Below are 144,179 nucleotides of genomic sequence, written 5' to 3'. Positions count from 1 at the left end.
TGCTGGTCTCCAGAAGAAATGCTATTTGAAACTTACTTTGCACAGGCTTTTTAAGATGTCACTGTTTTTTACCGTACTTTAACTATTCCAGTTATGCATTTGGCATCTGAAAAAATGGAATAACCTTTTAAGGGCACCTGTCTCAAGGTCATTTCTTATAGAAATAATTCCTTTGGAACTCAGTCTATGAACCACAGCGCTGCTGGGGTGGCAGAAGTGCATAACTGCCTTGCTGATACTCTCTACCATTTTTCCAAATACATTTATTGCCACTGAAACTCTGCTTTAAAGAGGGAAGAGCAAAGAAGTTTGTTAGGCAGGCCTTAGACTTTTGAGGAGATAATAGTTTAATTTAATGCTTAAAGCATTCTTGTCAAGCAAGGTGGCATGGGTTGACTTTAATATTCAGGAATGACCTTAAGTTGTTGATACTTTACAGGTAATTAAGTTTATCACTGATAATCTTTATAGAGGTTTTTCATAACTGTAATTAGTGATGCAAGGTCCACCACTTTTCTAGACAGGACATAGATTCATATTACACTTTTTCGTATTACACTTTTACTTACCTTTGTAACCTCCTTAATCAGTTTTGCAGTGTAGTGCTGTTTTCATGTATGGCACTGATATTTTATTATCAGCACTATCACAGAGGTAATTTAGGCACCAAATTCTTAAGCCCAAGTGTGTGTGGGGGGAGGACAGCCCACAAGTTCCTCACTTGATATTGGAAGATTTATTTTTATCTGTGATAATTTAGGAGGAGGATAAATCCTGTGTGTTTGCTGAATTAGAGAGAGAAAGGTATCTGGGGATGTAATCTTCACTTTTTTTTTTCCTTCCATTTTATTACCTTTAGTAGTCTTTCAGTTTCCTGAAACTTTTAAACTATACATTGGCTGTATGTGGATTGGGGAAGGTTTTGAAACTAAAACTCAGTTAGATGTTGTTTAATTTGCCTCTAGTTCTTGTATACCTGAGAGTGAGTGAAGGTCACCTCTGTAGTTACCACAACATGAAACTATTCTTATCGTAGCCCAGCACAGGAGCCAAGTCACAGATTAAAGTGCCTGAACATTAATTTGTGCAGCCTACAACTTCCATTGGGGAGCTTTTCATTTTTCTAAATATCCAACCTCAAATGCTCAGTGCTACCAATTTTTATATGTGATGTAAGTTTTTCCAGGGAGAGTTAACTATGTTTTGTTAAAAGTACATTTTTAGCTTGATAATCTAGCTGCTGAAATCAAGGGAAATAATGAAAATTTATGTTATACTAATTGCTCACAATTGGTGCAGCAACAAGGGAGTTTGGGGAAAGCTTGTATGCTAATCCAGTGTACTGAAGGTTTGGAGGAAAAAAAAACAAACCAAAACAAAACACCACCACACCACCAAAACAAAAAAAAAAAAACAAACACCAGCAAAAAAAAAAAAAAAAGTAGGCAGTACTCCTCACTTTACTTTAGCTTATGTTTTTTCCTCCGTGCTCCAGCCCAAAATGGGGGAAGAACAGGAAGGATGGTAGTAAACAAACGTAATTTTTTTAAGAAGGTGGAACTGAGTCGTGACTGAAGGACTTTTATTTTTGTAACAACATTAAATGTTAAGTCTGTCTCAGTAAAAAAAAAAGAAAAAAGAAAATAGTCCTACTTCTTTGCTTTTTATCTTCCATTCCTTCCCTTTCCTGTTGTTATGCCAAATACTCACCATAATGCTAGCACATAGATTGTCATTTTGTATTTTTAAATCTGATTAGCTTACAAAATGCACACACTGAAAAAATTCTTGTTGACTTTGCCCTTTTGTGACTCTACTTCAGACTGGCTCACAGGTTGCAACGGAGAAAGAGCCTGACTTCTTAAAATCTTCATTCCATTCACTAGAAATTCAGAAATGACTTCACAAATGATTTCACATACCATATAATTCAAAGGAAGTGTGTTCTGTTCTGTGTGAGTTCCAGAGTAGCATGCTTAGCACAGATTTACTTTTTACATGCTGCTGATATGGGATTCTACCAGGTTAAGGCTTTGCAGCACAACAACTTTACAGTACTTATTTTCCAAGCTAATATGATTAGCTGCCTTAAAAGAGCATTCATTGTTCCAGTTATGTAAATAAAATGTAGACTCTCCTTAAAAATGTGCTGAAAAGCTGGCTTTAAAATCCCATATATATCTTAGTCTGTGCTGTCGACCATCTTTCAAACATTGTGGTACATTTGTAGGCTATAATGTTGCTACCAAAGAATAGTGTACCAAAACTACTTTTGAGATTTAAAACTGTGAGAATCAATTGTCTGCTCTCCTTCCCCCTCCTTGCTGAGTTCTGACAAGGTGTGAGAGGATGAGACTCTCAACAGGACAGGTACAAAAGAACATAACGCAGTTCAACACCATAACTGGTAGCCATTTAACCAAAAATTTAAATAATCATTCCCATTACAAAGGTAAAATCATGTTGAGGTCTAAATCTGTGAATTCAGTAGTTTAACTTTATCACTTATGCTCATGTTATGTAGCATGTGTTAAAATGGGATAAGTGGCCTCATTTTTATAGTTATCTAATGCTAGTTTGATGAAGCTGTGCTTGGCTGGCCACTTCCGTGTAAAGAATACACTCAAATCCCCAAATGGTTTTCCTATAAATGTCAGTGACAGGAGTGTTAGTTGGGAAATATCTCTAGAGGTCATCCAGTCTGATCTCTTTCTTGCTCTAAGTGAAGGTTGCCCAGTCCAGCCTAAAAGCAAGGGGTTTGACACTGCTAATCATGTCATACATGTATTTTTTTTAATCTGGGTCTTGAAAACCACTGAAGATGAAGGTTACACAGAATCTTGGGATATCCTGTTCCAGTGCAGCAGTACCATCCTAATCAAGAATTTTTCTCTTAATTTGTAGCTGTTGCCCTCTGTTCTGCCATCTGCTGCTACTGAGAGGTGTTTGGCAGCATTATTTTTCTAACATTTCTTGAAGTTGTAGTAGGCTGCTGTTAGATCACCCCTTATCTCTACCTTTCTAGGCTATGCCCAGCTCCCTCAGCCTTGTTTTACAGGATGTGAACTCAGAGTCCCAAAACTGGACTTGGTATTCCAGCTGCAACCTCACCAGCACTAAGTGAATTGCCTGCCTTTGCTCTGCAAACTACGCTTTTCATACTGTATGCAGTATGCATACTGCAGTATGGATTCATACCACTATGCAATTAAATCACTTCAGACATAACTGAATGTGGAGGATATTTTGTCCGTAGCTCAGATGATCATCTTCTAATTATTTGAAAAAGTGTGTATGACATTCCAGCAGACTGGTTCCTGTCCTAGCATGATCTGCCCCAGCTCAGTTGCCTCTAGGGAAGAAGTGAGATACAAAAACTAGCCTTACAAAATATTGGTTTGTGAACAGCCTTTGGTATGTTGTCCCTTTCTATAGAACCCTAGAATGGTTTGAGTTGGAAGGGACCTTCAAAACTCATCTAGTCCAACCCCCCTGCCATGAGCAGGGGCATCTTCACCCAGGTCAAGTTGCTCAAGCTCCATCCAGCCTGGCCTTGAATGTTTCCAGGGATGGGGCATCTACCACATCTCTGGGCAACCTGGGCCGGTGTTCCACCACCCTCATTGGAAAAAAATTCTTCCTTATATTGAGTCTGACTATCCTATTTTAGTTCAAAACCATCACCCTTTGTCCTATTGCAGCAGGCCCTGCTGAAAAGTCTGTCCCGATCTTTCTTACAGGCCCCTTTTGAGAACAGAAAGGCCACAATAAGGTCTCCCTGGAGCCTTCTCCAGGCTGAACAACCTCAACACTCTCTGCCTTATATTATCAATATTAAATAACATCTGGAGTTCTCCAAGTACTGGTTTTGCTTAACAAAATGGATTTTTGCTATAGGGTATCCCTTTTTTTCCCCCCTTATTTGCAGTATAGTAACATGGTGGCGGTCTTCGCCCAGTCTTTTGGAGTTTTGGGTCAGTTTGACAACGGGCAGTTCTATTATGGACATTAGTGTCCGTATTTGTTCATAATTTAGCTTTTGTCTTGTAGATTTGTTAAATTGCTGCATAACCGTTTAGTGAGCCAGTACTTTTAAGTCCACTAAATTCCTTGGTTTCTGGCATTCAGTAAGTTCTTGGTTGCAAGTAAGCATTCAAAATTCTTAATGGAAACAGCCCTCAAAATGGAAAGAATCTGAGAACTGATGAAAGTGTGGCAGCTCCTAAAACTTGTGTAATAACTTCGAAGTATGAATGGGTAATTTAATGAATGGGTGCATGTTGAAACACATTACACTAAACAGGCAGTGCTGTTAAGAGGAATACAAAATTTTTCAGATTGTCATTCCTGGCATTTTGGAAGCTTTTCCTGGAGCAATTATTAGAGATATTTTTGCAAGTGTGGTCTGTTTCTCTAAATCATTAGAGAAATTGCTGGTACTTTTAGCAGAAATATGATCCCAGGAGCAGGCCCTGATCTACATTTAAGGGCATCCAGGTTAAATAATTATAGCCTTATTTCTGTAGTAGATGTTAATTATTACCATTCTCAGATGGTGTGAGCCTACAGTGTGTAGCTGTGGGTAAGTCTCTGTGACTTTCTTGCAGGGTGAACCTGTCAGAGTCCTGGTGACTGGAGCTGCTGGGCAGATTGCTTACTCACTGCTCTACAGCATCGCCAAGGGAGATGTCTTTGGCAAAGACCAGGTAACTCTTATACCGAATTATCACTTGTTTCTGCTGCACAGTCAGGGATTAGCTAATGTCAGAACTGCTGTCCCTGAGACTTGTTTTCTTGTATACACTCTGAATGGTTTGCCAATATGCAAGTAATTCCTTCTTTAAGTGGGGAAGATGGAGTCCTACTATGTTTCACAAGTTTTCAGTTGTTGGTTATGCTGAAGTTTTTCTGTAAATGGATTTTAAGTCTTGCACAAGATAGCAGTTTCTAGCAGATAAAAAGACCGATTCGTTTTCAAAACAGATTACACCCAACTTACACTAAATCATTTATTTCTTTACAGCCTCTCATTCTTGTACTGCTGGATATCACCCCCATGATGACTGTATTGGAAGGTGTAGTCATGGAGCTGCAGGACTGTGCTCTACCACTGCTGAGAGGTGATTAAAATAATTTTTTCTTATACCAACAAGATGCTCTAGTACAACTATTGCATCTATGAGTTCCTGTAGCTGACAGGAAGTAAAACAGAATAAAATATTACATGACTCTTTATTGGTTTTAAATATTGTGGAAGATAATTTGATTTAACTTAGGCTGTAAGCTAGGAAGAATGTCATCAAATGAGTTTTGTGTGAAGAATTGACTACGCAGATACCTTGGTATTGGTGTGTATCATCTAATCTGGGTTGTCAGCATGTGCAACAGATTGTCAGATACTTGTGCATCCATGCATTGTATTTTGGCCTAGTAGTAAAACAACACTGAATCTTTAGATACATCAAGATGCCTTTACTAAGTAAAAAAAAAAAAAAAAAAGTAGTGTTTAGAAATATCATCTGCATAAAGACATATGCTCAAATATCACTCATCAAGTTGTGCAAACAAGTTAAGTTCTGATAGTCTAAACAAGCAGAAGGAAGCAAGTAGATGCTGCTGTCATTATTACAGCATTTAAAAAAAAGGCATGTAGCTACCTGGTTTTCTACAAATCAAACGTTATTTGGTTTGAATTGCTAAAGGGAGAGGAAAACTTTTGTAAAAGTGAAGAATAGCATATACACATATGTATATATATGTTTAGATAGAGACACATGAAATTCATCTTTTTCCATAGATTTCATCTGTGTTCTCAGAATTTATATCCAAAGCTTTAGATAAATATTTGTATATATCAACTGTTTACTAGCAAGTATTTAATCTGTGGAGTTAGAGCCAAATGACTGTACTTATATTTTTTTTTAATGGAAAAGTGGTAGTGTTGTCAGATTAGATTATATACTATTTATGAACCAGAGAATATTCCTGCTGACACTTTGCCATGAGTATTTATCTGAGATTTTTTTCCTTCCCCCCTTTCCTTTCTTTTAGAGGTCATTCCAACAGACAAAGAGGAAGTTGCCTTCAAAGACCTTGACATAGCAATTCTGGTTGGCTCCATGCCAAGGAGGGAGGGCATGGAGAGGAAGGACTTACTCAAAGCAAATGTCAAAATATTCAAGTCTCAGGGTGCAGCTTTGGACAAGTATGCCAAAAAGACTGTCAAGGTGAATATAGAATCTGAATCTTAAAAGTTAACTTTCCAGGTTATGTAGAGATCTAAATACATTGTATTTGCGTAAGCAGGAGCCTGTTCAGTGCAGACATTCCTTTCCTTAAGCCCTGGAAAATATACCATGGTCAAGATTAAATGAGATACAGTATGTTACATAGGTAGATGATTTAGTCTTTAATTTGTTCAGTGAAAAAGGTTTTATATTGTATTGCTGTAGTCCACACACACTTTGAACTGATTATCAGCAATTCTAAAAAAAAACGCTAAAAAACAAACCAAAACAACCCACCAAAACCCTGCATTAAAAATAAAGCAGTGTTCTGCTCGTTATTTCTCTTTTCTGGGAGAACTAAATTATCTATGTGCAGCTGCCTACTTTATATCCATCTGTGGCTTTAACATAATGGCCCTTAACTTCAGTATCAATATGGAATTACAGTTGCACAAAAAATCAGCTTTATCTGGGTTGTTTGCATCTTGGTCTTTGGAGCATGGAAGCTTTTAATTGTTCTCTCTCAGATTCCTTCAGCACAGTTAATGGGATCATGTGGCTGCTCTCCTACTGCTCTCAATCTCAAACCCAGACTCCAACTGTGCTTTGTAACTGACTTTTTAATGTCTACTTCCTCTGCTCATGAACTTCCTACTGCTTCTAAAGACTTGTTTGCTTCTTTGTACAGTTGGAATAAAAGCTATCAATGTAACTATTGCAGAGTAATGGAAAATTTACTGAACTCACTTTTAAAAGGGGAAATACAAAGCAGATTAGCTTGTGTGATTGAAAGTATATGGAGCTTGATGTTAATCATTTGAGGGACATGAATAGATGAAGAATGAATAAAAATCCGTTTTCCATAGTAATAAATTGATGTAAGTTCAGGCAATATTTTATTTCTAATTGCCTATCAACAATGAGGTAAGTAACTATTCTGGCTTTCTTAACTATCAAGCAGTGGCAGCTAGTCTAGGAACTGTTTAAAAGGTGATAGTGAAGTGACTGGAGTGACTACTGTGTTTTGCTTGCTCTATATCTAGTTAGCATGGCATTTGAAGCCAGGCTGTGAGTCAATGTGCAGATCTTCCTAGAAGTCTTGTTCTCTTTCACATTTGAATGTCAAATTATAAGGAAAATACCTAGCTAGAACATATCTTTCTATACAGTTATAAAGTTAAGTTCTGCTGCTGTAACTCAGTGAATATGAACAATGCACATATAAAAAAATCTTGTTGAAGACAACCAAGAGATTTAGAAAACGTAACTTTTCAATAGTTTCTTTGAAGGCAAAGCCATGTATTTCACTTGAGGAAGCTGTTTTGCAGAAGTAGCAGCTTTGTCTTTTTACATTTCACTTCCCCTTTTTTGCATTTAGGTTGTGGTAGTTGGGAATCCAGCAAATACTAACTGCCTGATTGCATCAAAGTCAGCCCCATCAATACCAAAGGAAAACTTCAGCTGTTTAACTCGTTTGGATCACAATAGAGCTAAATCTCAGGTAAAAAGGACCCACTGAAAGTAGAAAGATTTCTGCTGTCTGTGCTAAATACAAACAGAGCAATGCTTTCCAAGAAGCCTGTGAACTGAGAAGCTGAAATTGATACAATGGACATATTTGTTTTCTGATTAGATTGCTCTGAAACTTGGTGTGACTGCTAATGATGTGAAGAATGTCATCATCTGGGGCAACCACTCCTCCACTCAATATCCAGATGTTAACCATGCAAAGGTAAACATTAAAGGAAAGGAAGTTGGAATTTATGAAGCTATAAAAGATGACAGCTGGCTGAAGGGAGACTTTATCCTGGTAAGATCTTGTTTGTTTTAAATCGTCATTTGTGCGTCTGCTTTCTCCTAACCTCATATGACATTGTAAGCTATGTAAGTGACTTAGTGAAGCAGCTTGTCATATCTCACTAGAATGAGTAATCTTGAGATAGCTTGTCTCTAGCAGTTACTTGCTCTTGAAAAATTCAATGCGCTATGAAACTTATGTAAATACCACTAGAAAATCCATTGGAATGCTAAAATGATTCAACAAAAATAATTTTGATCGTAGCTGAGGTGCAACTCATCTGACACACCAGCATTGTTGACTCTTCACTATTCACTTTGCAGATGAAGCGGGATAATCTTCTGTTTGCTGCTCCCCACACACCGAAAAAGCCCAGCAGGCCTCTACCTGCACATGCATGCACGCATACACGTGCTTTCAAAATCTAAATCTTATGTCCTCATCAGCAGCATTCTAAAAATGATTTTGAAAAAATTAGAAAACACCTGCAAATGTTTTAATATAGGGTGGTAATAAATAATAATGTAGGCTAGTAAACCAGAATAATAGTATTAATTGATCAAGAGCACAGGCTACTTAAGGGCAATGTCAGGTGAAACAGGATTACTGAAGCCTTTGATGAACATGACTCCAAGTAGCTGTACTTTGCTTGGTATTGCAATGTTACTGTTGTGCAGACAGCCAGGTACTCTATCTTAGCCAAGGCACCTTTAGTTGGGGACTGAGGATGTGTTTTGTCAAATGACCATGCTCTGTCCTGTCATGTTTTTGGATATAGCTTATTCCAGTTCATTCTTGTTCCTACAGAATAAATATTTGTATGCTGGCAACCAAAACCAAAGTTCATGAGCCAGAGTGTAAGCAGAAACCTGTCCTTGGCCTTGATTGTGCTGTATCTTATGTGGCCAAGGCATGGTACCAGTTTGGCCTTCTTAGGTACATTGTAATGCTGGTCTATGCTACAATACTTTGCCAAAGATAAGGAAATTTCATAATTCCTGCTTTCTAGACTGGGATCAGGTTGGCATAAAGCCTTACCAAAACATATTAAAAAAAAAATAATGTGTGTATATATATATATATAAGTTTAAGAAGCTATTCTAATTCTAAGAAACACAATTTTTCAGTACAAAATTTCTAAATACAAATTTGAGTATAGGGAGGTAGAATCAACTGTCTTCAAGAATTAAATTAATTTTATTCATTAAATATTGTAGGGCTGAGACCAGCAAGTAGTTCATGTTGGTATTCAGCACAAAAAAATTCCCAGTGCTACTCTGAGACATCTGTTACTGTTGACATACACGAAGTCTCTTGGTGGTAAAAGCTTGAAACGTCTGGTTGGGATAAGAGAAATCAGTGGGTTGCTAGCTGTAAAACACATATTAAGAACTGAGACAGCCTCTGAAATATTCCATTATGTACTTGTCTTGGCAAAACTCTTCTAGATTGAGTTTCTGGGTTGTGTGTTATGTTCATTTAGTGATAGAACTATATATTGACTGATGAAAGGTGGTCTTTCCTCATGGCATTTACTAACAGCATTTAAACTAAGCCATGATTTTGCTACTTTACAATTTAGCAGGCTTTTTTTCTTAATTGCAGACTGTTCAGCAACGTGGAGCAGCCGTTATTAAGGCTAGGAAGCTATCCAGTGCGATGTCAGCTGCCAAAGCTATCTGTGATCATGTGAGGGACATCTGGTTTGGCACTCCAGCGGTAAGATGTTACTCTTGAGTAAGTGCTTGTTTGTCCAATGCTTTGATTACATGCCAATGTCTTTGACCTCAAGCACGTATGTGTGTTGAAAAAGGGAAGAATCTGTCTTTTTCTGAAATAGTGTGTCACAGGAGATGCTTGCTTCTAGCAGTGAGAAATGTATTTATCCCTTCCTCTTCTGTTTTCAGGGGGAATTTGTTTCCATGGGAGTCATTTCTGATGGCAATTCTTATGGTGTTCCCGAAGACTTGCTATATTCATTCCCTGTTGTGATCAAGGTAACTAGATTGTATTTAAGTCACAGTATCACAGTATCACAGTATGTTTGGGATTGGAAGGGACCTCAAAAGATCATCTAGTCCAATCCCCCTGCTGGAGCAGGAACGCCTAGGTGAGGTCGCACAGGAATGTGTCCAGGCGGGCTTTGAATGTCTCCAGGGAAGGAGACTCCACAACCTCCCTGGGTAGCCTGTTCCAGTGCTCTGTTACCCTCACTGAGAAGAAGTTCTTTCTCAAATTTAAGTGGAACCTCTTGTGTTCCAGCTTGATCCCATTGCCCCTTGTCCTATCATTGTTTGCCACTGAGAAGAGCCTGACTCCATCCTCGTGGCACTCACCCTTTATATATTTATAAACATTAATAAGGTCACCCCTCAGTCTCCTCTTCTCCAAACTAAAGAGACCCAGCTCCCTCAGCCTTTCTTCATAAGGGAGATGCTCCCCTCCCTTAACCATCTTTGTTGCCCTACGCTGGACCCTCTCCAGCAGTTCACTGTCCTTCTTGAACTGAGGGGCCCAGAACTGGACACAATATTCCAGATGGGGTCTCACCAGGGCGGAGTAGAGGGGAAGGAGGACCTCTCTCGATCTACTAACCACCCCCCTTGTAATACACCCAAGGATGCCATTAGCCTTCCTGGCCACAAGGGCACAGTGCTGGCTCATGGTCATCCTGTTGTCCACCAGGACCCCCAGGTCCCTTTTCCCTACACTGCTCTCTAATAGGTCATGCCCCAACATCCTGCAAGGACCTAGTTGAACTGTCAGATAAGCTTATTAGCAGTAGTGCTTTAATATGCAGCTTCTGGGACATGGGGGTTTTAGCAGTCTTTCACATATGGGACCATTATTCACCATTTTGTGGTAGTTGTACTGGTACTAGAATAGAATCTGACATGACTAGCTGGTGGTGGTTGTATTCTTTATCTGAAAACAAAATTAACTTCCACCTGATGTGTTTTTTAAGGCTGTAAACTAGCTTTCTTATGTTGCAGAGTTTCCAACAAGCTGAATGAAGCTTATTCTCATATGAAGGGGCTTTTTGTCTGTTTTCAAACAGGACAAGATGTGGAAGTTTGTTGAGGGTCTTCCTATTAATGATTTTTCTCGTGAGAAGATGGAGCTGACTGCAAAAGAGTTAACTGAAGAGAAGGAGACTGCTGTGGAATTCCTCTCCAGTGCATGACTAGACAATGGAGAAATACAAAATAATTTAAGAGTGGAAGAATCTAAAAGTCGTCTCTAAGTCTGTTATCAAACACCGTTGCTATGTTCAAGTCAACCGTTTGTGGCAATTGTGCATTTTAAAGTACATATGCTTACTGGTACTGTTGTGCCTATTTAGTTAATAGCAAAAAAGATTGTTAAAGAAGTAAAACTAGTTTGTTGACCAAATTTGTTCTGTTCAATACTAGCTGCTTTCTGTTTATGATACAGGATAATTATTTGTCTCAGCCTTGGCTACTAACGCACAATCTCATTTTTTATTAGAATTTGGCACTATTGGCGCACGTCCTAGTCCGTGACCACTTCATCATCCTATGGCCTAACTCCAAATGAAATTAGAATGCCAGTAGTTCTTGCACCCACTGTTCAGTGACTCAAGTCAATCACTGGACAGGCTCCAAGTATATACTGTTCACTCTGGTTATGCCTACAATGTTTGTCAATAGAAATATTAAAATATGTTTAATCACATAATGGCTAAGAGTAGTCTGTTGCAGTTTTATTTACATGTTTTAGTTATGTAACTAGTAAAACATGAAAAAAAACAACACTCTGAAAGCCCTTTTTAAGAAACTGAGGGAAACTAGTTTTAAGAAGTTTTATTGATGACTAGCACTTCCATTTGTCTTTTGCAGGCAAAATTGCTTTATGTCAACATCACACACAAAAGCCTAAAGGCAGGTTTGTACTCCAGCACTACAACTCAAAAGCAGTGTTGGTACTGTAGCTCAGCACTAATTTGATTGTAGCTTCAAAGCCTTTTGTCCCAGGGGACAAGTATTCACTTGGTTGAGACCAAGTGAGGTTAATATACTTTCTCAAGAGTGTTCCTAGTGCAGCCTGCAAATTTCAGAAAGGTTCAAATAGATTGTAGTTTAGTTACTCCTTTGCAAACACACAGGTGAATGTTGCTATAAACTCTTCTCCTAAACTCCTGCTTTTTTGTTTTTACTGTAGTAATCTCTTCTCCTAAACTCCTGCTTTTTTGTTTTTACTGTAGTAATCTACCTTTTGTAGACTTGAAGGATTTAGAACAGATTTGTTGTTCTGGGAATTTCTTAGATATGCTACCTGTTCTGGTTTTTTTCTAAGCATTTTAAAGACCTCCCGCCCTGGCGCAGAGTTCAAACTCTCACAATATTGGGATTTTCTCATACACAGTGTCATTGCTAAGCTTTGGTCTGTCCTGTTCTAATTGTTTCTGCCTTGTACTAAAGTAAATCTTGGGTCTGTCATATCTAGTGTCATCTCACTGCCCTTTTCTGGTTTGTTGTCATTAAATGAGGATTCAAGAAGTACAACTGTTTTGACAACAAGAAAGCTTAAGCTGAATTCTAACTAAATTGAATAGTTTCTTTGAGGTTTTATCAACTAGAATATAAAGTAAATCAGCAAACATCAATAAGCTTATCCTTAAAAATAAGTCTGCTCTCAGAACGAACATTACTATAGCTACTAAGTACAGTGACAGTAATGCAACAAAGATTTATTATACATAAATAGTTGAAAGGGAAAACAAGCATTTCAGAAAATGGGAATGTCTGCTGTAGCACAGGCCAGCTGGAGACAGGGTACAGTAAGTGAATGCCTTGAATATTTATGAAGCAGCCATTGCAAGAACTTACACATTCTTTCAGTCTTAGGAATTGACAAAAAGTAAATACATTGTATTTTTTCTCTGCTTTTCTTATTCCTCTGAACCCCATGGAGAAATAATAAGAGTTCTCCTGTGTCTGTCTTTCACTGCAGTTTGGGAACTTGTGCAGAAATTAGGGAGGTAAGGAAAGTTGCCAGTGCGATGGCTGCATTCTGATGTTCCATACAAACTTCGTAAAATCGCATTTCAGCATGAACTTGGGGACCCAAGGAATTCATTCCAGTAATTACCACGCAACAGCTTATTTTAAGACAATGTTTTTTACAGGAGATAGCTATAGTGCACACTGTTGCTCAATTTAAAGGACTACAGGCTAAGTAGAGCGAAGAGTACACATCTGTGCCTGAAAATCGTAAACAAGGTAAAATAAATCCTGCTGGTGTGCAGTATGTTTCGTGTCATACCTGCAGAAACATCACAGTGTATGGAAGAAGCTTTTAAAAGAATCTGGAAGATCTGGCAACTTAGATACAAAAGTATCAAAAGTTATTCCTCAGTTAGTGATGCGTGCATTTTCGGTATATACCAACTTTCTCTTCAGGAAGGAATTTCACATCCACTTTTTACTCACTGGTTACTTCGCCAAGAGAACAAAAGTTAGGGCTCATCAGCAACTCCCAAATGAGTACACACAAGCATAATTTGAGAAACGAATCCTGGGGGAAATTAAATTTGAATTGTAAGATCTGCTTCTGGGAGGTTTCTAGATGGAACAGCTGAGAACATGAGGGCTCCTGGCTGAGCCTGTGTGTTGGCAGAAAGGCTCCCAGAGAAGACTGGAGGCTTGAGTGTGACTGGCGTGCTTTGTCACGAAGTACCTGGAAAACACAGATCCCAAATCCTCCCCTCGCGCTAGTGAAAGCTGCACGAGGCAGGCTGATAGGCTGATCTCTTTGTGCTTTCATGACAGCTTTCCATTCCCAGCAAAATTCCATTCTTACGAGAAAATAAAAATAAAGCTTTTCTCCAAATGAGCAAGAAATGGATTCAAGTTTATCTCTCCTTGTTCTCCTACCGCAGCTATTCCTGCTGTTTTTTACAGTGACTGCAGGTAAAACTGGGAACTCTGGCTCTTACAGATGAATCCAAATCAACATCACGCTGATGCTCACCACAGAGTTTCACAGATTTGTAAGACATCGTGTCGTATCAGATAAATAGGATTTGAATCGCACTTTGCACAAGGGAAGGCAAGAGAGCTTCTCTGGCAAGTGAAAAAGATGTAGCATGCTTTCAAAGCACCAGATTTACGAAACAGGGAAGTTGTCCTGGAAGTGTTTATTAGAATTATTTTTCTTCATCCTTTTGTCCCCCATTTCCCATGCTTTGGGGACTTTTTTACATTTATAGGCATATTTTGAATTCCAAATAGCAAATCCTAGGGGATAACTATAGCTCGGTTGAAATGAAAGAACGTATGTAAATGTTAATATTTACAACTGAAAATGCTGATATTTCGTGTTCAAATACCAGGATTTTTAAAAAAAGCATTCCAGCAACTTTTTAAGTAGCAGCTTTACAGAAGCACATGACAAATGCTATTGTATCACAACAGAAGCTGATCAGTCAGCTGCTTAGATACAGTAACTGCAGGTAAGTAATTTTAGATAGACATGTAGTCTTTAGCTTAGCCAGAAATAATCCCATTGTTTCGCTTTTATGAAATCTTTTCTTGTGTATATTAATTTATTGCTAAAAATTTAATTGCACAGATGCTTTCTTTTTCCAAGTCTGCTAACCGCAATCGTCAAGTGGTTTGTAGCTAAATGACAAAGAGTTTGCGCAGAGACCTTAGCCTGCTTGCTCTCAAAAAGCAGCGTGATCGTGCACCGGGAATCAACTTGTTGCTAAACACATTAGAAGCCCAACTAAGGCCAACTCATGTTGAAGGCTCTGAGCTTTTGTTGACTCCTGGTGAAATATGCTGCATGAAAATCTGTGGCCGCTCAGGGCTTCTCAGCCCTGTTGACTTCACACCATGACGACTCAGTTTCTCTCTGTGGCAGAAAACTCTGAATTAAGGTTATCCTGCTCCTGCGGTACCCACTCCCTCTCCTTAGCCTCTGCGTCACACCTGAAGAGCAAAGCTGGGACACAGCAGCTCGGCAGAGGGAAGAGGTGGCGCTGCCTCCCTAGCAGATGGCACTATTCCATACATTGTGCGCATCCATACGCACACATGCTCACGCGTGCACTATGGAAAACCTGTCTGGAGTTCAAAGGAGCCACTTGGCTGTCCTTATAAACCAAGACCTTCATGGCTATCATTAAGCTGCACAGATCAACCATGAAAGGTTTTATTGTAGCAGGTAACTAATAATGCTTGGGATGAAGGTGAGCTTTCGTTTGTTATCAGTGGCACTGGAGGAAGGATGTACCTGAGCACCCAGCCCAGCAGCTCAGGTCAGCCTCACTGAGCTGCTAGTCAGTGGTTGAGTGGTGCATCCCCTAGAATTGGTGTGTTCAGCAGCAAAAGTGCACACATAGACGTGCGAAGGCAAAATGCCAAAGCGAAGTCAATGGCTGAGAAAATACGAATTTCAGCTGGCTAAATTTTGGTCTCTGTTTTTTAATCCAAATTAGTATTTGTAAAGCCGCAGAGCTGTCCTTTCCAGAGATCCAGCATAGGCCTCTGTTGTGAAATTTTCAGTGATTATATTCAAATATTCGGTTTGGCTTTCTCGTTCATGAGTGTTTCTCAAGAAACACGGGCAGATTGACTCATTTCAAAATGAGACCAACAGTACACCTTGGCTGATGTGATCTTAGAGAAAACAAAACACAAAACAAACATATTATGATTTCCTAAGCCAGTGGGAACAGAATCCTTTCAAAGCTTGAGACAGAACATTTAGGAAGCCACTAATAAACCATCATGGCAGTTATGTCAGGAGCAATTTGAACCCCTGCTGAAAGCCCACTCATGGAGACCTTAATAATCTGACTGAAAACTGGTTCTATAAGAAACCAAACACAGCAACAGAATTGGATGGTTTTTGGGAAAAAACCAGCAAGCTACAGGTTCTTAATGCCACAGTAAATGCTGCCTTGTGTGGCAAGCCCAGTAAGGCCTCTCCTGCAGACAGTGGTGATTATCTTGGTTGAGAAGGTGGCAATAGGAAGCTCTGACCATATCTTTGCACTTGCATACTCCTGGGAGGGGAAAAAAGACAGCATCTGGGTTTTCTGCTTGAAGGAAAGAGTCATGAGTATTTGTAGCTAAATCTCTTCTGCATGCTGAGCTGACAACAGACACACGTTTTATTTGTGAGGATGCCTGACAGAGGAGAGCATAGTGCGAGCTGTTTACACCAGCGGGCTGGAATGCAAGCCCTAATCAGAATTTTAAATGGAGTATGCTCCACTTCCTCAGCCCCATGAACATGGACATGTTGTGCTAATTCCCACTCAGGCCTCCAGTTCTGGGGAAAAAACCCACTTCGTCATAACCACGTTCTTCCTAGAGAAGCCCCCTGAAGTTAAACTCAGAGGAAGCCCAAAAAGACAAGGAGCCAAGGAAGATGGGGAAGAATGAGGTTTATTTCTCAGCAAAGATGCTATAGAAGAGACTTAACCCCTCAAAGGATCTTGATGTTTTCTAAGTTAAAAAACAAACAAACAAGCAAACAAGCACAACAAATTAAAATTACAAAACCACCTTCCTACAAGGCAATGTTAACTTTTCTTTCTGATATTAAAAGGCGAGTTGACTACAAAGTAAACAGAAGCCAGGATAGGTATGGCTGCATTGTGCACATATCCCACTGGGAAACGAGGGTGTGTATTTGCAATGCCCATCGCTCCCAGCCAGATCAAGGATGGAGAAGGGCAGCACACATTAGATGAGTGAAAATACAGGGATCTACTGGGGCTAAAAAACAGGGAAGACAGCTCAGTAAGAAGCAAAAGGTGAGAGTCTGCAAAGTTTCTACTCTACCCACTGGAAGGTGGTCATCTTGCAGGTATACACTTGCTCCAGTGACTCCTGTGGACCTGAGGTGGGGGTCCCAGGAGAGGGGACCATCTTTGGGCCGACAAGTGAGCAGCAGCTGTACAAGGAAGCGGCAGCTCCAGCATGACCCAAGCAGCAATGAGCTCTGCCATCTGCCAGAAGCCCAAATCCCAGAAGGAGGGGCAGGAGGTCAGCAGGGAACAGCTTGCAGTTAGCGTTGGTACAAGGGTCAGGTAGCCAGGGAGAGAGGTGATGTTCCTGGTTATACACTATAATTGCGACATTACAGCAAAAGATAAGGTTTGGACTATTCCAAGGTGGGATTTTGCTGCATTCAGATTTTGCCATCCAGCCTTTCATGTGCTTGATGGCTGAAAAAGGGCAGATTGTTTCCTAAAATAGTTGAAACTAATGGACGTGTCACTGCCCAGCTGTTTGCAGACTCAGAGTTCAAGAGCAGCAGCTTGATTTGACAAGCGCTTTCAGCGTGGGCTTGTTATCAGTTAGAGAAGGAAAAAGTAGATTTGGCAACATGCTGCCTTCATGCTGTACAGACATCAGGCAAGATGACATCTGACATCTGAAGCCTGTAAAGGACGTTGCTAGTGCCAAGGTAGTTTTACCCAGGATGTCTGTTGGTGGAGAAACAACTGCAGCTTTCTGGAATGGTTGTCTTGCTGGTGGAGGCAGAGAGAGCAGAGTGGCAAGCACAACTCCAAGGGTTGCAGATCTTTGATCAGGTTGTTCCTAAGCAGGAAAACCTTGGAGAAAGATCTTGGAGAGGCTTCATGTCCTGCTCACTGTGGGTCAGGCATGTCCCCTTCCCTCTGCACCTAGTTGTTGTTAGACTTGTGGAGCAAGAAGCTCCACAAGAAGTTTTCTTCACCTTGGGCTGTCAAGTGTGCATAACCAGGATTGTCCTACATAACTCCTACTTTGGAAGAGGGCAGTGCATGTATCTTTGGTGGGGCTTTTTGCTAGAAGAATAATCTGCAGTACTGGTATTTATCCCAGGATACTCTCAAGTGAAGCATTTTTTACATGGATCCTTGAGCTGAATGGTAAACAGTGCTTCTGGCTCTGCTTAGCAGGTTGGACAGAAGCAGAGACAGTTTTCTGCACGTACGGTGCTACTACTGCTGCTATGATGCTTTTTGGTGTTAGTGGTCTTCAATGCCAAGACATCCTTAAATCCAAAATAAATACATTAAGCAAAACAAATTACCATGCAAGTTTTTTTGGAGCCTCCAGATGGAGCTAGTAGAGGGGGAGTCACACTGGGAAGAGTTTTTTTTCCCTCAGCCTGTGAGCCTGGAGGATTTCAATACTTGAGCAAATGAAAACAGACAAATCTTCCAGCTCTGCAGTTACAAGCCTGGGGGCCCAGGAAACTCTTGGACAGGCAAGCAGAGGTATCGGCTACTCCTCGTCCCCGCCAATGTGGACACTTGCCTCCATCCAACAGAGCACATGTCTACGCAAAAAATAGCTTCTCCTTGGCGAGGAGAATAAACTCCAGAAACAAGTTGTTTTAGACACGTGGCGCTAGCTCTGCTGGTGACCCTCTCTCTCATTCACAAGCTGGAATAGCACTTGAGATCAAGTTATAAATTCAGGAAACAAGTTCTGCTGCTGGCTCTGCAGAAGACATCCAGGTCAACAGCAGCCAGATAGCCCACCTTTGCCCCGCAGCTTCTTTTAGCTGATATTTTCAACATGAGTGCTGTCTGGAGGACCACGTTAAGGGCATGGTCAGAGTTTCCTTCCAAGCACTTTGGAGAAGACAGGGTGGCTGTGCACCAGGTGACACTGGTGTGAGATGCAAGCAGAGCAGGAAAGCTCAGCCACCTCTTAATCAACAAGTAAACCACAAAACAAGTAGTCCTGAGCTATTAACTTATCCTCCCCTGAGAAGTTAAATACAGGTGTGGGTGGCTATGTTACTTTTGTGGGCTTTAAAGGTAAAAAACTTTAAAGACTAGCAACACTCCTCATTGTGAAATACTGTATTGCAAGAAACCTCAACACTGTTTGGTAACAACTCTTGAGTGTGGAATGGTGGTGATGCTGGTGTTGATGCCTACAGAGCAGAGCACCCTGCTCCATGATAAACATCTGCTTCCCCTAAGAAACAGTGAGAGGCTCAAAGTCCTGCCTTGCTGGGGGTGAACCAAGGGCATGAACCACACAGAGACTGGCCAGAGACCATCTCTGTGGGTTTTGGCCTTGTTGATGTCATTGAATGGAAACATTTGGAGGACTAGATGAGCTAGCCAAAGAGTTACCAGCCATTCCCATGTCTCTCTGCAAAGCCACAGGAGATGAGATTGTTTTTTATTTGGCAAGCACTGGGCGATTCATTTGCACATTGCACAGAGGAATAATTAATACAGACTTCACATAAGCCATCATTCATTCTAGCTGCATCACTGCAAAAATGGACGTGGGATAGATTTTCTCTTTAGTGCTCAGTCTGATAAGAATAAAATCTGAGGAACCATTTGGACTCAGCTGCTGCAAACCAATCTCCCCAGCTGACCTGCACTCCCCGTAACTCAAGGGCTGGTAGAACCTCCCCAGTGTGGTCCCAGCTTCCCCAGTGGGGCTGGGCTGGTGTTAATGGGATTTGCCCACCCTGGCTGGCAGTAGGGGGCAGCAGCCAAGTGCTGCTGTTCGAGGGGATGGTGGAGGATCCAAAAGTTTTGTGGTTTCTAAATCAGTCACTTACAATTTCCCTAGAAAGGCTTCTGTCACAGATGCTTTCTGAATTTATACTGATTTAAATTCTGTATCTGATGTCCATGCAGAATGCATCTGAAATTCAGGTACCTCCTACCCCAAATCCATGTGAATACCTAAATATTAGGATTTTATTCTGCCAGACTATCACAAGTTTTCTGAAGGGAAAAGAGCTCTGTAGCAATATTTCTGGGGGTTGTTTGTTTGTTTTTGCATGAGCTTTCTGTTATAAAAATACTACAAGGCTTCATCACCTTGCTTGTCAGCAGCCAATAGTTCACTCGAATGTGTCATCATAGAATGTGTGTTTCTGTTTCTGTTTCTCCATCTCTGTCCAGCACAGCGTATGTGGATACCTTCCCAGCACTCCCACAGTTGTGTGTTATGCAGTGAAGAGGATGTTTTCCTTCTGTAGAGTAGAACTGACATCCACCTCTGCCGTCTTTCCATGTACAAGAAGGAGTTTACAAAATGCCATCTCTCCCTCCCTTCTTTATATACCCCCTTTCCACAGTGGACAGAAACCCAGTTCACCATCTCCCAGGCACACACGCCCTTCACTGAAACCAAATTGCTCACGCCTGGAGCAATATTTAGGCAAGCATGTTGCCGTGACCATGGGGACACCGATGCTTAAAGGTCTCCGACGTTTTGACAACTGATCTGTGAATGAAAGGAACACATCGCACAAATTCTGGGGGCTGGCATCGTACTGAGCAGAGAAGGTGAGAGTTAAATGGAGGCAGGAGGTACAAGAAGCCAGAACACAGGATGGCAGGGCTGGATGATACTCGAGGGTCTCTCACTGCTCCTGCCCTTGCCTGCCAATCTGCCCGCTCAGAGCACAAGGAGGCAGCCGAGGGCCATGACCAGTCCCATCTGACAGAGCAGAGCACATCCTAACAAAATATAAAACAATATAAAAATATGATACGCTAAAATATAAAATAATAGAGTTGCTGTCCCGATTTTGTTTAAAACAAGTTTCTCTTTTAGTGAATTTGCCTGTCAGCTAAACTTTCATATTAGCTGCATTTTCTTGAAGAGCCAGATAAATGTTTTGGTAGACATAGCAGTGGAATGCGAGTTCATTGATAAGAAAGGATGGATGTACATCTTGCGAGAGGGTCAACAAGAAACAGGTGACCAAAACCTGACCAACTGAAGTATAACATCCCATTCACGTGAATACTTAGTGTAAAAGTGGGAGATCATGAGGATCTCGTCCCCTTTTCCTCATGGCTGACATTAAGAGAGGACCTTGCTAGTCGTCCCTGTGAACTGAGGCCTAGTGACAGACTGAATCCAGATACGGTTGGCTACAGAGTCCAGTCCAGGACTTGAGGTGCCGGCCCTCTCATCTGCCAGAGCAGTTGCCGGGACTTTCAAGATTGGTTTTGTATATTTTGTATTATTTTCTCTATTTATATTGGTAGTATTAGTAAAACATTTTTGATTTTTGCAACTCTTTTCTCTCTGTCCTTCTTTCCCTCCCAATTGCCTGTCCTTAGTGGGAAGGGGGAAGAGGGAGGGGCTGAAGGAGGAAGGGATGTAGAGGGGGTTAACAATACATCTGCCACGGTTTTATTGTCACCCTGCAATCAAAACCTCGCCAGTTGCTAATACAATATTGAAAACTTAAATGCTCTGCCTAGTCTGCTTTATGTGTTTGTTACAAACCTGAGATGGGCCAGATGTTCAAGTAGGGTGAAGCTCAATGGCTGCACCTCACTGTCACTGGGCTCTTGCAGCTGTGGCTCATGCCTAGGCCAGACTGCTGGATTAAGCTTTGCCCCTTCAGGATCTTATTCCCCCCTATTTTCTTCTGTTTTCTGCTCGTGATGGAGCTTCCCACTCCTGTTGCCCACTTGGCCAATTAAGGCAGGTTTACACTAAAACTGAGAACTGCAGTGGCCAACCAGTAAATGGAGCTGGCAGCCCTTGGAGGAGGTGTGGAGCAGATGGCGAAAGCCTTCAGGGCTGCCCAGGCCTAGCTGTTAGCGCTTGGAGATTTTGGGTTGTACAATCATTGCTGAATAGTTAATTACCTGCTTGTTTCTTCATCCCACTCCAGCTCCTGGGGCTGCCTACCAGCACGCTGATGAGACTGCGTAAGTACATGAGCAGACATGTAAGTTTGTATGTGTGTCTATCTGTGTGTTGTATGACCTTTGACAGCACCCAAGGAAGATGGCCATTGTAAGTCCTGCTTGATGGAGCTGGTTTGTGGTTGTTTGAATGAACACTAGACCTCCTTCTGTTGAGAAGAAATCCTCTTTGGTTTCAGCCCCTGAGGAAAGCAGCACATCAGAATGGCTTTTTCAAGGCTTTGTTCTGCTCCCTCCCCAGCCTACCATCCCTTTACTCTCAATCAGATTCTCAAGGTCTTGCACTCAGATCTTTGTTTTCTTTAATAGCAGGGTGCCATCTGTCTGTTTGTCTTTCAGTCATCCCACACACTCCTGGCTCTCTTTCCATATTACTTACCACATGTATGGGTCTGAAACTCAGGTCTTCTGCATGATGCACCAGTGGAGTTATTTGAGTCAGCAGAGACCAAGTTTATCCCCCACATGCTTGCTGGCATCCTAGGACTCACCTGGGTGGTGCCACTCCTTGCTCCCTGCTTTTGGGTCATCTCGTGGGCTTTGCCACTTGAATGGGGTGTCACTTTGGCTGACATGCCTGAATCTGGGCCCTTCCACATTTCTTCCACTTTCTTAGGTGCCAAAGCAAGACAAGAGCACTGGCAGGCACAAGGAGACTGCATGTGGGTAGGTGAGCTCTGCAGAATGTCCTGCAACCCTTGTTTTGTTCCTCCATCCCTCTTCAGCTTCCCTCCTTTCAGCTGGTGAGCAGTGGATCTGTCATGTCCTCTACTAATCCCATGGAGTTCTCCTAGCCTGCTGGCAACGTGGCAACTTCACAGAGTTGCAAGGGTCCCTAAAGGTCTGCAGGACATGGGAAGTGTGGGAGAACAAGCCTCGTTGTTGCCAGCTGCATTTATGTCCGCACTGATGTGGTGTGTGTGTGTCTCTCCATTTGAATGCGCATGGAGACAGTCATGCAAGCACCTTAGGATTTATTTTACTAAGCTGGAAATGCTGGAAGTTGCTTTGAGTGGAGAAGATGCTGTGAGGTTGAATGTGATGGATAAAGACTTGAAATCTATGGGCTTTAGCTGCACCTCCAGGTCCCCACACTCACCCTGCTACAAAAGCATCATGCTAATGATGTTATTTGAAAAGCCAATTTTCCTGAAGAGTTTCTAGGCACAGGAAGAGAATGGAAGGGCACCCACAGGCTGAGGTTGAGCAGCCAGTACCTTCTGTGCTGGAGCATGTGGGGAGTGAGGAACCTCATGGTCCAGCGATGGTGAGACACCTGCCCTCTCTGCAGCAGTGATACACTGACGTGGGTGTGTTGCCACCTGGTCTTTGCATGCAATGCAGTGAAGACCTGCCCCGCTCTCATGCCCATGGTGAGATAAAGTTGAAAAAAATGAGAGTAGCGTGGAAGGGTGGTGAGGCTCAAGGTGCAGATAAGCTCCCTGTGCTTTCACTTGGCATCTGCTGGAAGTTGTCTTCCTTCAGCAGAAAAGGCACAAGCTGCTTTACAGCATGGGAGGGAAGCTAGTCCTCATCACACCCCGCTTTTGCCTTTTCTGAGCCTTACTTGTTTTGAGGCCACCTGGTCACCTTGGTGAGGCAGTCATTTCTGGATGTTCCTGTAGAAGCACTCAGTTAAATTATTTATGTATTACGAACATGTATAAGAATAAAAATAAACAATGACAAAAATAGTTGCCATTTCTCTATTTGGATGTCCAGGCGACCAAGCAGTATCTAAGCCTGTAGGCAAAGCAAAATCTGCAGGAAGGGACAACATTATTTGTTCTACCCACTGATGCATTTGGGAAAATCAGACTCTGTTAGGCAAGCAGGTCTTCACAGGAAGAAAAAATCCTTGTTTTTTCCAAACAAATCACTTGGATTAATTAAAAAAAAAAAAAAAAGTAAATATTTGAGGAAGAAACAACAAGAACAGGCTGTGCAGAGAAAGGAGGGAAAGCAATCTTCACCATAAAGGCTAATTTTACATGTAGGTCACCTGACTGGGCCACCTCCTTGACTAGCATTGATGCTTTTGATGTGTACAACACATCAGTTGCAGATGTGTGGGTGGGCTACTCTGGTCCCCGTCATCAGAGGGTTAGTTTATGAGCATGACTGTTCCTTCATGTCTTGGATAATCACAGACAGCACTTCTAGTTGACTCAGGCCAAGGTTCACCAGACACCTGGGATCTGCCTTGAACCCATCTGTCCTCTGTGAAGCCAGTAAGAAGACTCACACCACACCTAACTTGATAATGCAATGTTATGCCCATGAGAAAAATGCCTGTGAAGGCTTTGTACTTACAGAGATTTTGTGCAGGGAGCAGAGAGATCTCATAAAAAACAACTTGTGATTCCAGGTGATTAGTCTCATGCTAAAGAAAGCAACAAGAAGAGTTCGGACAGATGGGCTTTCCACTAGGAAGCCGGTATGACAAATGCACTAGAAATTAATAGCGTGTCACCTCTTTCCAGTATAAAAAATAAACAGGTTTTCTTTCCTGTAGGCCATCCCAACCTTTTCTTCATACTCAGCGTGACAACAGTGAGTTTTTCACAGGTCTTCATCCTGATTGCATCATACCCCTGCCCACGTCCAGCCACCAACAAACACTTGTGCCATTGCTATTGGTTATTTTGCAGAGACAGGACGTTACTGCAGAACATGGCTCCTGTTGCTGCCACCGTCTGAGGAAAACGAGAATCTGCTGTTAGGAGCAGGACCTTTCTGTGCTAGCAGCCATCCTTTATCACAAACACATGGCAGGCACAGGTCCAGGAGGGGAAAAATGTCTACAGACATAACACACGCATTGCTGGTGCTGGAAGGACTAGTGGTTCCTGTAAACCCTTGAAGAAAGAAAATGTGTTTTGCAAGAAGAATACTGAGGGTTGTTCCTCCAGAAGGACAAAATGAGCACTGGGATAGCTTCAAACTGGGCAGCGGTTTTAAACACATGCAGCAAGTGGAAAAGAAAGCACAAAAAATATCTCCTCCTTAGTGCCTAATAGATGTTAATTAACTTCATTTTCAAGTTTCCATCAGTGAAGAGCCCATGTCCTAGCTTGGTTTTGATTCTCTCTGGCCTAATTGCCCATTTCTCAAAGATTTTTGTTTTAAAACCTCAGAAATTTGAAAATAATGGGTTTCTGGCCTTATTTATCAGTACTGGGCCAATTTGCCATGTAGCTGTAGAATTGCCCATGCTAGAAGGGATCTCAGGAGGTCCCTTGTCTAACCCACGCTCAGAGCAAGGCTGACAGCAAGATGAGACCAGGTTGCTCAGGGCTTTATCCTGTCAGGTCTTGAAACCAGGGATGGACACTGGACAGGCTTTCTGGGCAACCTGCTCTGGTACTTACTTAAACTCATTGTTATTTTTTTTCCTCTAACACCTAGTGAGAAAATCCCCTCTTTCAATTCATGTCCGTAATCTTTCATCTGCTGTGCACCAGCGTGAAGAGCCTAGCTCCGTCTTCCTAGCAATCTCCTTGTAGGTGTTGGAAGACCACATTTAGGTTCCCTTGAAGCCTCCGTTTCTCCAAGCTGCACAAGCCTCTGTCCCTCAGCCTCTTGTCATCCACTACCTTGGAGGTCTTCTCTGAGCTGTTTCCAGTTTATCAACGCTGCTGTCGTACTGGGGGCCCTAAAACTGGATGTAGTATCCAGATACAGGCTAACAAGTGCCAAGTAAAGAGAAATCATCCCTTCCTCAATCTGCTGGCTGTTGGTTTGATCTAAAAGTGATGAATACTCAGGGAGACCAAATCACCCATGCAACATTTTGGGTTTTGTCTGAAATTGGCACTAGCTGCTAAGAAAATTATTAGGAGAAGACTGAGTGTTTTATGGAAATCATAGATTAGACTTGTCCGCTTTAGTTCCCACCTCCAAATTTGACTTCATGTTTCACCTCCCACCAGGCACATTGGCAGTTAAAATATTTTGGGCAGATCATAGTGCACTGAAGAAGTGCTGTTTCCCTGGAGCCAGCCACCAACACCTAAACCAAAAGTGTCACTTGAACCACGAGGTGTCCCCACAGGGCAGCTGTATGGTCTTGGGGAGGACTTGGAGGGAAGTCGCAGTAGAACACACAAGCCTGGAGTGCTGGACATGAAGATCTGCCTCTTGATATTTCTCTGTGGTTTTTTTTTTTTTTGTAATGGTCCAATGTTTACTTTTTGGCTTATGGTAGAAATATAGATCCCTTTTTATTTGGAGAGAAAAAGACCTGATCTTGCCCAGTGTCTCTTGGATCTCTATGTGGAGTAGGCACAATCTAAGTGCAAGAGAAAACAGAAGTGCCAGTTACCTTGACCTCCCCTGTTTCCACTGCACTGTTGTCTCAGGGTGCCTGCCAGACAGAGGCAGAGAAGTGATCTAGAGAAACAATGCTTCTTAGTCAAACAGTAACATCAGAAAAAGTGATAATTTTGGTGCAGAAGGTTTCCATCCTAGTTCCTGGTCTTTTGATTCAGAGAGTAAAAGGATGGTATAAGTCTGTTTAACTCCTCATAGAGACTACAGCAAATGGGTCTTGAGGGTATCAGTTCTTGCTGCTGTATGATTGTTTCTACAAAGTGAGATTAGAAATTCCCATCATGTCCCAAAATATGCAGGAGTCTTGGCATTTTCCCAAGCAGTTCAAATTCTCTCAGGCAAAGAGGACAGTAGAAGCAATATCTCTTTGTAAAGCTCTGAGCCACTTGATAGACACAACTGAAAGCACCATCACAATGTGAAATTAGCTTTTCTTCCTTTTCACCCAAGCAAAGAAACACAATGCTTCATTTTGGTTCACAGAGAAACTTTTGATGATGGAAGAAAACCCAAGAGATTTCATTTCTTTTTGGTAAGTGGGGAAAAAAAGGTGGCTCATAGTTTCTATGTTTAACTTTCTATACTTCTACACTCCACTATCAGGCCTCCCACTCTTACTGCTGAATAAGACTGTGATTCTAAAATATAACACAGGGTTTGGCTGATGTTGATGCTCTTCAGCAGACCAGAGAAGACAACAGAAAGAAAGACCTAACTGAAAAATATCTGTTGAACAGTGTCCCCAAACCTACAAGCTAGCTGCTTTGAGACATGACTCAGAGTAACCTGCATGGAAGGTCCTTGGTCTTTCAACTGGATCTTTTAAACTGGATAAATGATCTTGGTCACATGATGAGTGGGGAGTGACCTCTTATTTTGGCTTTTAGCATGGAAATTGCCCATGATGTGCTCAGTGAATGCAAGGAGCTGGACGGTGTACGCTCGGTAACCGCCTTCACATATTGGCTGTATGGAGGACAGAGGTACTCCATGGCTGAAGGTTACTGGAACTCGTCTTCCAAATCCCAGGCTGCCTTGTTACAAGCCACCAATGACACTGTTAAAACTCTGGGAGCTGACATTCGTCCCTCTGGAGGCACTCAAGAAAGATGCTTTGTTGAAACATTCATCAGTACAAATAATCTTGAAAAAACCTGCTTGAAATCTGTGGAAAAAACAGAAGTCAGAAATGCTGCCTACAAAGTTTACCTTACTATCTATCTTAATCAAAAATACAAGTCATAAAGTCCTCGAAAACTTCATCAGTGAAAGAAGGGCTGTCATGTTCCGGACCTTTATTGCAAGTGCCGCAGCTTTTCTTCATGCCGTGTGCCATCTGGTTCCTGCTGTGTTCACAAGGGAGGTGATGAGGCCCATACCTACTCAGGCATAACATTTCTCTTGGCAATGGCAGTGATACCTGAGCAAATATTAATAAATAGGTGTCTGACTCACAAGGCTCCTGCGTGGTGCTCCTCTGCCTGTGACGTGGGCAGCACTGCTGGGCTGCCTCATACAGCTTTCAGTAGCAGGAAGGGAGGATTTGGGATCTGTGTTTTCCAGGCACTCCGTGACAAAGCACGCCAGTCACAAAACGTTGGGGAAGTGACTGCAAAAGAGCCATCCATCCACGTATGTCCTCAGGCACACAGTCAAACAAATGGAAGAATCGTAAAAGAAGTAATAAATGATTACTCAAAGTTTACCTTGGCGTTCGTATTATGCAATTATTATTCTGGAAATGTAAACATTGGGGTATCATGGCACAAAGGCACTCCTGCATATTTTTTTTAAGAAGGCTGATCTGAAAAAGGTCAAGAAACGCAGTTTGAATGACCTCAAACTGAAAATCAAAACCACAGAGATGTAGCCTGATCAAAGTCGTCTTGTGGTGTCCCAACCACTTTTGCTATTGATTTTGACTGGAGTTTGGTTATGGACTTCGCTAAAAGCAGGACCAGGCACAAAATCAATGCTGCTTCTCACTCTTATTTTCAGTTCATTATATGCTATTGATAGCATCAGGTATTTTTCATCATGACAAGTTTTTAGTTCATGAGCTTCATCTTAAGATACCTTTTGCCTATCCAAAAGGTAGACATTGCGCTGTCCAGACAACTTATCTGTAATGAGATCCCTCATTTTCAATTTTAGCACCCTTCCTTTTCTTTTTGCATTGTCTGCCATTGTCTTCTGTTTACTTCTGACAAAAGATCTATTCTATTTTTTTTCCATTTTAGAATTGGTTGAGAATAATCTTTTTTAATGTGCTTAACAAGAAAAAGAGATTTCCTTTTTTTTTTCCTTCTCTCTGAACAGCAGGTGTGTTTTTGATTCTAGCCAAGGTTAACTTATGTTTTGAAAGCAAAGTGGAGTGAAGGAAGATAGTCAGGAATGGTGATTAAGAGTATGAATTTCAAGGGACAGGAGAAAATGAGCAGATGAGTCAAAAGAACCAAGAGCCTGAAGCTCACAAAACCAGCAGCTGAGCCCCCAAGAGAGAAGACATGAAAATGAAACATGTGACTCTGGTAGAAAGACAACCTGTCTGAGAAGACAAGGATGTCACCTCTAGTTAGGAGGAGCTGATTAAGCAGAAATGTGAGTAGTGGGAAGAGAGCCAGGCCAGCCTGAGGAATAATGGCAAAAGCTACCAATTCTGGGAGAAGGGAAATACGGGCAGAAATAGGGAGAATTAAGGGCCATGGAGAAGGAAGTATCGATTAACCCTGTGATAAGGAGAAAGCAGACGAGCAGCCACAACAGAAGGTGCCAGTGGATGGTAGATGGAGAAGAGGCTGGTGTTTGGAGATGTTGGGTGGATGGTATCCATCTTACAGCCCAACACCATGTGAGACAAGTGGCAGCATCGTCACACCTGGTGTGTCTTTGAAGGAAGCTGGTGGGCTACCAAGGTCCAGTAAAGGCTGCAAGGAAACGGCTACGAGAGCACGTGCCAACAGAACTGTCTGTGCCATGCTGCACCTCTGCTGTGTTTGCTTTGGCATTGGCAAGGCAAATGAGGTTAACTGGGGTAAAAGGCAGAGTACAGATGGCAGCCAGCGTGGATGGGGATGGGGCTAGGGGGGTTGCGTTGCTCAGGCAACTCCAGTTGTCACTGTCGTGAAGAAGTCTGTGCACATGCCAGCAATTGAAGCTGTGGGAAAGGCTTGGGAGGAAATCATACGAGTCAAAAATCAAGACTGAGGCAGTGACAGCAGGAGAGCTTGTGCTTGGAAATTATCCTGGGTGCAAAGCTGGGGCAGGACTTACAAAACATTCAGAAAATGAAAGAGAATGTTACTCTCATCACCACTGAACTAACTCTTTCGGTTCAGTCAGGAGAATGGGGGGCTGTTAGGACCCTCCGTGCTGGCGAAGATTCTTGCCCCCACCCCCAGACAGACCATGCTGCAGCGGGATCTCTCTCTGGAGCTAGTAAGGGTCCAGCACAGCTCAAGGTGAGGGTCTGGAGGGGCAGAGAACAGTAATTTCTTCCATTTCTGGGCATAGTTTCAGCAGTCAGCTGGCTGTATCTAATGCCCAATTTAATCCAGGTGTGCAGCTGTGCTGAGAGCGAGCAGCAGCTGGACGGTTCCTTCTCTGGTAGTGAATGCATGGAGTATCCTGCAGCAACTCCTGGAGCTGAGGTGTGCTTGGAAATTCAGCCGAACCCTCACCTGCAGCAAAAAGACAATGCGAGAAGAGATGAGAGGCAAGAACCCAAGCTGAAGAAAACAGCATCAGGCTATCCATGCTGCTCCCACACGATTTCCTGGTAGTGCTTTTCTAACACAGCTCATGCCGTTGAAGAGCAGAGTTACTTGAAACAATCAGGACGTGCCTCACCTTTTCTCCTGACTCATATCCTGGTGTGCTATTGAGTACGCAAAAGTTGCAAAATGTTTCAGGCCACCATCATTTAACCGTTTTCATCCAAGCCCATAAGCTGACCTGGCAGATGTCTGGAAAGCAGGCAGTTCCCAAGGTACCATGTTTCCTGAAAACATGTGCTTGTTGCATCAGATGGAGGCAGCACTCTGGTACATAGACTTAAAGGCTTTTCTTCCATTTATGCTGCTTTGACAGAATCAATATAATAAAGATGAATTGTTTGGCCAAACTACAGTTTCTCTTCCAGACTCCCTGGAGTGACCACATTTGTGTTAGCTTTTGTACACGAACACAGGTTTTCAAAGATTTATTAGATTTATTTGAAGGGGAAAGAAAAGGCAAATCATTAATCCATACTGTGCCCACTTCTGTCTAGCTGTGCCACAGGAGATATGATGGGGCTGGGAGGTGAATTTGCACAATCCTGTTCTACACCCTCGCAGTGTAGCTGTAAAATTGAAACTAAATTTGGGCTCTTGAAGTGGTCATCAATTTTCAACAGAGCAGAGAAATATAAAAAGATAGAAAGGCATTAGCTATGATTACATCCAGTACCTATAAGGGCTGAGCATTGTCAGTGCAGCCCTCCTTTTTTAGGTGTTTCTTCCTCCTCTGTTTTTTATGACTTGATCTCAAATCTGCTTCACTTAAGAAGTGACTGTTTCACAGCTGATCCAAGATTTTCTTTGCTATACCTAAAACTGCAAGTGCTGCACTGGTGAAGCACATTATAAGTGCTGCAAGGGAAATCATGCCAGCTGGGGCAAAAGGAATGGTTTGGGTCTATCTCCCTGGAGAGTTTCATTCAAAGACACATAAACAACTTCTCCCAAGCAGTTGTGGAGAAGACAGAAAAAAGAACTGTAATTTAAAAAGTAGACAAATCAGTCTCAGAGAGTTAAATCAGAGCTGAAAGGATAGATTAGATGGTGTTATGTTATTTATGTAGCAATTCACCCTATCCAAAATGGGAGTAATGGCATCAACCTAACTGAAGGCTTTATTCACTGCCAGTACTGTGCACGATAACTGAGCTCCCACATCATGCGGCTTACCATAACCACTGCATTCCCCAGAGAAAGAGCTTGCACTGGATGTAGAACAAAGTGGATGCACTGCAATAAATGTTAATATTTAATCACCTGGAGTTTGCTAGCCCTCAGGCACGTGCAACAGCAGAAGCTGGAGCCTTGGGAGCAGGTCCCCCACTCACAGTGTGCACACACTGCCCTGCTGATACCAAGGACAAAACATTAAACTTTCTAAAGTCCCTTGATAAGATGAACTGAATCAACCCACAAGTTGTCGTCACTGAGAAAAACATTAAAAAAGCAGGTTTTGCTTTTTCTGCAATAGCCCCACTTGATATCAAACTGGACTCAAAGACAAACCAAGGATTTTCCTAGTTACTAAGAGCAGAAAACTTACTCATTCTAGCCACCCAATGTATCTCTAAAGCAATATTTAAGCTGCTTTGTATTTATTTCATCTGGCCTTTCACTCTGCAGGGCTGACAGGTGATGGGCAGACGTGGTCATCCATCTGGGAAAGGCGGATCAGCCAGGGCTGAGCTGGCCTCAGTTTCCAGCGCTGGCATTTGTCCAGCTCTCATCAGCTCTCACCTTCAGAGGAGAAGTGCCACCAAGTCACGGGTCTCATCTGCTGCCACCCCAGCCAAAAATACCAGGCCCGACTTTTGAGGATTTAGAGAATGAGGGGACAACAAGTGGAAGATGTATTGTTAGAAAGAAGAGCGTATTTTTATAGCTCGCTCCTTTTCCAAGGAAGCTGTTGAACCAGCTGCAATACAAGATGAGTTTAAAAAAAAGGAGGTTTGAGACATTCAAACAACTACAAGCTAATGAGGTCTGGGTCATGGCATCTATCATGTCCCTACTAAGGAGCTGCTGAAGTCAGAGTAAGATTCAGTGAAAAGGCATGTCTGGATGAAAGCGGGAATGAAGTCTGTGTTTTAAGCTTACTGTCCAGGGAGGAGCCACTGTGTGGTGCGAGACTTGAGCAGTCACAGGATGGGATGTTGCTTTTAGGGAGTTTAGGCTGTTTTGCCAGCTCTCATTGAGTGAGTAGCTGCTAGACTTCCTTATAGGACTTTTTCAAGAAGATGGTGGAAGTCACAAAAAGATTTTATTGTCTCATTCCCACCTGCAAAGTTCCTGTCTTCCCTCCTTTGCCTCTACCGGCATATTTCAGGCTCTTGGTGAATAATCTAACACACAGCCACAGCTACTTCCCTTTAGCCCCGTTGCTCCATTTGAGAGAATAATGTCAGAAAAAGGTTTATCTCCCAGTGTTAGCTCTGGAAACCCACCCTGGCAGGGCAGCTTTGCGTGTCTGTCTCTCCCGAGAGCTGGCGATTAGCAGGTGTTGCATTAGAGCTGCTTATGTGGGCTCAGTTGCATGGCTCAGCCCTATTTTTAGCCAGGGCTGAGTTCACGGCCAGGGCTGTGGGGCTGTGTGAAGTGATGGACGTGCTACAGGACATCAACCCTCAAGGTTTCTTATAAATCCTTGTGGTCCCCCAGAAGTCATTGAACTGTGTAATCACAAGCAAATGCAGCCTTAGGACCTCAAATTATTGCTCTTGGCTCTGCCACAAAACCCCAGTTCTTTGCCTTAGCTGAGTACCAGGAGATCTTCAGGTTTTCTCCCCGGTGGGTGGAAGGACTCTGCCAACCCATCTGAGACTCCTGCACACAGCCTGGGTGCCCTCACACCTGCACGATGGAGAGGTGCTCAGAGGAGATCACCAGCCCAACTAGGATGGGTGCAAACAAGAGCAGGTTCAGAGCCATCAGCATTCAACTGGATGTTATATGCGCATCCATCCAGGGCATGTCTTATTTTAGGAGAGGTGGCAAGGCTCACTGACACATCTCCTGGGAGCCAAGTAAAAGTCACACCAACAAACAAGGATCTATTTTAATCATAGCCCTGACAACTGTCCCTCCTCTGGGGGCTTGAAATGTCATCTTAAAGACAGAGGGCTTGATACGTGCTGTACAGTTTAATGAAAAATGTCACGTGCGGCCTCGTGGATAGAGGTTTGCTGAGTTATACTAGGAAAATTAAATACGAGTCACATTCCAGCTGGGTTTTGCATCACTACATTGACCATATTACATTTGTTTTTCATGTGATGGTAGTGGAAGGCCAAATTCTGTCTTTGCATATCCAAACACATGTGCTGTCGTTGAACCGGGACCCAGGACAGCACAGACGGGTTGATTCACCTCTCCTCAGTAGCAGAGCATGTTTCTTTAATACAAACTGGATGTGACCCACTGCGGAGCGGATTTTGCTTCATGTCCTCTGCAATTTTTTGTGTATACTTCTAAATCTGGACATGCTTCTCCCCCTAATTTCAGATGGAAATGGCAAATCTCTCAGTGGGTCTCATTATAGCCCAGAATTACAAGCCAGTCTTGGAAAAAATATTGTATTCAACAGGAAAAGTTCCTGGTAGCATCGTTGGTAGGAAACGTACAATTCAGAAAGGCAATGAAGTGTTGTGAAACTACAGCATTGTAAAACTTAAATTCCTCTTGGTGTTCACAGCTTTCTTCCTTGTGTTATGCCGTTTAATACTTAGATGGTGAATGCTTGCAGACAGAATGAATTATAAAGGATTCACTTTACAGCAGGACACAGGTTCAGTCCTAGCAGTTGCTCATATGAGTAAAGTTGCTTGCTTACACCCTTGTTCACAGGACTAGGAAATGAAATCTCTTTAACTGAATAGCACTGGCCTTCTTATTTTCATTTCTTGAGTAAGACTTCACAAAAAGCTGACAACAACTGCTGAATTTCAAAATAACAATATATGGAAAGAATTGATGACATACATTTAGCATCTGCTCCCAAAGAAGCTTTTGGGGAACAGATAACTGGATAAAAAATGAGGACAGGGATCACATATAAGAATAGTCCTTCTTAAGTACTGATGACAATAGACACTCTGTCTCCTGTACTAGGAAAATGTACTAGTATTTTACTGCTGTTTGTTGTTTAACCGCAGAACGACTCACAGCCACTGAAAATATTCCACTGAAGACCTAACGTGCTGCAGAGTCCAACAAGGGTGTATTTCAAAGGGGAAAAAAAGCACAGAATTGTCTTCTTCTCCCCATCTGAAAGGGGTACAAGAAGACAAAAGCCAGTGGAGCCAGTGGGACCGGGATGCGAAATGGCTCGATGACCCTTCCTGTCTCTCTCTGCAGCGGTGAGAGATGAAAAGTGCACTCAGCGTGTGGTGCCATCAATGCAGGGATTGTAGTGTGACTTTCCCTCCCTTCCTGAGGTCCATCTGTAGCCTTCCCGGCACAGAGTTGTCTTTTCAATAGCTCCTGCTATTTTTGGTGCCTTTTAACCATCTCACCACGTGACCAGCTTGGCCTCAAAATGCCACGGCCAGAGTCTGCTCCAGGAGAGCAAAATAGGAGCACTGGATCGACCTGGAAGATATGGCAAGCTGTGCATGAGGAATTACAAGCCATTACCTTATTACATACTTGAAAAAAGGTACAGAGAAGTTCAGTTAGCCTGAGCTCGCCCCAAACACATACAGGAAAGATTTAATGGGAGTGATGCACTGCCAAATTCTTTGCTAGCCAGCACCCCTCCTCCCTAGCCCTGTTTTTCTAACAACAGGGCATTAATTTCCCTTCTCACCAAGCATTATTGCCTTGTCCAGCATTTAGCTTTTAAGCATCTCATGCCCCTGCAAAGGCTGCACTCTCTTGTGTGCACCCTGAGCTAATTTATATTTGCTGTTTAAGCTGGAACATTAATTTGCCTAGCAACCATAGATATTTTTTTTCCATGCTGGTTTACTATTATTTATGCGTGTTCACAGTGACAGCTCTGCTATATACAGATTTTCTTAGGGCAGCGTTTTCTTGTTTTTCCTCCACACTAGCTCCTCCACAGCAGCTCAGCCAGGTGCTGGTGCATTTGTGGGAGCAGGTGCAAATGTACAAACCTAAGCCACCTGTAAGTTCAGCACCTCACTTCCAGTAACCAGCTATTTGGCCTTAAAGTATCCGAGGGGGGACTTTGTTGGGCTGCAGATATCTATCTGCTCCAGGCCACAGTCCCTGTAAAAGGGCTTCTTGGAGATGTCGTGCTGCAGTGCATCCCACCAGCTCCTGGTGCATATGGGATGTGTGACCCAATTCCCCTTGCAGGCCTGCTAATGAGCCAGGAAGTAAAATGCCTCTTTTCTCACTTTGCTTCTGCTCCATTTTGGCACATGCAGGTGGGTATTTTTAAAGCATGTTTCTCTCTATGTCAGTCCCGGTAAGGTCTGCCCTTTTCTTTAGGTGCCCCCGACAAAGGCAAAGAAAACCTTTTCTGCATGCAAGATGCCCACTCTGCTCAGATGCCTCTTTACCCATTGCAGAACTAAAAGGGAATCATTTGGACAGGGCTCGTTGGCTTGGCCAAAACTGCTCAGGGCTGTGCTAACGATTTACTCACAGAAAGGATCAAGGTCCTGTGCTTGAGAACATCCCTGGCCACCTATGCAGCACACATGCCACCATAACACTGAGCTGTGTGTCCAGGGTAGAGGCATTAGACCTTTTCCTCCTGGGTTTTTGGGTACAGAATGGGCTGATGGAGCTGTTCCTCCTGTAAATACATTTGTTTGGCAAGGGAGCTGACAGCCTGCTCCTCCTCTCCTTGGGAAACATGAAGCTGCTGGAATATTTCTATAGCTCTTTTTCTTAAGGCTTTTGTTAGACACAGCTTCACAATCATCCTGTCCAAGCTGGAAACAAGCATTTGAGATGGCTTTTGGCACTTGGGGCCAACTGGCAAAGAGCAGGTTGTATCCACACTCTTAAACTCTCTTCCTTCCCAACCATGTCCAAAGTGACTTGAAGGAAGGTCACCAGCCAAGTGTGAACTGGGACGATCTGAAAGGTTGGGATGAAGTCAGGGGGGATCCATGTCCTGTGCTGTTGATGTAATTATGGCAGAACTGCAGGATTTGCAGCAGTGCTAGAGACAGCCCTGACATTTTAAATTCTGTTTCCATGTTTCCTGCTTGCTAACTCACTTGTTGCTAGGTGTCTCCAGTTTTGCTTTGGTTCAGGGTCTCCAAACAATCTAAAACCTCCTGAGTTTTGGAGAAGCCCAATCAGAAACGAGCAACGGGGTCATTATTTTTAGAAGAACCCCAAATCAGCCTCTGAGCACCCTATCTATGAGAAAACAGTGGATTTGAATTTAGATGGCAACTTTGCAGCTCTGGCTTTCCTCTGACCTGGCAGCTGTTGTGCTGCAGAGGCTGGTATAGCTTCTGTCCTCTGTGGGGTGTAATCCAGCCAGCACCAGGACAACGAGGGAAGCTTTTCTGATTTTCCCAAAAACATTGTGTTTCCCAGAGGACTGTAGCTGTGGCAAACACAGAGACCACAGCCCACATGCTGATGCAACAGGGCTGGTGTTGAAAGCCCAGCATGCTGCTGCTCATAAAGCAGAGGAGCAGATCTCCCAAGCTGAGGTCGATCTTGCCAGTGACAGCCTTCATAGCAAAGCTACAGCATGTCTGGAAGTGCCCTCTGAGCTGCTCATGGTCCAAAATGCCCCTCTCACACATGGGACAAGGGATGGGCTCAGGACTCCCCTTCTTCTAGCTGGTCCAGAGGAACTGGCTGCCTAGGAGAAACAGAGAAGGAAAATGGAGGAAAAAACATCATGGCAGAAGAAAGTGGTTGGGGAAAAGCAGGTTAAGAGTGGGAAGTGTCTGCAAAGAGAAGTCCTAAAAGGAAAAGCGAGGTAAAAACGAGAGGAAGTTGGAAGTTGCATGCCACCAAAATGATTGCAGGAAGTCCATGTTCTTTTTTTTTTTTGTATCAGCTGCAATCAGGACGTAATCCAGAGTGTTTTGAGCTCCATCTGTGCCAGTCCTTTGCCCCACTCTGCCTCTCTGTATCCTAGCGCAGCATCTCTTACAGATCAGACATTCAGACAGGTGAGGGTAGCAGGAAGGTTGCAGGACATGAAGAAATATTTATATATTTTTATTTGTTTTAGTATGAGATCGCAAAGCCATGGAAACGTATTTTTCTTTAGATCAGAAAATGCTTGTATACATACATACATGTATTTATTTATGCACAAGCATTTCTTCCTCATCCAGAAACAGGTTGCTTCTCAATTCTTCACCCTACTTAACCTATAATTCCTCCTAAATGAGCCATGACAGCAGCCCACGCTCTAGTTTTGTTGACAGAGGGATCCACGCTGATCCTATCCTTTCCACTAACCCACTAGGTGTGGGGCCGCCACTGTGTTATCCCACAGCTCGTACCTGTTCCCCACTAAAACCTCCCATTACAGGAAAAAAGTCCTTCCTAAGATCTCTGATCTGCTGACAAGCAAAGGTGATGGCAGAGGTTTCTGTACTCCCACTTGCCTGGAGCATTGGTCCGGGGGAAGGGCAGGACGCCTGGGCTGAAGGAGATGGAGTCCTGGTTTCCACCAGCCAGGGTCGAGCTGTTCTCCCTGATACTGCCAGCTGGGCATACTGGTTTGGCTGGATTTTCATGTTCTTTTAGTATCACAGGTTACCTTCATATAGCAGCACTATCTCTGCATATGAAAGGGTTGATCTGCCCTGGGAAGCCAGTGGGAGGGAATCTGTAGTATTTTGGCTTCTCGGCATAACCTTCTATACATACCCAGATGCTGGTCCCCAGGACCTTGCAGTGCCCAGGGTGAGCAGAGGAATCGCTCCAAAAGTTCAAAGACACGAGCTACCTCCTGCCTGCTCCATCCCGCAGGTTCTGGGAGCTGCTGAGCTTGGAAGGAGCATGCTGACCAGCGAAACACCCTGCACTACTTTACTCAGGGAAAGCTAAACCTTTGGCTGTAGCTATTTGCTGACTCAAAGCCGTGACAGATGATGCTGAAATCCAAATGTCACTGTGGAAGTAACCTTACACTAGATAACTGGGGTCGCAGGTCTCATGACTATTGTCATATTTTTGAAACTGTGTTTAGCCTAGAGATAAGGCTTCCCTCTGTAGCTTCCTTCCTCTGCCAAGATTACTGCCTTGTGTGCGCAGCCCTGTGCCCTGGGACACACCACCGGTGGCTTCTGAGAGGACCCTGTGGGTGGGGACAGAGCAGCTCTTGGGCTGCTGGGGCTGGCAGAGTGCTCTCCATTTTGGGGAGTGTGGTTCTTCCCTGTTCGGGACAAGCCCTGGCACCTTGTCCCCAAATGGCCACCCCCAGGCCACAAGACCATCATGCATCCCTGGTGTTTCCAGTTCAAAAGTTGTTTTGTGGACAGTGGGCTGATATCTGTTGCTTTGAGTTATTTTAAAACAACACAGGAAGCTCTTTTCTCTCTATCACTCTTATGGAAAAGCTGAGCTCTTATTTTCAGGTTTGTATCGAGTTTAAAACATGTCTGAAGTTTAGGGAGAGTCCATCCATGGAAGTGCTGGAAGAAGTGACCTGTAGGGGAGTTTTACCGATTTGTTAAGGTCTTAAGATAACCCTAGAGGCACCTGCAAATGGACTTGGCAAGGTTTTGTTCAGCTTTTATTGGATCAATATCAGTCGGCATTTCAAGTAGTTGCCTAAATATGTTTTAAAAATTTTTGTTTGTTGTGAAAGACTGGTCTCTGTGTGACCAGAAAGATGCTTTCATTTCACTTGGAGGTTGATGAGGCCTTTGAGAGTCCCATCAGCCTCAGATGCTGGTGGTCTGTGATGTGTGCCAGTCCCTCCCTGCATTTGCAGATGGATTCATCCCATTTGCTCTAAGAGCACTTTACATCATCCCAGGGTATTTTAAGGCCAGGTCAGTGTAAAATGGCTTTTGTACTAAGGAGTATCAGGCCCAGAGATTTTGTAACTCCACTTATTGCAATCCTCATAATCAGCTTGAGGTCTCTAATTAGCTGCAGTAATGACTCAGCTCTGTAGACAAAGCTTGAAGGTGAAGGATGACATGCCACAGTCTCTCCCTTATCTGGGAAAGGTTGAGATTTATTGTACCTTTTTTTCTCTTTAAAGGAGAGCCAAGCAGCTAAGAAATTTACCCTCTCCCCTGTTTCATTAACAGCATTAAAAAAGCCATTTGATATGTCCAAAAGCCGTATCCACCTCCCACCTGACTAGATCAGGAGTCTCTAAATCAGCTTAAAAAGATCCAATTGCCGAGCAGTTGGGCTTTCTGGAGGCCACCTGTTATGTCACCCTTTGAGACACACCAGATGAGGTCTCATTTTGCTGAGGATCACAGTTTTCCCTGGGGAACTGTGATGCCCGGTGCCCAGCAGGCAATCCAGGCTTCCTGCCCAGCTGAATCCAGCTCTGGGCTGATCCACAGAGAAGTGGCTTGGGAAGGAAAACATGCGCATCCTGAGCAAATTTAATTAAAACCTGATGAGAGAAAGGAGGAAGTTCTTGACAAAGGGGATTATGAAATTTGAAGGAAAGGCTGCTTTGCCAGCTCTCATTGAGTGAATAACTGCTGGAGTTGCTTGAATCCCCATACATGGGTATAATTTGCTTTTCAACAGCTTCTATTAATGGTTTGGCAGAAGTATCTCATTAAACTTTATGGGGGCTCCCAATCTTCTGGGCCTCTAAAAAAGGCAAAATTACTCTGCCCCTCCAGTTGAATTCATGAGCTGATCTCCCCAAACTTCTGCCATCACGGAAAAAGTCCTGTACTTATTTCCTGACAGGCTGTCTTATTCCCAGCTGTATGGCTTTGTGTCGCTACCTCCCAGCCATTCGGGTGAAATCTGCTGTCCCACAGGGCTGCAACCAGCACATACTGGTAGGGATACTTGGGGAGATGCAAGAAGCTGAAAAAATACAGCACAATCCTCAAGGTGTTGGTCACTTCGATATTTAGCATTTTAACACGAATTGCAAGGTCCTCTGCTGCTAGGTCCAGTACTGAGCAGGTAAAAAACGGATTTGCAGTAGCAAATGTGTTGCTGTGATCAGTCTTGCTCAACCATTGCAGCTGCGGTCATGCAGCACCATGTGAAACATCCACAGGAGACTGTGCAGCTGATAGTGTCGTATATGGGCTATATGCGTAGCATGATTGAGATATCCTGAACTTTGTCATCTCTTGTGCATGCATCATCACACTGGGCTTTAAGGTAGGAGTTGCCATTTTGCCCCTTCGGAAGTTTGAGACCGAAAAAAAGGCATTTTTTTCATTTAAAGGGAAATACACTGGAAAAAAAAAATCAAGAATAAAAAAAAAATAATAATCCCATAAATCATGCACTCGCTATAATAACTGCAGTCCTTGTGGGAGACCCTTGAGACAGGGACCCTGGCCAAAGAGGAGCATGGGGTGGTGCTCCACTAGCCTTGCAGGCTGCTTTAACCAGCTTTTGATTTGCCATGCTGGCTTTTGGGACCCCTCTCCCCTGAGGATGAGCTCTCCGAAGGATCTGGCATGTGGATTTTTGCCATCTGGGGGACAACAGCAGCGATTTGCTGTGTTTCTCACGCAATCAGAGCTGGCAAAGGGAGAGCCGCCTGCGAGCAGAAAGCCGGTGGCGGTGACGAGGCAGGGTGGTGGCTCTGCAGCTGGAGGCAGGGTTTGGCCATGCCGTGTGGCTGCTGGAGCAGAACCACCTTTGCATTGCCACAGGGACAGAGGGCAATGAGGACAAGCTGGCACCTGTGCTGGGCTGGGAGGAGGTGCCACCAGCCAAGGAGCCAGCGGGATGTGGAGCAGCCCCTGGACCTCCAGGTTCGGCAGGAAAAGCACTGAGCAAAAATGTCATGTCCTCTGGAGAGGCAGTACCTACCAGTTTAACTTCTTACATGGCCGTGGGGCTTTCTGGTCTTGATTTTTTTTCAGTGTATTTCCCTTTAAATGAAAAAAATGCCTTTTTTTTCAGCCTCAAACTTCCAAACGGGCAAAATGGCAAGTCCTGCCTTAAAGCCCAGTGTGATGATGCATGGACAAGAGATGCCAAAATTCAGGGTATCTCAATCATGCTACGCATATAGCCCATATACGACACTATCAACTGCTGCCTGGCCCAGCACTGGGTCAAACCTGTGTGGCTGACAAAGGCAACAGCATTGTCCCCTCGCCGTTAACACAGGAATGTGGCCCAGCACATTTACCATTGCAGTAAATCAACTTGTTGCTTTCCTTATTTGAGGCTTCCAGCTGGAAACCACACAAACCCAGTGGTTTGCCCTTCCTAATGAATCGGTTTTACTGAAAGCTGCAGGATTTGGCTGCTCTGTGCAGTTTGAATTTTGTGAGAGCCTCTCACCCTCGCCTGCTCCTCACAGTCCTGTTGCTGTTTCTCCAGAGCCTGATCTTAGTGACATGTGAGCTTGTTTCTTGCAGCTACAGATAAAGCTGGGGGACACAGAAGGGAGAAACTGCCCATGTTGTAGAGCTAGTCCTCGACCAGTATAGCCAAAGTCCTTCGAAAGCCTCTTCACTGGAGCACAGAACATTTATTGCCCTTGATAAGCCTGTAAAACATTTCTGGTTGTTTCTGGATTTATCTGGTGAAGTTACGTAGTAGATTAAACTCACTCATGTTTCACCACATAGCTTAAGGAAACTAGGGCAAAAAAAATGAAAGTGCACTCACAGAGATCAGGTGTGGTTGAGGTGGGAAGCCTGGATTTGAAGCAACCGCTTTCAGTATCACCAGGACCCAACTGCAGAACAGCAAATGCTGCTGGCTTTTAGCAGCTTTTGGTGGGGTGAAATACAGGTCTTGGAGCACATCACATTATATGCTCCCAGTAATAAGTGCAGCACAAGGCAGCGGAGACATCCCAGGTCTCCTGTTCTTCAATAGCTCTGTCTCTTTGCTGCCTGGTGTGAGGTTGTTCATTCAGGCTGCTTGCTGGCCCCATGTTGTGCAGAAGTCACACATTCAGAGACATGGTTTCCAGTCCTGTCCTCTATTTCCAGGGTACTGAACAATGATCCTTAGCAATAATTGATTGCACTTATCTTGACAAGCAGCTTTCTGGGGCAAGCAATACAGCTGAGCTTGTTGTGTACCTTCACCAGGGGAGGTTTAAATTAGATATTAGGAAAAAATTCTTCACTGAAAGGCTTGTCAAGCATTGGAACAGGCTACCCAGGGAAGTGGTTGAGTCACCATCACTGTAAGTATTTGAAAAATGTGTAGACGTGGTGCTTAGGGACATGGCTTAGTGGTGGACTTGGCAGTGTTAGGTTAACAGTTGGACTTGATGATCTTAAAGGTCTTTTCCAATGAAAATGATTTTATGATTCTATCCTAATAACAACTTGATTGAGACTAAAAATTTCAGGACCCTCCATGAAAATGTACCAGAGACAAAAATGTCTGGCTTTATGTTTGAGAAGTTTCATTTTTCATGGCTGCAATCAAAGCACAACTTCACTGCTGGGTAAAAGCTTAGCCATGATTTAGTCATGACTACATGATTTAGCCCTCATTGCTACCTCTGAAAATACAGCCCCTGTAAGGACTTCCTCATGGACACCCACTCCCTGATTTGGGTCATGGAGGTGTGGATGGCTTTGGAGAGGATGCTTGTAATGCTTTCTACAAGCTGCCAGAGGTCTGCTGTGACCAGATGAGGAAGATCTGCCTGAGACAGGCTTTCCCCACCAAGGAGGATGCAGACTGGAACACAAACCTAATCTGTGACTGTGTGGGTTTTAGTGCCTCTTACTCAAATACTACGTTAGGCAGCAAATCACTCGGGAGTTCTGCAGAAACCCAAAACATATGTACACCATGACCATTCACTTCTGAAGAAAACGTCACTCTGCAGTAAGTGATTAATGGGAAAAATATTGCACCACTCCCCTCTAAGCTACTTCTAGCAGTGCTGATGCCCTCCCAGACCAGATGTAATGCAACTCGGCAAGCGGGATGCAGACGTGGTCCCCTCCCTTGCTGCCCAGCATGCAGGCAGCCCAGACGAGCATGGGACTGACTCACAAGCATTGGAGTCACTATTTCTGATGAAGGAATGGAAAATCTCTTCCCTGAGGAAGTGCTGTCATGTCTTCTCAAGATGTTTCAAGGTGCAACCATGGCTTGGTCTCACCCATTTTTGCTAGAGGCCTCTCGTATATCTTTGGTTTGGAGAAGACAGTCCCTCTGCTCGCTGGCCCCCCTGCAGTCCTTTTCTCTGCCGGTGCTGTGTCCTACAGCCACCACCTGGCCCGCCAGGAGGGACAACTGCCCTCAGAAAACCTCCAGGACCTCACTGAAGGCACGGGCTATACTTCAGTAAGCATCTAATTGAAAATGGCTAAATCACAGTAAATGTAATTTATAATCAACAGCCAGATTTATCATCCAACAGATTTATCATCCAACATTTAAATAATGGTACTGTGGGCAAATTTTAACCCTTTCCACCCAAGGTTGGATGGAAAGGATGGTGGCTGATGGTGCTCAGAGACAATTTGTGCTGCCACCAGCAAAGCCTGAGCAGCTGTGACATGTCATCGAAATGTATCTGAGACTCTATGTTTGCCACCAAAATGAGATTATGGTGACAATATACAGTGTGGGCACTAAAAATAGTTTGCTGACTTTTCGTCTGATTCTCCATGACTGTTTATTACCATGAAGAAAACGCTTTAGCAGGGGTTCCAGCTGAAGACTTTTGTTCCTCTGTAACTAAGGGATGCAAACATGGCCCTAATTAAAAGGATTTACTGAGTGTTCTTTCTAGGGATAGTCTGTGAACAGGATTGTTTCAGTGGAAACAGAGCAGGGAAGTCCAGTGTGCAGCAGGTGTGAACTAAAAGGATGAAACCCACTGATTTCTGTCAGAGAAAGGGGAAAAGAGCAGGGCAGACTTTGTGTGGAGTCACTGTTCTAACACAAAAATCCCCATGAGCATGTCCCAGGCGCTCCGGGGAGCCTGCCTGGCAATGGACAACTTCGCTAAAAATGCAAGACATGGAAGAGATGAGAAACATGCTCATTTGTAGCAATAAATACATGATCTTGTCCTTTCTATTCTAAACCTAAACATACCCCATACCAGCAGATCTAAAAATAAAACAAAACTAAAGCAGTAAGTCAATTATAACAATGCTGTTACTTGAAACGGGTCAGCAGCTGGAATTTCTTGCCTTCCTCATACATGTCCTTAGGTATAAGCACCTGAAGGGACACTGGGGACCCAAAGAGACCACACATTCTTTGCAGATTTCTCCCAGGGGCAGGACATTCTCGTCAAGATTTGGCTCCAGGCTTGAGGCCATCCTGACTTTTGGTCCAGCATGTGCCTGCCAAATCTCTGCTACATGCCTCATTCCTCCTCTGTGAAATCACTGCAGCGTGACCTCACGAAGCCAGTATTTACACCACGTGTTATGTCTATGAGAAGCAGCCGTGGAGAGGTGTTCGGCTGTCTGAATGGCTCATGTTGCTGATGGAGTTTTGGGATGCAGCAGCTTCGGTCATCTTTCCGTTGGATATTACTGATCCTGTCACCCTGACCTGCAGTCCACTAATACAAAGCAAATCAGGGGGTTTGGGGTTTCTTAGGTGGCTCCCCCAAAGGCAGCACTGAGGACATAGCACAGCTAAAACCCTGGAGCCCACCACTGGCCTTTTGGGCTACTCTGTCCCCTTGGTGCTTGGCAGCACCACCGCCATGGGATGTGCTTCCTCCAGTCGAATCACAAGGGCCCAGAAAATATCAGGTGGCCTTGAGAATTTGTTATATACTTGAGAATGGGTGATATTTGGTTCCTTACCCCAGCAGTAGTGTACACAACCCTGTACATGCCAAGAAAGGAGGCTGCTGACATTATGTCTGTAAGGTACTGGCTTGGCACAACCGTTGCATAAAACGCATATGAATTAATTTCATGCATTTCAGGGAAAAAAAGGGGCCACTTGGACATACTGGGGTTGGTCTTCTGGTTGGTTTTGCACCGTTGCAGGACTGGGAGTTGGCCCAGGGCACAGTCCCCAGTGCGCTGGAGGGCAGGGTTGCTATGCAGGTTTGGGCTGCTAGACAAACGTGGTATTAAATGATACGGGTAGGTCTTTCTTACGTATTTCATTTCCTTATTTATCTTGAGGATTGTTGGGTGTTACGAAACTCAGCAGCAGTTAGAAGGAAGCTAAGATTTTGTTTTGTTTGTTTTCCTCTTCAAATTTGACAGTGTATGGTTAATATGGTATCACAGAGAGAAGAAATAGATACACAAGTGATTCCTAAGTAAGTATACAGCCATATTATTTTTTTGTAGTGAGTGGGGTAGGAGATGGACATTTTTAGCACAGATAAGTTGAGTGTTCTAATTTGTGCTTAAATTCCCCTCCAACTAAGGGTTATCCTTTTATTTCACCTTAAGCCTTTGCTTCTGTCTGCCTCCACGAGAATATTGCATATTCCCCTTCTCGTTCAGGTTCTGCCACCTTAAATTAAACTTACTTAAAATAAACTTAAAATAAATACTAAAATTCTGTGAAGGTTATTGCATGAAGCATAAACTACTGTATTTAGGCACATATTTCTTAACTACTTGAAGGCATTCCCTGTTGTCATAATCCGGGGTTTTGCGTTAAAATGTGTCAGTAGTTTCAGTACCTCCCACATGAACAAGAATTTGAGCTATCCAAGAAGAGAGAGGGTTATCCAGTCCCCTCTTGCTCCACAACTATGAAGAGATGTTTGTCTGGCATATAATTAGGTCCTAAATGTTGGACCAGCAGAAAAAAAGTACATGCACTGGGGCATGGTGAACCTGGCAATGAATAAACAAACACATTGGTTAAGACCAAGACTAAAGGAGTGATTATAACTTTTGCCAACAGACTGTGGGTTTTTCCTGATGGTCATAGGTCTGCAGAAGAACAGGGGCTGGTGAGGGCCCCTGGAGCTGGGACCTCTGGAGGTCCGTCCTCCAGCCCTTGCTAGATCAGGTTGCTCAAGGCCTAGGTTTGCATCTCCCAGAACAGACATCCCACCACCTTGCTGGACTCCAGTGTCAGATCGCCCTCATGGTCAACATATTTTCTTCCTAATATCTAACTGGCATTTCTCATCTTCCACCTCGTGCTCATGGCCCCCCTGGACTGTTGGTCAGTCACCAAAATCCTCCTGAGATGTTTCACATTCCTGTTCTACAGGAGGAGTCATCAGCAGGGCTAGTTGTAGTCCTCTGGGCTAGGACTTTGATTAAAGTTTCTGTGCTGACCTGATTAAGCCAATGGGTTGAAAAGGGGCCCTGGATGGTTCATCATTAGAAAGGACAAGTGCAGGTTGTGATGGTGGGCTTCCAGGGCTGACAAAATCACTCATCGTGTAGGGATCCCATGAGGCCACTGTAACCCCACAGATGTGGTTGTGTTGGCCCATGGGGTATCATGCCCAGCCTTGGGCTGGGTCAGGCCACCCAAGGTTCCAGGACAAGCTGTGTTTGGTAGCACAACTGTGTCCTTTCCCATCCTGGACAAGCACAGAGGTTTGTGCTCCTTGCTGTACCTCCTGTGCCCCTGCAGCAGATCTGCTGGTGTGGAGGGAGAAGCTACAGCAGTCAGGTGTGGACACAGGGTGAGGAGATGGCTGTTTCCTCCACTCCTCCCCATCCTGATACTTGAAGGGATCGTGACACCTCTGTTTTGCTTCCCTGTTGCATCTCTCTCACAGGCATGGAAATACCAACAGGCTGGTCTCGGTGCCTCTTTGACAGAGTCTCCTTGTCCTCCTGGCTTGACCTACAACCCTAGAGCAGGATGTTTTGATGTCAGCATGCCCAGCCAACCTCAGCAAGGCAGCTAGGGATCATCAGAGAGACTCACCACCCAGTGGCTCAGCTCCATACCTTGCAGACACAAAGTGTTACCATCAGTTCCAGACCCATATTGGCTCCTGCAGCACCAACGTGATGTCTGCATGTCAAGGTCCACCACGTCCCTGGTTGCAGAGGACCGGTCTGATCTTAGGTGCAGACACCAGCAGGTGGGTGAGCCAGGCACAGCACTGCGAGGCTCTCCCTAACTGGGATCTCTGGGTGGGCACACGGATGTCCAACCACAGCCACTTTGTCTGAGCTAGGTCCTGGGTCCAGCCTTGAGCGCATGGGGGAAAAAGGAGAAGGCTCTCACCCAGCCGTGGCCGTAATGAGCTGTTTTCCTCTCATCTCTCCAGCACTTGGCTTCCAGCCCTGAAAGGAAAAGCATTGTGCCAAGAATTCCGATGGCTGTGTCCAACGGAGCGAGCTGACACCTGATTTGCCCTTATTAATTACAGTGGTGGGAATAAGCCCAGGGGCAAATGTGAAAGGGTGATGACCGTGTGGTGATAAGGACATGACTTGTCTGTCATTTGCCGTAAGGGTTTATCCCAAGGGCTTTACTTCCAATGAAAAATGAGCAGAAAGACTTTCAGCACGTGAAGAACCAGCTCATGGGACAGGATGTATAGAAACCCTGCCTTTCTCTCTACCACACCAACATCTCCAGGCCAGAAAGGGCTTTATTATTCCAGATGAAGCCCCCTCACAGCCTCGCATCAGGAGTGACGTGTGTGCCATTTGCATGCTGATGTGCCACGAGGCATCAACTGATGCAAAACTACTGCAAGAAGCGAGTTAAAAATAGAGACTCAATTATTCCAGAGCTTTTGCCCAAACTGCTTACAAACAAAATAACCCCCATTACCTGGTGACCCCTGAGCAGCTCCAGCCATTTCCACCACCACCAAAACCACCCCCAAACCAGGAGACCCTGCCATTGCTGCCTCTGTTGTGTTCGTGGGTTGCTACGATACAAAAACACTTATGAAGTGCGCTGCAGCTCCGAGCGGGAGCGCCCAAAACCTTCAGGCCCTCCCTGCTGAGGTTATTAATGGGAGGATTTTTAGGTATGACTGGGCTTATTTCTGATCCAGCAGCTTTCAGCTCTTGCCCCAAAGGTGTGCTGTGCTTCTTTGCTTTAAACATGTAAAAGAAAAAGAGAGAGGAAGCCATAGAATTTTTTTTTAAATTTTACTTTAATTTAATTTAATTTTAAAAAAACAGGAAAGGAAAAGGCTGTACAGCAATTGGCTGAAGCACCTCAGTAGTTCCGCTGGGATGCTCGGCCCTGCTTACAGGGTCTTCTTGACTGTGCCCTGCTCGCATGGCCTTTGCTCAACTCCACCTGGTTCAGTGCTGGAGCAGCCTTATGCTGGTAGCCATAGATTGGGGATTTTTATACCTTTTTAAATACTGGGGAAAGATTTTGGAAGAATGTAGTCTGGGGTTTCTGCAGCCTATGTTGAAGTCCTGGGGTATCATGGACAGATGCCTGAGAAGGATATTTTTTAATGATGCTATTTGAAATATTTGATCTGTTTGGGGCTATTAAATTTGTTAATGCAGTGCTTTACGTCCTCCCAAGCCTGTGCCTGAGCGCATATTGTTTTAGCCTGGCTGCTCCCCAGCCAGCAGAGGCAGTTTGAGGGGAAAACTGGAGTGGGACTGACAGTGCTCGCTGATGAGCCTCTTCTCATTATGAAATATTGCACATGGGTGTTGGTCACAGGAAATGAGTCTCTAGAACAACCCGGGAATCCATCAGCATGCTCTGGACAAACAGGAGTGCCCTGCATGCCCCGAGCCAAAAATCTAATAGAGTTTGATTTTTACTGTTTCCCATCCACTCACTGTCTCTTTCTGCCAAAACCCTGGCTGAAAAAGGAGACTTAAAAAATATTTTTATAATAATATATTCATATATATAATTATTTATCCTATGTAATTAATATATTATACTTTGTATTTATATATCTTATGTGCATATTCTTATTATAGATAAATATATATGCAAATAATATATAAATTGCATAGAACATATATCTAGCAAAATACATAAAATAATTAAAAAATATTTATATCGCAATATATATATACCCACAGGTCCTTGGGGATGTGTGTTGCATGTCTGCTTTTCTGGATGCCCAGATGCATCACCTGGTATTATATGTATATAATACATATATGCATATTTAAATTCCTGTATTTATATATGTATATCTACATTATAGATAAATATACCTTTATACAATATATTAAAATATATAGGATGCATATAATCATATATATTTTTATATTTACGCAGACATACATATCCGGGAATATTAAACAGTGCTTTTATTAAGAGCAAGACCCAGGGGACAAAAACCAGGTAGATCTTTCCAGGGGAAGGGCAGACCTACAATATTAAGAAAAATATTAAATGCTACAACCTTCATCCCTCTTTTCTCAGTCTTGGCTGCACACCAGACCCTGCCAGGGTGGCCAGGACTTCTCTCCTGGCAGAGCCAAGCCTCAGGCTGTTCCTGCTCTACCCTTGTGCCACAAATTAGGCTCAGTCCCCTGCTCTGAAATGGCCTGGGGGGGGTTCCTGGGGAAAAGGGTTTGGGCGTGATGGGGATGGGGTCTCCCCCTGCCTGGCCAGTGGGGACACGGATGCTGCTTCACCTTGCAAGGAAAAAGACAGACTTACCTGAGACATCACTTTTCAGCTTAAGAGAGAAATGTCTGCAAAGCATCTGCGTTACTATTTATATAATTTGGAGGACAGAAAGAAAAGGGCTTTTTCTATTATTCACTAGTCAGTAAATTAAAATGTTGCCACCTTTGCTTTCCAAGTCCCTCCTGGCCACATTTCCCTGGTATTTGTGCTGTGTCTTTTCCCCCATAAACACCGAAATTTCCATTATGTGCAGATCCCGCTGAGCTTGGGTGAGGCAGCTAGCTGTCAATAAAAAAGGTGGCTGAAAAATGGACACAATGGAGGGAAAATAAATGTCCTCAGCAGGAAACTTAGAGGAGAGAGCTAAGGAAGGAATATATGAGAGGGAGATGAAAGGATGATGCTGGGTACTCAGAAGGGCTTTTTCACCTCCACTTCACACTGTGCCAGAAACAAACCCATCCAAAAGGTGATTGTCCAGCCAAAACCCACCAACACTAAGCCAAAAGCAGGACGGGGAGAAGGGCTGGATAAGGGGAGGGTGAGAATAGCTCTTTTGGCAGTATCTTGCATTGGTGTCAGCTTCTTGGGTGATGAAACCAAAGGAAAACACTTTTATTTTTTAAAATTTATTTATGAGGCATTGTATTTATGAAGCATAAAACGCAGTGGCAGTTTCAGTTTAGTGCCTTTTTCCCATTGTTGTTTACTCTTACACAGTCCAGTTTGATATTCCTGGAAGATGTTGAACGACCTGGGTGAGATGGTGAGACCAAAAGCTTATTTTTTAATTCGGGCCATTTTCGACCTCCTGTGGATGGATGGGCTGCCAGCATGTTGCTCCCTATGCATCCCCAACTCATGTTTTCAGGAGCTGGGCTTGTCCCCCGAATAGCAACACCATCAGGAGGCTGTATGCATCAGCTTGCATGCATCCTGCAAGAAAAATGTCTCTCTCATTTTAATCTAGCTCCTGGGCAACTAGTTTTGTTTGTTTGTTTGTTTTTGTTTTTAAATAGGGCCAGGGACATTTCACACCTGCTGAAGGAATTGGGAGGAATTGCTGGGGGCAGACAGACAGACCCTATCAATCAGCCCCATCAGCTTAATTTTCTTAATCTACCTAAAAAGACGCTATCAGAGATCTGGGCACTCAGAGTTTTACCAAAACTCTGCCATTTATGCATGGGTTAATTCTGGTTACCTCCAGCCTAAGTGATGCAGTGACCTCACTGACACCATCAGTGCTTAGCCTTGATTTTTTACTTCCATAAAACTCGGTGAAGGAGGGAGGATTTTTTTCCTCATTCCACCACAGTAAGATGGGTCATTGAAATTAGTTTTATTGCAGGCAGATAAAAAGTTATCCCTGTTTATCACCCATAAGTTATGCCTGTAATTATCCTGTAAAAGGATGGCTATAAAAGGGTTGTTCTGGTACTGTCTGGAGATCATCTAGGTTATGTTTTTGGCTTGCAGGTGTTTGGTGCGGGATTGTAGCAGAGGTCAGTTGTTGGAACGGAGCACCAGGTTTAAATCAATGTGTTTTAGTCAGCAGTGCAAGGACAGAAGTGGGGCTGCTCTTGCACTTAAGGTAACAGCAAGCTCACGTCAATGTCTGGACAGAAGGATCAGGATTTTGCTGAAGTCCCAGAGTGAATCCAGGACTTCCCTGCTGGTGGATCCAGGGCAAAAGAGGAGCATTTTCCCTGAAGAGGAAAAGGCGGTGAGCCACTGCACTCATCTGGCAGTACAAAGCGCAAAGGGGTACCCCCACATCAGGCGGATCTGGATATAAAATTAACGGAGCGCTTCAGGTCTGTATTTTTAGTCTTCTTTAAAATCGAGAGGTAGAAACAGACCCAAACGCGAGATGAACTGAATGGCTCATCCTGGGGGTTGCCTGTTTTTTCCCTGCAGACCCGATGGGAAGCTTTGGCCAGCAGGATGAAGCCCACTCTGCGTGTCCCAGGTAAGGCTGCCTGTGTCTCCCACCCATCCACCTCTCAAAAGTGGGGTTCAGCAGTCCCCCACCAATTCCCACGCGCCTCTCCTCACGTAAATGGGGCACGGGTCCCGCTTGCAGTTCAACTCACTTCAGATAGAAGGGGCTGTCCAAGCACATTTTGTTTTCCTTATTACTGGTGTAAAGGTCTGGATTGAATGACTCAAACATGTATTGTTGAATTACATATAAGCCCAGATAGAGCTGGTGCGAGGGAAGAAGCACCCCTGCCTCCCTGAAACATGGTAAAGCCAGGTGCACTGACCCACCCCACCAGCTAAAGTGGGCTTTGGCCAACATGTTGGTCTGCAGAGGAACATTGGAGGCATCTCCCTTCTGCAAGTGCTGCCATGGGGTGCTGGTCCAGCATGGAGCAGCCAGTCCCCATGCACCCTAAACCCCCATGGGCAGAGCTGCCAGTCCCAGTGTTTGCTGGAGCCCAGTTTCTCCTCTTCAAGTCTAAAAAGAGTCAGTATCTGCTCCCAGCACTTTGGGGCTGCTGCATCCTGCCAGCACTGGACTCTGTGCCACCAGCTCCCATCCACTGATAAAAAAATGATGCTCTGGTATACCTATGGGGTGCTAGAAAGTGCTTATCATGGGCACGAGCACAGGCTTTCCTGCCATAACTGGGTATCAACACCTTATAGGAAGAAGCCCAGCCACCACTGGGAAGTCTGTTCAAGCAAAAATGGGAAAAATATTAAACAAAGTGGGAAGTCGCAGCCAAGGTCAGAAGCAATGCTCTGCCTTGGACACCTCCTCGCTGGCTGTAGATGCTTCGTCAGTGTTTGATCTCCACAGCATTAAATGTTTCAGGGTAACTGGAACCAAAAGGCCTTTCAGCCATGGGCAGAGGTGCCCAAATTCACAATAAACTTGATAAATCAGAAACGTTACAGCTCTCTTGCACCAAATTGTCTCTAATTTTGGCTTCAAGCCCCCTTTTTGAGCCAGCAATGTGTCCAAGAAGGCAAATGGTACCTGGGGTGCATTAGGAAGTGTGATCAGCAGGTCCAGGGAGGTTCTCTTCCCCCTCTGCTCTGCCCTGGTGAGGCTGCATCTGGAGTACAGTGTCCAGTTCTGGGCTCCCCAGCTTAAGAAGGGCAAGGAATTACTAGGGAGAGTCCAGGAGAGAGCTACAAAGATTATTAGGGCCCTGGAGCATCTTTCTTATGAGGAGACTAAGAGAGTTGAGTCTGTGCAGCCTGGAGAAGGCTGAGAGGAGATCTTATCAATATTTATGAATATCTCAAGGGTGGGTGTCAGAAAGATGGGCCAAGACTCTCTTCAGTGGTGCCCAAGGACAGCATGAAGGGCAACGAGCACAGACTGAAACACAGGAGGTTCCATCTGAATATGAGGAGAAACTTCTTTAGTTTGAGGTGCCAGAGCCCTGGACCAGGCTGCCCAGAGAGGCTGTGGAGTCTCCTTCTCTGGAGACATTCAAACCCACCTGGACACATTCCTGTGTGATCTGCTCTGGTGAACCTGCTTTAGCAGGTGGGTTGGACTGGATGATCTCCAGAGGTCCCTTCCAACCCCAACTGTTCTGTGATTCTTGGAAGCTCCCACCCTCAAACTATGGATGTTGTGACAGAACAGCAACTGCGATTTACTTCCACACATCTCCTGTGGGGCTGAAGGGCACTAGGAGAGCAGTGAATGGCTTTTGCAGAGGTCCCACACTGTCCCACCGCTGCCAGCTCCCGGGGAAGCACCCATGCTCCAGTGCCACATGCAGCCTCGCACCATCATAGAACATCCTGAGTTGGAAGGATCATCCAGTCCAACTCGTGTCCCTGCACAGGACAACCCCACAGTTCACACCGTGTGTCTGAGGGTGTTTTCCAGTCTCTTCTTGAACACTGTCAGGTTTGGGGCCACAGCTACCTCCATGGGGAGCCTGTCCCAGTGCTCCAGCACCCTCTGGGTTAAAGACCTTTTCCTAATGTCCAAGCTAAACCTCCCCTGGCACATCTTCCTGCCATTCCCTCAGGCTCTGTCACTGGTCGCCAAAAAGAGGAGGTCGTTGCCTGTCCCTTCTCTCCTTGTGAGAAAGCTGGAGCTGCAATGAGCTCTCCTTTCAGTCTCCTGCAGGCTGAACAGATCAACGGACTTCAGCCGCTCCTCACACGGCTTCCCCTCCAAACCCTTCACCAGCTCCCCAGCCCTGCTCTGCACACTCTCCAGTAGCCTTACATCCTTTTTATCCCATGGCGCCCAGACCTGCACACAAGACACATCCTCGGGGATGCGCTCCCGCTGCCCGCGCAGCGCTGATCGGCTGGGGGCGAAGTGCCGCGGTCCGCCCGGTTAGGTTCGGTTCGGTTCGGTTCGGTCCCGTCCCGTCCCGGGGATGGGGCCCCCAGTGGTTCCCGCCACCGCACCCCGGCACGCAAAAACCCACACCCCACCACACGCACAGCCTGCCCGGTCTTCCCGCCAACGGCGGGGCGGGACAGCGCGCGAGGCCCGCCCCCTCTCACTTCCGCCGCCGCCGCGAGGGGCCCGCCGGGAAGGCGGTCGGGACCACGCCCCCGCCGGAGGGGAGGGGGAGGGAGGAAAGAGGTGGGCGGGGGAGCGCGCGGCACGCGGGTCCCGGCGCCACCGCCCCGCCCCGCCCGTCCCCGCCCCCCGCGGTGCCGGCAGCGACGAGGTGGGTAAGGCCGGGCCGCCGCCCCCCCTCTCCTCCCCGGGGCGGCGTGAGGGGGCGGCGGGGAGGCCCCTCGCGGCCTCTCCGCCGCCTGAGGGAGAGGCGGCACCGCCGCCGCCCTCCGGCGTAAGGGCCGCGCGGGGCGCGCGGAGCGCGGGGCGGCCGTGCCGGCCCGGCCTGTCCCGTCCGGGAGCGGGGAGGAGCCGCGCGGGAGCCCCGGGGAGGCGGGCGGCCCAGCCCGGCGGGGAGGGGGGAGCGGAGGGGAGGGAAGGGCTGGGGGTGGCGAAACCTGGGGCGCGGCGGGTCCGCCTCTTTCATTGATGAAATTTAAATTCCTCGGGGTTTGCCTCCCGCCCGCCGGCCCGGCAGGGACTGCTCGGCTGAGGGGTCAGCGCGGCGGGAGGGCTGATCCCAGCGGGGCCGGGGCCGCCGTCTGTCCCGCCTCGCCGCTTCCCCGCCGCCGGCCGGGCTCCGCAGGGGCGCGGGGAGGCAGCCTGCCCTCCGGCTGGGGGTCGGAAACCCCCAAGAGACAACCCGGTCTGTATTTATAAGAGCAAAGTATTTATTTTATTAAAGAGCGAAAATGTCGTCTTTTGCGAAAGGTAAGCTGGCGTGCTCTGTAATTGTGCTTTTTGGCTCTTCAGTTGTGTTTACGTAGATCTCTCCTTTTTTTTTTTTATTTTTATTGTTTCTTTCCTTCTTCTCTCCAGCAGCCCGGTAGCGCAGGCAGCGGTAGGTGCAGCAGCCCCATCGCAGCCCCGTTGCGGGGTGCAGGGGCTTCCTTAGAGTGTTACTCGTGATTTGGCAGCGGGGCCTCGGCCGGTTGCACCCTGCTCGGTCCCCCGGCGGGTGCGCGGCTCTCCCGTGCGGTACCGGCACACGGTGAAACAGGGCGGCTGGAGCGGCAGGGCTCCCATCCACGGGCAGGACCTGGACTGCACCGGGGCATCTTGCAAGTGAAAATCTCCCCCCTCTTCACTACGAGGTCTGTTAAAGCTGAGGGAGAAAGAACACTGAGGTCGAGCGCATACACTTTTCTTTTTTTAATGTAGCCTTGAGTATATTTTGGCGTTTTCTGGTCCTTGTAAGCTCAGGCACTCTCCTTTACTCTCTGCATGTGTGAGCGTGGGTGTACGTGGTCTGAGTTTCAGATTCCTCAATTGCGAAACAGGGAACCAGCCTACAAGAGGTCATTTCAGGAGGAAAAATTACTTTGGTGCATTGCTGTGGCAGTTTTCTTTCTGATATTCCTGGTGGTGCATGTGTGCTGTTCATAGTGAAATCCATGCCTGTAGGTTTCCTTAACGTAAATCCACACAGGCCTATCCACAAATGTAACTCCGCCTGTGGAAAGAACATGAGTAGGTCTTTCCCGATGTGAACTTCGATGTTGCAGAAAACCGAGAGCCTCCTCAGGCTTTGGGAAATCGCTGTCACTCACCCGGTGGATGTCCAGGACTGTGCAATACTTGCTGTGTAAATGCACCGACCGTCTACAAATGTCCTGTGGCACCTGGGCAAAATGCGGAGCTGAAGGAGGGAAGTGTTGCACTCACGTTGCTCAAGTGGCCACTCTGAAAGTTATCGAGATGAGCCCCTTCTTGCTGTAAAATACATTACGAAAATGCCTTCTGAATTGTTCTTTTTAAATGGAATTGGCTTATCTCAGCCTACTGCTGAAGGGAGCCATCTTGCAGGCAAGGGTTATTATTTATGAAACTGAAAGCTGGAGACACCTATGTAAAGATCATAACCAGTTTTTAAAATATAACCAAGGATTTAAGAATCCTAAAAGCTTTTTAAAAAAGTAACCGCCATTTAGGTGCTCTTTTATCACGCCTATAGTACTAAAACATGTTGCCGATGTCCAGTGATATTTTTAGCATGAGGATCAGCTGCTAGACTGAGAAGTCCAACTGCGTCTGACCGTAACACCTGAACTCTTGGTGCGTGCTGCTGGAAAGAATGGTTTCCTACGTTGCAAACTTCTGAGTTAGCTCAGGCTAACATGCTCATCTGTTAAGGAGGGAGCAGGTGTACGTTTCACTTCATGTGTGCTTCAGTCCAACATATCTTGACAAATTTTGCCTCTAGTAGTAGGAAAATAAAAATGTTTGTAAAGGCTGAGTGGGTATGTTCAGTTCTAAAAATCAAACAAAATAATATTTATCATTATGCGTTGTAGTGTCAATATTTAAAGAGATTTTAATCCTTGTCAGGGGTAAAAATTGCCTTGAACTTTTGACAGAGCTGGTGGAAATTAAGGCATTCACTTGGTACCCTCAGCACAGAGTTCAAGGGTAGAGCGTTTAGAGTTCAGCTTCGTGTTTTAACTCGCTGGCTACCCTTCTTGATTTTTATGCAAGTAGTCTGGCTTCAAGTAGACCTAAATAATTTTCTGCTGTCTGTCTTTCTGTATAGTTACTTAGATTACAGAAGTAATTAAGATTTATAAGCCTCAGCACAAAAGATTGCCAGTTTCTTCACGAGAGGGGACTTCTCGTCTGACTTTCCCGTGACTCCCTCCTGTGCCGGGTCCTTGTATGCTGAGTACCAAGACACTGAAGTTCTCTCCTGAGTGAATTAATGAACAAAACTAACCAATCTTAATGCATTCTGCATTTTTAATGTAGAATAAGAGGGACGACAGAAGGGAAGTACCCCTAAATAAGGGATCGCTGCTGTTCTGTTCTTGTGTCCCTTATTTTGTTTCTGGTAGTGTAAGATAACCTTTTTATTAGCTTGATCTGACTTACCATATTTTGTTTTTTTCATATGTCAGTTATAAAGTCATGTACTGTAAATCTGCAAATACTCTGCCATGTGCTGTAGTTCATGCTGTGAGGGCAGGGGGCAGGTTAGCAGTGAGAGCAAAGCACAAAAGCGTGCTAGAAATAACAGTGGGGGCAGGAGGGTTTGAAACTTCCCACGTGTCAGACACCACCACTGTCCTTTCTGTACTACATGAGGAAGCACTTTCTGCTGAAGACATTAAACTGAGATATCATGGGTGGTCATTTCTGCAAAGTCCCATGTTTTCTGAAGCCTGAACTATTTAGTCATGCTCATCTTGTCTGTGCTAATTTCCTGTGTGGGCTGTTTCCCACAGAGTCTTCCACTACCTTACCCCACCCTTTTCTTCCTTCAGATGGGCATTCGAGAACACTGATGCCATAAAAGTGGACTTAGGCTGAAATCTGAGGTTTTGCTTGCGAAATAGCTTGGAAGAGGCATTTCTTTTATAAATAATTTGGGAATTTATGGCCGCATGTACCCTTGGAAATCTCTTCCTGCCATTGTCCAACACCTCTGCCTCCCATCTGATTTTTAGAGGCACGATAACTATTTTTCATTATAGCCTGAGGAAATTTTACTTGTCTGTAGGAAATAATTGCTTTCAGATATGCAGTTGCACTGGCCTTTCTACTTCCTCGTTGCTGCTGGGGTGAAAAGGGAAATAAACCTTCACTTTGGCTGTTAAATTTAACAGTAGCTCATTACAGGGCTGCGGTTGCCTTTCTGCTAGCAATAGGCTGGGGTGCATAAACACCAGCTTCTGCCCGAGAACTCTGAGGGACAGCAGCATGGGAACAAGTGCCGACTTCATTTAAGTTTGGAGCCGATGCACCGATGCTGTTCTTGTGGTCTTGCTCTGGAGAGCCTTCAGAGAATGCTGTAGATCCCCATCCAGTGGATATTTCTTAAGATAAATGTTTGAAAGCCTCTGCTTTGCAGTGGCATGTTAAAAGCAGAAAAGCTTTGGGTTGCTCTTTCTCTTGGCTGCTTAGTTACAGTATTCAAATTCTCATGTATGCAGAATAGATACTTTTCCTGCACCAGGCAAACCCGTGTTTTTATGGACTCCAGCCATGTCCTTCCTTTCTTTTTCCTCAAAATAATAATAGTAGTAATAGCACTAACATTGTTCTCTCGGAGCAACTGTGCCCTAGTGTGTTGAATCTGGATGAGACTGAGTGGTTGCAATAGTTGTTAAATCGTCAACATAAAACCTAAATATCCTCAGTTACCAACAAAGAGTGCAGCCATTGGTGCTGGTAGCTTTGCCAGCCTGGGTTTTTTGGGGGAATGTCCCCTCCAGCTGGCTGGTCTGTGTGCTCGGCACTTGGTGTTTGGGAAAAGCAACAGGTTTGCTTTGCTTCTCTGCAAGGACATGGGTGATCAAATGTGTTTTGCGTTTGCTGATTACGTCATGGAGGATGTATAGTATTATAAAATAAAAACCAAACCCAAACTAGGAACGTTATTACATGCTTGCTTTTACGATGCCTTTTTCTTTTGATTTCTTTGTGATGTTACTTAATCTCCAAGTGTTGTTATCTGGTAGCTTCAAGTCTTTTGGCTAATAGGAGTGAAGAACATTTTCCTACTTACATGGCAGCCTGGGAAGGTTGCTCGCTGGCTCTGTCTTAGCTTAAATGTGCTTAACAGCACGAATGACAGTCTCTGTTGAATACTTGATATTTTCAGAGTTTCTTCTGAGATGTGTTGCATCATATTGGGAGGGTCACATGTTTTACAGGCTGATGAACTGTGAGAAATGGCCACTCTTGCTGTAACAGAAGTCATGTATTACAACATTTATGAAAGTATCCCCCTAGCAGTTGTTTCTCTGGAAGTTTAGACCGTGTTTCAACCCAAAATGTGTTTATGAAAAGACAGGACTTGTAGCAGTTGGGTATGAAAGTATTCAGCTGGCATAAACCTCTTCATTTTACTGTAGGAGGAGGTGCTAAGAGCTGTCTGGTTTTACATATTTGACCTGGAAAGATATGCCTAACAGGCTTTCAACTATTACCTGTTTTTACTACTAAATGAAGCATTTGATTAAAAAAAAGAAGCTATTATGCATTGTACTGTTAATCTTGAACTGGTGTTTCCCCTGTGATGCAGCACACACAATATGTGCACTGCAGCACTTGTCTGTTGTTTTTCCTTTTTTTTTTTTTCCCCTCTCCCCTACCTGCAAAACAGTGCAGTCAGGAAAATGGCTTCTGTGGGCTTCAAAGCAAGGATTAGATACTGTTACTGACTCTGAGGCTGTGGAATACTTTGCTTAAAAAAAGAAAATAAAATAAAAATGGTATTGAAATGAACTGCCTCTGGCTTTCTTAGACCTTCTCGATAGAATAGCCTTTTAATGCATGTTCTAAATAAGTGAACTTTAAACACATGTCCATCTTCTACCAATATTTTCTGGCAGTATCACTCTGTTCACTTGCAAAGTTTCTTCCTGTCCCTTTTTGCACTAGTATTCAGGGTGTTTCTAAAATCCAGCTATATTTGGCAATACATCACTCTGTGTTACGGAGAAGCGATTACTCAAGGGATTTGGCAGAAATTAAATTACCGAGTCTTTAGCGAACATACTCAGAATATCTTTTGTGAACGCACTCACTTCAAGTGCTTTCTGTTGGAAAATAAAGTCGTGTTATTTCCCATTTCTTTCTGTGATGTGGACTTTACTATATAGACCATTTGTATATCTGCTCTTTTTCACATTTGTGGAGCTTATTGCTTTCAAAAGCAAAACAAATGCTGAAGTGATAGACAGACTAATTTTCTAGGTTGCTTAGTAACAGAAATGCGTGCCGTAGTGTGAAAATAATAGTAAGATAAAGTAAGGGAATATTTACTGGAGCAAACTGAAGATCGTCTGAAAGTGTAATGTATAAATAATAAAAGCATATGTTTTTATTTGCTTATATGAACAGAAGGATACCCTCAATCACAGTGTTCTACATAAAATAATTTTTTAAATGAAAAGCTTTTTCACACTTTTACTTGCTGAAGTATGTTGATGTGGTAGGATGGGAATTTTTTTGGCTGTCTGGCAAAAAAGTGTACTGCTGTGGATTTTTGGATGTCTCTTGATATGGATCATTGGCCTTTGCTGTTCTGTGGACCCAGTTTAAGGTCTGTCCTCCAAGTTACTAAAAACAAAAAGGTTATATTCCTGGAGGTCTAGCACAGTAATAAAATGAGACTAGATATGTGAGTTAATTAATTTTTAAAAGAAAATGGAAGGCTATTTGTAGTCTAAGTTATTTTTCTGCTTTTTACTTTAACCCATGTTTGTATTTTTATTTAAGATTTCAGCAAAGCAATGTCTCAAGCTGGCACTTCACAGTTTCAGGAAGTTATTCGGCAAGAGCTGGAGTATTCAATGAAAGTAGAACTTGATAAGATACTTGCGACCGCACCTTCAAATGAGCTAGAGGTAAGGAGTATGATGTGGACAGAACTCAAAGCATGATAAATTAGATACAGAAAATTAAGGCAAGAATTATACAGGGAGGCAAATCACAGAATATCGCAATCCTTGTTTTGAAGACCTGCTCTGATTCTGTGTGAAACAGTACCATGGTGACAATGTCAGCAGGAGACTTTCATTTCCATATAAACTGGGTGACAGAGTTATTATTAAGTGTTTAATCATCTTTAGTTATTAAAGGTTCTGTGTAATCTTTAATGGATTACAGAAAGGGAGGGTAAAGCTGCTGTCTGCCAGATTGGGCCAAATTCTAATGGTTATGGTTTTGACTAAAGATTTGTCTTTTAGGTGTCCAAGTTGGTTTTGTATCTTGAGTTTTAGTGAAAATGAGCTTTTGGTACCTTTTAGAATTTTACTTGAATTTTAGCATGTCTCTGCTTCAGTGCTGATAAAATTGCTCTTGTGAATAAATTGTACTCCAATTTTGTAGAAACGCTTCCATGATTGAATAGGTATGCATTAAATACCAGTGTTAACTAATGTATTTCTTCTTTGTAGCATGCTAAGAAGGACCTGGAAGGATTTAAGAAGCTATTTCATAGATTCCTACAAGAAAAGGGACCATCTGTGGACTGGGGGAAGATTCAGAGACCCCCAGAAGATTCTGTAAGTTGCAATGAAGTGACAGTCTGTAGGGAACATAAAACTGATTTGCTACTTGTAGCAAATGATGTCGTTGCCCATAGAATGAATGCAACTCCCATGGTTCTGTAAAATCATGTAGGACAACACCTTCGGTTCAAACTGGGAAAAAATTATTTATTGACATATGTTGTATGTGTTCCTGAACATCAGGTCCTGCATAACATATGTGTCAAGTTATTTGCTGTTATTTTGTTAGCTCTTCCTTGAGCGGGAGAACAAAATTGGGCAGATGCCGTCTTACCATTTGGTACCTTCTCTGGTGTAAATGGTAACTTGTGGTAGAGGTGAAGTAGGTAGGACCCTTGTTGTTCCCCTTTCTCTCCTGCGCATGGAAGAAGGTTGGGTGTGTCAGATGGGACTGTTTCCAGCAATCCGTTCTGCTCAATAATTTGAAAGGGACATATGGCAAGTGGGCTGGGTTATATAGCTCATTTAGCAACATCTGTAATCTACAGCAGCTCAGTAAAAGTGAGGAATCTGAAACAAGTGGGGGTTTTCAGAGTAATTTTCTAACATCAGCTATGTTTTTATAACTTATAAGCTGCCACTTGAGCTGCTGCTGAAAAAGCACTAAATATTTTTTTTTACCAGCACTGTTTGGTATTGAAATGAACACTTCTTATTAAACCTAACCCCATTTTATTGATTCAACTGTGGCCCTGAGCTGTCTTTTGACTCTTTCGTAACTAACACAGTAGTTGTGCTACAAATTTTTGCTTTTCCCAGAGTGGTGATCTTGGCGTATTGCAGGGCTTCTGTATCCTCACACATCTGTGGTTTCTCTTAGCCTCTCTGTGGTGATTCAATTGAGGCTCTGTTTGCAACTGAAAGGCAGGCTGTCTAGTTACTTCCAGAAGAGATGCAGTGCTGCTCTCTAAAGTGCTGAAGAATGATGCTGTTTTAGAGCAAGTCTAGGGTTTTTTCAAGGTTGAGTGTTTTCTTTTAACTTCAAAAATGTGTGATGTCTCTCTTCTGTACTGTAACACTGAACAAAGTGTTGCTTTGGGGGGAAAAATCCACCTTCAATAAAGAGGCCAAGGTGAGAAATTTGAGTTCTAGATAACGTGACTTGCAAGGAAGGCTGAAGAAAAGGGGTGTGCTTTTAATCTAGAGGGGGTGAAAGTCTGGGGAGTGGTAAGCCTTTTAAATATGTAGAAAGGTAGTTGCAACAATGAAAGAAATAAACTGTTCTCTGTGTCAAGATAAGGCCTGGGATTAAATGACAGGAATTTGATGCGAGTGAATGGGCTCCTTTATGGAGAGGGAGAGCTATTGTCTATTTTTAAACTTTTGCACACCTTCAGTGGAAAAACTTTCAAGTTATGTAAAGGACTGAAAATTACTGGGTAGGGCATTGGGAGCAAATGTCAAACAGGAGAGTTATGAGAAGGCACTGAAATTGCTTGATGAGAGATTCCCAGGCAAGGAAGGCAGTTAAAAAAAAACAAAACAAAACAAAAAAAAACCGAAAAAGTTAGACAAAGGCCTAGCTTAAGGTCACATAAGGTGGGAAGGAGGACAAGATAAGAAAGAATATCCCTCTTCTTCCTTATGGCCTGCACTAGCTCATTCTCATCTCTGTTGGCTGTGTAGTAACTTTTAAACAAAAAGGAAAACAAAACCAAACAAACCAAAAGCAGTAAGACTCCTGCAAATTTGGGTTGCTGATCACTTTGGCTTAGGTGAGATGCATGCATGATCTTGGAAGAAATTTTACTTCCTAACACGAACCCCAAATCAAATAATCATGCTTGGTAAATGTCACCGAAGAAAGCTAGGGAGAAATACCTGCAAACAAACATCTTTCCATGCCTTCTTCACTTCATAATGAAGACATCTTGTTTTTGGATTCCTTGGATAAGTTGATATTTGAACAAACCGTTCCTCATCTGACTTGCCCTCTAAACCCTTCATGTTGGGAAAGGTATCCATCTGTGAATATATGCAGATTTCCTCTGAGTGCTTTTGTTCAGCTCTCGTTGAGTTTTTTCGTAGTTATAAAAACTCATGGTGTAGTCTCCTTCTGGTCTCATTAGAACTGCACAGAGGATGGTGCACAGAGGATGGTACACACAAGTCTTGTTTGGAAGTTTGGTTGGTGATCTGGCAAGTGATGTATTATTGCCTGTTTGGACAACCTTGTTTCGTGAGGTGGTGGGGTGCTCAGCTGCTTTTGAGAATCTTGCACTACCTGTATCATGGCCTGGAAAACAGTGACCTACTCTCCCCAGTGTGATTGTTTTGGAGAATTGGTTTGCTGCTTGATGAGTCCAAAGCACTGAATATTCTGGCATGTGTAATCTTCAGCTGATAGACCTCAAAGTGTCTGTTTAGGTATATATGTGCATGTGTGAAGGTATGTGTGTATATATATATAAAGATATACATGCACGTATGTATGTGTGTACATATATATGTATATGTATAATAAAAGCATCCAATAATGCGCCAAAGTTGTTTGTGTGGGTGTTTGTGGTTTGGTGTTCGGTTGTGTGGTTTTGTTTTGTTTAATCTGAACAGCTTAAAGGTTCCTAAATAGTTTATTGCATTTATAGGCTTTGTCTTTTTGTTTTCTATTTTACATGAGGTACTTCTGAGTTTCAGGTTAAGTGGGAAAGGTGTTTTCAGGCTTTTGCCCCATGCCATGGGACTGTGCTGTGCAGGAGTAGGATTTCTGATCAGACTTCTATGGGTCATCTAATGTGTTGTCCACTGTACTTGTTCTTTGAATGTAGTTTTTTGTTCTTTACTGAAGTATCTACTGACAAGTAAAGGCTTCTGTCAGCGCACTGAAACAGAAATTATTGTCTAGTAGTATGCCCCCATTTTTCTCTGCAATGGGAGATTTCATCCCTGACCTCCATGTTTTCAGTGTAATAACTAATACCGATGGGCAGGCAAGTTGTAAGCTCCAGACAAGAATAACAGAAGATTTTACCCATTTCACACTGTATTGGTAAACTTCTGACTTGTTTCTTCCTCCCAGATGCTTTGCTTCCATGTGTCCAAAGGCTTAAAATGATAGCTGGCATGTTTAGGACCCATTGCTGTTATAGTCTTCAGAGAAGAAAATATACATAGTTGAAGTGGCCATTAGCAAGGATATCAGGTAAAGAATGTGGACATGTCAAGTGTAATTTACTCCTGTTGATGTAGATTGCAGTGATTTGTTTGTTTGAGTTGGGAGCAATAGCAAAGTCCTCCTGGACTCTCTGAGGGAACTGCAGTGATCAGGTTAACCTCAGAATAGCAATGGAAAACCTCATCTAGGATATAGAGAAAGCATCCGAAGCAGTGCGAATGTCAAAGGAGCTTGACTGTTAGAGGTTTCTTTCCCCAGTGGCTGGATTGTTGTCTGTAGCTCAAGTTGTCATCTCAGTGAACTATACCATGAATGAAAAGAAAGAATGTCATGCTCTTATCCAAAACCAAAATGTCTTCCTAATGTTAAACTCTGGAAACAGATTTTAAGGGTCCATGTGGTGTTATTTCCAAAACTGTCCCTTGGTGCTGATTAAGTATTTCCTTGTTGTTCTGTAAGTACATGTTGACTAATACAGATATATTCCTGTCCTGTCTACCCATTATGACAGCCCTGATACTGGTTTTGTCTGTCTCTAACAAACTCTTGCAAACCTTCTTGCAGTAATAGTATGCTTCTGAAATCTTAGTCAAACTCCCAACATTTCCTCATGCAAACTGTTCTGAAAATCACTTCTGTGACATTGTCTGCAAAACCAGAAGAAGCTAGATATGTCATCTTAGAACAATCCCAAACCGCCGTTTTGAGATACATCTCAAATGAGTGATGCTGTAGTCATGTGTCTGTAAGCCATCTCTTTCCTGCCCGTTTTTGTTCCTGAAGTATTTCCCCATCAGCACTTACTTGTCAAGTCCGGTGTTCCAAACCTCGAGAGTAAGAACTGTTTTTTGTTACCATGGAGTACTTCTTATGCTTGTGTATACGCTCACAGGTGATGCGGTGGTTCTGCATATTAGTGCCTGCACATGACTGGAGCTGCTAGATGATAGCACTGGCATCCAGCAGTCTTGATGCTGCAAGGATCCTGCTTGAATTTGAGTTCTTGACATTTGTTATTCTCTGAATTAAAGACCCATCAAGATCCAGGGCTTCATTGCCAAGTTGTCATTTGCGATGCTTATGCCAAAAGAAACTGAAATGTTTAACGAGGCTGAGTTAGAAATTTTGTATTGTAGCCGATGCAACATCTGACAAACTAAATCTTTGATGGAGGGACTGGATGGAACTGTTAACTTCATCAGGACTTTACTCTGAGCTTCCTGCATAAGCTAGTTTCAGGCATATTAGTGTGAGCATAAAAGGGTGGTTGGTGCTTTAGCAAAAGCAGATTTCAAGGCAGTCTGGCCCTGAACTGAGTGGCAGACCACCTTTTTGGAGAGCTGTGTTGTGAGTGATGCAAGAAGGACGTAGCGAGACTTGAAAGCTGAAATCATTTTTTTGGCTGTTCTGATGATGTCTGAACGTTGTGTGTGTGATTCATATCCCACTTAGTTAAAGCTTGAACCTAAATGTTTTACATCTGTTTGCAGTCTAATATGGAGTGGTATTTACCTTACTGTGGATGGGCAGTGATGGCAAGGAGAGATGATCTAGTCACATTTCTCTGCCAAACTGTGCCAAGCACTGAGTGTACATCTCTGTAGATCCTGTTGGTAGTGAATTGTTCATTAAGCTTTCTGGTATACCTACAGTACATTAAAATCACTGTTTATCATCTCATTGTTAATGAGAAGAACAATTATTTTTCAAGGTATATCTACCTGGCCTGAACACAATCTCTGTTGACAAAATGCAGCAAGATTCTTTTTGCATGCTTCTGTTCCTGAAAAGTTCTAGGAGCTTTGGAGTGAAGTTCCTGTGTATGTCCTCTGTGAAATGGCAGCACTGTGTGGCTGTGGTGGTTTTGTTTGTGGTGTGGTGGGTTGTTGTTGTTTTGTTGTGTGGGTGGGTTGGCTTGTTTGTTTGTTCTTTTGTATATATATTTTTTTTGGGGGGGGGGGCGGGGAGGGAATGGCTATTGGGTGGCTAATTTCAGTATTGACCTTTGGGAGGTAAGGGTCTGCGAGTACAGGGATCGTAAGGATATGTGAAGTTACAGGGTTAAAAATGCATAGTAGTTCGGGCAGCAGTCCCTTTAGATAAGAACTGGGAGTATGTGTGCATGTTTGCTAATTCCTCTCCGTGCGCACTTGGAATTGGATATCTGCGTCAGGTCCTAAGTTCGTGACCCCTTGTGCTGTATCAGCTGTCCCTGCCTTTCTGACAAATCCATGCTGGTAAACTTCAGGATCTTTTACCTTCTATAGTTTGTTCAGATGCATCCTGCAACACTGAAATGCTATATCCATGTCCTGCCTCTCTCATTTATTCTGCATGTTTCCTCTTGAAAATACAGCAGAATAAATGAACTGTGGATAGAATAAACTAACTATGAACAGATGGTATTCCTGAACGGATATGCATTTGGAATAAGAGAGGGATTGCACTAGATCAAAAAGCTCCAGTTCCGTTTGATTTTTGCATATTAACATTCTGTGAACCTGCTTATATCAAAGATCCTTGCATGATATCTAGAAGATTGCTGAAGGATTTTCTTTTATGTAGCCTTCTTTTTAATGGAAAGGAAGGGTAAAAGGAAGCAAAGGGATTCATGAGATGCAAAGTACTTTCAGTTCTCCTGCATGAAAATAATTTTACCTCAAGCTTACAGAATGTACCCCTGTTATTCATGTCTAGCATGGCCGTAGCTGCTGTAAGGTAGTACTTGAGGTCTAAATTCCCTTTGTGAGAGCTTGGCATGACTGGTGAAAGTAGTGCCGTGTCCAGTTGGAAGTGGAATAGTGCAATTCTTTGTATCCTTACTTTCTCCATCCTACTTCAGCTTCCGCATAGCAATAAATCTCAAATGAAAAAGTCCTGTTCTGTTAAAGGTTCCTTTAATTTGTTCTGTCGTCTGGATCTGCAATAAGTCGGTGGCCAGATCTGACATGAAACCTGTTGCTGTGGTTTTCATCCAGGCATTGCCAGCTTCTGTGACCTTCAGATTCTCTCCCTCACACCTGCTTAATTCCTAATAGCCTCTGAAAACGCTTATGGCAGTGAGTGCGAGTGGCAGTACAGTGCCAGTGCAGGAGCCATCCTGCCCTGGACTGCCTGGGGCAAAACTCTGGAGAACAGATCAAGTTGTCTTATTTGCCACACGGTCCTGTTTGGGAGTGCTGAAGTCTTCACACAGAAAGTGCGGTGGGTGCTGTTTTAACAGATGACTCTGATTGCAGCAGGCAGTGCTGCTGCCCTGGCTTTGCTACGTGTTATTTCAGTCACACTGATGTGCTCTGTTGCATGAACAGAGACATCTGGGGATGCTAAGGCATCACTGATGCAAGGCCAGTCTAGCGTGTGCCTCTTTGGTTGCAGAACTGCTTGCTGGTAACTAATTGCTTGATCTGTTGTTGCTGCTGTCTTTGTGCAGTGTTTTGCTTAGGTCAGTTGCTTCTGTTTTATGGAGGGCATGCCATGCAGGAGCTTTGGTTTATTGGTGACAAGCTCCATAAACCTGCAGTGTTTAGTGATGATATTTTCAGGCCAGCTGATTAGAAATCCCTTGAGGCACAGTTACACGAGTGACAAAATTTTTGTTGTGAGGATTCCCTTTGAGTATACTTCATAATCTGGCCTTTTTGTCCAACTAAGGAAAGGTACTGCATGTATAATCTGAAGCAGATGACTTTTCTAGTCTTTATGTACTCTCATCACTTAATATTTTCAAGGGATCTGTCCCTAGTTCAAAGAGTATGCTTGTGTGTACGAACAGCACATGCCTATATGATAAGCTGTGTGCATATGTGTTGTGTGTGGTGGGGTTTTTTTTTGTCTTCTCTGTGTGTTTCTTGTTTGGTTGGCTCTTTTTTTGTTGTTTGGTTGGTTGGTTTGGTGTTTTTTGGTTCTTTTATTTATTTATTAAACCTCTCCCTAAATATTAGCCTCCTAGTTCTCTGCATTTGACTTCCTGGAAGAAACGAGCTTCTCAGCTAAGTTATAAATAAAACAACTCTACAGACTTGAAAGCTTTCTCTGTCTTTAATTTAGCTGAATAACCCTATTGCCAGTTGTAAGATCAGTGATGAAGGGCTGTAGTGTTCCTGTGTAACACAAAGTGCTTGTGTGGGCAATCTGAAATGGTCCTTTTTGGGAGCGGTGGATGTGAGTATTAAGGAAGTGGCTTTGACACAATGTTTATCTAGGTTGCTACGGCTGCCGCAGCTTGGTAACCTTCTCATCCTGATGTTCTTCCAACAGTTGTGGCATGCGGCAGAATTATGTTGGAAATGAGGATAGATGCAAGTGACACATATTAATAGCTTAGTAACTTTTGGCTGATGCGAACACAGCTCAGGGCCATGGAGAGCAAGCTCTGCTCACGGAGGAGGAAGAACAGTATTTCAGAATGCATGGAGAAATGGAGGTTCCTGCTGTCACTACACGGAAAAGAGCCAAGAGGACTGTTTCCTTTAGATCTCACAAATGGCTAGATCTTCCTTATTAAGGTGCTGTTGTTGATTTGGCTTTTCCTGTCCTCCATCTCCCACCACTTCTGGTGGGGAGGAAGGAGTACAAGCCCTGTAGAAGTAGTGTAAGCATTACGAGGTTGGTTCTGGTTCTATTCCCTCTTCACCCCTGTAAGGAGCAGGGACCGTCAAGGCTGCTGTGTTGCACATCTTTGGGGAGAACATGCAAGTTCAAAACCAGCCAAATCAACAGCTACCGGTTTGTTTCGTGATGGTTTACATCTTCCCCGTGTAACATCACAACTTCATATGAGTACAGATGTTGCTGTATATTTAACTGAAGTCTGAGTACAGTTAAACTTAAAAAAAAATATATTTTGTGGGCTGTTTAGACTTTATGAATTCATCTTCTGCATTAAAACGAGGCACAACAACAGACTGCTGCCTTAACACCCAAACAAAACTGATTTTGTAGATTTCCAAGGATACTGAGCTCCTAACTTTACAGGCACCCCTCCCCGAAACAAAAACAAAACAAACAAATCTTTTAAGTGCTTTACCTCAGAGAGGCGTTGCTGGGGGAGCTCATGGTCAGGAGCTGGTGGTTGCTCCCCAGGGTGCAGAACCACCGTGCAGGACAGACCTGCGTGTAGGGCCAGATCCTGCTGCTGCCAGGCTGGGCATCCGGCTGCACCATGGTGGGGATTTTATCCCAGGGTGCAGTCACACCTGAACAGCTCTGGTGCCACGTTTGGATACTCCTGATTTTGCTTATCCTGGGTGCCGCATCTTTTGAGCCTTTGCTGAAGCAGGACTGTGGAGATGCTTCCAGAATGCTGCTGTTAAATTTAAAATGTGCAGAGGAATGTTTTGATAAAATTCAATAGTTTTACATTTGTGTTACTGGGCATCACTGTTATTTTCTGTGAAGTCTCATGCCCAAGACCTGTAGCAGAGTTTTGTACTGGAAAACTGAGAGTTTGCTTTGTGTTTTCTCATTATGCCAGGTCTGGTTTAGGGTCTTTTGCCTTTCTGCCCTGGGACTCCATCCCTTTATAGCCATCACCTTATTTTCTACCTTCCTCCCTCTTATCAAATTCAGCTGTCTCTATAACTTAATATTTCAACCTTCTGTCGCCTTCAGATGATGCAATTGAACAGAATGTATAACCTGGAGGCAGGAGGCTCTGCCAGGGTTTGGGGTAGAAAAGGGAGAATGGGGGAAGGCTGCAGCTGGCCAGAGATCATAGCCAGTAAATCTGGGAGTGGGCATGGAGAGAAAAAAGCAAGGCAAAAATGGACTAATGTTTCCCTTCTGCTCATGGTATTTCGTACCCGGCCTGTGTTTCTTGGAGTAATACACGGCACAATCCTGTTATCTCTAGGCACTGTGTGACTAATTGTGAAGACGTGTTTGTGATTAGAACAGTTGTTTGATTTATTGATACTGTTAGATAAAGAACCTTTTGGCCTAAAATGAGTGCTGTCACACCCTCACATGAGAAGGCTGGAATGGGGAGGCTTTACCCTGTTGCTTCCCTAGCAAAGTAGTCCAACTAAGATACCTTTCAGTAACATATTTGGCCTATAATAGGGATTTGCATAAATTATTCATAATGAGTTGTGACGTTATCAGTTAAGCCACGCACTTAAAGCTGTCCGCCTTTTTAATGAAGGGTCTTGGAGTGCTGGTTTTTAACCAGCTAGTTAACAAGGAAGGAAGCTCTTTTTAATTCTCAGTTCAAGGTAGCAGAAATCTAGAGCCATCATTTTGATGTAGCATGATTTTTGCCTGGGTCACTTGAGTAATGTGTTCTTGTTCAAGTGTTGTGTTTTATTTCATAATCTTATGATACAAAGTTGAAACTGAGACACCTACTGTGAAACTGCTGGGGCCCTCCCAAAACCTTGTTTGAAAACTTTATCTCTTAGATGTGTGAATCGAGTTGTGGTGACATAGGTAAATTTTTGGGGATCGAAGTTCTGGTTGTCCAAAGGTCGGCATTCAAGTTAAAACCTTTGCTGGCAAGTTTCCACTCCCTTGTCCTTCACCGATCTCTGCAGATTTTACTGACAAACCTGTGTGCTTATCAGTGACTATAAACCAGTTTGTTGTTCCTATGACTAGCATTCTCTGCAGATTAAATGGGAAATATAATAGCATGCCAACATCTCCTGTTTTGTTTAATCAGTTAATTTCCTTCTCGAAGGAGAAGTGTATTGTTAGCAGGTGACTGCAGCAGTGGTTGTGTTAGAGCTGCTGCCTGAGCCATGGTAACTCCATGTTTACCTTTTGGTCTGCAGAAAGAGAAATAAAAACTGTTCAACCACCATGTCTATGACTTAGCTGCAAAGTAGTAGCTTAAATACTTAGGATTTTCCTTTTAATTCTTACTCTTACAAGCTACATTATATTTATCTTGAATGCAATGAGAATTTTACAGGGAGGATAGTCTGTGCATTACTCCTAAAGCTGGCTTACATGGTCTCAGGGTTTTTTGACATAGGGAACCTCTACTGCTTTTGAAACATGGAGAAGTACGTTAAGCCTGAGCTTACTTGGTAGGTAGGAATGTGAGAACTGGGTTAAGAGCAGGTAGATGGAAACATTTCTATCTAATGTGTTGGTTAAATCTCATGTAGGGTCCTGAGTGAGTCTGGATGTTACCTGTTCTCCTGGGAACAGTTATAATTTGGGGGTACCTGTGTTCTCAGTACCTGCCAGAAACAAGCAGCAAGGTTCCTGGCATTTGCATAGAATGTAGCTTTAGAAATCACATTAAAATAAAATAATTACTGGGCTTACACTTCAAGCCTCATCGTTTTAGTTGCATCTCTTTGTTTTGATGGGTACACATCACAAAACTACCAAAATTTGTCTTGTTCCCCAGTAACGCTGCCTGCTGAGCCAAAAGTTACGTCACAACATTGACATGTATTTTTAATGTTCAACAGCTAGAGTGTTTCAACAGAGAATATGGCGCTATTCCTGTATTAATGTTTTCATATTAGTAGAAATATTTTAGTGAGAAAGTAGGGCTTTCAAGTTAAGTTAATCACTTGCTTTTTTGGAGTACGTACCTTACGCACTGGGAAATTTTTCCAAACTGAATGAGTTTAAGCAATTGCATCGAGATGTTCCTCCTTGGGCCAGTTTCCACTCTTTGAGTAATCAGAGATTAGTTAATCATTATGCCGTAGCTATTGGAGTGATCTTATCTTTAAATATGTACCGTAAGCTTTCCAGATCCTGCGTAAGCCAGAATTTCCCCAGTGGGAGGGATCTGCTCTACTCTGCTGCCTGTGGAATGTTGGAATTGCACAAACTCTCCTCCCTACCCCCACACATCCCAGTAAGAAGTATGGCTCTTGTTCCAGTGCAATGCAGATTTCCATTGGAACCCCAGCCTGACTTGCCCGAAGCAAACACAGTTCTGAGAACTACTCTGTATTTGCTTTTGGAAATCAGCTGTGGATCTTACATGCCGCTTTTCTTACAGCTAGAATACCCACGGCACTTTTAACACCAGGGCTTTTTTCAAAAGAAAATCTCTAGAAGGGAAGGCTAAAGGGTAATTGTATTGATTTTGCTCTAACAGTTTTGGCATGATATTTATCGTGGCATTGTTACTGTTGTTCCTTCGATTTAGGTGCTTTGCATTAGGAGGCAAGTAATGCCTAATACAAGCCTGGTTTTGCTCTCCATCACTAGCCCTAAATGCGGCCCATGCTCTGTCAGCCTGTAGGATACAGCCCTGGGCAGGTGGAAGACTTTCTGTAAGGTGTCATGCGAGCTGGATGAACACAGAATCACAGAATGCTAGGGATTGGAAGGAACACATCCTGAAAATAGCAGGATAAGAACTAGGAACTTTTCTACTTTGTAGCGTGCCGCTGGGAGAGTAGTAACACATTGGACTGTTTGTGTTACAACGCATCAGGTTATGGTAGGACTCATTTCGCAAATGTTCTTCAGTGTCATAAATCATACAAATAAATGTGGCGATTGTTGCCAAAGTTTAAGTGTTGCAGGGTTTTGGGAGAAAGCAGTTTCCTTTGAAATGTCTCACTGATGCTTTTTTCTTCTCTTTTTCTTCACAGATCCAGCCCTATGAGAAAATAAAGGCCAGAGGACTGCCCGATAATATTGCTTCTGTCTTGAACAAGCTGGTGGTTGTGAAACTAAATGGCGGCTTGGGCACGAGCATGGGTTGTAAAGGCCCAAAAAGTCTTATTGGGGTGCGGAATGAGAACACCTTCTTGGATCTGACAGTTCAGCAGATTGAGGTAACTTTTGAGGGGCTTTGAAGAGTTGTTGTGGACACTTGAAGGGGCCTGGGTGCTGGGACCAAATCTGAAACCCGCCTGGAGCAGAAATTCTTACCAATACAAAAATATTTTCCCTGACTAATCCGCTCTAATTCCCCTCTACTCTGCCCTGGTGAGACCCCATCTGGAATATTGTGTCCAGTTCTGGGCCCCTCAGTTCAAGAAGGACAGGGAACTGCTGGAGAGAGTCCAGTGCAGGGCAACAAAGATGATTAAGGGAGTGGAGCATCTCCTGTGTGAGGAAAGGCTGAGGGAGCTGGGTCTCTGTAGTTTGGAGAAGAGGAGACTAAGGGGGCGACCTTATTAATGTCTATAAGTATATAAAAGGTGAGTGCCATGAGGATGGAGCCAGGCTCTTCTCAGTGGCAAACAATGATAGGACAAGCGGTAATGGGATCAAGCTGGAACACAAGAGGTTCCACTTAAATTTGAGAAAAAACTTCTCAGTGAGGGTGACAGACACTGGAACAGGCTGCCCAGGGAGGTTGTGGAGGCTCCTTCCCTGGAGACATTCAAAGCCCGCCTGGACACATTCCTGTGTGACTTCATCTAGGCGTTCCTGCTCCAGCAGGGGGATTGGACTGGGTGATCTTCTGAGGTCCCTTCCCATCCCAAACATACTGTGATACTGTGATCTTAATTAAAGCAAAGCCCGCAAAGTGGTTGTACAGGTTTTGCATTTTTGGGGTAAGGGAAAGTTGGGATCCAATTCTTGTTTCACATGATATGCCACTGTCACTGAGTTTGCCAGGTTTCGGAATTGTACTTTGGGATAAAGCATCGCTTTTCTGTGCCAGAGGAAGTGAGACACTGGGCTTCTCCTGTGTGACCCCTTAAGAAACATCCCAGTGGAGACTTACCAAAAGGGAGAGGAGAGGGAAATGAGAGCTGGGTGCAGTGCTGGTGCTGGAGAATTGTGTGGAAAGAACGGGTGTTAGTGGTGTGCACACATGTGGATAAAAGAGACGGAGCAGTTGGCAATGGAGCTCTTACCCACGCATGTTTGCAGAGGAGCAATTCACCCTGTGTGCACCGACCCGGGCGGTGGTGATGGTGTCAAGAAACACAAGCAATCCAGCCTGGCGTGGCTGACTCCTGGGCTTGTGCCCGACTCCTGCAGGTGCAAGTCCAAGCTTAGCTTTTTAAAAGCTTTTTTTTTTTTTTTTAATGTGCATTAAAACAAAGCTCTTCACAGCAGCTCTGAGTTCCTTGTTGAATTGAAACTCTCATGCTGGAAGTGATTGCTGGCATTTTCCTCTAAAGAAAGAAAAGTAAGAGAAAACAACAGCTGTTGGTGTTGAGAGGATGTTTCAGCTTACGTTTTTAATGCAGAATATTCCTCTTACAGCAGATGAGGTGGTCATTAGAGTAGGAAATTTGGTGCGCCTGTTCAGTGTTTCTGGAGCTCCAAAAATGTTTGCCTTGGTGTGGTGTTGGTGCAGAGTGACCCTCCCATGTGTGTTAGACAGTTCTATACTACCCTTAAATTTATATACAACTAATGCTGTCCTAATCCTTTGGTGTTACGGGCACTTTCCCAAAAGGGTCATTGCAGAAGCCTCCGACACCACCAGAAGTTAACGATCCCAAATGCTGCCCAACAGACGAGGGCAACCTGACACGCAAACCTTTGAACTCATTGAAGTATCTTTTTTCCTGTACGCTCTTATTTTTGATGGAATCCTGTCATGTTTTCTGTTGTTTGTTGTGGGGTTTTTTTTTCCCCCTTTGCTGTGCTGTCCACATGGAAATGCTCTTGTGTATTTCAGCTCCATTTTACAGATGCACAAGTAATTAACATTGTAACATTTATTGATTCTGTTGTCCATCTCGTAGCCTGCCAGAAAGGCTCAAGTGCTTACTGTGGAGAGAAGGTTTTGAAACCTTAGCCTGACAGACTTCAGTAATCTGGGGGAAATAATCAACAGTAGCCTAAAATTTAAAATAATCATTTTGTGATGCTGTGCTTTTCAAATTTTAAATCTCGATGCAGATATAAAAAGAAAGACTAGTTATACATTAATGTGGGCCTTACGTTGACTTGACTACTCACAAGGATTTGTTTTCCTTTACCTAATTTATTATCCTTTGCGTTGGCATAAGCATCTCTCTTTTATGTCATGCATTTATTACTTCCAGTCTGTTTTATCTCATTTCTTTGTCCTAAAATCTTAGGTGTCAGAGTTAAAGCTAATAATACATGCTGAATTTACCATTTCTTTCCCATCTCAGCATTTAAACAAATCCTACAACACCGATGTTCCCCTTGTTCTCATGAATTCCTTCAACACTGATGACGACACAAAGAAAATCTTGCAGAAATACAGTCACAGCCGTGTGAAGATATACACTTTTAATCAAAGCAGGTATCAAAAAACTTCTCCACTTGGGGTGAAGGGAAAAGCTAGCTTGCATTTCTGCGTAGCCCAAACGGTGTAGGTTTTCTGTTTGAGATGCTGAGGTAGCAATAGTCTTCTGTGCCCATGTTCAGTTGCTATTTTGAGGCTCTTTGAGATGTCAGAGTCAAAAACAGTGTATTAAAATTCAGGAGAAGGGCCACAGTTCCAAGAAGTGTGTGAATAATGGTGTGCTGGATGCTGGCCTCTTGATTCTTGAATTTGCTTTGTTGGATGCCTGGTCTCTGGAGGGAGGCAGAGCACGGCTTCCTTATCAAGAACAAACTCTGATCTCAAGTGGCTGGTGGTGTCAGAGGCGGGCTTGCTGAACTCTGAACCTGCGTGCCAGGAGAAAGCTGTTTCACAGGATTGTTGCAGAACTGTGGCTTTAAATCCTTGAATGAGAGCTTGCATTCTGTAGCTTCTCAGTGACAGCCCAGTATTTGGACGGGTCTTTCAATTCAGAGCACTTAAACTAATCTAGAAAGCAGAGCTTCAAAAGCGGTGTGAAAAAGCCCACGTAGTTGCACCTTTACTGTTGTATTTTGTGTTTCTTTATGCTAGTCTGACATTGGCGAGAACTTAACAAAACCCATTGACTTCCCAGGTATCCCAGAATTAACAAGGAAACTCTGCTGCCAATAGCCAAGGATGTATCTTACTCAGGAGAGAACACGGAGTGCTGGTATCCCCCAGGCCATGGAGACATCTACGCCAGTTTTTATAACTCTGGTCTGCTGGATAACCTCATCGCAGAGGGGAAGGAATATATTTTTGTATCCAATATAGATAACTTGGGTGCCACTGTGGACCTTTACATTCTTAACCACCTCATGAACCCACCCAATGGAAAACGCTGTGAATTTGTCATGGAAGTCACCAACAAAACCAGGGCGGATGTGAAGGTAAAGGGAGGTGGTTGTGCAGGTCTGTCTGAATGCCTGGCACGATGGTGAAAATAGCCCCTCGTCTCTTCTGCGTGCATGAATTCAGACGTAGATTAAATCTTGTTACAGCTATCTTTAGGCACCATTTAACACATCAGCTGTGACCTAATTTGAGATGCACAAAATCAGCAACTTTCTCAAGTTCTGATTCATGGAACAAATTCGACATCGGTTCTGGGCAACAGCCTGGACTTGACTGATGCCTGAACACACAAGTGATGTTTGTGGGTTGTAGGTCAAAACCCCCACACCTTCTCCAAACTGTCACTTCCAGGAGAGAAGTTTGGGGATGGTTGAAGTAGAGCCCTGAGGGGTGGGATACAGCGGTTTAATCTTTATGGACTGAAAACTGCCTGTGCCACTCAGCCAGCTGTCAAGGTGCGCATTGCACAACTCGGCTTGGCACGGCTGCCAGTCTACTCCTGCCCTGACCGCTCGACTTTGTACAGAGTCCAGGTTTGACACCTTGTCAGACGTTTATAGCACACATCAAATCTTTCTAGCATGCGGTAATTTGTCAGGTAACTGGACTTTGCCTCTGTGGGGAGGAAATGTGATTTTTCCTCTGTATTCATTAAATATTAAGAAAGCTCTGACATAGTCCTATAAACCCACAGAAATGCACTGTAAGAATGCAGTTTGGGTTACTGAAGTACCACTTGTTTCTCTAGTAAGTGGCGCAATACAGAACTATTAGATTTAATTTTCCTCTGTAATCCAGCAACATATTGCTGAATGTGATTTTTGACAACAGCAGCACTTGCAAAACATTCTCAACAACTTTCACAAAAATAATTAACTGTCTTGGAGTGCTGAAAGATGATCATTTGACAGTTCTGACTGTACTTTAAACATACTCTATAATTAGTAACCTGGTAGCTGCACACAAGCAACATGTTTTCACTGAGGTTCAGCTTTAAATGCCAACAAAATGGTGTATCATCTGCTTGGGATGAGGGGCGGGTTTTTCTGGCATCTCATGAACAGGACTTAAATCTTCTTTTTTGACCCTTGCAGGGTGGCACGCTTACACAATATGAAAACAAGCTGAGGCTGGTGGAGATAGCTCAGGTCCCAAAAGCACACGTGGATGAATTCAAGTCTGTGTCAAAATTCAAAATATTCAATACCAACAATCTGTGGATTGCTCTGTCTGCGATTAAAAGGCTGCAAGAGAAAAATGCTATTGACATGGAGATCATTGTTAACCCAAAGGTAATCAGCTAGGAAGATTTTAGAGAAAACGGACTCAAAAGAACTGTGTATTTCTAGGTAATGAGACAGGGACTGCTGCCTTCAAGTAGGAGCTGGTCTGTCGGTAAATGCAGAGCTCTGACGTCTGAGTGCCATTACCTGCGGGTTGTGTTCACCTGGGTTTTCTCTTCCAGACTCTGGATGGAGGCTTGAATGTTATCCAGTTGGAGACTGCAGTTGGTGCTGCTATTAAAAGTTTTGAGAACTCTCTGGGGATAAACGTACCTCGTAGTCGTTTTCTGCCTGTTAAGACCACGTCAGATCTCTTGCTTGTGATGTCCAACTTGTACAGCCTTAATGCGGGATCTTTAACAATGAGCGAGAAGCGTGAATTTCCAACAGTGCCTCTTGTCAAACTGGGAAGTTCTTTCACAAAGGTAAACTAGCATTATACTTTGTTTTTATCTCTTTGAGTAAAAACATAGTCCATAGCAATACATGAGTTAACAGAGAAGTTTTTATCTACCTCTGGCCATCTGGGCATTCCTTTTTGCTCTTTGTGAAGAACTGTGCATAATGTCACACTGCTGCTGGGTGCTCCTTTACCCTGTCAGCTGGGGAAAAGAGTGAATTGGGCTGTGTGTGTTCTCTAGAGCTTGCCCAGCTTTAGTGGGATACTGCCCTGACTGCTCCTCAGTCCTCCCTGACAGAAATTACAATACCATGTTGCTTTCAAAGCAGCAACTTTTGTATTTGTCATATGTAGATTCCAGAATGATCCCTGAAAAGAGTTTTCAAGAAGCTCCCGTGCTTGTCTTAATCCACAAATAGATTTGTGTGTTTGTTTGTTGTTGTTTTTAAACACTCTCTATTCTTCCTTCTCTCGAAAAGGTTCAAGATTACCTGCGGAGGTTTGAAAGTATTCCAGACATGCTGGAGCTGGATCATCTCACGGTTTCAGGTGATGTTACATTTGGGAAGAATGTTTCATTAAAGGTGAGTGTGTGAGCAGTATTCTCCTGCAATAAGCACCTCTACTCCTTGGTAATTGATCCTGCCTAAGTCAGTGCCTTTAAGCACAGTCCATGGAAGTGCTCCTGGGAATTAAGTCACCAGGCCAAGCATTGCAGAGGACAAGAATGAAGAATGACCCTTATGGAGGAGTGTGAGGTGTTACTGCTAGAGCTGCTCCTCTGTGCAGTCCCAGGGAGAGCTGAGGTTTGTCTGTGAAGCTTGACAACACCACAGACCTCATGACTCATTTCAAAACAATGCTTATGTCTTTGTCCTTTGGCTCTACTGCCTCGCCTCCCGGAAGGGCTTCATAGCCACAGGCTGTTTCTCATCAGTTTGAGGTTCTTACTTTATTAGTAAATGTTGGAGCTGAGCAAATTAGTTTCTCTCTCAAATTCTTCCTTAGGATCTGGCCAATCCTAGCAGATTGTTGTCATGGTCCTGTAGCAGTCTAGGCCAGTTTAGCTGCTGACACAAACCAGTGCAAGGTGGGGCTGCAACAACCAGCACTTGAACCACCTTAGGCGACTATCAGACACTCACAGGCATCTGTCTGTTCCCAGCTCTTTCTGCATATTTGCCTTACAGCTGTAATGGTGAGCTCTGCTTACAGCAAACACATGGTGAGCTCTGCCATTGCATACTGATGTGGCTAATGCTTTTGCACCTAAAAGTAAGCAGATATGATAAAAGTGCTTATGGCAAGTGTGTATCTTCAAAGCAGGCATCAACTCTGCTTGTAAGCTGATAGTATCTAGTATGCTGGCAATTACAGTGTTTTCAATATTGCTTAAAATCTTTGTGGGGGGGGGGGGGGAAGGTCTGTGCAGAAACAATACAACTAAATGCATCCAGCTGACATCTAACTGGTCCTCCAGACAACACTACTCTAGCTCATTCTAAGTCAACAGTTGATGTAAAGTTTCTAATCACTTGTTTTTTCTCTTGTAAATCCAGGGAACAGTTATCATCATTGCAAATCATGGCGACAGAATTGACATCCCAGCTGGAGCTCTACTAGAGAACAAAATTGTATCTGGCAATCTTCGGATCCTGGACCACTGAGTCAGGGTCAGTTCTGTAGGCTGCTGTGCTGAACCAGCCTTGTAAAGGAAGAACCTTTTAAGCATTAGAGATATAAGTACACAGAGGGCCTATGCTTTGTCATCTTCACAGTACCCTGCAGTATTAATTTAAAATTAATTTCTCTTGCTTATCTTTTTAAGCAGACACATAGCGCCATGGATGTGCGTAAGTAATGCTTCAGTCCTTAAAGAGATTCTGTAACTCAGTTAATATAACCTTGAAGTGCAATACTGTTTGTCTTGAGGTAAGATGGACAGATCTTCTTTGATAAGAAGTTAAGAGGCTTGCCTCTAACATGTAGTAGTTTTGAATTGCTTGTAACTGCAGAAATAAAGCTGTGAAGCAATACATGTGGGACAATGCAGTTAGCTACTCATGTGACTTTTTATGAAGTATAAGTGGCAGGCACAGTTGAAAACCAAAAGTTTCACTACTGCTAAATGGGCTGTTAAAAACCCCTGTATTTCATGTGCTCACAAACATCCTGACCTCTGGCTCTCTCTAACCCCTACAACCTGCAAGTGGGATGTCCTATCCCAGCTGTATGTCAAGATACTGGGGTAAGACTGTCCATACCTCCATTTCTGTATTGTGAGAGTGGGAATTGTTGATGTTCGAAACTCACCCAAAGAATCTAATACTTGAGAATAATGCCTCAGTATCCACGTGTGGTGTTTGCTTTTTCACATCCCATTTAAGACTGGATTTCCTGTTGATATCTTAATCTGCCCTCTTTTTTTCAATAAATGGATCACAGTGATTACACCCATGTTCATATTGTCACAGCTGTGTATGTTAATTTATCTTCTATTGAGTCATTTCTAAATTTGTACAGGAACTGAAATCCCTATCCTGATCACTATTGATTTCTTAATGTTTCTCTTGTATTTACATGCAGACAACTTTATTTTATAAGCTTAGTATAACACTGGTATGTATCATTAAAGAAGTTGGTCTTTAAAAACAACTGTGATTTTATAGCTTTATTTTGACTGACAATTAATGACATCTGTTATGCTAACAGATAAGCATGCCTGTCTGAAGAAACCATAGGTGCGCACACACACACTGTAGTAGACCATTCCATCGTACATAATCGGCACAGGGTTAGGCACTCAGACTATGGTTAGGTAAAGAGGTGTGAGGTGAAATACACAGGCACTTTTCCTTAGTACTGGCAGCATCCAGTCTTAAAAGGTAGTAATAAAAAACCTCTTCAATAAATTAATTTTGGTTGCACCTTCCTTTGTGGTGTAACCTTTTATAAGCAGCCTAAAAACTTAATTTTCCTGCCCTGTTTATTGTGTCCTCTGTCTTTATATGCACCGCTTTTGTGTCTTTAAAACTGTGGAACTCCCTGTCCTGACCCTGCTGCCAGTGGTGATGCCCCATCCCAGGTGGGTGACTGCAGGAAACCATCCCCACACCAGCCTTGTTGTTACCTTTCAATTCCACCAGAAGCCCACAGTTAAAATGATCATTTCACAACTCTGTCCTGTAGGTAATGGCTTCACTGAGCTGACAATTTGTTAGAAAAATCATCTCTTCAGATGGCAGTTTAGAGCCCAGCTGTGAGAAATCCCCTCAAACAGGACTGCTCCCTAACAAATCTGAATCCTATATGCCAGCAATCAAAAGACATTTATTTATATAAAGTTCTGTAAAAAAATAAATTTTAGAACAGCATAGTTTCATAGAGAAAAACATTTTCTACAGAGTTCCAACTGCAAGATTTTTATGTTGTACCATCATTAAATAAGGTAGGACACCATGTGAATTTCATTGCACTAGAAGAAATGCAAAGCATCTTTTTAATATAAAGATATACAGAGCATTCTAGACAACTACAGCTGTGTTACAGCTATGTGTTCTTTTGGATTTGGTCCAAAGAAACCTGAGTCTGTTTCCAGAGAGAATGAAAAAACATTGCACAGACAGCTGATGACTTGTTTCTTGCTGAAGGACACTGAAAAGATCACTCCCTGCAGCTCACTCTGAGTCTAGTTTCCCCAACTATCAATAGTGCCCTTTCTTGGGCTCCGGTCTTAAGTATTCACCTCACAGGCATCGCGCTGCTTAGAAGAAAGTCGGTCTGTTGTCAGAGCCAAGTGACTGCTCGCAGTGGATTATCACCTCTTCTGCTCCCAAATTTCAGCCATGTTTAGGTCTAAGTTGTTAAGGCCTTTCAGAGCTTGAAGGTTTCCAGTGTAAAAAGCTACATCTGAAGTAACCAGTCTGCAGTGAAACATAAAACAAGATCAGCATCTGAACCTACTGCATCCATCTGGAGTAATCAGAAAAGCAGCCAGGGTTCGTCTATGACCTGGGCACACAATTATAACAATAAATGTTGTTATACTAAGCCTGAATTAGATATTTTAAGTATCAGCTCAAAACTCAATGCTACAACAGTGGTTTCTTTTACAGGTACATACCATGGTTACTGCTAGCTGTAAAACTAGTTATAGGGAAAGGAGATCAAACAACAAGTTCAGAAAGTCATCAGGAATTAGGCATCTAAGACTCCTGTTCTCTTGCTGTAATCCCAGGCTTCTCTAGACGTAAATTTAGAATATTAATTATTGCAACATTAACTTCTGTATTCTAGAAGGTTAACAGCAAAACAGTTATATTGTTTGTAACAGTTTATACAGTTAAAATCCCTCATACATTGTTGAAACGTATCTAAGGGTGACAGAAACACAATAATGATATTTCTAGTTAGAAAGCAGCAAGATGTAGGAGTAAAAATTGTATTTTCATAGTTAAAAAAAAATTAACCAGGATTCACAGGCCTGGATTTTTACTGTTATTACAGAAACAAGCAGTTTAAAATAGGATGAAGATCAGGAAAGCAGGTTTAAAACTAGGTCAATGAAGACTGCTGGAACATCAGCAAGCGAAATCCAGCATTTGACATTTCCCTTTTCAAAAGGCCCTGACGACACACTGTGGGAAAGCTGCGTTCTGAATTAAGTAACTGCTGCCATGAAGGAAACAAGACTTGGGCATCGCCGTCTCCAGTGGCTGCTGAGACCCTCCTGACAGCGAGGATGACTGTGCCGGGAAACACACCACCAGCACAGCGCCAGGAACACCTGCCCCAACCCTCCTGTCAAAAAGGGGTCCATTCAGGCCATGCACCCACAAGCACTGAGCAAACACAAAGGAACAGGAGGAAGACAGTGCAGCACACCATTCAGGACTAGAAACCCAAGGGTGAAATGCTCCCCAATGTGCTCTGGGTGCTGCAGTCCCACTCCAGTGAGCTTGTTGGCTTACAAGTGCATTACTAAGTACCAAAGGCAAGTGCATGTTGTCTTGTAAATACACCACAAGTGCAGAAAACCATTCCAGGTAAACACAGAGAGGACAAGGATGAATAAGCTTAAGCATAAATTGGACAGAAACAAAATCCTTCTTTGTTCCAGCAACATTTGAAACATTTATAAACTTCCTTCTCTGGCTTCTTCAACCTAAGACAATACCTTCTTGCATGTGGGTAGGCTGAGTGAATTTCACCCTTACTACACTTTAAATAAATAGCCCTAGGTCATTAAGAATGATTACAAGACTCATTGTTTCAGAGGACAACCCAACTTACAACGGGATTCAGCCTGCTAGAGGCTGCAGGCTTTCCCAGGAGGTGTGGGACATCAGGCACAGCCTCTCAGGAGAGGGACCACTGACATGGTTTGGTGATGGAGGGTTGGGCTGGGGCAGGAAAGGGGAAAAGCTCTGTCAGCATAATCTCTCTTTCAAGTCTAGTTCTGCTGTAAAAACAATTTCTGTATAGAAGCTGCCCATTGCACAGGAGAAATACCACTTTTTCCTATTTTTACTTTGCTAGCAGCATGAGTCATCATCCGTGATTCAAAACTGCTTCATGAACCACAGCAACTCTTGAGAATCAAACTGTGGCTACTGCTGTCACACAAAAAGAGAAAAAGCAATCCACAAACTGAGGGAACCTACAGCAGGTTTCCAGTGGGACAATACCCAAATCACAATCTATTACCAGGCTCACTGCAGTCCTAGTTACTATGGGTAAGGCACAAGTCATGTCCTTTTACTGTGAGAAAGCTCCAAATGGAACACAAAACACAGCATGGCTGCATCTGCAACCACAACTTCCTTGCAGAAGACAAAGTCTCCTTATTTAAATTAAGCAGTAAAAAAGAAGTGCCCAAACATACCCATTCAGAGGTCCTCCATCATTGACTACATTTAGGTGGGCCAGCTGCCTCTTCAGGTGAAGTTTATAGCTTGCGTTAATTCGTAAAAACAACATCTAGAGGAAGACACAGAACCAGAGTAAGGAACTATCCCCACACTTGCATCACTGCATACAGTGAGGAAATACATTGCAAACACCTTAAATCACCAATCTTTGGTTTTGGTTTTGCAATTCATGTGATTTTGCCTTCTGCCAGCCCTCCAGCCTCCTCATCTTTCTGGCCATATACAATTCAACACACAAGACAGTATACAGCCTCACTTGTCACATGTTGCACTTAGAGGACACATTTGGAGCAAGTATTTTAATTCCCTGTTGTCTGAAGCATCTAGCAACTTGTATTAAGGCTAGAATATAAACCCCTTCCCTGTACTATAACCAATTAAAGTATTTTGTCTAAGAGAAATAATGAAAACCAGTTTGAAAGTACCATTTAATTTAGTGCAAAAGAGGAACTACAATTTAGTGCATTCAGTGACTGTATCAGTCCTTCCTGTCCTTAGATTTACAACTCTGCAGTAGCAATAACTGCAGCAAAATACTGAAAAAGCACATCTGGTCCAGTTTGGCCGCATAATGCATTCAGGGACCTCCAGAAGGCACTAAGTTTGAGCAGCATTACAGAAGAATTCCCTAAAAGGGCAGTACTTGAGCCCCAAAATATTGCCCTTTGTGTAGAATTTCAGCACTAATTCCTGAATTGAAGATTCACCTCCCTAGACACTAAAATGCAGCTTAAAATCCTGGAATCAGCCAGTTCTTTTTATGTATCTCATCGTTCTCCCTGCACATCCAAACACTTCAGTTCAGACCGAGCTGTCTGCATGATTGGTGCCAACCCCTTTAATGTGTGGGTTTTGCAAAGACTCAATTTTTCCCCCCCAAGATAAAAGCAGAAGTCTCTCTCATTACTGAGTTCATGTGCATTTGCAAGGGAGGTGTTACATGAATCTCAAAAATAACATTCACCTGAGTTTGCTCCTCAGGAAGGAGATCATATATAGCTTCATGCATCTTTGCCATTTGCTTGCAGATATTCCTGAAGCATGCCGAAGGAACAGGAGCCTTCACTTCATACTGCAAATGAAAACACAACCAGTTAGTCCTTTCTGCCACCTTCAATCCGTTTATAGAGGAGAATTTCCAAGCCATCTGAAGCCCTTGATTGCTAATGACATCACAAATCATTCAGCAGATCACAAATCAAAATGCCCACTAGGCATGATCTGTCTCAGCCAAGCACGAGCACAAAACAATCTTTTAGCAGTTCTTGCTTCATAAGCAAACAGTAACTTTCAAACCAGTATGAAATCTAAGGATTTCCCAACTTTATCTACTCATCTTTGTTAGTTTGAATTGTTTCTCTTTGCTCATTATCTTTTGTTGGTTTCCATTACCCTACGAATTACAGATGCAAAGAGAATAACCACTGTGCCAGCTACACAGAGGCGCACACGCTATGTGACCTGCTAGCTGCCCTCTCCTTCAGATTTGTGTGAGTCAGTAACAGACAAGCAATGATGAATACACCCCTAAGTACTTAATGAGAGAAGAATACTTCTAAGACCACATATATCCAAATTTCTGAAGCAAAGAGGAAAGGAAAGCATAAAGAAACGGAAGCTTCTGAAAACTCAATATTCGCCACAGAAAACTGCGGAAAACCCCACAAAAATGGGGCAGAAATACCTTGGAAACAAAGCAGGAAACATCTTTTCTCCTGGTAATTGAGATCCAAGAAACAAGACACTGGAAACCACCAGATGGTAAGAGATTTGCTACAAAGGGAACAAAATCCTTACATCCCCATCCTGCATAGGGAAGCTCGGAATGTGATTTCAGAAGCGCTTTGAAAAACTGTCCCAGGAACACTGAAGCCAGCTCTTCAGCTCCTGGTGGACAGGCTGTGCCAGCACGGGCCTGGGTTAAACAATGGCAGGTCACCTTTGGTTGGCTGACACCTCCCCATAGGGCCTTGCACAACTCAGTGGAAGAACCAAATCATTATAACTAAATTCTTTACAAACACATTAGAGGAAACACTCTCACGCTAGTCTGACTGGTGAAAAACAAAGCTTGCCTGATTGTGAGAGAATATAGAAAACGGATGGGGCGAGTTTTGAGAAAGCATTTACAGAAAAGCCAAACTGATGGCTACTTAACAGGTGAAGTAGCAGAAAAAGAGTGCTTACTGCTTCCAGGAGCCCTGCTCCCTGCACAGCATACAGGGTTGTGCCTCAAGACATGAGAGTTGAGCAACAAATGATTTACAATTTACCAGCATGTTGTAAAGCCAAAGGGAACCGGCAAGCTGCAGTGATGGCTCTTGCATGGCTACAGGCAAATCAAACTCTTCATCGTGACGGGGGAAAAGCAAGAGCACCAGAAAGAAACATGAGCTCCAGCCCTGTGAGGCACTGGCCATTTTTATCTCCAGCTAAGGTCAACAGTGTGTAATACCATGAGGGATCAGACAAAAATTTACAGCTCTTCGGAGCAAACAGTCACAAGACTGCAAGCTCCAAGAGAAGCTAGGAACAACCCACGCTGGATTTTTTTTCTATGAACATCTATCCCTTTTTAAAAACCTACGCCTTTTTCAGTTGTTAATTATAGCCATGTTAAATACCCCCAGATCCTGTTTTATCTCCCTGCCAAAGTTCACAGACAGATGCTGGGAACTGTCCATGCTGCTGTGAAGCGCCCGCTGAGCGCAGGTCTCACAGTGGGACGGCAGCTCCTGTCCCACGCGGCTCCCTGCAGGAAATGCACGATTAACTTGCCAATATTAACCCAAGAGCCAGGTCAATGTCCCTTCCACTGGACCAAATGGTTTGTCTCCTACAAAGCATGATTCTAGACTGCGCAGTATTTGTTTTTAAAGCATTCTGGACACGTGCCACTACAAAACTTGCTTGCTTACTCATTCAGATTTATACACTTTAAAGCAAGTAACCACTTTATCCACAAGGCATTGCAATATTTGGACTCTCACAAAAACATGTAACCCAAAGAACATGCTGACACGGCTGCACTGACATGCCCGTTTGCAAATTTCCTGGGTTTGTGTTCTTCACAGCCTTCAATGCCAAGATTTCATTATTTCAGGAACAAGATGAGCCAAATTATGGGGTATGTTAGGAACGGAGACAAATTAACAAATGGTCTTGTCTCCTTTTCTCCTGCAGTCTGTGGGTTGCACTCATGTGAGCCAGACACTGTCACCCAAGCCTTTAAGAGCTCTGAGGGATGGGAATATTCTCAGTTTATAACTTGTGTCAGCTCACAAGAGGAGAATGGGCTGTAAAGATGGAAGGACAGTAAGAGATGGATACTTAGTACCTACCATCAAGAATTAGAAACTGTGCTACTGGTTTGGTGTGGGCTAATTTATTTACTATCAATCTAAATTCTTGCATTTGTCTTTTATTTTCAATACATAAGGGGTAAAGTGACCAAAAAGCCTTGTTACTTCAGAGAACGGGTATTTTTGTGTGGGGCAAAAAAACCAAAATAACAGAAATGCTGCCTGTTACAGCCGCCCCACTGCCGCCTCCATCAGCCTCTCCCCACCTTCTGCTCCACCAGGGACACTCTGTGCTTCTCAAGAGCTCCAACAAGGAGGGGTTTGCCATGGCCAGTCAATCAAATCAGTCAGTAAAGAGTTAATTATTTTCTCTCATGAAACAGCTTCTTCCCTGCCCCCCCTTTTTTTGAGCACATGAGATCCAAAGCAAAACACTAAGCTCTAAAAGCTCATGAACTTCACCCATCAGACCTGTGGGCCCAGGAGGTCCCATGTCAGGGCAGTCTCAGTGTACTCCACCTCAAGATTAGTCAAAGAGAGTGGATTCAGCCCAGGACCAACCTCTTCCCCTGACGAGTGTTAAAAAAAACCAACAACAGCAACAACAAAAAAATCAGCTAAGAGCATTTCATGGGACAGCTGTAACGTTACTATGCAGCAGGAACTGCTAAGCGCAGACCCTTAGCCCCAGCCAGGTCTGCAGGCCAACAGAAGAGCTGGTCCTTCCCCACCAAAAACTCTTCCTCCTCAGCAGTTTTTTGCTGTTTCCTCAGCTGCAGGAAATTACCACTCCCCACTTCCAAAGAGGCACCACGGGGAAGAGCAGGACGTGGGAACTGGCTCAGGCTGGCTGCAGACAAGAGCTGTCAGCGGATAAAACTGCTAAGGGTAGGAGAGTACTTCGGTTTCCAAACACAGAGCATCTGCGCCAGGCAAAACATTCCTGATACAGCTGAAGAGGTAAACAAAGAGGTTTTTTTCTGGGGATGAAGGTGAATGACACCCAGGTGGCACATGTTAACAGAAACGTTCACAAGTACAGCACACAGCTCTGTGTTTATACAGTTTAAAGAAGTTCAAACAATTCCTGATTAGGAAAGTTTAAGATTCCATTTGAAACATCTAGACTGTATACAATGAGACCTCCAATTGCTATTTAGAGTGTATAATTATTTCCATAAATCATTACCTTTGATAATAGTTTGTCGAATAAGCTATCCATTATGGCAACGAGCTTTGCCGAAATTTCAGCTATATGGTCGTGATAATCCTGTAATGGAAGAAAGCAGGCTTTATTTACTATATAATAACATTCATATTCTTCAGAGCCCAGTTGAAAAGCAGAACTTTGCGCTTAATTAGGAAATGCCAAAAGAATTACCTTCATGATGTGGTCAAAATGCCTGAGCATGCTAAACTGCTTTGGCTGCAGTCGAGCTTCAAAATGAGCCCTGATAATGGGAATGTAGTGTACAATTAGCTGTAGGCAACGTGAAGAAAGGGCTGTAAATCCAAAAGCGAGAGAGGGAGAGAAAAATAGCTTAATTATTAAACAGGAAGAGTCATTTTGTAGAGACTGTATCTCCTTTAACATAACAGATCTGACACGATATTTGTTTCTATTGGGAAACCCCATCCATTGAAGACACCAGGCTAATACCTGGCTATTCACACCCAGCTTCTGTAAGATACGGGATAGGAGACTGATTTTACGAGAGGCTTTAAGTGTCTACTTGACATTTTGAGCTCTGAGCGCACACAGGCATTAGAGAGATCTCAAAAGACCTGACTCATCAGCTACCTAACCTTGGCAGCCACATTCTCAAGGAATCACTACTTCTGCAGAAGGTGTACATATAATAAACACTTCGTCCTGCCAGTGCTGAGCTGCCCAGAGCCAGCTCCTGGCAGGATCCTGAGACCTGAGTTTCTCCCGTGTCCATCAGGTCCCGAGATGGCAGCAGGACACACGGTGGTCACCACATTGGCCACTGTGGCATGTGCTTCTGAAGGAAAGACCTGGCCCAGCTCACTTGTGTCTGCTCCTGTGGCCCCTGGTGGGGAAGCCTCTCAACCCATCTGCCTCGAGTTATTCCCTTTTAAAAAGGGAAATGCACACTGGTCATCAGGACGTGCTGACACGTGAGAACTGCAAGGTCAAACTCCTGCTCAACCTATCACCAAAGGCTCTTAATTTCAGGAGACAGTTTAAAACTAGGGGTCTCAAGGAGCACGTTAGACTTTTCTGTAGCACAGAATTGGGCATCTAGCTCTCCCCAGCTTTTCAGAGCAGCTGAAGCAGTCCGGGCAGGTAACTTGGGGGCTGGTAATTCAGCTAAACAGCTGTACACTGAAAATGAGGAACTCTAAAGCCTAAATCATAGTTTGGATTCAGCACACAGACACGGAGCCCTAAGTTACCTGACTGCGCCAGGACACTCGGCCACATAGAGACTAATCTTTGACTCAGAGCCACCCACAGGAATAATTTCGCGCATTACTGACACGCGGTTACAATCCGCAGGAGCTGTGTGTGGACACGGCGTTACCGAATACAGCACCACAGGGCAGACGGGACAGAACAGCTCAGCAAAATGCACAGGGAGACAGGGGTCTGGCTGCATTCCTCTACTTATGTACCTCCCATCTCAAGATCTGAACACTGAGCAGCTCCCAGCATCACCACTTAAAAAGTAACTGCACCTTCCCACAGTCAAAAGATTTTTGTGGAAAACTTCCTAGTCTGCATATTTGTTCTGATGTTTCCTTCAAGTGACACAGTCAAGCTTTACGTTTAAAGTGATCCAGTAGACAGCAAAGGAATGTGATGGATTTCAGTGCACCCCTTAATCAGACAATTCACTGGCTTTTATACGTTTTACCCCCTAACCAGCAAGATCTTATCACCCTGTGTGTTCCATGCATGGCACCGCTACACAAACATAGCTTATATATGTTTAGGTGTTGTTTTCGTTTCTTTTTTCTTTTTTCTTTTTTTTTATTTTGGACAACCTTTGACATTTTAAATATAGAAATGCATACCTAGGTTTTTTGTAGTGATTGTTTTCAAACCAACAACTTGTAATGCACCAGCTCCAAGCACTAGTTGGCAACTTCTAGAGTTGAAATACTGTAAGAAAAAGATAGTGGAAATTTATGCTGACTCTTTAACAACTACACATAACCACAGTTTAGAAATACCATCAACAGAATTCCACAAGATTAAGCAGATTATTACAAAATAAAAGAAGGCCAGTACCAGGGTTTCCACATACTCCTTGCTACAGAGGAGTCCAGGACTCCTAACTAATAAGACAAAAGGAACTTTTTCCCCACTTGCAGTAGTCACTGGCCCATACTATTTTTTTGACCCAGTTTATGCCAAAGCACTCAAGGCAGTGTTTCAGCAGGGTGAGGCAGAAATATTGTTGTTAAAAACACAGCTGCTTGGTGATTTCAATTCAGGGACTAATTTCTGCTTCTCTATGAGACCTTTGGGTGAGGCTTCTCTCAGTGTAAAAGTAAAGCAGCAAGACCGACTTGCTGCATTCAGCCTCACTTTGAAACTTGTACACAAGAATAGCTTTATACTAGAAATACATAAAACGTACTTCTCAAACCAGAGCCTTGGGTGGAGTGAAGGGTAAGGATCTCACTAGTGCTGCTGAGTAGACAAATGCAATATGAGGATGGAAAATATCAAAAGAATAAGTTTCTGCTCTGGCTTTAGACCTTCCCCACTGCTGATGTTAAAGAAAACTTGAAAGCACTAAAACTCTCTGCTGCTGAAGTGGCTGAATCTGTGTTTGTAACACTATAAAATACTGAGATTAAGAAATGACACACAGATAATGATAAGCCATGTTAAAAACCAATTCTGTAAGAATTCCAGGTATAGTGGATGACTCATGACAATCTTCCTAGCTTAGTTCCAGGAGAAAGTAAGTTATCACTAAATGCACACAGGCCAGCAAGGTCTCTGGACAGTAAGACAGTTCCTGTTAGCATAGTCTGTCTTATTTTGGAAATCTACTCTACCACTCAGCTTGACACACCAGAAATTCTACACTGGCTTTGATGATGCAGTAGAGACAGCAGAGCCATTGCTGCTGTCCCTGATTCCTGCTCTGAATGGAGAGAAGTGGCTGGGCTCATGTCTGAGCAGAACTGTCCTGGGGTGGAACTTGGGAGACAAAACCTACAGAGAGCTGACCCTTTCTTTCGCACCCAAAGAAAGATTCACAAAGAATTGTGATGAGGTTGCCCTTGCAGCTTGTGTCTGCAACACAGGGAATTTTCATTCACATGGAGCTCCTCATCTGTGGGGCCACAACCCCGCTTCGTGGGTCTTGCTCCATGATAATGTTAAGAACAAACCGAAAATTTTGACCCCCCCTTGAGTAAAAATAGTAAAAAATTGTTCTGTCTATTGGCTGGTCTGCCAGCGTGGTGTATCCAGCGCCAGAAAAGCAAACCAGACCTAGTGCCATAACTGAACCTGAGCTACATGTGGCCCCGACCTGCGAGACGCATCATCTGCTCTGCTCTCAGACAGCAGTCAGGATCTGAAACTGTCTGACATTCACCAAACACCAGGACCTTTTCTTGTGCCTCCTGGTGGACTTCAGAAGTAGACCCACTGAACAGACAGATACATCCTACACAGCCTAAAGCTGCTCTGAGGTATTTAGCTCAGGTTAGCACCAACTGATTGACTGCATGGCAGACCATTAAAAACATGCTCTATAAAGGATGACAGGCACTCACACTCTCCCCCTACCTTTTGTAGATATTACTGTTACCAGATGGCCTGCCACAGACATAACAGCAAGGAAGCAGCATTCCCAAAACATCAAAAGAGCAATACCCCCTCCTTGTGACTGCTTGGAGGAAAGCATTTCTGCATTCTGGCACCATGGCTGCCCACCTTCTCTTACCTGCACCAGCTAAATGACTCCACTAATTACAAACCTGTTTTTCTTTATGCACAGGTGTCACTTCATTCTGCTTGCAGCCACAGTTCAAAATGGCCTGCAATTTCATTACCAGGGAACACTTTGCAGTTTCCATTACAATAAAGACTAGCTCTTGCTACCTTCAAAATTTGCTAGCTCTGACAGCTGTCAACCTGCAAGGACACCTTGGGTGGCTCTCATTTTGTTCAAATGTAATAAATGAGCTTTTGTTTTTGCTAGCTGCTCTTGTCATCTCTCCAACTGATGGCACTTTGCTGTCAGACAGGAAATGCAATAATTTAACTGCACGTGACAAGTGAATATCAAGGAATAAAACACAAATTACATAGAGCTAGACAGAACAAGATATGGTAGTGAGAGAGAAGTAACACAGAGATGCAAATCTGGCCAAGTTTAAAGCATCTACTGCTATTCTGCCCACAAAAAGGTGCTGTTAGACCTGAGTGAAGCAGCAGTTGGAGAACAAGAGGTGAAGAGGGGCATTGCCAGTTCCAGACTGACTGCTTTGCCCTGGATAGTGCCTTCAAAGCAGGTTTGTGGATGAATCTGAATGATGACTGCAGGGAGGAGTGCTCCTGCATCCAGTTATTTAGGTAAGAATCACCCACAGGAAGATTATTTAGAAGTCCACCTTCTAGGCTGTGTTTCCCTTCTTCTGTCCCCTATCTTACGTAAAATACACTTTTGGAGAGTAGAATCTGTTCGTCTTTTACAGATTATGCCTATGTCTAGAACTCTAATACTGGACATAACCTTTGTAGGCAACAGAGGTACACGTGAAAACCTTCAAATAAATAAATAAATTAACTGCTAGTCTTTGGAGTATATATATATATATGTACACACACATACACACACACACATATATATGACAGTTTCAAGATGCATTCATGTGCTCCTTTTACTATTGCTTACTTATATTACCTTGCAGTATCTGTGCTTTACTGACTTTGCACTTCCCTAGCGAGAAATAAATGACAAAAAGGTCCTGGTCTTCCATCATCTTTACATTTACAACAGAAGCTTCATCCCATACTATTTTTCATGCTTCTGCTGACTATACCTCTACTGACTTGTAAAAAAATAAGGGATTAATTTCCTTCCTGTACATAGATATATCTCTGTGGCATCTGAACTCAAATTGCTTTTTCTTCAGAACCATTAATCCTACACCCAGCCTGAAGGACAGGCAGCTGTGACAAACACTACTAGATGGGATTTCCAATACTCCAACTAAAGAAGAAGACAGACAGCCTTCCCAAAGTTAATTCACACAAACTGCATCTTTAATGCCCTTAGCTTAAAAGGCTACCTTATGGCACAGTAACAAACACAATCATTTCTAGACAATTTATATAATTTATATGAAATGAGAAAAGCACATGAAGCTTTACAGAGAGTAAGACATTTTCTCCATCTTAAATACTCCCGATGAGCACAGATGGTACATTTGGAGACATACCTTCAGTAAATCAGACAGGCGGGTAAGCATGTCAGTGGTGATGGAAGGAATGTTATCCACACACTGGCAGTACTCGAGGATTATTCTTATTAACAGCAATACTGTCCTACAAGAGAGGAAACAGCCAAATATGTCATCTCAGTGCACAGAATATGCTGGAAAAAAAAAAAAATCAAACACAGGACAGTCATGTTGATAGAAAGCTACCTAATGCTAAAGATTATAGCATTAAATAAACCCATCACACGATCTGAAGTAGAAGTAAAACATCAAAGAAGATATATAAAATATGGTTATAAAGAATACCTATTCCACAGGATGGTGCATGGAAAAAGTACTTAATGTATGAGAGAAAAATCTCTCAGGTTGATTGGTATAACTTATTAATTTCCAAAAAAGCTACTGTGGAACTAGATGTTGGCAGGGGACAAAAAAAATCCAAAGCTCATATCTTATACTACTGTATAATTCTGGCCAACTTTGAGCAAGTATAAAAATCCACTGAATGCAGACAACAACCACCATTGGAAAGAATGAATGCTAAGGAGTTACAAAAAGAGAAGGTGGCTGTGAAGAGACAGCATCAAATATTCAAAGATGCTCAACACTCATAATTTCTGCTGAATTCTGCAGGCACTGGAGCCTCTGGGAGCTACTGGATCAAACCGGGAAGGCTCCAGCAGGTATATTCCTTTGAATTCACATACACAGAAGACAGAAAAACTAAGGCAATATCTAATGTTGAAAGTAGATATTCTAACATTTCAAAAACTTATATCTCTTTTTTCCTTTAGGCACTAGAGTGCAGAAAGATGATGAGCAATCAACTGAAAATAAACACCTGGAAAATTTTTGGGGAACATCAAAGCTTTTTTTCATGAATGCATTTTATTTGATTAAATACAATGAAACTCTATGTAGAAGTGTGTAGAACTGAAACGAGTATTTGCACCAACATGAAGCTAACATTGCTTCGTAGAGGTAAATATAACAAGTTTCAAACAAGCAGAGGTGGATTATCAAACACATCATCTATTAAGTAAATTTTATTCCTTAAAGCATGTTCAAATACTGTTCAACTTGAAATGCTCTTTTACAGTGATATCAGCTGGCTGGCTCCAAAGTTCTGAGCCATCAGCTTACATTCCAATTGAACAATAACGCACCACCATGAAGCAACTCCTAAAATGACTGCTGGTCAAAGACATTATGTAAATCAGAACTTTTAAATTTGGGCTAAATTGATGTCAGAACTCTGGGGAGCGAGATCTTCCAGGTTTTACTCCCTCCTCAAAAACACTCTCATGCATATTTAATGCTTAAGCCTCAGTCTTTGGACACATAGCTGCTTTTAAATGTCATGTGAGTATTACATATTTTAAAATGTCTTTGATATAACCAGCTTTAAGAAAGTACTTTCCAATCCAGAGCAATCAGGATACCAAGAAACAGCATGTGCAGCCTCTGAGAAAGCACATAACTCATCTCTTATTCCGAATGAGATAAGTAATCATTCAGTAGTGGACTCATGTATTTTGGGGTTGTTCAGCCTGGAGAAGAGAAGGCTCCAGGGAGACCTTATTGTGGCCTTTCAGTACTTAAAGGGGCCTGCAAGAAAGATGAGGACAAACTCTTTAGTAGGGTCTGTTGTGATAGAACAAGGGGAATGGTTTTAAACTAAAGGAGGGGAGATTCAGACTAGTCAAAAAGAAGAAATCTTTTAGAATGAGGGTGGTGAAACACTGGCCCAGGTTGGCCAGAGAGGTGGTGGATGCCCCATCCCTGGAGACATCCCAGGCCAGGCTGGACGGGGCTCTGAGCAACCTGATCTGGTGAAGATGTCCCTGCTCATGGCAGGGTGGATGGACTGGATGAGCTTTGGAGGTCCCTTCCAACCCAAACTATTCTATGATTTTTGCCAGAGATAACCTCTAATGCAAGAAATAACAAGTGTGCTGTGAAGACAAACCTGTATTTTCATGACTATGTGTTTTCATTAAATAATTGAGAAAAAAAACATATTCAAATGAAACCATAAATTTCAGCCTAGTCATTTAGACAAGAAACAGCACGTTAACAAACAGAAGAGCTTGCAATGTCTTATAACTGTTTGGGAACTAAAGAGAAAGTAGTCTGCGTAAGGAGAAGGGTTTTTTTTTAATTTAAATAAGATTGATAAAGCTTTTAGTATTCATCAGAGTTCTATTCAAAACCTCTTGCCAACTAACCCACTGCTAATAGAAAAGAGTACGTCTTACCCAACTGTTGCATATTTTTGTCCTTCAACAATAAGGAATTCAGCTGGCTTTCTTTCTTCAGTAGCTAGACAGTGTAGCAAAAAAGGAAGAGATGAGTTGCACTGAAAAGACGTACCAAAAAAGCTTATTTCTAAAAATTTAGTGTTCATTTGCTGAGGCTTGAAAAACAAAATCACAATCAATCTTTGGAGCACTGCTCTCTTTTATGATATTTTTTATACAGTTGGCCACTCATCATAATTATTACCAACTGTAAAGTTACTTTATTATCTGCTGGGATTTTAGATCAAAAATCCCCAAGGTTGCACAGTTATTATGGACCTAGAAATTTCAAACACAACAGGTTACAAATAGAGGAAGAAAAGAAGAAAAAGTCACCAGGTTTTCTAATCTACATTCTCATATTATTTGCTGTTTATATTTATGTTTCAGCTTCAAACCACTTCTTCCTTAGGCTTCATAATAGAAGCTCTTACTAATGCATTTTTTCATGCTAAATTTGATGCCACCAGTTTCCTATCTTCCTGAAGGAAGCTGAAAGAGCTTCCGTTAAGAGCAGTGGTCAATTGAAGGCATTTTGGTATCACGTTCCATAATTGGAGTGATTATTGCCTAACGCTCTGTCTCTACTATATTCCTTTTGGGGGGGTTGAAGTTTCTCCATTGTGACACTACTGTATTTTTTTCCTTCTAATCTATTGTCATTTTCTTTCCCCTCCATGTATACTTTCTTTCTCTTCTAGCTGTTCACACACATTCATTGCTGCAATACTGGATTAATATCCCCGAACATATTATGCATTCCAATTTTGTGCCTGGGGAAATGGGGCATGAGGAGGTAAAAAAATGGCTTGTCTGAGGTCAAATGAGGTTTGTGTGGCAAGGTAAATAATTGAATATGTACATGAGTTTTCAATTCCATGAACAGCCACATGTTGTGCTGCCTCTCATTTGAACTGGCAGATGAAGTAGCGGGAAGGAGCAAGGAGGGCTGAACACATGCACGTGCAACACTTCAGTCGTATGTTCTGAGGAAAGATTTAATTTGTGCAAAGACTGTAAGCCTCTACATTGGGAATATTCATAAAAAAAGTAGCTCCCTCCCCGCGATAACACTTAAATGAGTTTTCAAAAATAAATAAATAATATTTTAATGTAAGCACAAGAAGTTTCAACACTGGTAAACAAAGAAAAAGAAAGTATCAACTTCCTTTTGATGCCCCCAGAAGGCAGGGAGCAAGCACAGATCAAGAGTGACATCAGAGTATGTCCTTCAACATTCAACAGCAGCATGTGCTGATAATACATTCGGTTAACATTAGGACTGCTAGATACATACGTGCTGTTTTTTTCTCAGGGAGAGAAATTCTGCCATCTGACACCGAATCGACAAGATCCTGAAACTCGGCAGGAACTTCAGCTTGCTTCCAGCGCTCGTTGTCCAAGAGCAGGCTAGTTAGAAACACAAGAGAGAGGAGGCTGAGAAAATGAAATGCCTTGTCTTGATGCTTCTCCCTGTAATTCTGTGGAATCAAGACTAACGTTACATTATTCATCTTCGTTAGAAGGAAGTGCCCAACAACTGGCAGTAGCAAAACAGAAGAACATCGCATTGGCCTGAAGATCTCACCATTTGTTCATTCAATCTATCACAGAGGACAAAAGATAACACTAGGCAATAAAGGTCCTCACAAGATCACTGCCACAGAAGTAATGTGTAAATACAAGAATTTTAAGAGCTTTTGATGGATGAGAGCAAAAAGATTTGATGTATATTACTGGAAAGGCTGTTCCCAAAGGAGTGGAATTCTTTAAATGGTTGTTTTTGAAGGGGTTTTGGGTTGTTTGTTGTTGTTGTAGTGGGATTTTTAGTGTCTTTTTTGAGTTTTATTTGTTTGTGTGTAGCATGTTTCTGTTGGCTTTGTGTGTTGCTGTTTTGTTTAAAAAAAAACAAACAAAAACCAACAACAAAAACCACAGCGCACAGTCCTCCCCCCCCGCAAAAAAAAAAAAACCACAACAAAACCCAAACAAAAAACACCCCACAAAACACAGTTGAGAGTGAATTATCCTGAAGTTATTTAACCCCTGAGACAAAATCCTGCCCTTCAGTGTCATTCCTGGGTATATCCTGTAGCTGTTACTGTTTTTATTAACTGCAGAACAACCTAGTTTGAAGAAATTATTTTATGGAAACAGTAAAAATCTAAACCAATTTAAAACAACCGGGTTTTAATACAGTTTTTTTTACTGCCTGCTCTTAAGTACAACTGGCTTACTAGTGTTCTAGGCAACAAAACATTGTTTGCCTGGCTTATAATTGATAAAATTATTCATGTAAGAACATGAAAATCTTCTACCCAGAGATACCTTAGTTTCGTCTTCCTCTCCTCATGGAATCTGTTCACAAATCTATTGGCTTGACTCTGAAGTGCTCCTCGCAAGGACATACTTTTGCGGCCACAGATCTGCTCAGTATCTAAGATAAAACCTTCCATCAAGCGAGAAAGAGCAACAAACTCATTGGAATTCAGCTTCTCTAGGAAGCCATCCTATATGAAAGGAAAACAATTGTAAGATGACACAACACCACAAAAATTCAGAGATGTAAAGAAATAACCAGTCAGCATGTCTGAGGGCTTCTAGTATTTTAAGAGGCACATTATTTAACCCTGCATGGGACAGAGAAGGCAGATTGCAGTGCAAGCAGCTACCTTGTCATAGATACATATTCTCCGCATGGATCTCCAAAGACAGCAAGTCAGAATATTAAAAAGGGGTAAAAAAAAGAGGCAGCAGAAACCCACATTGCTTTAAAATGACATGATATGTTAATGCCTGTGTGCTGTGGGCATTAATTAACATCAAGTGCCCGTGGCAGCAGGAAGAGTTACTTAATTTCAGTTGAGAATGCCAGTTCACAAGTCTCACTCATTAAATCAGTAACTTGGAGTAAATCCTCATTAAGGATGAGACACCAACAGCAGTCTGACCCAAGCGCCTTACCTTTGCTCTTGCCATAAGGAACTTGACTGAACGGTCGTGGCAGATATCAGAGGCATTATAAAGCAATTCTTGAATATTGTTTGCCAGCCTGACCAGTTCCAGGTCAGTCAGCTTCATGTCATCGCTGATCCTACAAATGACAGAACCAGTTGGTTGAGCATAAATTTATACATATATATATATATATGCATATATAAAAGTATTTCTCCTCACAGATTGAAGGAGGAAAGAGCCTTGCAGCAACTGTCAAATGCACTCAGTTAACGACCGAAGTCACTTTGTACAGATGGCATCTCCTAAGCTGCTGTCAATGTCATGTCAGTCCTGCTAACAAGAAAACGCACAACTGCACATCCTTATATTTTGTTTCAAATTCACATTCTGATTGCCATTAATGGCTTAAGAGTAAACACGATATGGCCATTACTAATACAACAAATATTATTAACATTTACAGAGCTAAAATTTACTCAGCTCCTGTAGCACTTGAGCATCACAAGAGGTGACAGATAAAACAACCTTTTTCTTCCAGTGCAAGTGTAAGGCCTAATATAGGTGATGTGCACTCCTCATCACCTTGTTCTATAGACTGTCATTCTATTAGCTCTCTAGACTTCAGGTTCCTAAGTTGGCCCTTTTTTAAAAACTTCCTGTGATTTGTCACTGTTTAGAGGCTAATGCATAGCACAGTTCTGCCATTCCTGTAATTAGCTAAGATAACAATCTTCTGGTCCAGTGTGGCTGCTCAAAAGGAGCATACTGACAGTATTGAAAGGAGAGAGAAAACGCAGGATGCTACAGAGCAGCAACTGGACTAATATTGCTGTAACACTGTAATTTTATTAGCCTGCTCCAAACACAGAGCAGAGGTGCAAAGGAATGCAGAAGAGGGATGAAGCAAGTTCATTTTAGAACAAAATTATGCAACTAGCCTCAGAAACAACTTTATTGATCCAGAGCATTAGCTGTGTGGTGTATTTTTAGCCAACTTGGCAAAATGCTGCAGACCAGTTTGAATGCAACCCCCTTCTTCTCTGCTCCTCACTGTAACCCCCTGGACTCCTGTTCACATTGCATTTCTCTTCCAGCATACAACAGATGTTTGGACATACACAGACCTTAATTTGTTTTACGCGCAGCATATTTATTTTATATCTATCTTCTTTGGCCAGTATTGCAACTTGAAGGGGGAAGGTGCCTATCAAAACTGACAGTTGCTCAAACACACAAGCACAGAGACTTGAGTACCAATTCACTAGAGCAATCAGGCCACTTGCTATCTTCCATCTTTCAGCAGGGTAACAAGTGCTATTTCAATTTTGCTTCATAAAACTCGGTATCCAGACCTGCTGGCTTTTGAAATGGCTCGTGCCCAAGTCCCACGCACATCATACCTGGTTCTCTTTTACAAAGGTAGTTTTGACTTGCAGCCATGAATAAGGTATGCAGAAAAGGTTGCCAAAAAGGTTACAAGCGGAAGGTGGAGCATCACAGGGCAGCAGTGCCTATGTTACCAACGCACTGAGATAAATTTATTTAATCATGCAAGTCACAGAGTTGACAATGAGCAATAGATTTTTCTTTAGAATCTATCCAGGTGTGTTCCATGAAACCAGTTTAAAAAAATACAGAAAAAAAACAGCTGTAGGGAACATGGACAGGGAACAGAGATGCCTCTGCCAGCTAAAGGCATGACAAAATGACCAGTCTTTCATGTAGGCGAGACTTGCATCTCTCCTCTCTCTAAAAAAGCTGAAGAGATGGAGAAGGGGCCCTTTTCTGTAAGAAGTCACATAATCAGTACCCACAACACTACACACAGATTCAAAGAGAGGCAAATAAAACCAAAGTGAGCTGGGGACAGTACAGTCTGATGGCAGTATCTAGGGGCAGCCGTGGAGAGCCATTCCCCTTCACTTATGTAGAAAAGCACATCCTTCCAAAGTAATTTTTGTACTGTATCATCAGAAACAACCACCTGCACCTAACACCGTGTTTCTGACATGTTGCAAAGTGCAGACAGGTGGCACATTTTACTCACATCATCTCTACTCCTCCTGGAGTAACAGAAGACGACGTTTGCTCTTTGCTGGATGAGGAATCCGTAGTGCACTCTGGTTCAGAGACCGAATCACTGCTACAGGGCTCGCTGTTTGGCGAAGTGTTTCTTTGAGAGGTAGTGTCAGCTGCGACAGATGGGAGGTCCCCTTCGCCGAATGCATCGCTTATAAACATGCCTTCGTGAGTCAGGTAAGCCACTTCTGTGTCCACTGTACTGTCTTTAGTAGAGTTCTTTTGTAAGGTGTCCTCCAGGTCTCTGTTTTTTTGGTTCTTGTCTAGAACCAAGAAAACCACGCTACGGATACTATTTAACGTTGCCTGGAATCAAATATAACTTTTATTACAAAAAAGAACAAAACCCTGCACCACAAGCTTGCACTAGAAAGATTTTCTTTCACCCACGAAATAAAACTAAATCCTGGGTTGATTTTCTATTGTATAATTAGCATTCAGAGGCAGACCCACTCATCTTTAATGGTAACCAATATCAGATGTTTCTGAGAATGGTGAAAGAAACCTCATTTGGAGTAATCTAACACATACAAAAGTTCTGTCCTAATCCCTAGCAGCCTGAAATGGATGTAATCATGCAACAAGAGGTATTATCTCTTTCCCAGTGCTCTCTTTGTTAACACTAATCATTTTTGCCCTGGATGCCAATAATCACACATCCTTCTTTCAATCAAAAGTTTAAACTCTATAAGCAAAACCAACACCTTAAGACTTCAAATGGAAAGTAACTTCATTCCATTTCACCTCTGAACTATGTGAAGCTCTTGGTAAATTAATGTCTTACCTTTATTCTCTTGAGGAAGATGGTAAACTTAGAAAAAATATTCTTCAGTAAATCAAACCACTGAGGAAAATTCATCATCCTCATCTGATCTGCAAGCCTAAAAAAAGAGCAGTGTTCAGTAAACAGCAAATGTTTACTGGCTATGATGTCTACTGGCACATAAAAAATGCTTTAAATTGAACGGTAAATATAAGGAAAACTGTGTAGACTTATCTGGCAGAACAACAGACATCACTTGGACAACAGTCATGATCACCAAAATGTATGCAAGTAGAATAGGGAAAGAGGTATATAAAAATATATAATATTAAAAAAAATGAAAGCCTCACATTTACCATTTAGTTTTTTAGTTTTTTCCAGGGCATAATGTTATTTTCCTTGGGATAAGTATGTGTTACTAACAAGGGATGGGGGTTAATAACAGTTTCAGAAATCATGTGTAAAAAAAAAAAAACAGAAAAAAATTAAATGAAAATATTTTGCAAGTGTTAAAAAAGTCATGTTATTAAGCCTATTTTTTTGCATTGCAATAAGATCACTTCTGCTGTTAAAATGCAAGTTAGCTGGTTGTGGCAAAGGACAGAAAAGTCAGTCACAGAACAAAAGAAACTCTGTACTACACAGTTAGGACCCATTTGCAGAGCAGTAAACATTGGAGAATGGTGACCAAACATCCAGTGTTTAAAAATGACCCTGTGCCCAGTCTTTCCCAATCTGGGTATAAATGCCAGGTGGATTCTGCCACTCACTATGGTTTATCAGCAGGTCTGGATTTTTACATTGGGGTAACCATCTGCTGAGCCAAATGAATCACAGAGCTACAGAAACACAGAAGCTGGCGAGGGCCTTTGGAGCTTGGACCTCTGGAAGTGCCTTGTCCAACTCCTGCTCAATGCAGGTCCAAACAGATAAGATTCTGCTGGGCCCTGACCAGTCAAGGCTTGACTGTGTCCCAGGACAGAAATCACATAGCTTCTCTGGGCCCCTGTTCCAGTGTTTGGCCATCCTCACAGGGAATATATTTTTCCTAAGATTCCACTAGCATTTCACCTTGTGTCCATTTGCTCTCATCCTTTCCCTGCACACCTCTGAGAGGAGCCTGGCTCTGTGTACAGCTCTGCTGCAACTTTCCCATGGGGTAGTTGTGGGCAGTTCTCCCCTCCCCAGGCTGGAGGGGACCCAGCTCCCTTGGCTACTCCTCCTACATTCCCCGCTTCAGCCCTTGCCCAACCCAGTGGCCTCTTCTGGATCTCAATGTCTGTCTTGTCCCTCAACCTGCTGGCTATATGAACAAGGCTCAGGCTGTGGCTGCAAGGACACGCTGCTGATCCATGGACAACCAGTTCACCACCAGGACCCTCAGGTCCTGCCCTGCAAAGCTGCTCTGAAGCCAGCCCAGCTCCCGCCTCTCCTCTTGTAAAGAGCTGCTTCTTCCAAGACATAGAACTTGCCATTTTGCTTTGTGAGGTTCCTGCCTACCCACTTCTGGGGTCTGAAGTTGTCTGGTCTCCTCTCTGGATAGCTCCTATTCTCATCCATAGGGGACGTACTGGAATTACTGATGTTTTAATACAAAATCCCAGACTACGACAACAGGGAATGCCTTCATGTAGTTAAAAAATATGCCTAAATACAGTAGTTTATACTTCATGCAACGAGATGCATAGAATTACAGAATTTCAATATTTATTTTAAAGGTAAGTTTAATTTAAGGTAACCTTAAAATCTTAACAAGAAGGGAAATATACAATATTCTGGCAGAGGCTGACAGGAGCAGAACCTTAAGGTGAGAGAGAGGGATAATCCTTAATTATAGGGAAATTTAAGCAAAAATTAGAATGATAAATTTATCTATGCTAAAACCCATCCATCTCCTATGCCCACCCACCACCAAAAAAAAATCTGACTGTATACTTACTTAACAACCACTTCTGTATCTATTTCTTCTATCTGCGATACCGTATTAACCACACACTGTCAAATTTAAAGGGGAAAAAACAAAACAAAACAAGATCTTAGCTTCCTTCTAACTGCTGCCAAGTTTCATAACACACACAATCCTTAAGTTAAAAAAAGGAAAATAAAGAAAACACGTATTTGTAGCATTTAACAACTCGTTTCTCTACAAACAAAAGCCCAAAAGAAACCCCCAAATCCAACCCTCCAAACATCTGTTTGCAAAATACAGATGATCAAAACATTCCCAACTGTGTACTAAGCTCTGAAGGGCACACGGGCTCCACTTCAAAGGGAACTGCTTTTCTGAGGATGGATGCTAAGCACTGTGTCAAAATTGTCTCTTAGGTCATGTAGAATCCATATTCTTCCCCCTTCCAAAGTGACTGACTTTGTAAGATGCTTATTGACAACCTTTTTCAGCTTCAAATCAGGACCTGGGATCTAACCTAAACTGGAATGAAGAGCTGCAGGGTAGTGTGGAAGCACACACCTACCATCCTGTGTCTTCACGTGTGAAGGCAGACCCAGTTTAAACTGCTCTCCTAGCGGACATGGTATTTGCTGTCTGTCTGTCCTCCTCTTCACCTCCAGGGCACCACCTGGCTCTGTCCAGAGACTTCTCCACACCTTTATTGCTACGCTGTGGCCTTTCCTCAAAGGACATTTGCTTTTCAACTGGTACATATAAAACTGGCCAGTTTCTTCATGTCTCCTGAACAATTTATTTTCATTCCAAATATACCTATCGTTTTACAACGATTTGTTCAGTGATGTCTTTTCACGTTACTCTAGATAAAAATCAAATCAATTTAGACTAAAATTGCAGTTTTCTCCCAAATGTCAATCAATACCTGATCAAATGAGTCAGTAGTGAATAAACTCATCTTGCCTTTAAGTAGATATGTACAATCCAAATGGTGACTGACAGCCACCATCTCAAGCTACATGGATCTTACCTGCATTTTGAGTAACAGTGATCAGTACAGAAGCATCTTGAAAGCAGATCCTTGTTCTTGAACTACGCAGTGTGTCCCATGTGTACAAACCTCTGCTCTTTCACCTGCCTGGCAACTACTAATGTCCTGACTAAATTTGACCAGCAACGCAATTAAGCAGGAAGCACATTTGAGATGTGGGAAGGAAACAGTTTCCTTTAATAAGGAAAAATATTTCTAAGAGTTGAGATAACAGGCCACAATGCAAACGTGTTGCATACACCACACAGAAATACTATGATCCTGCCTGTTTTCCCTATTCAATAGAAAATTACATTGGAAGTTGATTGAATCTTGTCTATTACTGAGCAGAGCTGATGCCTGAAGAATCCAACATAAAGGCAAATATTCACAGCAGAATGGAAAAAGCACTTTATTATCAAGAATGAGCAGGAAAACATGGAGCACTACTTGCCCATTATCCAACTAAACAGAGAATTTAAAGGAATGTCTCCTCACGACTGCCGACACAGGCAAGTGAAAAGCCTGGAGACTGACAGGCAGCTGAAGAGTTTTATCCTGGTGCTATTTACTCATGCCTTTTTCTTTTTTTTTTTTTTCTCCTGGCTTAGAGTAATACAGCATGACTAGAAAGCAGTGCTCACTCCCACTCTCTGCCAGTCTTTCAGGGATCAGGGCAACGACCCATCGTTTTCGAGTGGGGAGAGAACAAGCAGCTTAGGGCAGGAGCACTTAACCTGATTTAAATGGTGTTTGGGTCCAGCAAGAAAGCTCACGCAATTGCCAGGTTCTTACAAGAGTGGTGGTGCAGTTCCACACATCACTGTCTGTCTTCTAATTCTGCCACAATATTTACTAGCAACATCAGACTGTATTTAAGCCCACCCTGCACAACTGGATCAACAGAACTAGGGTGCTGCAATGTGAAGTGGACTGGGGGAGCCAATCTGGCTAAAAACAAAATCCTAACAATAATTAGTGATAATAGTAATAATAATCATCATCAATATCTTCCTCCTCCTCCAGACTTGTAAAAGCTGGGTTCCCAGCACAGCTCTGAACAGCATGCTGTACCACAAGGACAGGAGAAACTGTCTTCTGCTGGCAAACCTGTCACCTGATTCCCAGCCTTGGAGATACAAATCAGAGGTGGCTCGTAACATCAGATTGTGACTCTTGAAATAATCACATAGCTTTAGGGGAGGAAAAATGCCCCTTGCACAATATTCTCACATATGTATGCAAACAAAAAAGATGAGTAAAATTAAAAGTATCAAACACACACTCAGAAGTTGTCTAGAGTTTGTTTGCAAACAAAAGCCATCATGTTGCTAGCCAAAATATTCCATGCATTTTTTCCCAAAGAAGTCATCTAGACTTGGTTTATTTGTTAGTTTTAGCTGGTTTTATCTACAAAGATTTTTGGTTTGCCATTTAGGGTAGTGTATCTTTTCAAATGACAACAGCAATGTGGACGAGGATTCGTTTTTCAAGTAATTTTTACAGGAAAGCACTTCTACCATCTTCATTACTTTACCTTGCTGTCTTTTAAAAAGGCAAGGATGTTTTCCAACCTTGGTAATTACAGTAATTGCATAGAGAAAGCTGTGACCTGCTGTACTAATGCTACAGACTCCTTCCAGGTCTTTTCTGCAAACAGACCTCTGTGCTTCAGGAAGTCCTTAGGGTCTGCAAGATCAGCTGCTCTGAACGAGACACCAACAGCCACTAAAAAACTTCATCAGAGCTGTTCTTAACTGCTTCCAAAATAGTTTGTAAGGGGTTGAAGCAACCTTGTAAGTTGCGTTAGAAGTGTTTGGCTTACCTGTTTAATGATGTTCTTTGCAGTAACAATCATTTCATCGCCATATATTTCATAAAAATTTAGCTTTCTTTGTTTTAGAAGTCCAAATACTAGTGATACAAGTCTCTCCTATCAAGAAAAAAAATATTAAAAATAAAACACACTAAAATATTAAAGTGAGGACAAGAAAGAATTTAAAGAAATTGCACAGCAGTAAGAAAGTTTGTGTATCCAATACATGGTGAACAGTATTTTGATCAGCAAAGCACTTTGAGACTAATGTCACACTTCAACTATGCAAAGCTCCCTGTAGCAATGACAGCTCACAGAGTCCCTCCCAGCCTCTTTCATGTCTGGTTCCTCAGTTGTGCTCATCCAATTGTGCTTAAAAACATGGATATTTCTACAGACTAAAGAGTTTCCTTACCCTGAGCAAGAATGACACTAAATACAATTGCACCAGCACAAGTAAGAATCTGGTTCCTCAGTTGTGCTCATCCAATTGTGCTTAAAAACATGGATATTTCTACAGACTAAAGAGTTTCCTTACCCTGAGCAAGAATGACACTAAATACAATTGCACCAGCACAAGTAAGAATCTATCAGATGGCAGCATGGGGGTGTGAAGAAACTATTGGGCAGAAATGGGAAGATTTAAGTGCTATTGCCATTCACCAGATTTCATGAAACAAGACTACACAGTTAATGGGGTCTAGCAATTACTCAAGAATTGTACAGGCAAAATCCAGAAAAATCTTCTCCTGGCTAGAAAGCAATCATAATAGCCTAATTTTGAGATGTTTATGATCTTGAAAGCAATGAGGAGTGTATACTGCAAATGAAGCACATATTCAGGGCAACCATATGCTTGATATAAACACCCACACATGCACAGGGAGACAGAATGAGAGCGACGTGCAAATATCAGCTTTCACTGCAAAACTGAATTTTTACAGTCAAGTAGATAACAGCCCATGTTCTTTTCCACTTACACATTGAAGTCATGAAGTGAACTCAGTATACATTTAATCAGAAAAAAGAAGAACTTATTATTTTGAAAAAAAGTAGGGCTGGATTGCAGTTCCATGAGTTTAGTTACAATTATTTAATTTTATCAAACTCAAAAAAAGGCCAGGGAGTGGGGGAAGTTTAGACAAAAAGCGAAATAGTATAAAATGAAATGTTGCTTAGGGACCTGAGTGAATTAGTCCATGCTAATTAAGTATGTTAAAGATTCAAACAAATTCATCAGACAGTTTATTTCAATAATAGACATACCTCTTCTAGAATTTGGCAATCATCTTCTAAGGGTCTATTTAAATCATTGCGAGCGTAAGTTGAAAATTCTGCAATCATCATTTTATCTATCAGCTTTTCCAGTTCACAAAGCTGTGAGCCAAGATGCCTAAGAAAAACAGCCATTGAGATATGAGCTAAATAATCAACCTGAAAATGAATCATTAGTTCACAGTTAAAGAAAATAACCACCCAGCAGGTAATTTCCATGCAATCAATGCTGGCTTAATGGGGTCTCAAATCTTCCACTTGTTAGAGCAGCTGAAATCATGCCTTGTTCAGAGGCACCATCACCTTGCAGCAAAACACGTGGACTTGAATATTGATGGCGGGTAAAAATTTGATGTAGGGCTTTTTTCCCCCCTTGCTTCAGAAGGTGCCAAGTACCTTCTCTTCCCAAAGAAGTGAACCAGAACCAAGAACACTTGGTGCTTGTCAGTATACAGGTGTTAAAAAGAAGGAATACTTCTTTTGCTTGTCCAGGTCCTCAGCTCATCAGTCCACGAGTTCCTCTACTTCAAACAATGGAGCTTTTAATGTGGTCGCAGATTCAATTCCCATGACTGAGACACAGCAATAGCTTTACATGACAGAATGGCTTTCAGAGAACACAGAATAGTTTTCAAATGTGCTATTTCTATGCTACTCTAAACTAAAAATATTTTTTCCATGTATTGCAGGATTTTAAACCATATTTTGCAGACTGTTGTCACACAAAACCACAAGAAAGATTTTCACATCAGAAATGTCAACCAGTCTTTAAAAACTGTGCAGCTAGAGAAACTTTTAGCAGAGTAAAAGTAGGAATTTCAAAGATGCCAAACACTTCAGGCTTTCCAACTTCCACTGACAGCATCAAGTATGTGTAAAAATCAGACTGCTTTTTTTCTTTTTTTTTTTTTTAAAAAAAAAGAAAAAAGACACTTTGACAATAAGAATTAACAAGAGCTGTGATATTTTAAATAAACCCAGATACAAAATGGAGAGAATGAACCTGCATGGCTCACTGGCTTTAATTTAGTGTTGATGCAGCTGGACCAGCTGAGTTAAACACATTAATTTTCTTTAATTTTAAGATGACCAGGGATGTGTCTGCTTTTGAAACTGTTGGTCAAGAATTGGCTGAAATGGACAAGCTGGACATTTAATTTAAGCAAAAAGGGCTTCTAGAAAATCCAAGCCAGTTGCATCATGGACATTTCAAAACAAACCCAACAGAAAAAACTAAAGATTATTATTTGCAATGTAATGACTGGAGTTGCAAAACTTAACTGCAGGACTAATACCCACAAGACAAAGGCAAGCACAAAGATATTCTTTGGTAACTTATTTCTGTAACTGTGCTTAACTACCCTGAAACACAAGGTAACCTGCCTTATCAAACCTCACGTGTGGAAACATCCAACAGGAGCTCGCAGCACTCACTACCACCACTTTGCTGAAGATGTTCTAGCCCCTAACAACAACAACAACCACTCCACCCTGAAACACGCCAGAATAACTCAAACCTTCATTGGTACTCCAGCAAAACACCTTGGCAACAGTCTCCTTTGGAGGTACCAGTCAGACATCAGGTCCTTTCAATGACTGAATACTACAATTCTGCTATGTAAAATTATGAGTGTAGGATAAAAACTCTTAAAATACACGAATGAGAACTATTTTCTCCAGGTGCTTGTGGTATGACAGCATGGCTGTGCAAAAAAAAATTACTGTATCTCCATCACCCGACAAGGATTGTGAAAACAATGTAAAAATTGGCAGTATAGATCTGTAACTTAGTTAACATGTTAAGTGTTTTTTTGTGTAATTATAAAGATGAACTTGAAAAGGTTAAAGAGATCTAAAACTTTAATTCCATCCTATAGTACTAGCAAGCAATAACCATACAGTTATGACCGATACATATAATCACTGGGGATATTTAACCTAGATTAAAGACACCAATTTATTATCTCAAAGCACCATTAAGGTGCTTTCATTTTTTGCTATAGCTAGAATAAAATTACGTTTTTTCTGTGTATAGCATGACAAGAAGAGAAAAGTTATTGTATATGGATGATGTGAGTAGTTTTCTTACTGCTTTATATTGAATGATTCTATGACATGACCCAATTTAAAGCTGTCAGTTCACAAGCAAATTCTACAAGCTGTCATGCACAACACTAAGGCAACAAGATTTTTTAAAAAATAAGATACAAATTATTTAGGAAAAAAAGAGATACTAATTGCTTAGAAAAAAAGATACTGATTTAGAAGTTACTCTCTTCTTAAAATAAATCAGGTATTTAACTCTATTGAAAATTGTGTCACTCTTGCCTAAAGCAGAGCAAAAACATTCAACTGATATTTCTTGGAAAAAGATGGAGTATTTGTGTATGGCATCAATTTAAATTTTTAAAATTTGATTTATTTTTAAAACCACAACATTCTACTGAAAAGTTTTATCAAGATATCCATCTTTTAATTGCACGTTATTTCTCCAGACACACTATACACGCAGGCCACTGTGAGACTTGGGAACAACTATGCTGGGCTCCTCAGTTGCACTTCCATCTCTGACAGGATGATGACTTAAGCTGCATTTAACTCACTTTTCTGAAGCTTCAATATGCAAAGCAGAGGGAACATTTCCCACTCCCATCACTATTTTTAACTCTACCAAACCAACCAATACAGCGCAATTCAAGAAATCATTTTTTACAGACAAGATGATTATTTACATACAAATATATTCCACATCTGACTGTAATTTTAAAATAATGGCACATTCTTGGGACATCACGTGTAGCAATCACAATGACAACACAATTGCACTCTGCTGATGTAGTACGTAGGTTACTCGATCGCAAAACGCAACTAATTCTGATGCTGTCACAGGGTTGCAGAAGTACACTCACTACATCACGGTAAATACAAATGTGACTCAGACAAGGGCTGTCCACCATAATCAAGTGGCTGAGAACAGAAACAGTAAAGAGGAAAGAAATTGTGCTGAGGTGCCTGAAGGTGGACAATCTAAACTAAAAGAAAGACTAACAGCTTCTAAAAACTTTCCTCCCAATGATTTATTAGCTCTTTAATTTTTTTAATGTAAAAAGCCATTCTTTAAAGACTTTTTCTGAGTTCTCTTCTACATAGAATTTGAGTCTTTTTCCAAACCAGCTAGAAGCAGTTTTAGAAGAGAAGCTCATCAGAACAGACATAAAGAGTAGCAACAATATAAAGTTCTGAATATTCATTTTACAGTTGCTGAGCAACAACCATATTTTTATGATGCAAGCTGGGAATCACCAGGTTGCAGGAACCACATAACCTTTATCAAAACAAACAAGCAAACAAAAGCAGCATCAACTTATATATATATATAACTCAGTATACAACTCCACAACAGGTTGATGCAAGCCTCAGAGCTGATTTAACATACTTCTGTTAGCATCATACCACAGTGGCAGCTTTGCATACAACACTTTGAAACTGTATGTGATGGTTATGATAGCCTACTTTACATCAGCAAAAAGGATTCTACTGTATTAATACTCTTGCATATCACGGAGGACCTCGCCCGGTCCAGAGGCACCTCCCAAGTGGACCTCTAAGCATCCACTGTTTACAGAAGGAGCCAGCACAGGACCCTGGACTCAGTAATTCCCACCACTGTAACAAACATCTTGATTTCAGTAAAGTGTTTGACACAGTCTCCCACAGCATCCTCAGAGCTAAACTGAGGAAGTGTGGTCTGGACGATCAGGCATTGAGGTGGACTGTGAACTGGTTGAAGGAAAGAAGCCAGAGAGTTGTTGTCAATGGGATGGAGTCTTGTTGGAGGTCTGTATCTAGTGGAGTCAGTCAGACAGAGCAAGAGGATGAACCCCCTGGCCACTGTAAATACAGCTCTCCACAAGAGCAGACAGTGCTGAACAAGTCCCAGTCATCAACCTCAGACCACACTTTGATAGCTCTGCACAGGCTTTTGCTTGCTAAGCTTCTTCTAGCACAAGCACAGGCTGGAGGCTGACCTATTCAACACATGGTCCACGCATATTCCTGTAACACCACAAGCCCAGGTCAGTAGCTAAAAACAGAGGCCTGAAGCGGAGGTGTGTAGCAAGATCTGTGCTGTGTGCACAAGGACTGCAGATCACCACCGGGAAACCAACTCTCAGCTGTGGGCTACAACTACTACAAACAAACAAAAAAACCCCAACCAATCCCACCCCTCACCACCCCCTTCCCCAAAAAAACCCAAACACCACACCACCACAAAAACATCGATCTCTGGTATGTACATTAGTCACACTGCTTATGCCAACATTTACATTTTGTACCTTTTGTACTATGTCCTCCAAGAATGAACAAACAAAGGTAAAACAAACACCTTCAGTCAACATCATATGTTAAACACATTCTAGCTCTTTTTGCATTTATTAGTTTCCTAGATGGTTACCTACCGGAAACTGTGAATGCCTTGAAGCTCTTGCTGTAACACCTCTTGTGTTGTTGCTATTAAGTCCAAAGCTCCAACAAACTCAGATGTAGATAGCAGCAACTGTACGGTGGGCTGTGTTTGGTGTACAGTAGCCATTAACTTCAGTTTATTGTATGCTTTTATACAGTTATTTCTGGTGAGTGACAGTCTTAAAACCCGAAGTGATCCTTCACACATTACTTTATCAATTTTGGAAATTTTTTCTCTAAGTAATTTTACAGCCTGGGAGGTTTTCCTGAGGTAGTCCTGCAACTCATGCTGGGAGGTCATTGCATGAAAAAATGCTTCTGAGCGCAGAGAAATCTGATGAGCAATATTGACTTCCACAATGTCCAGATAATGGCTCAGCTAGAAAGAAGAGGGAGGAAGAGAAACAGTGTTGTTATGACTGGGAAAGCTTAGCATCATGCAAATCTACTTTCAGGGTATTTGTCTTCTTGTATCATGAGGAAATTTTGCTAATAAAAATTAAAACCCTTTGTCAGATCAGCAAGCAAGTAACTACCCATCGTGGTTTGATAATCTGTTTTTAAATTAACTCAAAATCACTTCGAGAAGGCTGACTTGATGCCTCTCCTGCTTGAAAATGACAAGGTAGAAAAGCTTTCATACCACATGGTTGCACGTTGGCATTGTTAAACATGGCCATTAACCAGGAGACAGCTCTAGATACTGGCTTGCACATAAGAACAGGATATTCATGCATATATGCTACATACTTTGGGTCACTGCAGTTGCTAAAGATGCAGCCTATCTATACTTGATGATGTGGCTTTGGATTGGCTCTATTCATTGAAAAGGCTGCAGCACCTTCTCTGTAGAAAAATCCTCAGGATATCACCAGTTGCAGTTGTTTTTTGCCAACCAGTTGGAGTTCCTATTAAATGTATTTCTTGTGTGCTGACACTGTGGAATTCCCAGAGACAGAGTATTCCTACATGTTTAGAACTTGAAATTTAAATTCTGTGTGTCAAACAGTTACCAAGCCACTGGACTGGCCTTATTATTTGAGCTGCAAAAGCTGTGTTCTGGCTTATGCTGAATATGCAAACTCATAGGACTGAGGCATTAGGATACTCAGTTGAATGTTAATACTCAGACGACCTGGTTGCTAAGGGGCACCAAGTACTCAAACCTCATGCTGAATTTCAAAAGGCCCATCCAAAGATGGAAACAAAAATCAGCTAGGGAATGTTTCCTTCTTACAGTTGTTTCCATCCTGCATGTATTTAACACTGGAGATTTATACAATATGCAAACTCATATTTTTTGTAATATGTTTAATCAAAACATCCTCTGCCAATGAGCTGTGACACACCTGGCCCACAGGAAAACCTGAGACAGACTGTGACACTGGGATCAGAGAAAAGGCTATTACGATAATTTCTTTATGTGATTTTATCAACCAGATGCACCATTATGCAAAGTGAGGTAGAAGCACAGAACAAAATTATAGTACCTATCTCAAAGAGCTTACAGTTCCAATGTAGGTTAAGACACAGAAAGAGGTAAGGAAGAAAAAACTGTCAGGGGGAAATTGTTCAAGTAGGTCGGCAGCAGACCAAAAGCAGTAAGAGCCTAAGCACGTGTGCTTAAGGCAGAGTTTTCCAAATTCCATTGAAAAACAGTGACTGGAGGTAAGGATAATTATGGCAGCACGGTGCCTATTTACACATGGTAAATGTAAATCTTGTGCACTTCAGTCTAAAAAAGTAAAGTAACAAATTTGCGCCCATTTCAGTACCAGGAAGCAATATAATTATTTGTTTAACAGGTATGTGGCTTTGGAGGCAACAAGACTGTGGCTCACGGCTATCCAAAGGCTTATTTTTAATCCACTGCATCAGAGAGTGCTCTGGGTCTCCCTTGTTCAAAGTTCATGTTGACTGTCCATCCTGCTGCTGCCGGGCTCACTTCACAAGTATAAAGCATATGCCAGACACTGCTTTTTCACCTTCAGACAGTAAGTGCCACAAGAAACTCCAAAGAAGTATTCCTCCAACTTTAGATGTGGAGGACAACCCAAAGAAGGATCAAATTATCCTCCAGTAGAATCTGTCTCTTCCTCCTGATCTGGAGGAAGAGCAGGAAGACTAACCACTGGAAATTTGGAAACATCTTCCAGAAGACCTCATGTTATTTTTTTGCTTACATTTTTTAAATTCCTCACCTCGCTACTTTTTTTTTTCCCCTTTTTGTTTGTTTGGTTTTGGTTTTGTTTCCCTCCCCCTAGTTCCCAGAAGCTTTAGTAGGTTAAACAGGAGGGAAAATTAAAAGTTAGAAAACAGACTCCAAAATTATGTAGATTTTCTATAGGAATTTAACAGCTATTTGTACTACAGAAATTACTCATTGTCATTTTTTTGACATGATTTGATAGATTTATTTAGCAAGGAAAAAAGTTCTCTTTCAGTAAGATGCTTCCTGCATTGACTATTAACAATCTGCAGATTGATGTAAAATGAGAGATAACAAAGCCCACAATAGCGATGTCTCAACAAACAGTAGAGAACAGCAGCAGTGGAGTTTCTCTGTAGGAAGTAACAGCTGCAACAGATAATGACATTTCGTATCAAAATCATACCTTTTCTTGAAGTAACTTGGAGGAAGCTGCATCACGATTTCCTTTTCCACCAGCAGTACTAAAATGAGACCACGGCAAAACGGCATTAAATGTTAAGGAATCTTCCAAGGCAAAATCTGGCTTCATAAAAATCTGAAACAGAAAAACAAAAGAAATAAGTGTACCTCTCTCACCTCTAAGTTTTCCTCCCCAGTTTAACACACCTCCGGTCTCATGAAGCTAACAGAGACCTTGTTTGTTGATTTTTCAAAACCCAAATTTTCATTTATCCAGGCAAACACATCCATTCCAACCCTGTAACCAATCTACTTTACACCTTAAATGTTTTTGTGATCTGACAAAGACTTAACTTCCTAAAAGTGGAATTTGCAGCTCCAAAATTACCTAGGTTATCAGGCACCCAAGATGATCTAAACATCCTGAGCATGAAAATGTAGGCAGCATTAAGCCGCATGTGGGTCCTCTAAAGGATCAGAGCAAACATTCTTCAATAGCAGGGGCTTATATGTTCATTTCTGAGGCCACAGCTTCTACCAGACTGGGGATCCAGGCAGCTGTCAGAGTGCAGTGAGTGTTGCTGGGCAGGGAACAGAGCCTCAAGCTGATCTCATTTAGCACAGTGCAGCTAACATGCTGGTCACAGAAAGAGTGAGTAACATGTAACAAACTCTGCACATCTCAGAGAACCATTACTCTAAAACTGTCTCTGATAACATTATTTTTACCTGACAAAACTCGTACAAACCTTGAGCTTCCAGGCAGACATTAGTACCCTTTTCCCTGTATTTATGAAGTGTAGTTTAAAAACGTTCAACAGAGACTACAGCATCACACCACACTCAAACATTCTTTTTCCTGGATTTCAAACATTGCAGCTATTCAAGTAACAGCCTACACGACTGGCATAGAGATGCTGACCCATATTAACACTCTGACTTTTTAATGTACCTAGAAAAAAATACTCAGACTGAAATGGAATCTGGAGTTGTGTCTTTTGTCAACCTGTCACAAAGAAACCACATCATATATGCTGCAAGCATATCTGCAAGAGGGCTTTGTTCAAGGAGTTAAACCTACTGTTAAATTGTACACTATGCAATATTCAAGTTTCTATCAATCTCTTCAGTCTCCCTTTCCTCCTTCAGCACAGAGTGGTTAATTTTGTCAGCTCTGAGGTTTTAACTAGTAAAGATGAAAAACAATAATGGTATTTGTATTCTACTTTAAGTAAGAGAAAAATCAAGATCGCAGGAAACAACTAGAAGAAAGAAAAACATATTGTTCTTAGGTTTTGTAAATTCTGAGCACTGCAGACCCCCTTGAGAATCCGCTCAAGTAATTAGCTTGGACAAAATTTCTGCAAAGAAGAGAATACATTCATATATTCAAGACTACATTTGAGAAATCCTTATAAAAGCTTTGAGTGCACAGGAACCATACCTTAGGGACTTGTTCCAGATCTGTCCTGGATTTATCTGAAATTAAACAAAATACAAGCAGTCATTCATGAGTAAACAATGGAAAACAATTACCTTGAACACTGTTAAACACTGTGAGGAACTTTCCAAGACAATGATGCCAGGTTCCTCACAGGGGGCAGACAGGGAACAGTGGTTATAAATTAAAATGAAGGATTCTGATTGAACACAAGGGAAACCTTTTTCACTATGAGGACACTGAAGCACTGGAGCAGGCTGCCCAGAGAGGCTAGATACTTTCCATTCTTAAGAGTTTTTAAAGGCCCAATTGGATAAAGCTCTAAACAGCTTGGCCTGACCTCACAGCTGAACTGGCTTTGAGACGGCAGTTTCAGTAAAGACCTTCTGAAGTTCTGTCCAACCTGAAATATTCTGATTCTTTGAAACCCTGTTGTTCTTGTGGTTTAGGTCTCATGCTTAAGAGTACTCGAAGGTGCTCACACTTGGCTGCTTTGACAGTGAAAATGTTAGTGACACAAAGCAATCTACTTAATTCTTCACATTCCTTAATGTGCTGTTCAAGTAGCTGGCAAGGGCCAGTAAAACATCCCTCTAACATCACCCCAATTTTAATGTTCCAGATTGAAGATGTCCATACAACCATTTCTGCACAGCACTTGGAGGATGGATGCACAAAGGCTGGCAAGAAGGATGAATGAGGACTGAGGACAGTCCCAGGCATGCTGATCAAGTAGCACAGAAGTAGCCCTTGCCATGAAGTAAGCTGACCTAACAACTGCAGAAGACGATATAGTTGAGCGGGGAAAAGAGACGCACTGTTGCACTGCAGCAGAACTTGAAGAAAAGGCAAAAATCAGACTTCTGAGGTTCACTTTAAATCCCGTTTTCCTTCCCTACTCATTAACTTACTGTGCATCATGAAGAGGGGCGCACACTGGAGGTCAAAAAAGGCGAGGAATTTCAAAACAACAAGCCCTTAGCTGGACAGTCTACTCATCCCTCACAAACAGGTTAAATGCTTCATCAGCATAATCTCCCACACTTCTACATCCTTGCTTCTTATTTTATTTGTTTGTTACTTCATTGTGTTGAAATAAAAAGGCAACCTAAGAATCATCCTGCTGTCCTCAGTCTTTGGACAGAACAGCTCTTACGAAAGTGAAAGGCCAAGTCATGTGGGTTAAAGTTAGACAAGCAACACTAACAAAATGAACCACAGTAAACACAGAGCTTCAGCTTACCAAATGATGCTTCTACTAGGAAATGTCCATCTACCCAAGAAGCTCACTGTTGTTTTGGTGACACAGTAATTTCATCTTTTTAGAAAACAAAAGCGTCTTTCAAAATGGAATAAGCTAAGCCTGAAGAAGGAACTTTCATTTTGCAATAAGTGCCACCAATAGACTCATTCATGAACAGCTATTCCAAAATAACACCAAGTACAAAGAAACCCTACAGAAGGGCTTCATTTTGTACAAAGGAGAAGGATGAAAAGCAATTGAAAGAACCTGATCAAAAGGAGTAAACTATTGAATACTTCTTGCTGCATTACCTGGGGACATTGATATTGACAAGCCTGATCAAACAGTGATTGGTAAATGAATGTTTTTGTGCCAATATTTTTGTGAAAATACATTAAAATAGATTAAATATTAAAAGTTTGTTCCAGGTTATGAGTGTTTCTTTTCTTTTTGCTTATCTTTTCATTTTGCATCTCGCCTTCCTTTGTCCACTTCCGTATTAGCTGAACTACTTCCTTAAAATCTCAAAATTCAGCCTTGCTACAGCTGAGAACACCAAAAGAAGTTTGCCAAGTAGTCTTTGCTAACAGTAATCAGAGAAATACTAAGCAGAGAACTGGTCAGAGCGAAACTTCATGAAGTTCAACATAGAAAAATGCACAGTCCTGTCCCTAGAGATGAATAACCTCAGGCACCAGAACACTGCCGGGGTCTAGAGGCTGGAAAGCATCCCTGCAGAGAGGGACCTGTGGTCCTGGCAGACAACTGACCACGAGCCAGCAGTGCACTCTTGCGGCAAAGCACCCTGGCCTGCATTAGGCAGAGCACTGTCAGCGCGCTGAGGGAAGGCGATTTCCCTCTCCACTCATCACTAGTGAGACATCTAGAACAGTGTGGCCAGTTCCAAGTTCCCCAGTACAAGACAGACCTAGATGTACTGGAACATGCCCAGTGAAGGGCCACAAAGATGATTAAGAGACCAGGGCATTTTTACTATGAGGAGAGTCTGAGGGAGATGAAAGTGTTTAGCCTGGAAAAGCTCATGGAGGATCTTATCAATGGTTTTAAATATCTGATGAGAGAGTGTAAATAGACAGAGCCCACCACAGCCATTCTTCATCTCAAAGTCAACAGCTGCTAAAAATTTGATGCAACCGTTTCAATGGATCTTAAATAAAAGGAAGTTAAAGAAAATACTGCTGGAGACATAATGACCTGCCATGAATGCAATCAGGCCAAGGAAAGTTTAAAAGCAGGTATCACAAGCATTTTGACCTATAAAATATTAGCAGTGGTCATGCATACTTCTAGTCAACCATTTCAATTATTATTACAAAGAAATCAGCAGCAGCTGTTATTGCACATGGAGCACTCCAGCAAGTAAAGGAGATGATCAGTGTATCACAGTATTCGTTACTGAATGCTATAATATACTGATGCAAAAGATAAACTACTTTTTAATGACTAAAGGAAGGCTATGACTGTACCGTGCGTGTGTAATAGTGTCCTGTCAAAGGTATCTGTAGGAGTACAAACATTCTTGCATCTTTCATGAACCTTCTCTCTCTGTAAAACAGAAAATGTATTAAAGAATTATTCTGAGGCTTAAAAAACCATACTTTTCTTTGAATCAGTACACTGAGAACATTTTCAGTGAAACATAACTCTGTTAGGTCAAATAATTCCGACAAGTTCTCAATAGTATTTTTTTCCTCTTAAAAGCTCAGATGATGTTTGTCCAGGTGAAAGGTACCAAAAATCTCAACTCATAGCCAATATGTTGTTTCTTCTGCATCTTTATATCTCAAGAGAAAATTAATACAAAAGTTACTGAAGAGGTGTAATAACTTGTCTATGTAATGAGATATAAGCATAGATCAATTGCAATTACATATACAAACATTTATTTGCTGTCTAATCTAGAAATCACACTAACACCCAATGAATGCTTTTTCATTGCGAAATTAAATCAGACCAAAGTAGAAACTGCTTCCACGTCTTACTAATGAGTACCTTGCTGAAACCACACATCTCGCTTTGTCATGCTGAGCTTCAAATTTTATTTTTTTTTTTATTACAGGTGTAAGCAACAAAGAGACCATAGTGGTAAGAAATTACATTTCTAAAGAACACCAATGTTATAACAGCTATATCTCTGCTAGAAGCTAGATCATGGGTCTGTTCTCTCATCCCAAAATTTTTAATTTAGCAGTCACTGCATTACACACTAATTTTAACAGATGAGTTCTTCAATGTTTTAGCTGTTGAATCTGTGAACTAATGGAAACAGCTAAGTTACAGACAATTCCTTTCCACATAGTTTAACTATGATTTAAACAAGTAACACTTCCTGCAGTCAATTCTATAAAAGCAAAAAAAAATAAAGCTACAAACCAAGGAAGCAGAAAACAGTGGGAGACTTCTACATGTTCTTTCAGGTAAAAAAAAAAAAAAAAATATATATATATACTACATACTTACTGACACCTGTATTTTAAGAGTTTGTAGAAGTCTCCTACTGGCCCTGGTGTCCTTAGAAGTAGCTTAAACTTGCCTCTTACAAAATAAACCATTGAGATAATAGGCCTATTCATAGTTTTAAGAGCTTCATATATAAATGTTTACACCAGAGACTCTTAAAAAACCTCTCCAACCCTTGCATCACATAGTCACGTTTTATATTTGATCCAAAGGTCTGAAAATGCTATGTTGCGCTGTAGAGTCCAATCAAATAATCCTTACAGAAAAAGAATTCATAATCAGAATTAATAAATATGAACTGTAAGCCCCGGTACAGAGGTCAGTATTCAGATATACAAATTAAAACAAACAAACAAACCAAACAACACAACAAAAACTGCCTAGAAAGAATTTAGACAGCATTTTCCATAATACAAATACTGAGATTATAAAACAAGAAACACTTAATGAAGACTCAACAAGCACTGAAGAGTAAATTAATTGTCAGTTAACTGTTTGGCGGACTACTAGCAGGGACAATCTCTAAACAGAAGGATCTCAAACATCCTTCTGGCCCCTAGTACTATGTGTAGCTAATTTTGGGTTCTTACCGGAGCAATTTCCTGTTGGTATAATGCAAAATGTTCCTTGGTGATCTGTGGGAGGTAGAATGAAGGTGTGACTTCAGTGTCCACAAAGTCCACTCCCCATGTTTTTGTAAAGAAATCAGATTCCCTTTTTGCTAACCTAGGATCATTTAGTGCTGCTGGGAGATTGACTTTGGAATGATAAATAGTCCATCTGTGCTGATCCGCAACTAAAGACGGGCTGTCACATAAATTACTGGAATCGCCTGCAGCACAAAAGACAAGACAGTTTAAGGTGAGAAACAAAGTGGTATTTTTTGCTAAAATGCAGTTCTTAAGCAACCTGTATTTTCACAACTAAAAATGCAAAAGACCCATAATATTCCCCTTCTGCAACACTTCAACTTGCATTTCTTCTACCAGATTGGTCAACACAAGTTTTGAACACAGTGCTGTATTCATACTCATTAAAACTTTATTTAGCTCAACATCCTTAGCTTGTACTGAAGAGAAAAAAATCCAACCACACACTATTTTCAATAATTTGAGCTCTATCAGAATGGCAGTTGAAATTTGTTAGCATTACATTTCATAGTTCTTAAGATCCTACCCCACCTACCCCTTTTTATAAACTAAGCTTTAGTACACCACAGCAGCTACAATTGTGACAAAAACCTGGTTTTACGATAGTGCTAGAGACAGGTCCTGGTCTCATTTCCCACAGTAAGAGGGCTGGGGCGTTTCACAGAAGTGATGCAGCTGGACTCCAAGCACACTGGACAGGATTTTTTACAGGCTCTGACAGAATATACTCTCTTCTTGTCTGTACTACGGATCATAGCCATACTGTGGAATCACACAAACAAGATTCTAGCTATAAAGTGGACATGTCAAAACAAGCTGCAAATGGGAAGACTCTTCCATTGCTACAAAGGGTGGTATGAAGTAGAATTACAGCACACTTTGAAATAAGACCATGGCTTAGTATGCTACAGGCAGCATACGAGAAAAATTGACTGAACAATTGTAAATGCATTAGCAAATTTAACTGCATTTTCACTCTCCTTGAGACCGACATTACCTGTAGGTTCCTTGGGACACACATCAGGCAGTGACTGCACAGGTCGAAAGCGTTTGGTGGTGTCCATTTCCTTTTTGAAGAAAGCATCACTGCTGTTTGACTGAGGCACTGGTGAAGAACTGTGGCTTGATGCCATTGCATAAAATCACCACTTGGTAAAAGCTAAGTAAGAAACAGTAAATACAACATCTTTAATAAAGTTCTGGTTAGGGATTGTATCAAAACAATGACACTCCATCAGCTACATAGTATTTTGTAACTTGGAACACTTTAACTGACACATGTCAACAGCAACAGGGAAAAGTTTATTTTAAACGCAAAAATAAAAGGCAGAATGTAACTTTATAGTCTGGTTCCTCCCACACCCCTAGGTTTGGAGGATAGCTTGTTCCTGCACACAGCATGAATAAAAAAATATGTTTAAAAAAAAATGCCAGGACCTCAGCAACAGGAGGTCCACTCCTTTTTCCAAAGGAGGACGTCCACAACCTACATTTGTGATTCAGACAAGCCCAGCAACAGCTATCCACAGATAGAATGTATCATTAATGATTTATAGTAACTGAAATCATTATCAGATTTCAGACAAATCAGAATCTGAAGAATACGAGCATACCACAAATACCAGAAAAGCATGAGCGCATGCCATACATAGAACACAGGCATCTTTTATCACTTGAAGCAGGAAAAAATGGCAATTCAACCTTTCATGGCTCTCTATAGTTTATTTCAACATAAAAAGCAATTGCAGAAAGACGACAATTAAAACACACATCAAAAAGCTCAGGAGCAAGGAAAGTCCCACTAATTCTCCATTTAAATTCAAGCTCCCAGTTTGAAAATAATCAACCTTAAAAATTTTACACCAGGGCTAAGCAACATAATGAGTTCTTTCCACCTGTAAACAACGCTGCATTTCCATCAAAGTATCAGTTGAGTCAGTAGTAAACTGCAGAAGTATTTGAGAGTTTATTAAAAGAGACTCGTAATGTACAGCTCAAAGAGTGCCTGTTCAAAGGGACTGATCTGAATTCTTGCTTTTAAGAGAAATAAACACATCTAGTAAGATCTTAACGTTTAACCACCAATCGTTAAGGGAGAGCTAAATTACTTACTACCCTGTGAAGGAGCACAAAAAGATAAAAGGCTATTTTATCTTCAATCGCTGAAGCAGGCACTAAGGAACAACTGTACGTCACCCTGTCAACTTCTAACAGCATCACAAATATTACAGAAAATTTCATTTGAAAAAAAGAAATAGTTCTGCTTTCCAAACCAGGTTGGTCACATCCTACAAAACATTCCTAAAGATGAGTTAAGATACATAGAGCTGTAACAGAACACCCTAGTGCACAGGCACATAAAGACTAACAAACGCCATGAGCCTGTATTGTGGCCAACCCTCTGTCCATCAGGTGCCACTGCTGACGATCACTTGCCTCTCTGCCTGACAATGCACAAGACAAGGACAATAACGTGCTTCCAATGACATTTTTAGAAGGGACTTTTTAAAAGGGTGAAAATACACAAGAACCCTTTCTAAAGGGTTGCTTTCCAAAGCTGCTACTTCCTTTATTAAGCGCTTCCCTTATATTTTGGAGTGTTCTTGTGAAAAATCTGGTTTATGCTAATGACAAAACACTGTATTTTAGCATTTTTAAAAAACACATCCAGTGCTAAGTTACAATTATCAAATCTCCTAAAGGCATACAGTTAATTTATCTGCCTTTGGAACGGCTTCAAAGTTCTGTATTTGCAGTTTTTCTCCTGAAAAAGCCTCTGTAATATGACACACAGTCTGCTCTAGCCAGACGTATGAGCAACTAAGGCAATTTGTGGAAAACACTGAAATCTTGCACTCTTGCTTGCAAGTCTATCCCCCCACAATGAAGTATTGCGTAAAAGTATATTCTAAGATGCGAATTGTCTCAACTACATAAATCTCAGTGAAGAAAATGCTAACTGCATTATGCCAGTCCAAGATATAAAATAAATTTTAAAGACAATTTAACACTGAAAACTAATTCAATACTTCAGCTTTTTGAAAACAAACTATACCTACTCCTGCACAGGTAATTACTTGCCACCATGAAATAGTCACATTGCCTTTGTAAAATGACAAATCTTAAAACAGAATGAAGAGAGTACAACAAAATATCAGTGCAGGCAGTAACCTTCACACTATTGAGTGGATTTCAACAAGATATAAGGATTCGCAGGCAGAGGCCTTCTTAAATGGCATGCAATATGATGCTGTGCTAAATTATTCATAGTTAACAGCTATTCTAGTAGCTTCAAAAGTCAGAGCCTTATGGATAATTAACCTCAATGAACAGCCCCATTTTCACAGGAATAAACCCACTTGTATTGCCCCAAATCAGACATTCCTCAAAACAGCCAAGTAAGTATAGCTTCAGAGAGAAACAAAGCTAGACAGAATTACCTGAACTAAATTCAAATTACAAAGGAATATGTGACAAGTCTACACGAAGACAAAAATCCTGCCCTACACCTGAGCCCTTCTGCGTATGTGGACCTTGCAGACAACTGAAAAAACTTTTTCATTCCCCAGCAGAACAGCTGTTCCTTGTGCTACACTACTAAACATTTTATAGACAAATGAATCTCTAATAAGCCTTCTGAATCAGCATTTTTAAAAACATGACAACATATAAACTTGCTGATTTAAACTTTATAAAAAAAAAAACTCAGTGTTAGTATAGAACAAAACTGCTGCAGAATATTTTGACTCATTCCACTTTAAATGCAAGTGAAATGCAGGTAAATGTAGTTAACCACACAAGCTGTGAAGAACGAATTATAAAATCTTGAGTCCCCTGAGCCTCCTACTTAGAAGAGCATACACGCAAGATTAAGAATATGCAACTATGTAACTTAATGACATCAATATTATATACAATGAAAACCAGGTTAGATTAACTCTGTTCTCTCCAGTAATCCCCATAATTTACTCACATTTTGTCTAGCAACGTGTATTACACTAACAGAATAGAAAACTTCAGGGATTAGATACATGAGCAATGATGGAAATACTTACAGGATTATGGCTGTATTTGCATTGTGCCTTCAATATATTAAATCTTTTTTGTACATACAATATTAATTTCCTTAGTTAAAAAAATGACATTACACTGTCACTGTAATGTCTTAATATTGCTCAAGTAAATAACATCAAAAAACTTTTAAAAATTGAACCATTGTAACAATGAAAACAGCTTTGATGATTTGAATTTACATGATTCTTACAGTCTGAACAAATGAAGATTAGTATTTCAAATACAACAATCTCACAGCTTCGTCCGCTTAAAAAAAAATCCTTGTTCAATAACACACTTAGCAACTATGATATGACACAATTGTACGATGTACAGGATGCAATAAAATGTCTGTGATGACAAATGTAATAACCACATGCCTGGATACTGTACAGTCAGCAAAGTAGAAGATCTGCGCAGTTAGTAATGTATCAATCACATTCATTTTAAGGAGTTGCTTCTGTGATGACTACTGTCTGACTCTTGCATTTCACACTCAAGGTTTCAGCAGTCAGAAGAGCAGCACAAAAAACACCACCACATATTACTCAAGTCATTGCACAGGACAGCTACAACTCTTGAGTACATGCTTGGTTTTTCAAGTATTAAGACTAGCACAAAGTTCTTTAGAAACTGCCTTTCCATTATTCTGAGCATTACTTGCACACTTTGTTTTTCAGATAGTAAGTCCTCGCTACTGAAACAACCAGTATTATCTCTATATGAACATGATACCAGAGAAGGTGCAAACCAAACTTCACCTCTTCATGGACAATGACGTATTTCCTCATTCTTGGTTGGTTCTCCATTAGCATTATCAACCAATTTTGTATTTCCTACTTAAGGTAACAGCTTTACATGAGTTAAACTTTTTTACTGGGAATATTCATGTGCACACACTTCAGTTTGTAAAGCTGTAATGTGTATTAACAACACAAATCAGAATTTATTAAGTCAGCATCATCCCTGCAAGGTGCCTGAAGTAAGTGTCAATTTATGCACTGGAGAAATCCATTTTTCTCCTTTCTCTGTCCTCTCCCTCCCAAGGGAAAATAAATCTACAAGCTACTAGTAATACCTTTAACTCAGTTGAACCAATTGACAGTTTTGATAAGTCAGCTGGTACTACAAGGGACACTCAGGAACATGGATCTTATTGGCTCCAGCCCTCATCTAATTCATAGAATCTGCTCTCCAAACTTGATTTTGGCTTCAAATATAGTGACACTTAAGAAGAGACACTAAGCACCCAGAGGAAAGAGCCCAGGACTTCCACCTGACCACACAACACTGAGCAAGTTCTCCTTCAAGGATTCCACACAGCCCATGATGAGCCACACTTGGATACTATGCACTTTTCAAGAGGTATACTATGCATCCCAAAGGTAAGGAGATATTTCTTTGTCAAAATGAGCTTTTCTTGGTCAAAATGAACAGCATGCTCAAGTCCCTTCTGCTTTTCGTGGCTTTGTCTGGGAACAATAGAGTGACATCAAAACATTTTAAAGTACTGTTTTGGTTACCCAACACGCTTTGAAACAGAAAACCACCAGAAGCCACCCGCAAGTCATGCTACAGCAAAATATTTCACGATTTCTAGAAGAAGTGGTAAATACCAGAGATACTTACTAAGAAAAAGGACACCTCAAACATAACTAAGAGAGAAAAATGCACAAGGGATTCCTTCCAGGACCTCAACAACCAACAACATGCTCTTATTGGTCTAATATACTTAATCTGCTTTCAAAAGTTTAGGTTTCCCACTCTACCATTATACAGATCTTTTTGTTAAATCATCAGGATTTAACCCTGTAACAAGGAAACCATGGTATGAGCAAAGTACACACCCCCTTTGTAAGAGAATGTGAACCAGCCTGGACTAACACAAGCTTTTAATTTCTTTCAACCAGCTAATTCCTCAGGCTAAAATTTCCACACTTGCCCCTGTGGCCCAAGACAGACAACCCTCTCTCAGCAGGGGAGCCAAGAAGGTTAGCTTTCAGCAGAAACATTTAAGCAGTTTCAGAGAATGAGGTTAAAGCTGCGGAAGCTGTTCTGCTAACTCAAGCTCTTTCTGAACATCTATTTTCATCCTGGGGTTTCAGAGCAGAAAGCAGATGAATGTCAGGGTGACGATGAGGCTCGAGTGGGAGGACAGCTATGACTTGCCCCTATGGCAGGCCATCTACATTCAGTGCACACTTCAACACCAAACCTCCTCACACAAGTTGGAGAAAAGTCTGTGTCTACCTGGCCTATCTGAAAGCCTCGTAAGTATACATATATTTGTATTCATGAGCATGCGTGTATTTCAGTGCATCCTGCACATCTTTTAATAGTATCCTAATTCTTGTGTCCCCACGCTGAGGCTGTACCTTGTCTGTAAAGTTAATGTGAGTGATGACTATAAATGAGCCTTTCCGGGATGAAAGCAACCTCACAAGGAAGCTATATATGAGTTACCTTCGTTTCTCATCAGCCCTGCTGAGCCACACGTGCTGTTACGATCCAGCGTACCCTGTAATTCCTTGGACAGTGCTGAGCCAGACTGTGCTACTTTCTCAGCAAACTGCATAATGGGGACTGTGAAAAAGCAAAAGCACTTGTAGAGCTGAACAAGTAAAGCCACCACTCTCCCCTTATATTGACTTTTTCACAATGCCATCTCAAAATCCTCTCCTCAATGCAGGGCAATAGGGAAAGAAAAAAGTAATCTGACTACAAAGAAAGAACAAGACAGTTGCAAGCCCACTGCAAAGCACTGTGGGTCAACTACCAGGTCCTGGTAAAACAGCATCAGATTTTCGTATTATCACATTTTGAACCGTTTTCTTTTGTCCTCCCCCGCTGAAGTCACCTGAACACTAAATTTAAAAAAGAAAACAACAAACAAACAAACCCTACACAAACCTTAGCTGAGCTTCACCTCTTTAAATACAAGAATCAGATCCTCTGAAAAAAATCACCCCAAAAAGCCCCATCACTGAACAACATATCGTTATCTGAATGCATGTACGTGTTATTTAGAATAATATACAAATGTACAATACACAAACACTTTGTCAAAAATTGGAAAGCAATTTATCTCCCTAAAGACAAACTATCTTAAAACTAGTATTTCACTTTTATTCAGGTACTGAATAAAACGATTAAATGAAACATCTGTGATACACCCAATGTACTAAACGCACTTCCTCTCATCTGGAAACCTAACTACCAAGTGATGAACAGTAATTCGAAATTGGAAGGCAGATTCTGCGCTGGAGGAACAGACCTTCCTACAGATATTTAGGTCATTATGCGCCAAGTTCTTCCATGCCAGGGGTGGCAGAATCATGCAGAAACAATTAACAAAGCAGTAAAAATATATGTCAGAAAAGAAAGCATCTTGTGGTTAGTTCCCCACACTATCACACAAGATGAGAAATTACTTTGTACTCATTTTTGCAGGCATCAGCATTACAGTGTGCATTATCCCCTTGGAAAATGGTGAAATATGAGCATCCTGTATAGCTCCACAGAGGTACCTGCATCTGAACAAAAATCAAGAAGCCCTGTCAGGCATTTCAGCTAGAAGTCTGTCAAAAGCAGAGACTGCAGAGTAGTGACATTTTGAGGGAAGGCAGAACTGCACCATCCACAGCAAAAATCGTAACACTAAGGTCCTTACTTTACAACAGGGGTTTGACAGAAGCTGGCGGTAATTCGCATCAACAGCAAGTTTCCTTGTGCAGGCTCTCCACTTGGTATCCTTAGCGGGGTTAGGCTCAACCTGTTATCTGAAACTAATTTTCTAAAAATGTGATTTTTCATGAGAATCATGTCTTTCCGAAGCCTTACCAAAGCCCTGAAAAACTGCAAGTAGCTATGAAAAGAGTCAGATAAAAATATTTAGTAGTTCTGACATTATGCAAAAAGCTGAGACCAGGGATTAACCAAAAGCAGGCACAGCATACCTTGTATCAAGTCTTACCAAGTGGTCTTGACATAGAATGCCAGACCATTGGTGGGAGGCAGTAAATCACTCTGCAGGGCCAGTACTCAGCAAACAAGACCATCCAAACTTCACCTCAGTGAGCACCAGAGGGTGTCACCCATGTCTGTTGATAGTTCTTGTGGTGTTACTACCTGCTCAACAGAAGGTCAAATGAAACGGATCACCTCTATTCACATCACTTCCTTTACATCCCTCAAATAGCTTCCATTTACAAGAAGTATAAATATTCCTATAAACGCAAAAGACAGCATGGTTATTCTACATTTAGAATGCCAAAAAATAATAGGAAGGTCTTACACCGCTGCATACAGTGTGTAAAACTGATGGGAACTCTCTGTCATATTGCAAAACACGAGATACGTTACTCCACCTCTAATAACCTCTAACATACTCCCATGTCCAAAGTGGCTCCTTTATTTAAGAACTAGATTAATAGTTGAAATACCCTTGCTTTTTCTCTATCCAAAGACAAATATTTTGGAACATCCAATCTATAAATGGATCTGCCATTTTCGAGTACATCAGAAATACATTATAGATTCTTTACCATTTGAAAAAACTACTTAGATTTCTTTTAAAACCTAGGTAAGGTGGGTACAAAAAGTTAAAAATATGGGAAACACAAGTCTTAGACATGCTGGTAAATATTCCTCTGGACTTAATCATATATAGATATATATATATGTAGAACAAACACTCATGATCACCATTTCTCTATGTTATATTCATAAAATAAAATGTGGAATAAGCAAAACAAAGTGTTAAAAAAAAAAACAGAAACCAAAAGAAAACTGAGTCTCCCAGCCAGGCAGATAATATGTTCATGGTCCTTCACTCTCCCTGAAAAAACTCGCAGGTCCTCATCTCCCCCAAAGTCTGAAGAAGGAAAGCAGAAGTGGCCTCTACATAGAGTTGCTGTCCCAAAAGAAGAAATGATACCTACATGATTCCATTTCCCAACTTCTTGCCACTCAAACTGACAAAAACCAAGTCTGTGGTCTGCTTTCTCTACTCTCTCTAGTGGCTCCTTACACTTCTCAGGCAAACAATATTCCTGTTCAACCTCGGAAATGTGCATCCGCTTCCCTTCCTGTGAAGTTTGTGCTGCCAACATGAAGGCATAAATCCTCCACATGTGCCAACTCCTACTACAGAGAAAGACAGTATTGAAGACACAGGGACACCAAGGATAGATCCTGTTACCAGCAAATGGGATGGGAGAGGTAGAGCTGCTCCTCAGCGTGCCTTCAGACCTCACTAGTGAGGCTGGCCACACGATGCACAGCAGCTTTTGCTTAGACAGCCATAGATCTCCTGTCAACTAGTTCACTTTAGGCATTGTTTTCCTACCCAACAGAAGCACCATCCTATGTCCAGAGGATTTCAAGGGAACTATAGCTTTTGTCTACACTACAGTTTGGGAAAGAGTCACACTGGCTCTCAGGCTAAAGTAGCAACTGCTGCAGCCACAACAATTAACATACTGCAGTCAGTTTTTTTTAGTATTTTTTTGCAGAGCCACAAAGCAGCTGTGGTTGCACAGGAGCACAGCTGCACAGAAGTTCATATGACGGCTTCTTGGTCAGGACTCCATCAGATAGAGTAAGACGGTAAAATCAATACACCACCTGCACTTAGAACTCTCAAAAGCATACATGCAAATCAGTAAGCAACTAAATATTTTTATTTACTTTAAAAGAGGTACTTCAAATGTTTGGGATCACTCCATGGTCTGTAACAGAAATCCTAAGTACTGATAAAAGTTAAGAAAAATGGAGAAGGAAAGGAGAATCAATAAAATACTACGTCCAAAACTGGACAGTCTAAGAGAGAGACAGTTAATTTTTTGTGCAAGAGATCAGTATTTTACAAACATATATGGGTATTTCTCTAATCATAACATACCGTCTTTGAAAAATTACAGTACGGAAAGATAAGAAACTACATTTGTCTATGCACACAGTTTTAGGACTGTCTATGAACCCAGGAACCATCACAATCCTAAAAAACGGTTTTTTTTGTAACTAACAAATCCTTTAGTTCAGCCCATCCAAGTTGCCATTAACGTGGGTGTCACATGCCAACGTTACAGAGAAAAAACCCAAACACCTGCCCCAAACATTACTTTCCCACACCAGCTGCTCACAAAATCCACACCTGGCGAGCACAGCATCGCCTCGCACAGAGCCAGACGTACCTTACCAAGGACACGCCGGGCGTATCTCGGGGAGGCCGTCGTCATATCTCTCCCTGTCGCATCTCACGGAAAACCACCTGGCCTGGGAGCTGGGGGGACGGCACGTCGGTGACCTAAAGGGGAGAGCCCGCATGAGGGAGGGCGGCGACCGCCGTGCTCAGGGCAGCCCAGCAAAGCCTGGCTTAACCCTGGCACTTCCACACACTCAACGCCTCCCTGCCACGGATGGGCACGGAGTTCAAACACCACCCGTTTGCTACCGGGGGGTTACCATAGAAATACAAAACCTAAATTTGCAGGGGAAAAAAGAAAAAAAAAAAAAAAGGCAGAACGGTGCAGCATTCCCCCGCGCCTCAAAGTTGGCGCCCCTTCCCTCACACCCTCCCTTCCCTCACACGGCCCCGGGCCGCCCCTCACCGCGCCCGGGCCACAAAGACAAAGGGCACCCGGGAAAATTCAACTTTCCTGGCCGTTCTTCGTGAGACCCCCCCCCTCCCCCCGGCCGCGGTCGGAGGCGGGGAGGCACCTGCACCGGCGGCCTGGCAGCGGGCGGCCGGCCGGGCGGGCGGGGAGCTCCCCCTGCCTACCTGCGGCGCCGGGCGGGCGGCGCGGCCTAGCGCAGCGCCAGCGCCTCCGCGGCGACACGTCGCTCCCCCCCGCGAAGGGCAGGGCGGCGCGGCGCAGGAAGCAGCCCGGGCGGCGGCAACGAAGGCGGCGGGAGGGGCCCAGGCACCGCCTCTCCCCGCCAACCGGGGGAGGAGCAGCCGCCGCGGCCGGCGGAAGGGGCTGCCCCTGCCCGCCCGCGCTTGGGGTTGCGGTTCCGTCCCCTCAGGAGCCGCGCGCGGCCCGTGGGGGCGGCCTCGGAGCGGAGGTGCCGCCACCCAGACCCGGGCTGGGGGTGACTTCCAGTGCCATCCTGCGGTGTCCTAGGGCGGCGCCGCCGCCATTTAGGAGTTCCCAGGAGTGCCCCAGTGCTGTCATTCCGGGGTGTGGGAGGCCCCGTGAGTGACTCACAACTGAGGTGCTGCCCTTTGAGAGGCCCCACAAGTGTCCCACAGCTACAGCATTTCAATGTCCTCACAAGTGCCTCGCTGCCACAGCACCGCCTTCGCAAGGCGTGAGGGCCTCATGGGTGCCCCACAGCCAAGGTGGTGCCAGCTGGCAGGCCCCGTGAAGAGAAGCTGCCAAATCAGCATATACTGTGATTAAGTTATAAAGGACATACCCATCATTAACCATTGACGTGAGATGATTGCTTTCTGACCACCTGCAAAATGAGGGGATATTTTTCAAGTTTTAGATCCTTTTGCATGACAAGATGGAGGCAGAAGATTAAGTGATACATTGTTTACATATCAGAGGGCTTAGTTTGTGTTTAATAATTAATAGAAGTACTGTAAGTAAGAAACTAAACAATTCTAACTAACATGATCAATTATTTCTTAGTAGAGATGTTCTATATGTCAAAATTTTCAAAAATTGTAATGCATATGTAATAATTACATGAATATAAGCAACGCAAGAGCATCCAGTCTTTGGAGCACTTATGGAGAACAATCCCCAGTGTTCTCCAGTGCTGACAAAATAAAGAATGCTGCTTAACTATAATTGACTCTGCTGTTAATTTTACTTCTCTGTTTCACCGGTGGATGAGGTGCTGCCATGTGGAAGTCCCCACAAGTGCCCCACAGCTCCAGCACAGCCATCCTGGGGTGTGAGGGACACCGTAACTCACGGTCGAGGTACCACTGTTAAAGAAGCACCATCACTTGAGAGGCCCCACAAATGCCCCATAGCCAAGGTGCTGCCATTTGAGAATCCCCTGAAATAAACTTAACAGCTTGTAAACAATGTATTACTTAATTTTCTGTCTCCCTCTTGTCATGCAGAAAGATCTAAAACTTGGAAAACATACCCTCGTTTTGCAGGTGGTCAGAAAGCATTTATCATGTCAATTGGTTAATGATGGGTACGTCTTTTGTAACCTAATCACAGTATACATTAATTTAGCAGCTTCTCTTTACCCCACAAGTGCCCCACAGCTACAGCACTACCATCCCAAGGGACAAGAGTCCCTAAGAAGTGCCCCACAGCCAAGGCGCTGCCATCCTGGAGTGCACGGGCTCCCACAAATGCATCCCAGCAGTGCCCTTGTTGAGGGGAGCAGGGTCTCTTCAGGGCCATGGAGGCCTCACGACTTCCCTCGGAGCAGGCAGGGGAGGGGACCTGCAGCAGCCGGGCTCTGTGACTGCAGCTGCTCCTGCCATGGCTGTGACACTGTGCAGAGGAGGGGAAATTGTGCCAGGTGGCCACACTCACGCTCAGAGACTTAAATCAGGCATTGTACCCACCAGTTCCCTGGCTGGTTGCAGCTTTAGGGTGTTAACTTGAATGAACAACAAAAACACTCAAGCATCCACCGGGGTGTGAAATGACTCCTTCCAAAAAACGTCTGGAACGCTTTACTTATTGGGAAACAGCTGTATTTATGCTGTAAATAAAGGGGGAGTAGAAGGTGCTCCCCCTGCCCTCAATAAATTGCGATGTTGCACAACTAGGGCTGCCTGATGTGCAGGTTGGGGCTCTGATCATCTCAGGGAAGGGTCCTTGGCTGATCTCCACCATGTTCACACGCTTCCATGTGGACTGTGTATGAGTTTGTTTGGCTTTGTAGCATCAGGCCAGCCAGGGCAATGAGAGGGAAGTATTTGCAAGGTAGGCATCTTATGTAACTTGTTCAGACTTATATTTCAGCCTGTAGTTCTTCATCAAGCCACAAAAGATGGTGAAATACAGCAACACGTTAGGTAGCAATTAAGCAATAACAGCCTCATGCCTGTTCGTGCCTTAAACACACTTAAATTCTCGACTGTAGTACTGCGGCAGTCAGCAAAAGGTAACAAAACACAGGGAGGCTCTAATTAATTGATAGCAGGAATTCCATTTGCGTTAACGAGCAGAGGCACATGAGCACATGGCCACAGGCCCTATAAATGCACATATGTGGAAATCCACAGGTTCACGGTCTGGCTCACTGCTGACTAACTCATTTCTGGGTCTGCCCTTGCACTGACACCAGACTGATGGGCTGAACACGTTTTTTTCACTCCTTGGTAGTCTGTGTTGACAGACCTTTGTTGCATACAATTTGTTTTGTGGGCTCTGGACCAGGAAATCCCAAGCAGCAATTCCTGGGGTCAGGCACCTGGGGGTCATGGGGACTCTTAGATGGCTTCTGTGAGAGCCATGCCTAACCTGACCCTTTGGCTCAGGATGTTGCTCTGCCAAGTAGCAGGCTCCTGCCTTCAGCTTTTCTCTTGCCACATGTACTAAAGGCAACAGATATCTGTTACAGCCCCTGTCACTGGTGCAGCAGGCTGGGGTTTTTACAAGAGGAGAAACGAGCTGTAGATGTGGAAGAGAGAAATACATACATACGCACATAAGATAAATAAATGGTAGGGCGAAAATACGAGAGACCTGGGGAGATGTTTTGTCCTCCACACAACCCTGCATTAAGGACATTATTTGTTGTGTTCCAGACACTGGCTGTCTTGGGGAAGATGCATGTTTTGGTTGCAGCATCCTGTTTAATTCCTCCTGTCAGTTTGCAACATGGCAAAAGGCTGTGTCAGGCTAAAGATAGGCACCACAGACTGTGAAAGGCTTGTCCCAAAGGATAACCAGATTCAGGACATGTAAAGCAAGCAAGCAAGCAAGCCATTGTACATCCTGCAGCAGAGGCTGTGGTTTCGTGCATGTGAATGTTGTGCTCACAGGGTGAACTGCATGTGTCCATGTCACTTTAAGGCTGTGTTTTGCTGGTGCTTTGTCTCCAGCAGCAAGACCGGCACAGGTAGTCACACCTGAACATTGCTGCTGATATCACACCCCTGGGCTGCCATTTCTAGTGGGACTACTCTCCCACCTTGCATTAGCACGGACTGGAGCGCTAGGCTAAGTCGTGACTTTTGGACCCAGATACAGAATGTCCTGGGTCACAAGTATTTGTAGGACCCAATGCAGATGTGGGGTCGTGGAGATCAAGTCAGCTGTTAGCTCTGCAGACCTTAAGACACCCCAGAAAGGAACACCTGAGAGACACAGGTAGGAGGATTAGCAATTAGCCTTAGAGGGCAGTGGAAATTTGTGGCTGCAGTTTTCCTGCTTTCACTGCTGAATTTCACTTTCTCAGGCCACCACATATATGGATGCACCCATGGGTCCCCAGGTTTCAAATTATGAAATACTGCATAATGTCATGGAGCACAAATAAGGATTTTAAGGTGCCTACCTTGTGATTACTTTACCTTTTTGGGGTCCCTGGACGGCCTGATGCTACAAAGCCGAACAAATTCATACAGAGTCTACATGGAAGCATGTGAACATGGTGGAGATCAGCCCAGGACCCTTCCCTGAGATGATCAGAGCCCCAGCCTGCACATCAGGCAGCCCTAGCTGTGCAACATGGCAATTTATTGAGGGCAGGGGAGCACCTCCTGCTCCCTTGTTATTTACAGCATGAATACAGCTGTTTTCCAACAAGTAAAACATTCCAGACCTTTTTTGGAAGTGGTCATTTCACACCCAGGTGGATGCTTGAGTGTTTTTGTTGTTGCTGTTGTTGATTCAAGTTAACACCCTAAAGCTGCAAGCCTAGAGGGTTAAACCTACTGCTGTAGATCCCAAGCTTTTTTACATCAGAATATTCCTGGCAGTTTTTACAATGGCTTTGTGACTCGCAACTCACAGAGCACCGAGGTTTTAGTTGCAAAGCTTACTGAAAGCACAACTTAACATGCTCCTATGTGAATGGAAGTGCTGGCTACTCAGCCTGGCCCACTGAGAGACGTTCCCATGTGCGTGACAGTCCGGGAGATGCTGATGTAGGTTGAAATAGCACCATTTGCTGCTTTGCATGCAAAGGTGCAATGAAACCTGATCTCCTCTCTCACCCTGCAAGAGGTGACTGATTTATACAATGAGTTTAAAGACCTGAAAGTGTGGCACTACCAGAACAAAATACTAGTTTACTATTACTGTTATTTCTCAGCTGTTGGCTTCAGTGTCAGTGGTCATCATCACCACTGGCACACTCTCTTTGCATGCATTACACTTTTCCTAGACATGCTTTAGAAAATAAACATGTACTTTCTCGTGCTTCAGAATACCACCTTTGGCTTTCTGAGGTGCTGGGATTAATATCAGCTCAGCATGGCTCAAACTGTCATTTATTGGAAGCTGTTACAGCAAAAGCAGTAAAAAAAAACCCCAAACAACAAAACACACACACACACACACACACGAACAAACAACACAAAACAAAACAACAGCAACAACAAAAACAAACAAAAAAACCCCCCAACCAACCAAAAAACATGTTAAATATTAAATGCTTGTTAATAAGCCAAAGAGAATTTCCCTGCAGCAACCTGCAAACGTCACTCACAATATTTTCATAGCATCTTTTCCGCTACCTGGTAGAAACAGAAATCTCTTTGTAACAGCCTCAGCCATGTTCAGGCTGCAGGCACACTTCTGACAAGCTCTTAATGGGGAAAAAGTGGTGGTTTGGGTTTTTTCGTGTGTTTGTTTTCTTGGGGATCACACTAGTTGGTGTCTATCTATCTTCTAATCCCCAAAACATGACACAATTGCAATAAAGTGAGAGCATAACGTAAAACTGATTGCTGGATATAGATGCAGATTGCAGAAAGACTGAGTTTGCAGAATTCACTCTTGTGGAAAAAGTTAATGACATCAGAGGAAGGACAGAGGCTGAGTTATGCGGGAGATCTGAGGAATTTTCTTAAGGTTGCTGTGTGGAGGGGTTTCTGTTAGATAGAGATTTATTTCTGAACTAGACAAAGCAACTCCAAGGCCGGCACGAAGGCTGAAAAACAACACCTGTTATGAGAGTGAGGTAATTCTATAATGACAAGACCTGAACATGGACAATATCCGATCAGCCAATGCGTGTATAGAACGTGGACGTGTGATCAAGAAATAACTGCATATATAAGGAGGCTTGTCTCTGTAATAAATGGCTTCGCTTAAATTCGTATTGGATTGTGTGGAGTCCATGATTTTTCGCCCTCGCAGTGTTAGCCCTGCCCCCATTGCAGTTCAGCTTTGTGTTACTCACCCTTGTCTCAGACAAATTTCCTTGGCCATGTGGGTTGAGGATGGCATTCCTGCCTTGTTGCCTGTCATTGCTCAGGGCTGGCTGGGGGTGTTCCCATGGCTCCTTCGAGTGCTTGCAAGTAAGATGGAAAATCTGGGTTTGCCCAAAGCATATTCATTGTTTGCTGTCAGTAGTCTGACTTTCTGGAAAAGGACCCGGGAGTACGTACATAACCACTTTCCACTGGCAAAGCGACAGATGGGAAGCGAGGGGAAAGGCAAAAAGAAAGGGAGTCACCAGCAGAGGAGCAGCTGTTTGTGAAGGTAAAGTCCTTCCCACAGCCTCAGTAGTAAACTGAGTTTCTCCTCCCTAGCCCTATGGGTCAGCCTGAGGCTGAAGGTGAGTGCTGCAGCATGGGTACCATTTTCTGTGCCTCCCTTGGATGAGCCAAGGGCTGATACACTTGCTGCTGCAATGTGTCTGGTCCTGGTCTGTAAACTGAGCAGGAGTCGAGTCCAGCTGTGCAGCAGTGCTCAGCTGCTGGGGTTCAGACCTCCAGTCTCAAAGCATCTTCACCTTAACTGGGGAGACGTCCTGCCAGATCAATCTCAGTCAGCCGCTCAGAGCAGCTTTAGAAAGAAATCATGCATCACTCACTCAACATGAAATGACCTTTATGTGGAGCTGGACCTACCCTTCAGTTGACATTTGCCCAGGAAGTACTGATCTGGCTGAAAACCTCAGGTCTATGTTTCTGTTTCACCAGAGAGGTACATTCAAATGCACAATGATTAATTGTGCCAGAGACACAGGGGAAAGCCATACCTTCAAAGTGACCTTTTAGCCAGACACTTTCCCATGACCTTTAATGTTTTCCAGTTGCAATGAAGAGAGTCTTGTTATCTGCTCACACAGGGAAAGTAAAAAATTGTTTGATTTTCTACCTTGTGCTACACTGATGTTATCTCTGAATTAAATGTTCTTACTGTTCTGCTGCATTTTCTATCATCAGCAAAGCCCTCTGTTCCCCTGGGGAAGAATAAACTAATGCTCTGTAATATTTATGGACCAGAAGGAAAGGGTGACAGACGTGCAGTTACCTCCTGCTGCGTGTTTTTCTGACTATCATCTTTTGGTTGAACACCACAGTGGTAGTAACAATGCCAGGCCAGCCCAATATCTGTTTCCCCTCAGACTGTAGGATACTGCGGGAGTGATTTCTAGTGACTTTGAGAAGAAAGGCTGGCTTAAGCCATAACAAACCTCCTCCAGGCACACAGCATGGCTGGTCTTGTGAACACTTATATTCACAGCCTGAACATGCTGATGGATCTCTGCAGATAGGAATGGCCTTTTCTTTACCAGCAGTGTTTGGTGGGGACATTGTGAGTCAGTCAACCATAGTTCACTTGACCATCTACCTCTTTGAGTACAATTTATGTCTGTAAAGTATGCTTTTATGGTAAGTCTTCTGACTGTAACGTTATCTCTGCTTCTGACTGATTGCCAAGGGCCACGTTGGCTTTGCAGGAGAATGTGACTCAGCGCTGCCAGTGTGTTACAGTGCCATAACACTATACATAGTGACATAAACCGACAAACATTCCTGTGCATACGGGACATAGTCCTACGAAGAGTCTTCTAGGTAAACAACTCCAGTCTCCGGTAGTTTCAGCCAGGAAAATTTTTCTACCTCTTCTTTTTCAGATACATGAGTTAAACTGGCATTCTTGAAAGACAACAGAAGAATGATAGGGATTTTTCCTACACTCAGGATGGTTTGGGAGTCTTTTGTGGCGTCTTCCTGGAAACAAACAGGGGAAACAGTGGAGTTTGTGATGTAGAAAAACGGTAAAAAGATCAAAGTAGCTCAACATTTTCCCAGATATGAGAGAATGCAAGAGGAGACAGAAAATAAGGAAATGTTTACTACTGCTCGGTGGCAGAACTAGTAGCCAAGTACTGTAAAAGCTGCGTAATCTCTAGTAATATTTGGGCTCCTTTCTTTGGATGCTGTAGTGTTTTAGGTGTCTGCTTGCAGGGCCCTGGTACCACCAGCTTTCAGAAACTTTCAGAGAAAACCCTTGTTCAGCTTGTACTACAAGTGAAAAATGAAGAAGGTTTTGGGATCCATAAGGAATACGAGGGAAAATAATGATTAAATGTAATTAGAGGGGCAGGTCCCCCAGGAACCCTTGGAGGAAGCAAGGGATATAAAAGAAATATGTAAAATAATAAACACTGCAGATAAAGCAGATGGAGAGTTTCTGCTCTCCTTGTTTTCAGTGATGCGAAGGGATATTAAAACTGAATTTTTCATGCCAATAGTGGGGAAAACATGTCCATGCCTTGTGTAAGTAAGTGGAGCGTGGCACTCAATGCCACAAGAAACCTTTCAAGACAGGAGCTTAGAAAGATGCAGAATGGGATGGCAGTTTTATAGGGTGACATTAGCACCTTTGAACACTTACAAACTTTTTTGAAGGTTATTTTGATCATGTCAACCAAATGCTATCTACTAGCTATCTACATAGCTCAGGATCAGAGCCATGTAGAGAAGACAGAGGACTGGCCCACCACCTGACATGCTGTAACCTTGCTAGAGACAAGATACAGGGCAGGATGGGTGTCTGATCTGACCCTGGAGAGCAATATCCACATTCTCCTTTGAAGGTGAGAATGAGCCAGGCCACTACTGCATGTCAGAGCACACAAAGTGTGAGAAGGGGCCTGCAGGAAGGAAAAGTGGCTGGATCAGGGTAGTGGACGTCAGTGGCTCTAGGACAGTTTTTTTGTAGACTCCATCAAGACACTGCCACAATGTAAGGAACACCTATAAAAGAGGGATATGAAATCTCTCCCCTTGCTTTAAAATGATAACGTGTTTATTTCTCTATGTCTGCAATGGCAGTGGAGCTCCTCCTGGCTTTAAGTCATTCCTGAGCACATGCTGCAGACATATCTGCATTTAACCCAGTTTCTTCTTGGTACTGCCAGCCTCCACTAAAGAGTCTGCATAAAATTAAAAGCTCTTGCTTCTGTATCCAGAGTGAGCACATTTTATCAGATAGCAGCTTATTCTGATGGACTACATTAATACGTGAGTCATCAGGGGCTCTGGCTTTTTTATGTCAGCTTTCTAGGCTAGCTTTGTTATGTACAGTGCTCCCTTTGAATTCAGCCACTGCCACCCCGACATTACAAAAGGAGGGATTCTAGTGGGGTGCTTTCAGGGAAATGTAATGAGTCTGGTCCAAGAAACGACTCCAATATCATCAGCCATGGACTCAGAGCTTTGCTTTTAAATTAAATGGTGACACAAGAAGCTATTGAAAAACACAACAGGAGATTTTCCTGTTTGGCAACAACAGTGTAAAGACAGTGTAAAGACCAGGCCTAATGTGTATAGAATTCACCTATAGCATTTACTTACATTATCCATGGGCATTAAGATGCTTTATCAAGGCCACCAGCTTTGCTAGGTATAAATAAGACTTCTCCTTTTGCAGGTTGTAGACTCTTTCTCTAATCCTGCTGCTCTTTGTGATACTTCTGAAGAAGTTCCTCTCTCTCTCTCCTTTCTTTTTTCTGTTTGCATTTCACCCCGAGTGTCTCCACCAGTCTGACCCACACCCTTTGTACTGCTGACAAATATTTACGTCACTTTTAGTAACATCCCTCTCCCTGTCTGCTTCCACCATTTAGGCTTGAGTACCTACCATCTTGATCTGACCATCTCCTCAGCAGTATTTGACATTAAACCTCCTGACCACTGTAGCAAAACACAGCCAAAAATCAATTATTTTCCTTCACAGACCTCACTGTTTCCAACCACGCTGGTGTCCCAGGAGCAGCAAAACTTCTTGACCTTACTGGATTTTAGTGTATTAGGCACTGTCTGGCAAATGGACGGTTTTGTGCCTGCAAGCAAGGAGACAATACGCAACCCAAATGTTTTAAAAACTGCATCTCCTAAGTGCATCCTTTTCATCTGAGCATGTGTGAGAGGAGACGCTTGGCTCTTAAAGGACTCCAGGAACACGTGTCTGCTGGAGCTGCCATCCCACAGCCATGCAGTAAATTCCTTTTCATAAAACAAAAAAGGGTGTCAGAAACTCCCGTCCCGTACTCCCACCTTTTTCCATGCTACCTCCATCTGGAACAATTCTTTCTGGCCTCTCAGTCTGCTTTTACTCAGGCAAACTAAAAACTCTTCTTTCTGAGATTACTTGTGAGTCAAAATGTGCCATTTCAAAGTGAGTGATGACATGAAGTGAGAAAAAAGACAAGAGTAGAGAAAAAGCAGACTGAGCTGGTGATGTCTAAAGAAGATACCAAGCAAGCACGGCAGAGATCTTAGGGACATGCAGAGTTATCAATTCGATTCTAGTTTTACCACAGCGTTCAGTACAGATTTCATTTCAAAAATCAGATAAAGCCCCTGAATTATAGATGTTTTTAGACTTTGCTCTGCTCTAGGCTGCAAGGTCCACCAGTAGAGGGGGTGCAGCCACAGGAATACCAACCAAGTAATGCAGAAGTGGCTAAGATAACTTGTTGCAATCTTAGGTATCACACACCTTTGTACATTTTAAAATTCTACAGCTGTAGAAGTACCATGAGCATGTAGATTAAATCGAGGAAGTGGCACAGTGTCACCTCACAGCAAGCTACCCCAGCCTGAACGGTGCTGCACACATCGCTGCCTCAGTCCCCTTCTGCCCATCGCCGACCTAGACTGGCAATACCAGGGATTAAAGCAGACAGGGACCACAAAGATGTGCTTTGGTTTTTTTGTTGCCCCCTCTTTTTTTTTTTCCTGTAAGGGCATGATTTTGTAGAGACAGGTAATAGCTGTTATTAGGAGAATTATCTGCATGGAAAGCATCAAGGTGCCTTTAAGCACACAGTTCATCTTCGCTTGTCTTACCTTGCTTCTACCCTACCATAGCTTCAGCATGACTATTAAGATTTAATTTAGGTCTGATTTACTTCCAGCAATGGCTTTGTATTACAGCAGATGGCAGCCTTTCGCCAGATTTCCAGAAAAGAAGAGTACCTGGATTTCTGACAATACATGTCTTTTCTTGTCTCCTACTGTCTGCTTGCTACCAGCAGAAGCCTTGGTAGGAATGGAGCAACTGGAGCAAAGCTAGAGACAGAAACAAGACTGAAATCACCGCCTTGCATTTGCAGGGCTTGGCTCCTCATCAGAGGTCTGATCAGCTGTTGCACCACCTCTTTATTCATCTAGGACCATGTTTCCCTTCCAACTTATATCAGAGTTCAAGATCAAAGTAATTAAAAATCCACGCTAATTCATTTCTTCACCTTGACAACAACACATAACAGAAAATACATCATGCTTTGTGGGTAGTATGTCAAAATCAAAGTGACATTTTTCAGTGCTTGACTTAATAAGATGCTCGTGTCATATTAAAAAGCACCTCTGTTAAAAGACCTACAGCAGCTGGCTGAATAAACTGTGGTGTGGGCGAGGCCTCAAATTACTTCATCTGCTGGTGACTGTTCAAAAGAGCCTTACATATGCTCTGTGGATTCACCCAGCCCTAAAAGCAAGGAGAGAAGTGATCAGTACTCTTCTGTCCTGGCCCTTTTTATGCCCTGCTCTTGGGGCCAGAACAGGAATGCTTACAGGGATGAGGTTTTTTTGTGATGACCGCTGGCACAGCAAGCTCTAATGCCCTCTACACCCTGTGGAAGCATCTCTTGTCACCACATGGCAACTCCCTTATCCATACTGTGCTTTTATACCTACATGACTGGTATTAATCAGTCCTGGTGCTCTGTTTCACAAACACAAGAGAGGTGCAAAGATGTTTTCTTCCGGGAGATTGTTCCTGATGCAAACACAAAAGAACACAGCTTTACTTCTATGTAGGCTCTACCTTCAATTTCTACTTTTTATCCTGCTTCTGTTCTCACAAAATATGTTAATAGCATCCAGATGCTTATTAACATGTTTCATACTAACAACCAGAGACAGGAAATACAGGCCAGATGAGGAAAAGAACAGCTTAAACAATAGTTAAGAGAGATGAGAGGAATTCAGAGTCAGCAAGGCCAAGTAAAATTTACTCTGGAGCCTTCAAGAAACTAATCAAACGATTGCCAGTGAATAACTTCAGAAACTCCAGGAGATGGGAGAGGTCTCACAGGACTGGAGAACCTATTATCAGTATCTAGGGGGACATCCAAATACAGCATTAATTAAAGACCCACATGATCCTAAAGCAACTGCTGTGGGCTTACAGCAACAAGCCGTGTCTAACCAGCTCCATTTCTCTCTTTGATAAGGCAGCTGGTCTGGCAGCTAGGAAAGGGAAGTGACACATGTGCTGTATCTTCACTTGAATAACGCCGGCTCATGCAGCCACCAAAGGAAACAGTCTAGACAACGTTACTACAAGGTGAACAGGCGAGTGAGTTGTTTACGCTCAAGGTGTAATGTTCATCATATCCCTGTCTCGGTTTGTCCCTGACAGCCACCACTGCAGGAACACTGACCCTTGAAATCTGGCTGAAGAGGCAGGAAGGTGCGCTTCTGTGTGTGTACCGTGAGGGATGGGAGACGCAGGGAGAAAGAGTTACTTTCACACAGGAAATCACTGTCAGCAAGAAATGACCCCAGTTCCCTATGTTATGCTCATGTCTTGGCATTCATGATCATATTTTCCTTACAAGACATGCGCACCACCCACCTCCAGTTCAGCTTTTAATGAAAGAAACGCTTAAAATACTCTTCTGACAATCATCCCAGCCTGCAGAGACTGTTGCAGACTGCTGCTTATATCTGTTCCTCGGAGGAGTCTTTTCATCCTTTTAAAAGCTGCCCTCTTATTTCCCAGCCCAGATCTGGCTAACTAGAAATCTTGAGGCCATTATACTGCAGCTTGCCCATCTTCCTGGCTGCATTCATTATTAATAGCTCATCATTAAATCTTAATAAATTGAATAGCAGAGGCTTAAGGCTTGTTAGGCACCTTTCCTCCCTTTTTTCCTGTCTAGGTCCATTTGTTGGACGAGTTCATTTGGTGTCACGCAGGGGAAGCTGTCAATCGATAACAGGTGTTCCTTTTGCAGAAAGTTGTAATGTCTCTATTTCCAAACTCCGCATAAGTGCTTAGAATACAAAATCTTTTGTGTTGGGCTGTGTTGTTGTGGGTTTTTTTTTAATTTAAGAAAACAAAACAACCCCCAAATGGTAAGTCATCCTTTGGTCTCAACTTGTTCTTCAGTTTAACTTCTTAGAGTGTT

The 144,179-nt window shown here is 42.7% G+C and overlaps 3 protein-coding genes across 7 annotated transcripts in view; 2 read left to right on the top strand and 1 right to left on the bottom strand.

Moving 5' to 3' along the window:
- The window catches only part of MDH1 (malate dehydrogenase 1), a 12,924-nt gene extending 1,200 nt beyond the window's left edge, over nt 1-11,724 (top strand). The window contains exons 2-9 of the mRNA XM_065835432.2: nt 4,608-4,706; nt 5,024-5,120; nt 6,052-6,227; nt 7,606-7,728; nt 7,861-8,037; nt 9,631-9,744; nt 9,933-10,022; nt 11,084-11,724. Of these exons, the coding sequence (XP_065691504.1) occupies nt 4,608-4,706; nt 5,024-5,120; nt 6,052-6,227; nt 7,606-7,728; nt 7,861-8,037; nt 9,631-9,744; nt 9,933-10,022; nt 11,084-11,209 (1,002 nt within the window). The 3' untranslated portion in view covers nt 11,210-11,724. The remainder of the gene's footprint in view (nt 1-4,607; nt 4,707-5,023; nt 5,121-6,051; nt 6,228-7,605; nt 7,729-7,860; nt 8,038-9,630; nt 9,745-9,932; nt 10,023-11,083) is intronic.
- Nucleotides 11,725-53,972: 42,248 nt separating this feature from the next.
- Nucleotides 53,973-80,495, top strand: UGP2 (UDP-glucose pyrophosphorylase 2). Of its 3 annotated transcripts, none has more exons than XM_071805733.1 (10): nt 53,973-54,077; nt 60,185-60,312; nt 60,865-60,972; nt 72,664-72,849; nt 75,124-75,257; nt 75,895-76,192; nt 77,252-77,449; nt 77,623-77,865; nt 78,320-78,424; nt 79,400-80,495. In XM_071805733.1, exons 2-10 carry the CDS (start codon nt 60,199-60,201, stop codon nt 79,505-79,507), a joined length of 1,494 nt encoding a protein of 497 aa, XP_071661834.1. In that variant the 5' UTR covers nt 53,973-54,077; nt 60,185-60,198; the 3' UTR covers nt 79,508-80,495. The 3 variants fall into 3 exon arrangements, with proteins under 3 accessions (XP_071661834.1, XP_065689424.1, XP_071661833.1); XM_065833352.2 differs by lacking the exon at nt 53,973-54,077 and adding an exon at nt 54,402-54,676; XM_071805732.1 differs by lacking the exon at nt 53,973-54,077 and adding an exon at nt 54,793-55,059.
- A 1-nt stretch (nt 80,496) lies between these two features.
- On the bottom strand, nt 80,497-131,513 carry VPS54 (VPS54 subunit of GARP complex). 3 transcript variants are annotated; one of them, XR_011738124.1, is made up of 25 exons: nt 131,365-131,513; nt 130,778-130,890; nt 121,528-121,689; nt 120,471-120,712; nt 118,887-118,965; nt 116,160-116,194; nt 114,720-114,851; nt 112,098-112,483; nt 107,629-107,755; nt 106,372-106,479; nt 103,550-103,605; nt 101,632-101,728; nt 100,816-101,153; nt 98,775-98,904; nt 98,139-98,320; nt 97,108-97,220; nt 95,769-95,832; nt 93,511-93,616; nt 90,115-90,202; nt 88,454-88,575; nt 88,262-88,342; nt 84,735-84,842; nt 83,725-83,819; nt 81,964-82,083; nt 81,682-81,763 (listed from the first exon to the last, which is right to left on the bottom strand). XR_011738124.1 is itself a non-coding variant. In XM_065833350.2 (24 exons), exons 3-24 carry the CDS (start codon nt 121,661-121,663, stop codon nt 81,658-81,660), a joined length of 2,931 nt encoding a protein of 976 aa, XP_065689422.1. In that variant the 5' UTR covers nt 121,664-121,689; nt 130,778-130,890; nt 131,365-131,513; the 3' UTR covers nt 80,497-81,657. The 3 variants fall into 3 exon arrangements, 2 of the variants coding, with proteins under 2 accessions (XP_065689422.1, XP_065689423.1); XM_065833350.2 differs by lacking the exon at nt 81,964-82,083 and having other exon boundaries at nt 80,497-81,763; XM_065833351.2 differs by lacking the exon at nt 81,964-82,083 and having other exon boundaries at nt 80,497-81,763; nt 130,783-130,890.
- Between the last annotated feature and the right edge of the window lie 12,666 nt (nt 131,514-144,179).

Source organism: Patagioenas fasciata, chromosome 3 (genome assembly GCF_037038585.1).
Source record: "Patagioenas fasciata isolate bPatFas1 chromosome 3, bPatFas1.hap1, whole genome shotgun sequence".
In the NCBI taxonomy this organism is placed as follows: domain Eukaryota; kingdom Metazoa; phylum Chordata; class Aves; order Columbiformes; family Columbidae; genus Patagioenas; species Patagioenas fasciata.
This window is presented reverse-complemented; position numbering and strand designations above follow the sequence as displayed.

Coding starts and splice junctions, on each gene's coding strand:
- UGP2 (XM_065833352.2), top strand. Junction 72,850..75,123: donor TGACAGTTCAGCAGATTGAG/GTAACTTTTGAG, acceptor TTCCCATCTCAG/CATTTAAACAAATCCTACAA. Junction 78,425..79,399: donor GGAAGAATGTTTCATTAAAG/GTGAGTGTGTGA, acceptor TTGTAAATCCAG/GGAACAGTTATCATCATTGC.
- VPS54 (XM_065833350.2), bottom strand. CDS start 121,663: ATGGCATCAAGCCACAGTTCTTCACCAGTGCCTCAGTCAAACAGCAGT. Junction 107,756..112,097: donor CAAGGCATTCACAGTTTCCG/GTAGGTAACCAT, acceptor TGTTTTTCTTAG/GCATCTTGGCTCACAGCTTT. Junction 81,764..83,724: donor GATGGAGGACCTCTGAATGG/GTATGTTTGGGC, acceptor GTTTCACTGCAG/ACTGGTTACTTCAGATGTAG.